General features: G+C 42.6%; 2 protein-coding genes across 4 annotated transcripts; one reads left to right on the top strand and one right to left on the bottom strand.

Moving 5' to 3' along the window:
- Window positions 1-16,752: 16,752 nt before the first annotated feature.
- On the bottom strand, window positions 16,753-36,664 carry ZC3HC1 (zinc finger C3HC-type containing 1). The gene is made up of 10 exons (XM_032869261.1): window positions 36,481-36,664; window positions 34,272-34,383; window positions 31,150-31,300; window positions 30,483-30,566; window positions 23,065-23,192; window positions 21,726-21,880; window positions 20,587-20,830; window positions 19,998-20,210; window positions 19,365-19,571; window positions 16,753-17,202 (listed from the first exon to the last, which is right to left on the bottom strand). Exons 1-10 carry the CDS (start codon window positions 36,624-36,626, stop codon window positions 17,134-17,136), a joined length of 1,509 nt encoding a protein of 502 aa, XP_032725152.1. The 5' UTR covers window positions 36,627-36,664; the 3' UTR covers window positions 16,753-17,133.
- Window positions 36,665-56,552: 19,888 nt separating this feature from the next.
- KLHDC10 (kelch domain containing 10) lies at window positions 56,553-115,230 on the top strand. Of its 3 annotated transcripts, none has more exons than XM_032869253.1 (10): window positions 56,553-56,852; window positions 88,274-88,360; window positions 104,276-104,497; window positions 105,715-105,869; window positions 108,485-108,633; window positions 110,238-110,322; window positions 111,388-111,454; window positions 111,987-112,034; window positions 113,826-113,965; window positions 114,608-115,230. In XM_032869253.1, the coding sequence occupies exons 1-10, from the start codon at window positions 56,681-56,683 to the stop codon at window positions 114,815-114,817; spliced, it is 1,335 nt and encodes a 444-aa protein (XP_032725144.1). In that variant the 5' UTR covers window positions 56,553-56,680; the 3' UTR covers window positions 114,818-115,230. The 3 variants fall into 3 exon arrangements, with proteins under 3 accessions (XP_032725144.1, XP_032725147.1, XP_032725148.1); XM_032869257.1 differs by lacking the exon at window positions 56,553-56,852 and adding an exon at window positions 87,002-87,074; XM_032869256.1 differs by lacking the exon at window positions 88,274-88,360 and having other exon boundaries at window positions 56,555-56,852.
- Window positions 115,231-144,179: the final 28,949 nt, after the last annotated feature.

Here is a 144,179-nt window from a genome sequence, read left to right as displayed (position 1 = left end):
CTCCCTGCCAAGCAAGGAGCCCAATGTGGGACTCGATCCCAGGATGCTGGGATCATGACCTGAGCTGAAGGCAGCTGCTCAACCAACTGAGCCACCCAGGCGTCCTGTGACTTGACTCTTGATCTCGGAGTGGTGAGTTCGAGCCCCATGCTTGGTGTAGAGATTACTTAAAAATAAATAAATAAAACTAAACAAACAAACAAACAAACAAACAAATCCAGTTTGAGAAAAAAAAATGTGTAACCCGAAACTAATAATGAGGAAATGTCAAACAAACCAAGTTGAAGAACATCTTATAAAGTAAAATAACCGAATAAGTGGCCTCTTAAAAAGGGTCATGAGATCTTCAAAGACTAGAAACAAAAAAGCACCAAAGGTTGAGAAATGGTTGCAGATTAAAGGAGACTGAATAGTGATGGCAGTGATGTAATATGTCATCCTGAATTAGATCCTGTGCTGGGAAAAACAAATACTTTACAAGACAACATTGAGACTGTTGACAAAATTCGAATATGAACTGCGGGTTAAATAAAATTATTAGATCAATATATTGTCCTGGATTTGATAACTGGACTGTGATTGTGGAGGAGGCTATCCTGGTTCTTAGGAAATACACTGAAGAAGGAGTATAGGTAGTAAAGGGACATGAGATATATAGTCCACTCTCAAGGGATGGGGCGGGGGAGATTGTGTGTATAAAGGGAGAATTAGGAAAAAAACATGGCAGGCTCGCCTGGGTGGCTCAGTCAGTTAAGTGTCCCACTCTAGGTTTCAGCTCAGGTCGAGATCCGAGGGTCATGAGACTGAGACCCGTGTTGGGCTCCCTGCTCAGTGGGGAGTCTGCTTGAGATTCTCTTTCCCTCCCCTTCTCCCCGCCCCCACCCCGGGCCACTCATGCTCTCTCTTCCTCTCTCTCTCTCTCTCTCTCTCTCTAATACATAAATAAATCTTCAAAACATTAAAAGAAAACAAACATGGCAAAGTGTTAGAAGTTGGGGACTCTAGGTAAAGTTTACAAGTGTTTTCTTTACTCTTCTTGCAACTTTTCTGAAAGTAAAATTATTTAAAAAATAAAGTTAAAAGCAACTACCACCATCTGATTCGAACAGGCTTACACAGTGAGGTAATTTATTATCTCCTGTAAGAGCAAGTTCAGGGGTGGGACAGGCTATAGTAGGTTAGTGGTCCAGCGACCCCACGATGTCAGAGAATTTAGGTTCTTTCCGTGTCTCCATTCCACCATGTTTAGCACAGACTTCATGTTCAGGCTGCCTGCAAAGGGCCCTGGAGGTCCCAGGTTCATACACAGACACGAGCTGTGCCAATGCAGAGAGACTGTCTCCCCCTCTGGCTTTTTTCTCCTTGGATACTACTCTTCCCTACTTTCTATTCCTAGGCGTTGCTTCTGCAGTTAACCCTCTCTGTCTCTTATCAGCACTGTTCGCTCTGTTTCCCCTGCCCCCCACCACTGGATCATTTCCATCAGCATAAAGACACTCGGTAATAGCCTTTCTCTTGCAACACAAACAAGCCAACTGCTCTTCTAGCCACCACTCCCATTCTCTTCCAAGCAAAAGCCCATCAGTGGTGTTATCTGTATCTGTCATCGTTCACTCATACACACACTCCCTATTGGTCTCTTTACCCCCACCTGATCCAAACTTGCCCCCACCACTGCATTGAAACCACAGCCTCCAGCTTACCAAGGTCACAGTCAATCCTCAGCCCTCAGCTTAGTCAAAGGACCCCAGTGATCGTCCCCTCCTGAAAACTGCTTCATCACCTTTCAGGACATATCCTTCCATGTCCTGTGTCCCTCCACCTCTTATGATCTTGGCTTTTAAATATCAGGATTGCCAGAGCTCTGTTCCTTGATTCTCCCAGGGGACTTCCTCCAGGCCCAAGACTTTAACACCAAGTGTATTCAGACCTCCTCCAAGTTTACACCTCTAACCCAGTGTCTTCCTGGGGTTCCAGGTCATACACCATAATTCTTTTTTCTTTTTTCTTTTTTTTTTCTTTTCTCTTCTTTCTTTCTCTGTTTCTTTTTTCCTTGGATTATGGAAAAATTCAAATCTATAGAAAAAAGGGGAACATAATGATGAACTCCATGGTCTTAACTTGCTTTGGAGATATCTTTCCATGGGTTTCAAATGAGTATCTTAAAGTTAACTACTGCTGGATTAAAACTCTTGACACCCCCTCAAATACCCTCTTTTCTTGATCTTTTCCTTTCTATGAGCTCACACCCAAACCCTGATTGTCATTCTTTGTTAAATGAAGGGCAAGCAAGACTCAGATTATGCAGATCCTCTGTTACCCACCCTGCAAGATCACAGTCCCGAAACTGGTAAGGGCATTCATCTTTGCCTGCAGATTAAATAAATACACACTCTCAATAGGTATGAGACTGTAGCGCCCTTACCTTCCAATGCTGGGAGGTAGATGCACAAGCCTATCCCTGGATCCAAGAAAAGCCAGGTCCTTTGGGAAGGAAAAGGAAAAAGGGAAATGGGTGGTAGGTAGGTGATGATTGGTCCACTATACTAGAAAACTACAGGAAATGTGCCCATTGCTAACATCCCCCCACACCCAAAAGAAAATAACAAAAGGCAAAAACCAGTTATAGTTTATAGATCGCACACACACACACGCACACACACACGCACACACACCTTTTTAATCTGTAAAATAACATATAGTATCTTACCTCACTTAAACCTCATAATGCTGTGATAAAGGCAATAGCATAATTAGTATTTAAGTTTCCTAGATGCAGAAATCAAGGTTCGGAAAGGCGAACTGATGTGCCTAATGCTGCAAAGCTAATAGGGGCAGAATAGGAAGTAAACCCCAGGTTTTGTGACCTCACATCTATTATTACCTTGCCCCATACTTCAGAGATAAGCCCTGTACAGTTGGGCAGGTTGTTCACCATGCCAGCAGCCCATGCTCTGCTAGGAAGACTTCATAGGGGTGGGCCTACAGTAACCCTGACCAGAGGCTGTATCACAATTAAAACAAATATTGTATGTATATGTAAAGCTTTATGTTTTATAAGGTGCTTTTGAAACTACCTTTTTCCTTAACTTCCTGCTGTAGTGTTTTAATAGTAGTGATGCAATAAATAAAAAGTACACCATAGTAGAAAGAGTCCAGGGTCCTGGGTTGGATACGCCCAGGTCCTTACTCCATATACTGACTCTGCCATTTCCACTTTTCTCTTCTGTAAAAGGAAGTTGAGACTAATGCCTGTTCACCTAATTCTATGGAGTTGTTGTAGGGTCAGTGAGACCAGAAGTCAGTGAGACTTCTGAGAGTTTTGTGAATGATAAAGCTCTTTGCCAAGCTAGTTACCCTTATTTTAATAAAAACTAAATGGGGCACCTGGCTGGTTCAGGTGGTAGAGCATGGGACTCTTGGTATCGGGGCTGTTAGTTCGAGCCCTATGTTGGGTGTGGTGATTACTTAAAAAAAACTTAAAGGGGCGCCTGGGTGGCTCAGTGGGTTAAGCCTCTGCCTTCGGCTCAGGTCATGATCCCAGGGTGCTGGGATCGAGCCCCGCATCAGGCTCTCTGAGCCTGCTTCCTCCTCTCTCTCTGCCTGCCTCTTCTCTGCCTACTTGTGATCTCTCTCTCTCTGTCCAATAAATAAAAATAAAATCTTAAAAAAAAAAAAAAACTTAAAAAACAAAACAAACAAACAAAAAACCAAGAGCTAAAGCTTGCACAGAAGCTCTCCCATGCCCCCACCCATGCTGAGAACGTCACATGAACTGGAGAGGAGCTACAGAGGTATATCTTATGTTATAAGCTTCTTAACGCTCTGGAAGTCAGGCCACACACCTGCTGGGGCACTCGGTCCCCTTTCACTTCTCAGTCTAAACCTAGCCCCACATTTCCTCTTCCCCATCCTGGGCTAATTTCCCCCTCCAATTCCCACCTGGTCTTCCCCCTTCTCATCAAGGTGAGGGTGGGGGGAGGGGAATCATGTCTTCCAGACCCCTATCGACCCCAACAAAATAAGTTCTTCAAGGGACCAGAATGAAACCCTTCAAGCTCACGCTGTCCATTCTGCCAGACAAAGTGAGCTCTGCCTCCAGACTCCCGTACCAGCGACGTCTGTTCGCTCGCCTAGGTAGCAAGCATTTCCCAAGCTCTTCCTCTGGGTCAGGCGTGGGCTCCGTCCTGGGAACACAGGAACTTGGACCAGATGAAGTGGTTGAGAAGTTCTAACAGCTGAAAGTCAGCTTACACGTGATTTCACATTTTCCAGGCCTCTGCTGGATGCTTCCTCTTCTTCATTTCTCACCCGCTTCTGTAATGTGGTATGCGCTGCGGAAACTCGGGCCTAAGATTCCCAAAGCCCTGGGAACAATCAAAATCACTGGAAAGCTGTTCTTGTACAAAACTTCAGTATGCCTTGAGGGCACCCAGTTCCTTTGTTTCAGGAAAAAGAGCCCTAAAATTGGTCTTGTAGATATGGAAATAGAAAGGAAGAGCTCTTTTCTGAAATGGGGATATTGGCTGTGTCCTGACTCCCAGCCGCTAAGTTGGCCTCAGGGTGCTGAAGGACACAGGCAGAGGGCTGTGGAGAGGAAGAGGTCAGAGGTCGTGTCTCTGCCAGCGGATCCTTGGTCTGGGTTCCCGCCCCAGTTTGAGGACAGGGGCCGGAAGCTTAACCAGACTGTTCACGAATGGCTTTGGGAGACTTGGACCATGCCCTGCGGCTTTGGGGTGCACTGATGATGCTTGGCACTGAATCGGGCTGAGGGGCGTTATCCACACACAGAGAGCCTGACTTCTCGGGGCAGCCCGAAGCATGGCAGTTTGCGCTTCCTCGAGTGGCTTTGGGGTATGTGTGGTCAGCCAATGGGAGCAGAAGTCAGAGACACAGAACCTGACGTCAGCTGGTGACACCATGACACCGTGACACCTTGACAGGCTGGCTTGAGGACACACATGAAGCACCGTCTTGGGACTCCCTGAGAGATCCAGGGACCAAGGGTGGCACTGATTTCCCACTTAGGCAGTCAAGGGGGCAAAAATCCAAATTCTCGGGGCACCTGGCTGGCTTAGTCGGCAGAGCCTGTTTGTGACTCTTGTTCTCAGGGTTGTGGGTTCGGGCCCCACACTGGGTGTAGAGATTACTTAAAAATAAAATTTTACAGGGCCCTTGGGTGGCTCAGTTGGTTCAGCGTCTGCCTTTGGCTCAGGTCATGATCTCAGGGTCTTGGGATCGAGTCCTACATCGGGCTCCCTGCTCAGTGGTGAATCTGTTCTCCCTCTGCCCCTCACCCCACTCGTGCTCTTTATCTCTCTCTCAAAAAAATAAAATCTTTAAAAATAAAAATATATAAAATCTTCTAAAAAAAAAATCAGAATTGTCAGGATTGTCTTACTCGACTCCTTACCTGTCTTGTACAGCTAACACCGGCTCTAGCATTCCCCCCGGGAACAGTCCGGAGGTTTCTGTTTATTTCCGGCTCAGCAGGCAGTGCTCAGAGATGGGGCACAGCCCAGCACCCAGACATCCTGTTCCTCACTGGGCAGGCTGGGCACCAACGTCAGGTCTGCACGCATCTCGGAAGGGGAAACCTCAGCTGAGGGAAGGAACATCCCTCTGCCCAGGGCACCACCCGATCCCCCTCCTTCTTCCAAACCACAGCCCAAAGCTTCTAGGCCTGACTTCTCGGGGTTTTTTCCTTGGTCCTTGACTTTCCACTGTCATCTCTCACTTCTGCTCTTTTTCTCTGTTCTTGACTTAGACACCAGCTGCTGCCTGCACCCCACCCCCGCCCTTGTGGTAGTACCTCTCATCCCCAAATCAAATCCTTCTGTAACTCCTCACAGCTCATGTTGGGGGTAGGGAGTGAGAGAGAGACAGAGACAGACAGAGAGACACTTGCCAATTTTCCCAGAGGCTTCTTGGCATCAACAAGAAGTTCTGAACAAGTTAGATACTTATTACTGAGTATCTGAAGAGACAGAATGAAATGGAGATTGATTTGCCCAAGGTCTCCAGGGTGATGCAGTGCTGGGGCCCTAGAAGGGCCAGGCTCCCCATTCCAGCCCCGTGGTCCCCTGAACCACAGTACTTCCTGCCTGCAGAGCATTGGGCCCACACAGACTGTGTGACTCGTGGGTTGTTCTAAATGGCCGTGTTTTCATGAACTCGGTGCTCCTTGTTGGGTCACACATCCTAAATTTTCCCTCAGAATATGTGGTGATGAGGGAGAGTCTTTTGGAGTCACAGGGTCCAGGCCCCCGTCCTGAGGGAGTCTAGCCCCGAGGCCTTGTTTCGTGGAGGAGGAGCGCCTGGCTGAGCTCTGTGAGGCAAGGCCCAGGACGGCTGCCTGCCTACCAGGAGCCAAAGTATCCTTTACGAGGCTGTCGGAAAGGTCAGGGCTGGGAGTCACCCTCAGTGGGCAGGTTCACCGGAAAGCCCGTGGTGACGACACTGAGGTCCTGTTCTAGTGAACGAGGCCAGAACTAGGTCTTTCTCCACCCTCCTGTCTTGCCTCTCCCTTCCCTCTGGGGATAATCTGTCATCAGATGTCCTTCCTGCCAAACTAGAAAGCATGAGGGGCAATGGGTGGCACCAGGAACGCTGAGGCTTTAATGGGGAACAGATTGCACAGCGGGAGCTTGCACAGCCAAGCCCCCAATTACTTGGGGAGCTGCAGGGAAAGAGGGCGACAGGCAGTGGCCACAGCTGTGGGGAGGTGGGGCCCGAAGCAACCCCACCAGGAGGTCTGGGGGGGCAGTTGGGAGGGTAAGCTGGCCTCTTGGCCTGTGCTTCGTTTTATGGGGCTCTTTTGCTCTTTTTCTGGAAGGAGAGAGCCACATGCCAAGGCCTCTGGGATTGCTGCCTTCAAACACTGCTTCCTGTGTCTCCCGTCCCACCCACAGGTGTCCCCATTTGGCCTTCTCGGGTTCCCTTTACCAGCTGCGCCACAGATGGTTTTACTGTGGAAATCACCTCAAGGCTGTAAACTTCTTCCTCCGGTCGCAGGGAAGGGGCCCACATGTCTTCTCTGTCCCATCCTTCTTGTTTCTCTCACTCTGTGAGTGAGACAGGGAGTAGAGGACTTGGGTTCTCATTTTTTAATATTTTGAAAAAGTATTTCTTAGTTCTCCCTTTAAAATGTTTTTGTGAAAGAGAACACCTATCTCCTTCCTCATCTGGCTTTGGAACAAAGCCCAGTTGAGCCTTGATGGCTGCTGGCCCTCAAGGCTGGCCTGGGGAGTACTGGGGGGACCCCCTGAGTGGGGCAGAGGGAGCCCCTCAGCGATGAGGCGGTGAGGAAGCTGCAGCCGGGGCAGTTCTCTAACTCCTGGTTTCATCTCTGATCCGTGGAGGTGATTTTCCCAAGGCTGTGAGGCCTCTGCTCTGCCTGTGCTCATGCCAGAAAGAGACCGGGGGCCAGGCTCCTGGCGCTGTTTCGAGCTGTGTCTCCAGAGCCCAACTGCCTCGACTTACCCTCTGAGGGGAGAGCAAGGAGGAAGTGCAGCACTTGCCAGCTTCGGCGGCCTGTTCTAGACTCCTGGCAGCCTGCTGGTCCAGGTCCAGGCCCAGGGGGCTCCAGGCTACAGGATGGATGACTCAGGTAAGCCGTGCTGGACAAACAAGCCAGTATTCTCAACCCAGCAGGGTGATGACAGTAATTAGCTCTCCTGTCATCATTATCCCCCCACCTTCTGAGGGTGGGCTTGCCAGGCCGGGAGCCAGGGCCTGAGGAGATTGGCAGGAATGTGGTTATCTTGGTCTGTATCTTGTTGCCCAAGATTCTTCCTGATGCTTCTAGAGCTGGGCTTGGAGCTGAGCCAGCAGCACCTTCATTGTCGGGTGATGTCATGGAGGCTGCTGGGCGAAAAGAGCCTCCCCAGAGCAAGGGTAATGGGAAGAAATTCTGGTGTGTCTCTTTCTCTGGAGCCCAACGCCTGTCCTTTCAGTGCTCCCTTCCCTCAGGGGACCCGGAAGACCAGGCAAAGCGGAGAAACGGACAGAGGGACGACTGGGTTGAAGCCAGTAGGGTTGCGGAGGGGCCTGGGTACAGTTAAGGACTGGGGTACCTTTCTTATTTAAATAATACTTAAAAAAATACCTACGATTTACTGAGCACTTTACATATTTACTTTGCTTCTCAAAATACCCCTGTGACATTGCGACTGGCACTCGTCTCATCTTATAGATGGAGGAACCCGGGCATTGACTAGCTGGCTCAGAACCACACAGCTGGTAACCCATGAATCCGGAATTTGAACCCGGGCTGCTGAGCTGAAGGCCTGACCAGTGACTCCCACAACCCTCCTCTCTTCTGCTATCTTTGGGGCTGCACACGGGGTGCTGCATGCAGAACCTTAGGATTCTAGGCCTGGCCCAGTCACAACACCCATGCGTGATCTTGGCTGTCACTCCGGCCTTCAGATGCCTCCCTGCAGAAGCAGAGGGGGTTGGGGGGCTGTGGGGCCAAGGAGTCTCTGCAACCAGGAGTTTCTAGTTCTGTGGCTCTAGCCCACATGGAAACAGCACTGAGGAAAGGTCCCCCTCTCCTCGTCGGGACAACTCATTGGGAAGTGTCTGCTCCTGATCATCAAGGGCAGCTTCAAGGGCATTTGAGCAGGGCTGTGATAAACTCGTGGCCTGGTGCCACTGACTAAGGTAGCAAAGCTGCTTCCCCACTCCACACGTCCGTTTCCCCACTGGATTCGGAGGAGACAATGACCTCTTTGTGCTCAGTGTCACAATGAGTCAGGGTTAATTAGTATTAGTCATAGGCTTTGGAATCCTCACAAGAAAATGGTCATCTGCTGGGTCCTGGCTGCACTGTGGCCATGATGACACACCATTCTGGCCGGTGCCCCTGGGAACATGTCCTCAGAGCTTCATTAGTGGCTCTGTGGGTTGACCCCGAGGTGACCCAGCTCCAAGTGCTGGTGCTGAGACTGGCAACGAGGATGATACCTGCCGATGTCTTCTGGTCCCCTGGGTTTCCTGTTGTGGCTGAATTCCTGCTCAAATCTGCTTCTCATCCCTGCGGCTCTTGCACACAGGGTCCTAAACCTACCTTAAGTTTCTTCCTTCCCTGGCTCCTCTGTAGACGTCCATTCTCTCCATTTCTCTCTTCTCCCTACCGATGTCTTGTGCTCGCTATCCATCTCTTTTCCCATCTCTGTACAAGCCTGCGGAAGAAGCAAGGCAGCTTCAGCCTTCAAGGAACCTCAGTGGGGTTAAGAGAGAAGACAGGTTGCAAAGTAGGGATGATGTAAGAATGATGCTGAAAATGAGAATAAGCCACAGTGAGAAAGGAAGAGCTGTCATGCCTGCCAGGGTGGGTCTGTTAGTGATGAATATAAAGACCAGGCTTGTAGGTGTGTCTTGTCTCTGCAATTCCTATAGAATTCAGAAAGCCTCCCAGGAAGTCAGGTGTGGAGCAGGGGGGGCATCTAGTGGCTTTGGAAGGTACTGCTGCATTACTGCTCAGCACCAAAGCCACACACCTGATCTTGACCTTCTAAGTAGGCTATAGGGACTTGGGCTCTGGCAGACGTGGCATGATGATTAAGGAAGGGAGATTTTCTAGGTACTTAATATCTGATAAGTCGCCTTTCACTTGACAGATAATTTCCTTATATCTATAGGAGAAAGGTTTCACATCTATTTTCTTCCCCTGCTAGAGAAGGAGTCTTCATGGACCCCCAAGACCGTGGGGGTAGCTGGAGGGTTTCAGAGTAAAGACAGACCCAGACATGTCAATGGAAGGAAAAAGGGATGATGAACGGTGCTGCCCACACCTAGATGCGAAGAGTTTACATGACAGAATTCAAGTGGCTGTTGATTCTGCAGAAGTGGCCATTTCTTTTCTTCTTAATGTGGTAAAACCACATCTAAAACATACCATCTTAACCATTTTTGAGAGTATAGTAAGTACCATTAACTACATGCATATTGTTGTGCATAGATTTCTAGACCTTTTCTGTCTTGCACAACTGAACTGTTCTGTCTTGAACAACTGAAAGTCTATACCCATTGAGCTCATTGCTCCCTTCTCCTAGCACGTGGTAACTACATTCTACTTTCTGTTTCTGTGAGTCTGACTCCTTTTGAGAGAAGCGGAATTGTATAGTTTTTGTCTTTATGACTGGCCTGTTTCACTCGGCAAAATGCCCTCAAGATTCATCCGTGTTTTAGTGTCTAAAAAGGATTTCCTTTTTTTTTTTTCTAAATGGCTCAATACTATTCCATTGTATGCAGATACCACATTTTCTTTACTCATTCATCTCTCCATGGACATTGAGTTTGCTTCACTTCTTGGCTATCTTGAATAACGCTGCAGGGAACATGGGCGGGTAGCCATTCCTTTCTAACGGGTAGGAAGAGACTCAGCTCAGAAAAAGATTAACTAAATTCCACAGTGGAGTGAAGGTGGATTGAAGGTGAATGGAAGGAAGGGAGGGAAGGAGGGCAGAGTGCTCTCTAGATCCCTTCCCTAAGATTTAGAACAGGTTGACTGTCCAGTCCAGTCTATAAACTGTGAAAAAAGGGATGCCTGGGTGGCTCAGTTGGTTAAGCATCTGCCTTCAGCTCAGGTCATGATCCCAAGGTCGTAGGATGAGTCCCCACATCAGTCTCCCTGCTCAGCAGGGAGCCTGCATCTCCCTCTCCCACTCCGGCTCCCGCTCCCCCTACTTGTGCTCCCTCTCTCACTGTATTACTTTCTGTCAAATAAATAAATAAAATCTTTTAAAAAAATCTGAATGACATCCTGCGTACCGCTCGAATACATTAACTTTCCATTCTCGCAAGTTCTCTTCCAGTTATGGCTATCTAAATCACAGCAGAGAGAGGTGCATGGCTGTGCTTCCCACGGATGTCACGAACAACTTTCCACACTGCAACAGGTTTATTATGGTGATCGTTTTAATAGTTTGAATCGTATTCCACTGATCTGTACTCTGTGGAGCTAATCACTCTTCAACGGTTAGATGTTTAAGTCATGTCCAGCTTCTTCTTCTTCTAAGTAACTGACCGTGTCATGAATGTCTTCCTGTAGATCGCTTTTCCTCCTTTGAACTGTATTCTTGATTAGGAGGCAGACAGAGTGTTACGAGAGCAATTAACTTATGCTTTAATTTCCTCATTTGTAACACGGAGATAGTAACTGTGTCCCCCTCACTTGCTACGAGGTTAAAATATGTAGTGTTTAGAATAGTACGGACCCATAGGGCTGACTTGGAACGAGAACTATTTGTAGCAGTAGTAAATTCAAATTTCAAGAGAACTGTGAGCGTCCTGGAGTTGAACCTGGAATTCCTTCCTGGTCAGACGTTTTATTCCTTACTTGCATTCTCTTGAGGGCTGTTACTGACCTACTGTGGGGAACAGTCCTTTTTTTTTTTTTTTTCTTCTTCATATCTACCTATGTGATAGTACAACAGTTGACAGAAGTGAGGACAGAAAGCTGAAAAGTATATTATTAAAATGGCCTGGGGGCACCTGGGTGGCTCAGTGGGTTAAGCCTCTGCCTTTGGCTCAGTCATGGTCTCAGGGTCCTGGGGTCGAGCCCCGCATGGGGCTCTCTGCTCAGCAGGGAGCCTGCTTCCTGCCCCGCCTCTGCCTGCCTCTCTGCCTACTTGTGATCTCTCTTTCTCTGTCAAATAAATAAATAAAACCTTAAAAAAATTAAAATGGCCCGAATCATTGGATAAACCATCTCCATGGCCTATACCTCCTTCCCAGAGACCTTCATACAGACTTGGTTCCCCCCTTTCCTTCTCTTCCTGGCTGGCTTCTGCTACAGGACCGTCAACTCGCACAGAGTGGCACTGTAGAAAGAAAACCAGTAACCTCCAGCAACACTTTGGCCAAGGAACCGTAAGAGAAAAGAGAGCATGGGACACAGAGATGGAAGGAGCAGTCTCTAATTAAAGCTACAGGAGTCACTGCAGAGGGCATGGGTCAGCTGACCCAGATGACAGCTACATGGAAGCCAAAGAAAACTCAGAGTAGGACTAAAACTATAAATAGCAAGGAAAACTGAGGAGGAAGTGTTTGTGCTTTTGCTGTTGGTCAAGCCAGACAAGCAGCTGTTTTTATTGCTAAGACGGAACAGGGTGGAACGGATTTAAAAGTGGGCTCTGAGGCAGCCACAACTGGTCTGAGGGTTTGAGGAGTAAGAGAGGAGAGCCCCCAAGGAGCATGCTGCACCTGTTAAGTCTGTGAAAGTTGGCTAATTTAAAAAGAGCCAGGTGAAAGACTCACTTCTGGATACCAGTATCCCATGAGCAGTTGTGAGATAGTCTGTTCAGGCTGTGAGACGCAGATCTCAGCTTTGTGCTCAGAAAAGGAAGCTCACAGAACCACCATTGCTAAAAGGTATTCCTGGCTGTATTGTAGTGGAAAGATCAGCAGGCTGGGGAGTAGGGGTCTAGTGGCAGCTCTGCCACATTCTAGCTGTATGATTGCGCTTGTGTATATGTGTCTTTTTTTTTTTTTTTTTTTGAAGATTTTATTTCTTCGACAGAGAGAGACACAGTGAGAGAAGGAACACAAGCAGGGGGAGTGGGAGAGGGAGAAGCAGGCTTCCCACCGAGCAGGGAGCCTGATGCGGGACCCGATTCCAGGACCCTGGGATCATGACTCAAGCCGAAGGCAGACACCCAACTGACTGAGCCACCCAGGCGTCCCCAGTGCTTGTGTTTTTAAAGGGCATTGAACTTCAGTCTTTCCTCTCTGTAAAAACAAATTCTCCTTGGATAGGGAGTGCAATCTTTGTTAAAACCATACGTAGGATCCTAGAGATCGTTAGTGGAGAAGAATAGTAAAAGGGAGTCCGAAAGCAGGGAGGACTGGCCAAACTAGGGAGTCTCCAGGATACCACTGCTCACCCTGATGCTGGGACCAAGACTGCCAAAGAAGGTTCTCACCTGCGAGGTAGAGAGGAAGGCGTCAGAAGTTCTATTTGTCAGCAGATGATTAGCACAGAGATTACACAGCATCCTTGTAAGCGACCTACTGTGGCTCATGAAAGCAGGTAAATTCCTTACCGTGATGATTTACAGCACCAACTCTGAGGATGGTAAAGTAGCAAAAAATGAAATTTTAGGCAATTATCTTTTTTTTCAAGATTTTATTTATTTGACAGAGAGAGAGGGAGAGCACAAGCAGGGGGAGTAGCAGGTAGAGGGAGAGGGAGTAGCAGGCTCCCCACTGAGCAGAGAGCCCAATGCGGGGCTCGATCCCAAGACCCCGAGATCATGACCCGAGCCAAAGGCAGACACTTAACCCACTGAGCAATCCCAATTACCTCTCTTTGAAGTATCTGCCAAAAGAAGAAAAATTGTATCTTCAAATGAAGACTCAAATCAGGAAAGGTGGGTTCCTAGAAAGATCACACCAATAACTTTGATGGGAACAACTCATAAGAAGAACGAGTAGCCTGGGGTTGGAGTGATGTCCTAGTGTGTGGACAAGAACAGCAGCTTTGGGAAGAAGTTCATGAGCTCAATTCCATCTGTATCAGTCAGAGTTCTCCAGGGAAATAGAATCAGTGTGGTAGGTATAGATACATACAAAGGGCTTCTCTATGGGAATTGGGCCACACAATCATAGAGGCCGAGGAACCCCATCATCTGTCTCATGCAAACTGGAGGCCAAGGAAAGCCAGTGGTGCCATTCCAACCCACGCCCGAAGGCCCGAGAACCAGGAGCTCTGAGGTCCGAGAATAGGAGACAGCAGATGTCGCAGCTCAAAGAACACATTCACCCTTCCCCTGTTTTTTGTTCTATTCAGGCCCTCCGTGGATTGCGTGCTCCCCACTCACATTGGTGAGGGTAATCTACTTTACTTCTTCACTGATTTGAAAGCTTATCCCTTCCTGAAACAGCCTCATGGATATGTCCAGAAATAATTTACCGGCTATCTGGGTATCCCTCAGCCCAGTGAGGCGGACACATAAAATTGAGCATCACCCCATCTGAGAACAACCGCTACTTCTTGAAAGTACACTCAGTCCAGCCTTGCAGCGTATTCAACAGAAACTCAGACGGGGAGCCTTGAGCCTTGGGTATGTAGCTACACAGGCTGACCATAAGGTGGATGGCTTTACTTCTATGCGGGTCTCTAGATTTGGAGAATTTGAAACAACGACCCTCGACTTTAATACACGGGGTCCTCCTCTCCTGACCTCTAGAACATTGTTTGTAGACAGATGCTGAACTCAACATGTTAAAAATACGACTATTGTATTCCCTCCACACCTGGGTTCTCGATCTGGAATGGCTGGCGGCAGACCTTGAGGTCGCCCTGGATTCCTCCCTCTTCCTCACGCCCAGATTGTTCACGTTGAAGTTGTCACTGACCTTCCTGTCAAGTCATCCACTGTCCCTGCCATCACACTCCCTTAGAGCCTTTCTGTCTCCCCTAAGGTGCTATCCACACACACCACAATGATCTTCCTGAGTACAAATGTCATTTCCCTGCTCAAAAAGTTTCCCTTTTCCCACAGAATCAAGACCATACTCCTTAGCAGAACACACAAGACTCCAGTCTGGCCCAACTTCTGTTCTCTTACCCGTTCTCTTCTATTCTTCAGTGTACAGGCCTAGCCACAGCTGAATGCTGGCTCTTTCAGGAACATAAATTCTGCTCATTTGCTCACAACATTCCTTCAGCCTCAAATGTCCTTATTTCATTAAATGTCTACTGTGTGCCAGGCAGTTTCAAGTGTTGTCTAAACAAGACAGACAACAAGGCACCTGACTGGCTCAGTAGGTAGAACATGTGACTCTTGATTTTGGGGTCATGAGTTAGAGCCTCATGTTGGCGGTAGAGTTCACTTAAAAAAAAGAAAAGATGGACAAGATCCCAGTTCTCACAGAGCCTACATCTCCCACTCATCTCCAAGTCCAGCTCAAATCTATACCTTCCCGGAAGTTCTCTCCTATTCCACACAGGAGAATTTACTTTTCTCCCCCCCCTAAAAACATTATTTTAAATAAGCTCTACACCCTACATGGGACTTGAACCCACAACCCTGAGATTGAGTCGCATGCTTGGGGCATCTGGGTGGCTCAGTTGGTTGAGCATCTGACTCTGTGTTTTGGTCAGGTCATGATCTCAGGACTATGAGATCCAGCCCCGCACTGGCTCCCTGCTCAGCAGGAAGTGTGCTTAAGATTCTCTATTTCTCTTTCCCTCTGCCCCTCCCACTCGTGCTAGTTCTCTCTCAAATAAACAAATCTTAAAAAAAAAAAAGTCACACACTATCAACTGAGCCTGCCGGGTGCCCTTCAATTCTTCTATCATACTCCTCCCAGAATACTGAGCATTCCTTTTTTTTTTCTTTTTAAAGATATTATTTATTTATTTGACAGACGGAGATCACAAATAGGCAGAGAAGCAGGCAGAGAGAGAGGAGGAAGCAGGCTCCCTGCCGAACAGAGAGCCCGATCCCAGGACCCTGGGATCATGACCTGAGCCAAAGGCAGAGGCTTTAACCCACTGAGCCACCCAGGCGCCCCAATACTGAGCATTCTTGTGCAACATTTGTGTACAAATGTATCTTCCAGCCTGAATGATAGACTTCTGGAAGACTGAGATGGGTAGTGATTATGTGTGCATTACACGAGGGCTTGCACGGTGCCTCCCACATGGAAGAGACCGTTTCTTGAATTACATCAAGTCTATCACAATCTGCTTGCATTTATACTTGAATCACACACACAAAACAAGCTTGTGGAGCTTTGCCTATTTTAAAGAAATGTGTTTTCGTTGGAGGCAGGTAGAGAATAAAAATTGCAGTGGACTTGAGGGGCGCCTGGGTGGCACAGTTGGTTAAGCATCCGCCTTTGGCTCAGGTTATGATCCCGGGATCCTTGGCATCGAGCCCAGCATTAGGCTCCCTGCTCGGTGGAGAGCCTGCTTCTCCCTCTCCCTCTGCAGCTCCCCTTGCTTGTGTTCTCTCTCTCTCACTGTCTCTTTCTGTCAAATAAATAAATAAATAAATAAATAAAATCCTTAAAAAATTACAAAAAAAATTACAGTGGAATTAAAAAAGTTTACCCACATTATTATACCCTGGAATTAGGGTTGTAGTCCTTTTGAGCACCTTGTGTTAATGATTCTACACCATTCCCGAAGTGGTGACCTGGAGGATATGAGCTTCTAGAGGGCAGACTCCAAACTCACTTAGTCACCAGTGAACCAAAAGCTTCCACCCGGGGCCCAAAGTCTCATTTCTGCGAACGTCAGAGAGCTCCCCGCCAGTCGACCGCTAAGGGGACCATGGAGAGTGACCATGAGCTCTCAGGCCAAAGGCAAAAGAACACCCCTACAAACATAGCCTGGAAACAGCTCTACTGGCCTCATAGAGGGTTGACTTAGGAGCAATAGCAACATGATGTACCCTTTTAAAAATTAGGACTGGCTCAGTCAGTTCAGCGTCTAAGGACTCTTGATTTTGGCTCAGGTCACGATCTCGGGGTTGCAAGACCGAGCTCTGTGTAGGGCTCCGTGCTCAGAGTGCTGTCTGCTTGAGATTCTCTCCCTACTCTTCCCCCACCTCCAAAAAAAGAAAAAAAAAAAAAAAAAGAAATATCTCTTTGACTAGAATCATAAATAAATTAATAAATTTTTGGCTTTGCAGCCAATCTGCAAACTGAAACCTTGATTTTGCTTAGTGCTCCCCTGGAATTTTCTCAGTGTCTGCCTTGTTTCTAACAGCCCAGACGGAAGAAGGAAGGCAGTTCTCCAGCAGTAAGAACCTTAACAAATGTTTTATTAATACATACTGTCATATTCTCGGGATAGAAGAGTCCTCAAAACACTGCCGCGTACTGAAAGAGGGTAAAAGTGCTCAAGTCCTTGGTCTTCCGTCTGGTGGAATAACCCCACACTCCTTTAATAGAAGCGGGCTTGCTGAACTCCACCTGCCCCCACCCCAGCATGGACACAGGCTCCCCCTCAGTCAGATGCAGACAATGACACTCACTGCCTTTTGCAAGGACAGGGGCTCCTAATGATTGAACCGGAACAGAGAAAAACTTAGCATCAGCTGGCCAAAAAGGAATTCAGACTTTTTTTCTCAAAGTCACTCATTCCGCTTCTCTCCAGGAAGATCTGGAATAGCTTCAGGATGAACATAACGATTCCCACTGCCGGAATATTCGGAATACCTTCCTTGATTTCTCCGAGAGACTCTATAGGTAGAAAAGCTCATTATTAGAGATTAAATTCTTTTACAGAGATGAAGGGTGGGGTATCAGCTTTAAGGCTTGGTTTGTAAATTTCTCTCACAGGGATGGGGTCTAAGATTGAGAAAAACGAGTTAATTTTATATTATTACTTTTATTCTGTATACATAATATACATCTAAAACCAGACTAAACATCAAAACGCCTGCATTCTACAGTCAGACTACTGCTAACTCTGAGCCTGTCAAACACGCCTCGAGTCCTCCCTCCAAGTATCTGCATCTGTCCTAATCTCTGTGTGTGAGGCGGACACTTGGGACCCACCATTCGTGCAGCATATGTGTTGCACTGGTTTCCATTCGTGATGCCGAACTGGCCCCAGGGCCTTATTTCTTGTGAATAAGGATTCACATTCACATGATACCTCGCTGGTGTTAAGAGTATAATCCAAGACCAAGGGGTAAAACAAAGTTAAATGACTCTTTCAAAGTTTAAACTATGACCCTGGACTTCTCAGCTCCATTTATAGCCGGCAGAGCTAATAAGAGGAAGATTCTCACGGCCACTTGATCATGCCTATGAGGTGATCTGAGATTCTGAGAAATGGTGTTACAGGGAGACAAAGCAATGCACTAAAAGCTAAAAGTTCTCAGAGAATCAGAACACTTGGTTCCCTCTGCCTGTGAGAGTCACAATGAAGAGCACAGGGTCTCAGTGAGAATATAAATGATCATCTAGCAAGATAATCCATGAAGTTACCTCCAGTTTCGGGTATCAGAAGACATTTTCACTGTCTTCTTATCCTCTTTGTGGATGAGTGTTTCAGTAAAAGAAAAGTCCCGGGGCAGGGGCTGGGGAGAATGTGAGCTCTTACTAATGATGGAGGGGAATTTAGTGAATAGAGGGACAAAGTTAAAAGAAACTTTAGTTGAAAAAACAACATAAACTTTGTTCTAACATCAAGATCCTTTAACCAGCCTCATTAAGCTCTCAACTTTCCAGTCATAGCAGCTGTGGGAGGGTTAAAGACAAACCACCAAAAAGGATCTCAAAAGTCCTGGAACCCAGGGTCAATTATGAGGCCAACTTCTCCCACTATAAAAACAAAACAAAATGAAATGAAAAAACCACAAAAACAAAAAACCCCACAAAAATCCTGTGGGATTGCTTGTTCGTAAAACAGTGACAGAGGGCGGTCAATAAGACTCTATTTCAGGAAGATCTGGGGACAGAATATATGTGCAGATATTTGCCCTCAGATAGCTTTATGTATCTTCAGAAGTTTTTAAATTGGAAAAATGAAGTTTTTTTTTCCTGTGGAAAAACGTGGGAAGCCTTCATCTGCATTGTCTTACTAAGGGTACAAATGTACATTCTCGGGCTTTTAGCAATTCTACAGTTCTCTCCAGCAGAATCCCACAGACCTGGGAGTGCTTCTTGTAAACATCTACTGGCGAGTATTATTTTACTTTGTCCTTGGACAGGATGGGGATCAGACATTATTCTATTCATACCACGCTGTAAGGCAAATTTGGGAAGCAGCCAGCAGAGGAAAGAGAACCCAGTTCCCATGATCCCTTAATGCCCACCCTCCTATCACAGAGTGCACCCTCTACACAGAGTGCACCCTTGTTTTCTAAGCTGTCACGATGGATTCACATCTACCCACGTGCCCTAAGCAGCAGCGATCACGACTCCAACGGCCAGCTGAGGCTCAGTGCACGAGCCTGGGGCTGTGGAACAGAGCAAAGTAACGTGCCCCCAGCGTAGAACGAAACTGTAATCTGGGGGTTGGAGCACAGAGCTCCTGATAGCTAAGGTCTGTCTGGCCAGGCTCCAAACGCAAGTGACAGCAACTGGCAGGAAAAGCAGCTGGTCTGCAACATGAGGCCGGAGCAGCTGCCTGCCCACCCGTGCCTGTTCCGACACTCCTTCTCTACTTTGTGTCATTTTAGTTGGAGAAAAAGAATTTACCAGAATTTGAGGGAATGCCAAATGCTAACCAACTGCGGGAAGACTGAATCAGTTCCATGCCGAGTCTCTAGGGCCCAACCTAACTTGACTTCCGAATGCTGAGGGCAGGCAGGGTGCTAATTATAGGACCGCCTCTTGTTCCTCGTCCCATAAACAGCAAGGGCGGCGCCTGCGCAGGCAGCGGCTTATCTCACCGTGGAGTCTGTTCCGGCCGGCTGGCCGGACTGCTTGTGGGCCAGGAGGATGTTCAGCGCGGCCTTCCAGCCTGGCTCTGCGGCGGCACTGGCGTCTACCTCCGTTCCGCCATGTTCCCTGGTTTCCTGGCCAAGTGTGACATTCACCCACGGGCACCAGTCTCTGTGCTGAGAGGCGGGGTCAAAGAAGCTCCGGGACGATGTATCCTGAGAGGGGAAGAGAAACAGTGCTGATGAAGGGCGGAAGCCATGTCAATTCGGGAGTCGTCCAGTCCAGAATCTCACAAGCGCCCCTATTTCCAATCTGATGTTCTCCTTTAAACACTGCCTATGTCATGCCGACTCTCTTTATAAATACTTTCCTTCCCTCTGTGTTAAACCAACAGTACGTGGTCAGGTCTGTTTCCCTGATCTCACTGCCATCCCCATGGGTCTGAAATATTTACTACCTCTCTGGAATCCACCGCAAAGATGTGGCATCCAACCGTAGCTGTCCCACCTTGAAACTTAATTCACGTTATCCCCTTAGAGTCACAGGCCCAAGGAAGGGATCCTGCCTGCTTCCCTGTGCTACACGGTGGGGGCCCGGCATGCTGCTTGTGCACGGGGACTTCTACACGTAGGTGGACCCACCGAGCTGCTGGAAGAGCAGAGGCGAGCGCGCTTGGCTCTCCGGAGAGGGCTTGACGGCACCTCCAGGCCAGTGCTGTCTCCCGTTCCCATGCTGCGGGTCACCGGCCGGCTTCTCGTGGTGGGGCTGGCAGACTCTGGCTCAGGACGGTCAACAGGACTGGAAGAGTCCCAGCTTCGAGTTCGGGAGATGACGGGACCAGGGCTCCTTTCGGCCTGAAGGAAAGAAGAGGTAACAGTAGTACACAGATGACATAAAGGATAAGGGTCAGAAGATGACATAACAGATAATGGTCAGTTTTTTTAGAAGCAGGTCAAAGCTAAGGCTTTATACTTTAAACTCTTAAGAATTTACCTTCTGAACTGTCAACAAAACTAAACTCTCCCAAAAAATCATCGATTTTGATACAAAATCATGAATTTAGCTTCTGCACTGCAACTGGCTTGCAACTGGCAACGAGGTTTTCTGATCAATGTGGTCAGAAATGAAGCCCACCGCCTCAGGTCATCTCTGACTTCTCCACCACAACACTTCTGGCAAGAGTGCTACTTTTACAAAGGCCACCCAAGAGCAAGCCAGTTAAGTCCATACCTGCTCTGAGCCAGGGGAACACGTGGCATCCTGGCTCCGGGTCATCATCCTCCGAGGAGACTCAGGCACAAGAGGGAAGCGCTCCGGCTTCCCCTCAGGGCCTGGGAGGGGAGAGCTGGTCAGGCCCAAAGACGCATCCAGGTCCGTCATGGAGGACTCAATCTGCTGGAAGCCCCAGAGCCCCACCTTCCTCATACACTGTGAACAGCTTATCAGGGAGAGCTGCAGGGGTTCCAAAGAAGAACTAGGCAGGAACAGAAAAGAGAGTTTTCTCAAAGGGTAACATTTCCAAGGGACTAAGTGTAATCATTCGTGAGAATGCTTTGTCTTGCCAAACAAAGCTCTGGAACAGCCCAGTGGACTGGGAATCATGTCATCTCAGGCCCCCAACTCCATCGTCTCTCACAAAGTTCCTAGAGAAAGATCTAAGGGTCTTGGTGTAACCTCTAAGGCAAGACTATCTTGAATGTTAAGTTTTATAAATTTCTCCTATTCCTTTTGAAACATTTTCCTTTTAAATGAAAAATATTCCTTAATCTATCAAAGAAAATATATTTAAAGTAAATCTAGACTGGTTCCTTTCTTTCTTTCTTTTTTTGTTGTTAAATATTTTATTTTTAAGTCATCTCTACATCCAACCTGGGGTTCGAACTCACAACCCTGAGATAAGTCAGTCAGTGCTCCACCGCCTGAGCCAGCCAGGTCCCCCCCGCACCTCCCCTCCCCGGTTCCAACAGTTTTCTATATCAGAGAGAGTCTAAGCCAAATTGAGCAACTAGAATGGGAACACCAACACAGGGGCCTGAGGACTCCAGCTGGCATTTCCTTTGGTAGTTTTTATGAATTCAATGGATTTTTCTTCCTTTCTGTAGACAGAAAGGAGCTTCACTGTTTCCAAGAGCACAGATTCTCAGCTGGGACAGTGAAAAAAAAAAAAAACAAACCAAAGTTCAGGTGTATCCAAGAATTCCTGAGTTCAAATTCTGTTAGTGATTCTTACTGTCCCCTCACCACTTGCTCAGGTTTTGTCTGTTTTTCCGACAGGAAACATCATGGGACCTCCAATACTATTAGTGACTGATGTATGCCAGTGTATGATGTTGTCAGAGCTCATGTGCCCTGCAAAGTCACCGACTAACCTACACGCCCAGCCGCACAGAGAGAGGACACAGGCAGTGACGTGGACTTGGATGTCTGAGCCTAATTTGCTTGCAGTTTTTTTCTCATCAGTTCGGTGGTCAAGTTCATCTTCAAGCAGGTGCAGGAGAAGACTGATCTTGTCTTCTGTCAAGCACTACAATGGAACCAAGGTAACAAACTGAAATTTCCAACCACAAAAATCACAAATGAGGATATTATCTAGATGATATAAGGCAAAAATCATGAAGGAAATCCCAGACACAAAGACAATTCTCTTCACTACGGAAGGCTCACTTTTAGGACAGGGATAAGGTTATAGACAGAAGCTTTCTGAATTGTCCGCATCTGCTGACTGAGAAAGGTAGCAGTTGTCCTAGAACTACCAAATCTTCTCTTAGTTCTAATTTGTTTTCAATTTACCAATTGCAGATTTTCTCTGAAACCTATAAACTTCTACACATTACTATTTATATCTTAACCTGACAATGGATTTACTTCTTGACAGAACAAGAGAGCTTGCCAAGGTCTTTATTTTTGTTCTAAGAATAATAAAGAACTGACAAGGGGAACAGAAAAGCTGCCTTGGCTAGGGACAAGGGACATTTAAAATAGGCACAGAGTTGGGGCACCTGGGTGGCTAAGTTGGTTGAGTGCCCGACTCTTGGTTTTGGCTTGGGGCATGATCTTGGGGTCTTGAGTTAGAGCCTGGTGCTCAGCAAGGAGTCTGCTTGGGACTCTCTCTTTCCCCTGCCCCTCCCCCCATGCTCTCTGTCTAAAATAAAGAAATAAATCTTAAATAAATAAATAATCGAAGTTAAACTTTCGCTAAAATCCAAACAGCCTCTCAACTTGAAGAAGCAAAATAATAGCTTCTATTTCCTATAGTAAAGCTTGTCTTTGGCGTGTCTACAGGGTGAGGAAACGGGACACTAGATATTCAGTTTTCAAAGTACACATGGGCCAGAGCATTTCTAATTTCTATTCACAGGGGAGAAGGGAGTTTGTAACTTCTCCTGTAGTATTTTCTGTGGGAAATGATATGCAATAAACCATACGAGGTCATATTTCAGTATCTTCTGTTAAATAGTTTAAGTAACAAATCAGGATAAAATTGAACGTAATGCCATTTAAAGAAGCCTATCTAGAAGTTTCAATGGATCATATTTACTTAATCTCTCCATAGTTGCCCTTCTGGTGGAGATTGGAAAAGGTCAGTTGAGGGACAAACAACTAGTTCTCTTCATAGCAATCTAAATCCTCTGTCATGTAAAGAAATCCTTCATGTACAAATGGCAGTGACAACTGAAGGCCACTGTAGGCTAGCCAAGAAAAACTCACCATAGTTTTCAAGTCCTCTGGCCTCAAGGAAGGAAGCTGGAGGTCCAAGTGACAAAGGCTTTGAAAACGATCTAGAAATTCACTAACAAGAACAGCAGGTTCATCCAATGGCAACATCCCAAATCGATCTGTAGACAAAGTACACTGGAAGATCATTTGGTGTAAATTGTAAAAAATAAAAGATGTATATAAAACAATATGGGACAGGAACCAATAAAATTGATAAAATATTTGAAGGCGAGTAGGGTTTCTCAGAAGCAGTCAGGCTGAGCTGAATTCAAAGACCAACAACAGTGTGTAAAAGCTAAGTCTCAAAGGAAGTGCCCAGGTGGGGAATTCTACATAGCTTCACGGGACTGGGACAAAATGTGCCTATAGAAAGGAGCAGAAGATGGGGTTAAAGTGTAGAGAGTAATTAGACCACAACTTTACTAACATATGTGATGAGAAATTACTGAAAGTTTTTTTTTAATTTCACATTAAAATTAAAAATTAAAAAAATATTCTATTTGTTTATTTATTTATTTAATATTTTATTTATTTGTCAGCAAGAGGTTGAATGTGCACAAGTAGGAGGAGTGGCAGGTAGAGGGAGAAGCAGGCTCCCCCCTTAGCAAGAAGGCCAATGTGGGACTTGATTCCAGGTCACTGGGATCATCACCCCTGAAAGAGTGATATTATAGACAATACGCATTAGTTTAGAGTAGAGATTGTAAGGGGTCAGTCGGGATGCAAAAAAATAAGCTTAGCAGACATTAAAGTGATTTAAGGTAATAATCCCTGTAAGACAGCAGTGGCAGAAGGGTGGAGAGAAGGAACATCAATGTTACAAAGCTCTTACTGACCGGGCAGGTGGGGGATGGGTACCTGGGTGATGGGCAGTAAGGGGGGCACATGATGGAATGTGCACTGGGTGTTAAATGCAACTGATGAATCACTGACCTCTATCTCTGAAATTAATGATTCACTGTTTGTTAATTAATTGAATTTAAATTTTAAAAAAGTACCCAGTGCGACAGATATTATTATTATTATTATTATTTTTTTTTTTTTTAAGATTCTGTTTATTTGCCAGAGAGAGAGAGAGTAAGCAAGTACACACAAGCAGGCAGAGGCAGCGAAAGAAGCAGGTTCCCTGCCGAGCAAGGAGCCCGATGCGGGACTCGATCCCAGGAACCTGGGATCATGACCTGAGCCGAAGGCAGCGGCTTAACCCGCTGAGCCACCCAGGCGTCCCTGCGACAGATATTATTATCATACAAATTCTACAGATGAGGAATCCAAGGAATATGAAAGTAACATACCCAGGTCTCATTACCAGTGAGTGACCAAAAGCTTTTACAGAGTTTCTATTACAGCACTTGCCAGTTCTTTCTAGTCTTCAACAGTACTAGGGAATTCCTAGTTTCTTTTATTATTATTTTTTTAAGATATTATTTTTATTTATTTGACAGAGAGATCACAAGTAGGCAGAGAGGCAGGCAGGGAATCAGGCTACATGCTGAGCAGAGAGAGCCTGACTCGGGGCTCGATCCCAGGACCCTGGGATCATGACCTGAGCCGAAGGTAGAAGCTTTAACCCACTGAGCCACCCAGGCGCCCTGAATTCCTAGTTTCTTATAGCTCCTTTACTTTTGTTTTGTTGTTACCCTTTGTTTTGTTGTTACCCTTTTGTTACTAAATATCTCATATACATAGACTTTTTTCCCCAACAATATCTAAGCTCCTAAAACAGGGATCAAGCTGTTTAGACCCTTGTGTCCAGCAAAAACCTAATATTGTATTTTAGGCAATAGCTTTAAAACTATAGTTATGACTCCCCTTCTTAGGTTCTGAAATCAGTTTATCATTTACCTCATTTATAAACCAGTTATTTTAACGAAACAGAATGCAATAACATTAAACTGTGGTATGTCCATACAATGTAATATTATCCAGCAATGAAAAAAAGTGAATTCTAGAAGACACTGAGGAACCTTAAATATATAGTGCTATGTAGAGAGAAGCGAGTCTGAAAAGCTGCATGCTGTGGGATTCCAACTATATGACATTCTGGAAACAGTAAAACTATGGAGACAGTAAAATGATCAGTGGTTGCCAGGGATTCAGGGGGAGGGGAGGAGAGAGTGATGAACCGGTATAGCACAGGGGATTTTCAGGGCAGTGAAGCAGTTCTATACGATAATGTCATGGTGGATACATTATATATTTGTCAAAATTCACTGAATGTACAACAGAGTGAACCCTAATGTCTACCACTGACTTTAGTTAATAAAGATATTTGTTCGGGGTGGCTGGCTGACTCAGTGGGTTAAGCCTCTGCCTTTGGCCCAGGTCATGATCTCAGGGTCCTGGGATTGAGCCCCACATTGGGCTCTCTGCTGGGCAGAGAGCCGGCTTCTCCCTCTTTCTGCCTACTTGTGATCTCTCTCTCTCTCAAATAAATAAATAAAAATTTTTTAAAAAAGTAATTAAAAAAAAAAGATATTTATTAATTAAAAAAAGTTAGAATCTGCTAAAAAAACTTTTAATGATCAATGAAACCTCAGACTGTAAGAAAAATAGGGTACAGTAATATACAGCATTAAATTGGGAAAATGAATACAAACTCATGATATTAAATAGAAATCTAGCGGTGACAGTTTCACGAGCATACAAATATGTTGGAACTGTACCTCTAAAACTGTACCTCTAAATATGAGCAGCTTATTTTATGTCAATTATCCCTCAACCGTAAGTATGCTTTAAAAAAAAAAAAAGAGGAAAAAATCTCTTTTCTAGTTTTGTTCTTAAGAGGTACAAAAGCAGTAAAAATAGCACTTTTATTCACCATTTATTATATCATTAGCAACCAGATTTTGGTCTCTAATGTTATTAAATATTCTGAAACCATTTTTTAAAAAGATTTTATTTATTTATATGGCAGAGAGAGATACAGCAAGATAGGGAACACAAGCAGGGGGAGTGGGAGATGGAGAAGCAGGCTTCCTGCAGAGCAGGGAGCCCAATTTGGGGCTCGATCCCAGGGCCCTGGGATCATAACCTGAGCCGCAGGCAGACGCTTAACGACTGAGCCACCCAGGTGCCCCAAATATTCTCAAATTATTAAAAGTTGTTGCAAGTAACCAAATATGTCAAGACACTTGCCATCAATTTAAAAAGATATATCATTTTACTAGCAAAGTCCAATTATAAAAAAAACTATAACCAACAAAAAAGATATGGATTTTAAAAAATCAAGTGAAGGGGCACCAAGGTGGCTTAGTGTGTTGAGTGTCCAACTGTTTTGTTTTTTTTTTTAGATATTATTTATTTGACAGAGAGAAACACAGTGAGAGAGAGAACACAAGCAGGGGTGGAGTGGGAGGAGAAGCTGGCTTCCAGCCGGGCAGGGAGCCTGATGCGGGGCTCAATCCCAGGACCCTGGGATCATGACCTACTAATGACTGAACCACCCAGGCACCCCGAGTGTCCAGCTCTTGGTTTCGGCTCAGGTCATGATCTCAGGGTTGTGAGACCATGCCCCAGGCTGGGCTCCCTGCTCCGCGGGGGAGTCTGCTTGAGATTCTTTCCCCCTTCTTCTCCCTCTTCCTCTGCTCCTCCCCCTGCTCTCTGTCTTCTCGCTCTCTCAAATTAAACAAACAAACAAACAAACAAAAAAAATCTTTAAAAAAATAAATAAAAATTAAAAAATAAAACAAAAAATCACGTGAGGTTTAACAATAAGAAGGACACATGCTCTGATGACCAGTGGCTCCGGTTTGACAAAACTTTGGAGAAAAAACCAGGTACCAACATCTTTCTGGTCACTTTCCAATTTACGGTTTGGTCTGATTCCTACAATCCTAAGAAAATATTAGTGAAAATTGATGAAGGCAAAAAAGCAATGAAGATTTTAAACCCGCCATGCAAATGTTTTAATATAAGTTAAAATTTATGTTTTATAATTAACATATGTGAGTATTTTGTCTACTTCAGTGTTTGATGTGTTCAAAATAATCAGTCCAGTAAGTTAGTAATTATAAATTAAAATGTTTAAAGGGATTTAATTTAGGTTGGTAAATGTTAGAAAAAATTTACTTCAAAATTGTATTTATTAGATATGCTTAATAAATGTAAGCATTAAAGTATAAATAGTTGTAGGTTTCCTCTCTTCACACTAAAGTGTCTGGAAAGAAAAAAACCAAGGGTGGGTATAATTGAAAGGTCACATTTAAGATCTATTTAGGAGGTAGAATGCACAGGAGTGGGTGGTGATGACAGATAGAGAAGGGCATCTAAGGGGATGTCCAGGTTTCTGTCTAGGATAACTTGGGGGAGTGGGGTCAGTGCCATTTAAGATGGAGAAAATATATGAGAAGTAAGGTTTAGGTCTAAAATGCAGACTTCAGTTTTGTATATATTGAGTTCCAGGTGCCTACAACAAGTCATTACATGAAAATGTTTAGAAGGTAGTTGAAAATGAGTCAAGCTCAAAAGAAAAGTCAGGGGGCGCCTGGGTTGCTCAGTGGGTTAAAGCCTCTGCCTACAGCTTAGGTCATGATACCAGGGTCCTGGGATTGAGCCCCAAGTCGAGCTCTCTGCTCTGCGGGGAGCCTGCTTCCCCCTCTCTCTCTGCCTGCCTCTCTGCCTACTTGTGATCTCTATCAAATAAATTAAAAAAAAAAAAAAAGTCAGGATAGGAGTTAGAGGTTGGCAAGGAGGTGGACCAAGAAATCATAGTATATAGTAATAAGAGTTGGGAACCACCAACAGAGTCCTGGGCAGATCCTAAAAACCTGGACTGGGTATACTGGGAGGTTTTACATCCTCATGGGACTGAGGTCAGTCCTACTACACAGTGAAATAGCTAGGCCAACAGCAGAATCTCCTTGTTACACATCATCTTCACTTTAAGAATGTTATTCCTTAATAGTTCCTTTTTATCTTCCCTTCATTATCAGTAAATGGCACTCCATAGATACTTTCAATCTCTCTCTTTTTTATTTTTTTAAAAGATTTTATTTAGGGACGCCTGGGTGGCTCAGTTGGTTAAGCGGCTGCCTTCGGCTCAGGTCATGATCCCAGCGTCCTGGGATCAAGTCCCACATCAGGCTCCTTGCTCAGCGGGGAGCCTGCTTCTCCCTCTGCCTCTGCCTGCCACTCTGTCTGCCTGTGCTCACTCTCTCTGACAAATAAATAAATTTAAAAAAAAATTTATTTATTTATTTGACAGAGAGAGAGTGAGAGAGGGAACACAAGCAGAGGGAGTGGGTAAGGAAAAACAGGCTTCCTGCTGAGCAGGGAGCCAGATGAGGGGCTCGATCCCGGGACCCCAGGATCACGACTCAAGCCAAAGGCAGAGACCTAATGACTGAGTCACCCAGGCGCCCCCTCTCTCTTTTTTAAAGATTTTATTTATTTATTTGAGAGAGAGTGAGCAACAGAGAGAGCACGAGCAGGGGCAGAGGGAGAGGGAGAAGAGGACTCCCTGCTGAGCAGAAAGCCCAACTCAGGGCTTGATCCCAGGACCCTGAGATCATGACCTGAGCCAAAGGCAGACACCCAACTGACTGAGCCACCCAGGCGCCCCCACTTTCAATCTATTTCTTCCTCTTAGTGGTCATTCATGGAATATTCCCAGGCGTCAGTGACCCTGGAATTGGCCTGAGCTGTTCGACTGAAACAAAAGGTAGACCTACATGGCACTAATGTCTGCAGGCATGAAGTTTTGCCCCTGGTCTTGGTGAGCCCTCTGGAGGGCTCTGCTGTGGAGGCTGGTTACTCAGCAGGAATAAGCTTATGTGACCAGTAAAAGATATATTTATTTATTTTAAAAAGATTTATTGAGAGAGATAGCAGGGTGGGGGTGGGTAGAGGGAGAGAGAATCTCAAGCAGACTCTGTGCTGAGCGCTAAGCTGACGCAGGGCTTGAACTCACGACCCTGAGATCACAAGCTGAGCCAAAACCAAGAGTCTGATGCCCAACCAACTGTGCCACTCAGGTGCCCCAACCAGTGAAATATTTAAAAATCCCACTTGCTGGGGTGTCTGGGTGGTTCGGTCAATTAAGTGCCTGATTCTTGATTTCAGCTCAGGTCATGATCTTAGGCTCCTGGGATCAAGCCCTGCATTAGGCTCCATACTCAGTGGGAGTCTGCTAGAAGGTTCTCTCCCTCTACCCGCCTCCCCACTCATGCATACGCTTTCTCTCTCTCTCTCTAAAATGGGTAAATAAATCTTTTTTTAAAAAATGCCACTTGTTACTACATTTTGGGCTTTTTGTGCATACAAACACTTAAAGGCCAAGAGCTTTTAAGGGTACAGACACGATTAAAAATAACTAAAATAACCTCAAAATATATAAAAATATTAGCAACTGCATCACCTTACTATTTTTCACAGAACAAGTTCTTTTTTTTTTTTTTAAAGATTTTATTTATTTATTTGACAGACAGAGATCACAATTAGGCAGAGAGGCAAGCAGAGAGGGGTGGGGGAAGCAGTCTCACTGCTGAGCAGGGAGCCTGATGCGGGGCTCGATCCCAGGACCCTGGGATCATGACCTGAGCCAAGGCAGAGGCTTTAACTCACTGAGCCACCCAGGCGCCCCCACAGAACAAGTTCTAAATCAAGATCTGAAAATCAGTAACAAAGGAGCTATCATGTATCTTATAAGGCAGAGCATTCTAGAGTGTGAGGCTTCATAAACCTGCTGTGTCTCTTAGCCGAAGTATAAATTTTGGAATCATAAAGAAAACATACCCTGATGTTAGTTTCCTAGAATACATAGTCAGGTTCACTCTAAAGTAGCTTAGTTCTTAAAAAAAAAAAAAAAAAAGTAACAACTAAAGTTAATAATTAGAGTGAAGACAATCACAAAGTCACCAGATTCAAGGGAGTGTGCCTTCCAAGGCCCTTCTACAGGCGGTCTTTGGCTTCAGTGCTGTTGTCACAATGTGTCATTTCACTGTGATAAACTATGTTTGTAATCACTCTCATTTGGCTTCCTGGTGAGTCTGCTTTAGCAACGGAACCCCCTTTAACTGCCACCATTAGTGCATCAAAGGAAGCCTGGGGAGAACATGAGATTGCTTGCTATGGTGGGAAAAGCAGAGTTTCAAATCAGATAAAACCATTGTTTTGCCTCCTCACCAGTTGATTCTGTTTCCTCACCCCCAAAACTGGGTTGAGAATCTAGCTCCCAGGGCCCCTGTGAGAATTATGAGGGATAATGTCTACATGGCTGAGCTGTTGGCATGCTGACTGCCTATAATAAAGCTTAGTAATAACAAGTGGATGAATGTAAGTTCTTGAAAAGCACAAATAGAAAGGAAGAAAAGAAACCTCAAAGACTAGATTTTCACAAAGATATAGGCAATACTAGAAATGCAATAACCAAGAAGACATGGTAAATGGGAGATCCTGGAAATGAGTACCTGGGGAGGGGCTGTCTGGCCAGAAACAGAACTTCTCATGGGCGGTGCACAAGGCTTTCTTCAGCTCAGCACATCGGTCCTTATCTGAAACCCACAAAAGGAGTACTGCCTTAGAAAACGTTATATAAATTCAAAATCAAATGGCCAAGAACTTTTAAGAATATAGACAGAATTAAAAACAAAAATGACTAAGATAATGTTAAAAGATATGAAAATATTAGCACTGTATAATCTTAATATTTTTCACAGAACAAGTTCTAGAGCAAGATCCTAAGATCAAGGACAAAGGAGATAGCATGTACCTTATAAGGCAGGGTATTTCCAAGCACCAGGCTTCATCAAAGTGCCTTGTCTCTTTGAGTATATATTTTGGAACCATAAAGTAAACATACCCTGCTGTTAGTTCCTCAGAATGCATAAAGTCAGGTTCACTCTAAAGTAGCTTCGTTTAAAAAAAAAAAAAAAAAAGTAGTAACTGAAGCTAATAATTAAGATGAAGACAATCACAAATTCACCTTGATCTATGAGACAGTACATATTCTTTGATCAACATAGGTGACTGGTTTTTTTTTTGTTTTGTTTTGTTTTTTTGTGACTGGTCTTTCAGGAAAAATTCATCTAGTATCTGTGAACATGGAGGAAAGTATAATTTGTGCTTTATACTTACATCGGTCAAAATCAAAAGCTGGTTGTAAACTGGCACAGAGAAAAGCCTGGCAGCTGGAGCACTTCAGCATGTCGCACTGCACTGTGACCCAGCCGTATTTCGCACAGACGAGTGGAGACAGCTCGGAGGGCTTACCTGCCCATTTCAGAGAGTATTCACGTTAAGAAAAACAATGCTGCAGGCATATTAAAATGAGTAAGTCAGAAATTAAAACTTTAACTCATTCTTTTGTATATACGGGGATAAACAGATTAAGAGGAAAAGCACGAAGAAAAGGGTGAAAAAACTATTTTTAAAACACACATACTTCACAGAATAATGAAAGTTGTTTGAAAAATGACCAGAGGGGAACAATTATGCTTTTTTTCTCTACAAAGCCCTGTGTATCTTATATGTTCAAAATTGTAGGAATTTGAAAATATTTCAATTTCAGCAAAAGAGGGCTGGAAAGCTAGAAAACAGAATTTAGATATGAACGTTAAAGGGCTCCATGCTGGGAGTCTACTTAAAAAAATAGTAAGTAAATAAATAAATTAAATTAAAATAAAAGTAACAGAATTACTTAACCAGCTGTGTTACATAAATGACTGTCACATCTAAAGTGGTGATCAATTCATATCCGCTGAAAACAAAAAAGACTCAAAGAAAATGGTTCTAAGTACCAAGCAAAAATCAGGAATTATGGGTGCCTGAGTGGCTCAGTCAGTTAAGTGTCTGCCTTTGGCTCAGGTCATGATCTCAGGGTCCTGGGGTTGAACCCCATGTCGGGCCCCCTGGAGCCTGCTTCTCACTCTCCCTCTGCCCCTACCCCTGCTTGTGCTTGCTTTCTCTCTCTGTCAAATAAATAAAATCTTTGAAAAAATTACGATTAAAAAATCAGGAATTATTCCAAGGAGCAGCAGTAGAAGGATGTTTAAAATACCTTCCTCTTCCTGAGCAATTTATTCATAAAGCCATCAAGTGGTGAGCAAGGAGGACAGCCAGGAGGGTGAGGGGAGGCAGCTCAGTGCCAGGTGTCAGTACCCAAGGTGGGTAAAAGGGGCTGCTCACCTTGAGGTGTTGAAGCCAAGTAGGGTGGAAAGAACATCCCCATGGGGCCCCCACTTACCAAATCAGGGATCACTGGAGTATCAAAATAGATCATGAGAGTAATGGATTATAACCCACTAAATAAAAAAAGCAGCCCAGGCTGCTATGAATAAATTACTACTTAACAAAGTTTGATGACGAATGGGATATTTGCATAGTTTCAAAGCACCTCTGCACAAAACACTTTTTTTAATTACAAAGAAAGAAGAGAGTTACTTTACCGTGGAAAAGATGGACAGACAGTCCCTGAATCAAGTGAACAAAGGAATCATTGCCAGGAAAGGGATAAGTCAAAATCGTTGTGCCACGTGATGAGATGCAACGGGGACACAGCGCCATTCTGGGAGGCTCCTACACTACCTGAATCTAACTGGAAGGAAAGAGCAGACGGATGGGAGCGACACTCAACAAAACAACGGGACTGTCATCTTCAAAAGCATCACAATCATGAGACTCAAAGAAAAACAGGAATCTCAACTGGTTCCTTTTGTTATAAAGAATATTACTAGGACAACTGTTGAAATGACTAGAAGCTGAGGGTTAGATGGCGGTAATTTATTAAGTGAAACTTCCTGATTTTGATGGCTGTGTTGCAGTTATGTAGGAAAAAGTCCTTGTTTGTAGGAAAACATTTGGGGGTAGTGAGGGATCACTCTGGCAACTTACAAGTAGCTCAGAAAGGAAGTTTTTTGTAACCCGTGCAATAAAGTCTGCAAGTCGGTAATCGTTTCTTATTTTTGAAAAAAATCACTCTAGTGAATAAAGGGCAAAAGTGATGGGAGGTCATCTCTGAGATCAGGTCACAAAGAGTCTAGCTTCTTTCACGCTCTTTCACTTGCTCGCTCTGATGGAAGCCAGCTGCCATGTTGTGAAATGTCTGTGTGGAGAGACCCATTTTGCAAGGAACATAGGGAGGGCTCTAGCCAACAGCCACTACAGACCTGAAGCCCTCAGTCCAACAGCCACGTGAGTGAGCCTGGAAGTACATCTTTTCCTAGTGGAGCCTGAAGATGACTACAGGTCAACTGTCATCCCGACTGCAGCCTGTGAGAGACCCTAAACTAGAGGATCCAACCAACATTCCTGACCCACAGAAATTGTGACATAAGTGGTTGGTTGTTTTAAACCACTAAGTTGTAGTGTAATTTCGTTATGTAATAATAGATAATATACAGAGGAAAATTCAGAAAGAGTAAGTGTAGTAGGCAGTCTCAAAAAACATTAGGTTTTGGGGTGCCTGGGTGGCTCAGTGGGTTAAAGCCTCTGCCTTCAGCTTGGGTCATGATCTCACGGTCCTGGGATCGAGCCCCATATCGGCCTCTCTGCTCAGCGGGGAGCTTGCTTCCTCCAGCCCCCGCCCCCGCCTGCCCCTCTGCCTACTTGTGATCTCTGTCTGTATATAAATAAATAAAATCTTTAAAAAAAACAAAACAAAACATTGGGTTTAGGTACCAATAGCCTTACGCTGTAACCCTGGCTCTGCAATTTGCCAGCAGCTTGACCAGAGGCAAGTCACATAACCTACCCAAAACTGTTTCCTCTTCTGTAAATAAGTATAATAATAATAATACTTATTTTCACAGGCTTAAGGGGATGATCGAATGTGATAATATATGTGAAAACATGTTACATTAAAGTGTTAGTTATTATTATTTCTTCTGCTCTCAAGCTCTTAGTGTTTTCTTCTGTGAAAAGGTCAGGTCATCTCAACACTTGTTTGTAGTCAAAAGACCGAGAAGCGATGTCCGGTCATCTCAAATATTCCTTTGAGGAATAACATTTTATGATGCTAATTTTCCTATAAAATTTCCTACCAAATTATCTTTTTTTCAAAATTTTAACTAGGCTCCATGCCCAGCATGGGACTTGAACTCACAACCCTGACATTGAGAATTGCATGCTCTACCAACTGGGCCAGCCAGTTGCCCCTTACCAAGTTTAATTCTTGAATTTAAAACATCAGAGAAAAAGGAGGAGTAACAGTTCCAGGAGCAGGGAGAAAGTGCAGCTCACACGACCAAAAAAAAGGATATAGAAAACGTTTCCACTCTGCTAAAGAAGGCTTCTTTGCTTGTAGATTCCAATGGAGGCAGTTCTGCTTGGGGCGATCCATTAACTGACTGGAATGTGGCAGATGTGTCCTTCCTAAAATAAAGTGGCAGAGCTCTTGGTAATCCTTCCAGAGCATCACTTTGCCCAAACATTTTGCACCTCACTTTGTGGCACATCATAGCATCAATCATGCCACACTAGATTTTAACCTTTCTAAAAATCATTTCAGTTATGTCATTCCTCTGCTTAAAATTATCAATGGTTTCATAATACTTACTAAATAGAATCCACATTGTTCAGTCTGGCATTCAAATCTCTTTACAGTTTGGCCATACCTACTAATCTATACCAGCAAACTGTTCTAGCTCACTCACTGGTCTCCAATAGTATTTCACACAATTTCAGTAAACACAAAATTAGACGCAAGGCTTCTATGTGTTATACAATTTGAGCCACCTTAGAAATTTAACTCTTTTAACACAGGGAGAATAATTTTGATATTTCTACCTGGGTCGGCTCTTGGTACCCATTCTCCCAAAAAAGAACTAATCTGAAAATTCAAATCAAAGTAAAGATGTTTAGCAGTGCCTGGGTGGCTCAGTTGGTTAAAAGTCATGGGATCCAGCCCCGGATCGGGCTCTCTGCTCTGAGGGCAACCTGCTTTTCCCTCTCCCTGCCACGCCCCCCACTGTGCTCTCTCTGTCATATAACTAAATAAAATCTTAAAAAAAAAAAAAAAAAAAAAAGTAAAGATCTTCAGGCAATTTCATGAAAAATATTCAGGGAGAAAAACCCCAACAAAACAATTATCTTATTTTCAGTGAAAGGTATTTCAACAGCGTGTGGGAGAGGGAGGAACTACTGAGGACAAAAGTCATTTTAATAAATAAAGGGTGACACCAACTACTATGACTCAAAAGAAATAAACTCAAAGACTCTTTCACGGAGGGTCAGAGAGCCTCAGGGAGGTGTGGTTCTTTAAAGAAATTGAGAGGATCCATAAACTTGGATGAGAAAAAAGTGACATTTATGTTACTAACCTCTAACTGAAATTTAGCATTTCCTTCAATTATGAATGAAAGTAATAAAAAAAACCCCACAAAATATAGTAGCATCAGCAGTACCTGTGAGTATGTAACCAATGGAAATCAGGTATTTTGTCACCACATTAGGGTTGTACGTTTGAAATGTCATTTATGCTTATGATTACTTCAAAATTACGGTACATCGCAGACATTCCTAGATGTTAATTAACTCTTTAATAATGAACCATGTTACTGCATCACTTCTTATTATTTTGTTTTATTTTTTAAAAAGACTTTATTTATTTGAGAGAGAGCACACACAAGCTGGGGGGAGGGGCAGAGGGACAAGGAGAAGCAGCTTCCCCTCTCAGCAACGAGCCCTAAGCGGGGCTTGATCCCAGGACCCTGGGACCACCACCCCAGGAGAAGGCAGGCGCTTTAACCGACTGAGCCACCCAGACACCCCACTGCATCACTTTTTAAATTCTACTACTATCTTGATAACTGCATTACAACGTAACTGTTGTTGTTTTTTTATAATCCCATGTAATTCACTTCATACACTTAAAAATATTCTGAGAAGGGTTTCATAAGCTTTATCAGGCTGCCAAAGGTGTCTAAGGCTCAAGAAAAGCTGAAGAAACCCAACTGAGATATCAGGTGCATATTCAGTTAGCGGTCCTCTTTTTTTTTTTTTTAATTTTTATTTTTTTTTTAATTTTTATTTTAAGATTTTATTTGTTTATTTGACAGACAGAGATCACAAGTAGGCAGAGAGGCAGGCAGAGAGAGAGAGGAAGGGAAGCAGGCGCCCTGCTGAGCAGAGAGCCCGATGCGGGGCTTGATCCCAGGACTCTGGGATCATGACCTGAGCCGAAGGCAGCGGCTTTAACCCACTGAGCCACCCAGGCGCCCCAGCGGTCCTCTTTTTTATCTCCTTCCCTCCAAAACCTGTCTGGGGACAAAATTCCGCGCGTGGTGCAGAAGGCAGTACATCCCGAGAAGATTAAAGCCGAGTAGATGTAGGAAACCCATTCTCCTTCACAGTCCGGGACGTAGCCAACCCCGCCAACTGAGTACCACCCAGGGGATCCCCCCAGGCCTGCGTTCCCCAAACCCTGTCCAATCCGCCGGCGCCGGAGCCACGATGGACTCGCGAACTCACGCTTCCGCGCCTCCCTCTTCCGGGGCAATCCCCTCATCTATCAGCTGCCGGACTTTCTGGGGCGTCCCTTCTGGGGAGCGAACAACTGCACCCCAATTCTTTTCAACCCCCGCGGCAAAAGCTTGCCCCTCACTGGGCGCCGCCATCTTGGTCCGTTGCCGACTTGCTTCCCCGCGGGTTTGAAGGCTCAGGAACTTCCGTTCTGCGCGGTTAAGATCCTCCTCCGGAGGCGCGGTCCCGCGCGTTTGCCCACGCGACTCGGAGAATCTGACCGCGGGGCCTGCTCCTTCGTGGCCATCTTAGAACTAGGTAAACCCTCATTTTAGAATGAGGTAAACCACCACGGGAGGCCCTGGTGTTTAAACCCAGATTAAGCGTTTTCTTTATGCGCTAGCGGATTGGGGCTGATAAGGGGTTTTTAGAGCGTTGTTTCTCCAATACAGGAGAGGACAGGGAGGAGGGGCCAAATTTAGTCTTAAAGTAATTAACTGAGATGGCCCTCCTACCTTATATCCTTTTACAAGTGAAGAAATGGCCACCGTCACTTGAGAGTAAATAATTTAGAAGCTTTCTTAGAAAACGTGTTACAGGTGGGTTTAGAAGTCTGTGGCATTTGCCGTTATTGAACACCCTCCCTCCTTTGTCCAACAAGTACTTATGGAGCGTGCCCTACTGACGCTGTCCTAAGCGTTGGCGGTGACAGCAGTGAACAAAGGAGACAGGTCTGAACAGAGTGAGATCTCAAACAAACACGTGTTCCTATAGTTTTGAGATTATGATTAGAAGTGCTCTGAAGGCGTGCCAAGTGTGTGCAAGGAGGACCTCCTGTCGTCTGCAGATTCTGGGACTGTCAGGCGGGGGAGTTAACAAGGATGAGATTGTGGGAAAGAGATTAGATTGGAAGGAGTTGGTCTCATCTAATCAATTGGAAAAGAAGACTGTTGTGACTGAACCGCAGACCCAGATGAAAGTGGGACCACCTCCAACCCCTCCAGCTCACTCCCTGAAGGCTTTTAACTCAATAATGTGCCCACCCCTAGGACCTTCAGTCTACTGATCCAGCCACCTTTCCAGGATCCCGAACTCCAGAGCCTCCCTTATTCCTTCTCTCCCTAGCCAGCTTAAGTTCATTGCCAATCATTATCATCATTTCTTTGCAAAATTTGAACAATGGACTGAGAATTAGTTAAGATTGAAGTATTATTGTTAGTTTGTTACAGGTGATAAAGGCATTTTGATTATGGTTTTTAGAAGTCCTCACTTCAGGGACGCCTGGGTGGCTCAGTTGGTTAAGCAACCGCCTTCCGTTCAGGTCGTGATCCCAGTGTGGTGGGATGGAGTCCCCGCATTGGGCTCCTTGCTCCATGGGGAGCCTGCTTCTCCCTCTCCCTCTGCCTTTGCCTCTCTGTGCTCTCTCTCTCTCTCACTCTAACAAATAAAATCTTGAAAAAAAAAAAAAAAAGTCCTCACTTTAAAAAAAAAAAAAAGGACTTATGAGAGATATGTCTCAAAGTATTTATGGGTGAACTGGTAGGACGTCTGGGGTTTGCTTTCAAATTCTTGAAGGGTGCCTGGCTGGCTCAGTCGATGGATCATATGACTCTGGATCTCGAGGTTGCGTGTTTGAGCCTCATGTTGGCTGTAGAAATTACTTAAAAATAAAATCTTTTTAAAAAGTTCTTTTTTTGTTGTTTGTTTAAATTATTTATTTATTTATTTGACAGAGATCACTAGTAGGCAGAGGGCAGGCAGGGGGTGGGGGAGCAGACTCCCTGCTGAGCAGGGAGACCGATGTGGGGCTTGATCTCAGGACCCTGAGATCATGACCTGAGCGGAAGGCAGAGGCTTAACCCTCTGAGCCACCCAGGTGCCCCTTTAAAAAAAGTTCTTGAAGAGAAAGTGTGTGGAGGAATAGATGAAAGGAGGTTGCAAATGTTTTGAATTGTTGGATTTGGGTGATGGACTCGGGAGTTCATTATATTCTAATACTGAGTATAGTTGACAATGTCATAAGAAAAGACAAAATAAATAAGCGAAAAATGATACATTTTCATGAATATCCTCTTAAGTTTTCCTTTAACCTCTCTTGCCTTATAGTACTCATTTGGCAGAACTTCAATCGCAGTTGAGTTCAACTCTCCACAACTCTGCTCCTGTACCCAGTCAGCTGAATATGGCTAAAGAGAAATTCGGGACATGCTGACTTGTCTCTGTATTCTTGACCTCATGTGGGCTGTTAATTCTATGGCAGACATTTTGTCTTTTTTCTATAATTTCCCAGTGCCTGGTACATAATAGACGTTGAGAACATGTCAGTTTTGTTTTGTTTTTTAAGATTCTATTTTTAAATAATTTCTACACTCAGCATGGGGCTCGAACTCACAACCCTTAGATCAAGAGTTGCCCACTCAGGGACGCCTGGGTGGCTCAGTTGGTTAAGCCGCTGCCTTTGGCTCAGGTCATGATCCCAGGGTCCTGGGATTAAGTCTCGAATTGGGCTCCTTGCTCAAGGGAGCCTGCTTCTCTCTCTGCCTCTGCCTGCCACTCTGCCTGCTTGTGCGCTCGCTTTCTGTCTCTGACAAATAAATAAATAAATAAATAAATAAATTTTAAAAAAAGTTGCCCACTCCACCCACTGAGCCAGCCAGGTACCCCAGGAAGATGTCAAAAATTTTTAAAAGATTTTATTTATTTGACAGAGAGAGAGCACAAGCATGGGGAGTCGCAGGCAGAGGGAAAGGGAAAAGCAAGCTCCCCGGGGAGCAGGGAGCCCAATGTGGGGCTCCATCCCAGGACCCTGGAATCATGACCTGAGCCGAAGGCAGAGGCTTAACTAACTGAGCTACCTAGGCGCCCCAAAAATGCCAATTTTAAGACATGGATCAATAAATATTTCTGAAACATCTAATTCCCAGAGTCCCTTGGCAAATGTGATATGGAGGAAAGAGCTTTGGAGTCAAGTATGGCTCCTCCTCCCACTAGCATCATTAGATATGTGGCCTTGAGATTGAGTAACCTCTGGTTATGAGATTAAATGGGATAATGTCTATGAAAATGATTGGTACGTAGTACATGGTAAGTGCTAGTTTTCTCCCCAAGCATTCTCGCATAGGTTGTAGAGGCAGTGATGCACCATCCAGGGCCGCCTTTAGGAATGAACTAAATATATCCTACAGTCATTGGGAGTACCACCAGCAAGAAGCCCTCAGCTGTCAGTTCCTTTAGGAGTTCCTTGAATGAAAGGAGCTATTTGCCTTCCCCAAGGCACCTGTATCCAGGGACTAATCAAGAGAGTGATACAGGGATGCCTGGGTGGCTCAGTCATTGAGCGTCTGCCTTAGGCTTGGGTCATGATCCCAGGGTCCTGGGATTGAGCCCCACATTTGGCTCTCTGCTCGGCGGGGAGCCTGCTTGCCCCTGCCCTCTGCCTACTTGTGATCTCTCTCTCTGTCAAATAAATAAATAAAATCTTAAAAAAAAAAAAAAGGCGATAATATAAAAGGCCCAGCCTCCTTGCCCCAATTTAGGACAATGCTGAAGGGCCATCCAGCTTTGAAGTTTCCTTTGGGGTTCCCTGGGGCCAACCTTGAGAGTTCATCACAGTCCACCTTCTTCCCCTGCCCTATCATGCTTCCTTCCCCTCCTTTTCGTGGTGTTGACCCAAAGTGCCCTTTCCCAGACCCTCTGACATGCTAATCTCACTCCAGGGTCAGTTTACTCATTTTGTTTATCCCAGGGAAGCTGAGAGCTCTGCTGATAGCTCCAGCTACCAGACTGTCTTTATTGTCTGTGTGGGTTTTTTAAATTTTATTTTATTTATTTATTTGAGAGAGAGAAAGAGTGAGAGAGAGAGAGAGCACAAAAGGGGGTAATATCAGAGGGAGAAGCAGACTCCCCACTGAGCAGGGAGCCCAGTGTGGTACTTAATCCCAGGACTCCGGGATCATGACCTGAGCTAAAGGCAGTTGCTCAACCAACTGAGCCTCCCAGGCGCCCATGGGTTTTTTAAAATTCACGTTCTCTAGTAATCTCTACACCTAGTGTAGGGCTCCAACTCACGATCCCTGAGATCAAGAGTTCCATGCTCTTCTAACTGAGCCAGCCAGGTGCCCCTGTGTGTGTGTGGTTTTTTCAATGTGAGAATATACAAAAATTTCTGCTGGTAAGTTTTTTATGCTACGTAGGGCCTCTTAAGAATGAGTGAAACATACTATGTTTGCTAGTATAATTATTTCATGAAGTACAAAAATGTGCCAAGCAGCTAAATTTACATTTCTAGTGGAAATTTAATTTCTGTAAAACATGACAATAGGTTTTTAAGTGGGTACACATTTGTCAAACATTATGATTTCCTATGGGCTTTTTATTGATGTGTAACTTACACAACATAAAAATCACCCTTTAATAGGGTGGTTTTTAGTATACTCATGGGATTATGCAGTCATCATCACTATCTAATTCCAGAACATTTCATCTCTCCATAAAGAAACCCCATACTTATTAGCAGTGATTCCCTGATCCTTCCTTTCCTCAGTCCCTGGTAACCACTAATCTATTTTGGTACTATGGATTTGTCTATTCTGGACATTTCATATAAACAGAGTCATACAGTACATGGCTTTTTTAAAAAGTTTTATTTTTAAGTAATCTCTACACCCAACATGGGGCTTGAACCTACAACAGTGAGATCAAGAGTCACATGCTCCACCGACTGAGCCTGCCAGGTGCCTCTAATATGTGGCTTTTTGTGCTTGGCTTCTTTCTTTCACTTCCCATAACGCTTTCAAGGTTCACTCATGATGTAGCATGCATTAGTACTTCATTGTTATTTATGGCTGAATGATACTCCATTGTACCGATGGATATACCTTATTTTGGTTTTCCATCCATCCATTGATGGACATTTGTGTTTACATTTTTTGGCTATTATGAATAATGCTGTTATGGATATTTATGTACCAATTTTTTTGTGTGGACATATGTTTTCAGGTCTCTTAGGTATATATCAAGGAGTAAAATTTGAGTCATCTGGTAACTCTGTGTTTAACACTTTGAGGAACTTTTCCAGTGTGGCTATACCATTTTATAATCCTACTGGCAGTGTAAGGATTCTAATCTCTTTATGTTCTTGTCAACGCTGATCTTTTTTTAATTTCTTTAAAACTATCCCCTCTTTTTTTTAAATTTTTACTTTTTTATTAACATATATGTATTATTTGTCCCAGGGGTACAGGTCTGTGACTCGTCAGGCTTACACACTTCACAGCACTCACCTTAGCACATACCCTCTCCAATGTCTATAACCCCACCAACCTCTCCCTACGCCCCTCCCCCTGGCAACCCTCAGTTTGTTTTGTGAGATTAAGAGTCTCTTATGGTTTGTCTCCCTCCTGATCCTATCTTGTTTCATTTTTTTCCTTCCCTACCCCACAAACCCCCCACGTTGCCTCTCAAATTCCTCGTATCAGGGAGATCCTATGATAATTGTCTTTCTCTAATTGACTTATTTCGCTCAGCATAATACCCCTAGTTCCAGCCACATCATCGCAAATGGCAAGATTTCATTTCTTTTGACGACTGCATAGTATTCCTATAAATATATACCACATCTTCTTTATCCATTCATCTGTTGATGGACATCTAAGTTCTTTCCATAGCTTGGCTATTGTGGACATTGCTGCTATAAACATTTAGGTGCACGTGCCCCTTCGGATCACTACATTTGTATCTTTAGGGTAAATACCCAGTGGTGTGATTGCTGGGTTGTAGGGTAGCTCTATTTTCAACTTTTTGAGGAACCTCCGTACTGTTTTCCAGAGTGGTTGCACCAGCTTGCATTCCCACCAGCAGTGTAGGAGGGTTCCCCTTTCTCCGCATCCTTGCCAGCATCTGTCATTTCCTGACTTGTTAATTTTAGCAGTTCTGACTGGTGTGGGGTGGTATCTCATTGTGGTTTTCATTTGTATTTCCCTGATGCCGAGTGATGTGGAGCACTTTTTCATGTGCCCTATTCATGGCCATGTGTTGGCCATCTGGATATCTTCTTTGTAGAAATGTCTGTTCATGTCCTCTGCCCATTTCTTGGTTGGATTATTTTTTCTTTGGGTGTTGAGTTTGATAAGTTCTTTATAGATTTTGGATACTAGCCCTTTATCTGATACGTCATTTGCAAATATCTTCTCCCATTCTGTCAGTTGTTTTTTGGTTTTGTTAGCTGTTTCCTTTGCTGTGCAAAAGCTTTTGATCTTGATGAAGTCCCGATAGTTCATTTTTGCCCTTGCTTCCCTTGCCTTTGGCGATGTTTCTAGGAAGAGGTGGCTGCGGCTGAGGTCAAAGAGGTTGCTGCCTGTGTTCTCCTCAAGGATTTTGATGGATTCCTGTCTCACATTGAGGTCTTTTGTTCATTTTGAATCTATTTTTGTGAGTGGCATAAGAAAATGGTCCAGTTTCATTTTTCTGCATGTGGCTGTCCAATTTTCCCAACACCATTTGTTGAAGAGACTTTTTTCCATTGGACATTCTTTCCTGCTTTGTCAAAGATTAGTTAAACATAGAGTTGAGGGTCTATTTCTGGGCTCTCTATTCTGTTCCATTGATCTATGTCAACACTGATTATTGTCTACCTTTTTTAAAAAAAGATTTTATTTATATGAGAGTGAGATCATGAGCTGGGGGTGGGAAGGGGCAGAGGGAGAGGGAGATGCAGATTTCCTGCTGAGTGGGGAGTCTGACTCGGGGCTTGATCCCAGGACCCTGAGATCATGATCTGAGCTGAAGGTGTTGGTTAATCGACTGAGCCACTCAGGCTCCCCTGTCTATCGCCGCCCCCCCACCTTTAAAAGGTTTATTTATTTATTTATTTATTTGAGAGCAGGAGAAGGAGATTGCTCAGGGGAGGTTGGAGGGGCAGAGGGAAAGAGAGAGAGAATCTCGAGCAGGCTTTCCACTGAGCATGGAGCTGATATGGGGCTCAATGTGGGGCTGGATCTCACGACCCTAAGGTCATGACCTGAGCTGAAATCAAGAGTCGAGGCCTAACTGACCGAGCCACCCAAGGTGCCCCTATTGTCCATCTTTTTTATTTTAGCTGTCCTAGGGAATGTGAAGTGGTATCTTATGTGTTTTTTATTTGCATTTCCCTAATCTTAGTGTTGTCAAGCATCTTTTCATGTGCTTATTGACCATTCTTTGGAGAAGTTTCTGTTGAGATCCTTTGCCCATTTTTCAGTTGGGTTGTCTTTTAGTTGAGTTTAGGAGTTCTTTATATATTCATTATATATTGATATATATTTATGATATCCTCAGATACATGCTTTGCAAATATTTTCTCCAATTCTGTAGGTTGTCTTTTTACTTTCTTTTTAAAAAAAGTTTGTTTATTTGAGAGAGAGAGAGAGAGTGAGTGAGAGAGAGAAGGAGCACAAGTCAGGGGAGGAGCAGAGGGAGAGGGAGAAGCAGACTCCCCGTTGAGCAGGCACCCCAACATGGGGCTTAATCCCAGGACTCCGGGATCATGACCTGAGCTGAAGTCAGACGCTTAATGACTGAGCCACCCAGGCGCCCCTTCTTTTTACTTTCTTGATGACTTTCCTGGATGAATTTTGTTGAGATCCAATTTATCTGTTTTATCTTTTGTTACTTATGCTTTTGGCATCATATCTAAGAATCTCTTGCCAAAGCCAAGATCATGAAGACTCATCTCTGTTTCTTGTAATAGTTTTGTGGTTTTTGAACTTATATTTAGGTCAGTAATCCATTTGGGGTTTATTTTTATATATAGGTCTGAGGTTGAAGTCCAACTTGTGGAAATCCAGTTTTCCAAGCACCATTTGTTAAGACTATTTCTGCATTGAATGTACTTGACATCCTTGTCAAAAATTCAGTGAACACAAATAAAGGGGTCCTTACCTCTTTTTAATGAGGTATCTTTACCGATGTTTTTAAATTTCATTGTTATATGGTATTTGGAGTTTGTATTTATCCAAGGTTCCCTTAAGTCTATGAGACTTTGTACATTTTCTTTTTACACTAAGAGAATTAAACATGACGGTATGTTTTTCCTTGAGAGAGACTTTTCAGGTTAATCTGTAACTTAACAGGTATGTAAACCAGGAGACTCACCCTTTTTACCTCCCCGGGTCCTTTTGCCTTTATGCCAATAAAATTATCCAAGGCCAAGTTCAAAGGCAATTTTATTACCTAAAAAGTTGCCAATGCTTAAAGTCAATTAATATATTATTATTTCTTTATTTTTTATTCTAAAAGTAATAAAATCATGTTCTAGAACATTCTGACAATAGAGATAAGAAGAAAAAATCCATAATTTCACACAAAAACCATTAACATTTTTCATTTCTCTCATTTTATTTTATTATTATTTTTTTATTTCTCTCTTTCAGACTTAGTACAGATTCCACTTAAACCAGGGAGTCTGTGAATTGAGATAGTATACTGGATTGAATAGTGTCCCCCCTCATTATGTCTACCTAGAACCTATGAATTTGGAAATGAGGTCTTTGCAGATATAATTAAGATGAGGTCATACTGGATTTGAGTGGGCCCTAAATCCATTATGACTGATGTTCTTATAGATAGAGGGAAATTTGGGTACAGAGATGCACAGGGAGAGCATGATGTGATAAGATTGGAGTGATGCAGCTGGAAGTTGAGGACTGGGAGCAACCCTCCGAAACTAGGAAAGGGACCTGGAACAGATTCTAACCCAGATTTGCAGAATGAACCAGTCCTGATGACATCTTAATCTCAGACTTCTAGCCTCCAGAACTGTAAGAAAATACGTTTCTATTGTTTAAGCTCCCCTGGATGTAGTATTTTGGCAATCCTAGCAAGCTAATACACCAAGGAAACGAATAGAGATAGGGAAAAAAGTACCATTATTTTCACAATCCCCTAAGTGAAATTTAGCATTTCCATCAATATTTTTGTTTGTTTGGTTGCTGTGTTTGAAAACTTATATCCTGAAAGATAATGTACTGCTTTGGGACTAAGAGATCCTCACTCTTACTGTTGTCCACCAAAGGACAGAAGAATGGCAGCAGGTTAAGAAAAAGAGAAAGAAAAACAAAGTCCTGTTAAAAAATGGTAACAATGGGGCGCCTGGGTAGCAATGGGGCACCTGGGTGGCTCAGTATTATGCGTCTGCCTTCAGCTCAGGTCATGATCCCAGGGTCCTGGGATTGAGCCCTGCGTCGTTGGGCTCCCTGCTCAGAGGGGAGTCTGCTTCTCCCTCTGCCTCTGTCCCTCCCCACTGCTTGTACACACACACTCTCTCTCAAATAAGTACATAAAATTAAAAAAAAATAATGTGTCCAAGATATATTGCAAAGAAGAACAAAAGCTACCTGTAGCATACACTCTGTATAATCCCAACTATGTAACCAGCTAAAATGGAATACCTGCACACATCTGTAAATACACAGGAAAAGGTCTGGATGAACAGACATCAAACCATTAACAGTCTTTTGGGCTGGGGAGTAGGATTGGGAGGCGAGTGAATGGGAGAGTTTCACTTTTTCTATATGTTCTTCTATGTACAGAAGATTATACAGTAAGGATGTACTCATCATTTTAGAAATTAGAATTTGATTTAAAGATTTTTATTTATTTATTTGACAGAGAGAGAGATCACAAGTGGGCAGAGAGGCAGGCGGGGTGGGGGGGCGGGGAGCAGGCTCCCTGCTGAGCAGAGAGCCTGATGCGGGGCTTGATTCCAGGACCCTGAGATCATGACCTGAGCCAAAGGCAGAGGCTTAACCCATTGAGCCACCCAGGCACCCCTAGAATTTGATTTAAAGACTCAAAATCATTACTCATGGCTATTGGGCCAATCTTGGGACTATTACAACATTATGTATTATCTTATTATCTTATATCACCATCTCCCACCTAAGCACTTCTTAAGCATCTATTCTGTGTAGACAGTATCTCACATTTGTATTGAGACCATAACTGTATGGTTTGCATCTGTTTCTTACAACTCTAGAGATAGTATATTGATTAGGATTTTACTGGCTTTGGGTGACAAACCCAATTTAATCTATTTTAAGCAAGACTGAGCATTTGGTAGAACACTATTTCTTAAAATGATTAATGTTCGTTCCACCTTTTGATTTTGTTCATCCTGTTTTACACAGAAAAAACCTGCTCCTCAATGATGACATGTTATTTTTATCAAAAGTTACTTCAATGCATAAATTATTTATAATCTTCTTTTGCTTCTAGTGCTTATAAGATAAAATCAGAATAAACTTATAAATTAAATAACCGTAAACTCAAAACAGTTCACATTGATGAGTGATGTTTGCTAAGCTACAATCACCAATGTTGGAGAAAAGTAGAAAAAAATATGGCCCAGTTTAGTTTCTTTAATTAATCTCCTAGTGTAATTTATTTTCAGTAGTATTAACACATACAGAACATGCCTGTACATATAAGCTTACCACACCAAAAATGCAAAATAATATTAATAGTTTCAAGGTTTGTTTACTTGTTTGGGATAATCAGACTCAATACTTTACAAATCTTTGCCAGAGAATGTGCTCCTAAAGTCAATTTAATGAGATATCTCTTAATATTTTCATAAAAGTGTTTTGTTCCCTTATGATTAACTTAGTGTCACTTTAATCTGAATCAAATGTACATATAACAATTATTGCTAGAATTGGTAACAGGAAGTCATATCTGGACTTCAAGTTCAGTATTGCAGATGTTAGAAAAAAAGTCTTGTTTTAGCCCAGAACTTTGTATTAGATTATTAAAGGAAATAAGTAAACATTCAAATGATTCAGTCACATAACTTTAAAAATGAATGACCATAAAAAAGGTGGGGGGCAACGCCTGGGTGGCTCAGTCACTTACGTATCCAACTTTTGATTTCAGTTCAGGTCATGATCTCAGTATCTTGAGATCGAGCCCCTGCGGAGCCTGCTTTAGATACTCTCTCTCTCCCTCTCCCTCTGCCCCTACCCCTGCCAAAATAAATAAAAATAAAAATGATTGACCATTATTCAGTTTTCTTTAGAAACTTCAATTTTTTTTTTTTTTAAAGATTTTATTTATTTATTTGTCAGAGAGAGAGAGCGAGCACAGGCAGACAGAATGGCAGGCAGAGGCAGAGGGAGAAGCAGGCTCCCTGATGAGCAAGGAGCCCGATGTGGGACTCGATCCCAGGACGCTGGGATCATGACCTGAGCCGAAGGCAGCTGCTTAACCAACTGAGCCACCCAGGCATCCCGAAACTTCAATTTTTTATTGGACTTGGAACATGAAAACCACTGGGAAACTGGCTTTTGCATTGCTTGCCGTGATGTCACGTAGCCTTCATTTGACACAAATGCATATTCACCTGTCATGGCAGCCCTTGTCCTCTTCTCATTAGCTTGAGAGAACTAACATAATATATCACTGCGTCTCCTAATGTCATTTTCCTGATGTCAGATGTAAAATAAACTTATTAAATAAAAATAAATTTTAATTCTGTTTCAGTCTTTCAGTTACAGAGGACTTTTTTTTTTTAGGTTTACTTATTTGTACTTTTACTTTTTGAGGATTTTATTTATTTGAGAGAGAGAGAGAGAGAGCATGAGCTGGGGGACAGGCAGATGGTGGAGGCAGACTCCTTGCTGAGCAGGGAGTCTGATATAGGGCTCGATCCCAGAACCCTGGGATCATGACCTAAGCCAAAGGCAGATACTGAACTGACTGAGCCACCCAGGCGTCCCTATTTGTACTTTTTAACCTACATGTTACATCCAATGTGGGGCTTGAACTCACGACCCAAGATCAAGAGTTTACTGAGCTAGCCAGGTGCCCCAAGAGCATTTTCTTTCTTTCTTTCTTTTTTTTTTTTTTAAAGATTTTATTCATCCATTTGACTGACAGAGATCACAAGTAGGCAGAGAGGCAGGCAGAGAGAGAGAGGAGGAAGCAGGCGCCCCACTGAGCAGAGAGCCCGATGTGGGGCTCGATCCCAGGACCCTGGGATCACGACCTGAGCCGAAGGCAGAGGCTTTAACCCACTGAGCCACCCAGGCGCCCGAGCATTTTCTTTATAATTGATGATTCCAAGACTACATGGTTTACTGCTAGAACAGTATTACATTTAAATCATAGCCTAAACAAGAATTCTAATCTTTTGTGATACTCCTCTCAAATATGCCTAATGTGACATGATAGATCTTAGTGTGGCAGGTAGAGGATACCTGGGAGCAGAGGTCTTTTTCCTGAGGCTGCTGCCTGTAGGCAGGTTCACCCATGGCCATGGATAGCCTCCCACAGAAATCCTCAACCCTGGGCACCTGGGTGGCTTGGTTGGTCTTGGTCAGTTAAGTGTCTGCCTTTGGCTCAGGTCGTGATCCCAGGGTACTGGGATTGGGCTTTAGTTTTCTTTTCCCTCTGCCTCTCTCTACTGCTTATGTGTGTGTGTGAGTGTGTGCACGTGCATGCCCGCTCTCTTTCTTTCTCTCAAATAAACAAATAAAATCTTAAAAAAAAGAAATCCTCAACCCAGTTCACTGGAATGATCTTTGAAAAGATTAATCTGATCATGTCACCTCTTTTCTTAAAGACTTCAAGGATTCCTCCCTCCATCAGGATACAGTCTAAGCTCCTTAACAAAGTTTGCCTTTCCAATGTCCCCTCAGGCAGAATTAACTCCTTCCCTATTCCAGAATGAAATCTTGGTTTTACATTTGTAAAGCCCAAGGTCTTTTTTTTTCCAAATGTCAAAGGCAAATTCAGGCTTTTGTATTTAGAGCTACACAAAGAAACATGGAAGCTTTGAAGTGTGTGTGTGTGTGTGTGTGTGTGTGTGTGTGTGTGTGTGTGAGTGTTTAAATGGGCATGGGGTAGGGGCAAAGAGTTGCCTTCAGAATTTACGTATCAATTTCTTTTTTTTTTTTTTAGATTTATTTATTTATTTGACAGAGAGAGAGACAGCGAGAGAGGGGACACAAGCAGGAGGAGTGGGAGAGGCAGAAGCAGGCTTCCCACCGAGCAGGGAGCCCCATGTGGGGCTCGATCCCGGGACTCCGGGATCATGATCTCAGTGGAAGTCAGACACCCAATGACTGAGCCACCCAAGCGCCCCTCCATATCAGTTTTTTAGGGCTGGAGTTATTGGGCTTCTGAGAAACTAAAACTTTGGTAAACACTTTGGTCACCTACCCTTATGTTGATCAAATGCCTGCCTAAACATTGAGAGGGGAGCTTAACGTTTGTATAATGCTTCAGCGCAGGCCCTTTCCAACTTGAATAGCTAGAGAAAAGGTGTTTCAAGACCTTCCTGGATCCCTTTGTCCCCTCACCCCCTTTTCTCTTGCACTCTTATACTCTCATTCTTCTTCCAGGAAATACTGGTCATGTTCCATTGAACTGATTTCATGACTTAATGTTTTTAAAAATACTATGGTAGGGGCGCCTGGGTGGCTCAGTGGGTTAAAGCTCCTGCCTTCAGCTCAGGTCATGATCCCAGGGTCCTGGGATCCAGCCCGTTTGGGATCGAGCCCCGCATCGGGCTCTCTGCTCAGCAGGGAGCCTGCTTCTTCCTCTCTGCCTGCCTCTCTGCCTACTTGTGATCTCTCTCTCTCCGTCAAATAAGTAAATAAAATAAAATCTTAAAAAATAATAAAAATAAAAATACTATGGTAGGTTAATCTTCCTGCTAATAAAGATGATATACATAAAAATGCCTAGTTCGCAAAGTGAGATCCGTAAATGTGAGCCTTCTTCCTTTTCCTTGGGCAGCCAAACTTAACCTTAGCTATATTTTATTTATTGTGTTTCTATGACAGCTGTATGTGTAATGCTTACATGTGTAATGCTTATATGTAGAGATGCTTGCAATTTTTGTAATTAAGTGAACTAAGGACTAATTAGTTTGGGCTTCTGAATATCAATGCTGATTTGATCTGGGCTAACGACAAGCAGTTAGTCACCTTTGACTATTCACCAAGGAATTTATATGATTTATATGATTCTGGGTCATATTTAAACTGCAACAAACTAATGAACAGTCCAAGAAGTAAACCTTTTTAAAGGATTATTATACATTGATTGCTAATGTGAGAATATGATGTTACATTTACATAAAACATTATACTTTTCCATGTACTTTATTATTTTTTTTTTAGGTAGGCTCCACACCACACATGGGGCTTGAACTCAGGACAGTGAGATCAGGAATCACATGCTCCACTGACTGAGCCAGCCAGGCACCCTTCCATGTACTTCCACATATACTATTTTATTGGTCTCCCAAGATAACTCACATGCTGTTAAAAAGGAAGATACTACTGCCATTTTGCATGTGATAAAATTGGGTGGGGAACAGAGGACTACACTTATGTTCTCCACCCTGGCTGTAAATTAGAATAACTCAGGGAATGTTAAAATATGGCCAAGTGCCTGTGCTCCAGGGATTCTGATCCAAATGGCCTGTGTGGAAACCGATCATCAGTGTTTTCCGTAATAGCCTCAGGCGAGTCCCGTGTGCAGTCAGGGTTCAGAGGCACCAGGTTACACAGGGCTGAGTTTAAGATGTCAGTATGATAAATACTCCTAGATTTCCTAACGTAGTATGTACTTTTTACCCCTCCCCAATCCTCTGCTCTCTAACTGCATCCAGTGTTGTAATTATGGAAGTTCTGCTGGAAAACAATCCTGGAAATTTGTTTGAATCATTGTGTTCACCATTTATAAAACAGTTTCCTGGAAAATATTGTCAATGCAGACTTCTTGCTAATTCCAACTGACCTGTTCTCCAAGTTAGGGTGAACTGCAAGCTCTAACTGCTTATGAGGCTATTTTCATGAGTAAGCCTCAAGGAGGGTAGAGATGGTCCTGCCATCTGGTGGTGTTAAGATAGTCAGTCCTTAAATATTTAATTAGGCATAATTAAAAAAAACAGATTTTTAAAAATCTTGATATCATTACCATACCTAACAAATATAATGTTATTTCCCCAATATCCTCCAGTAATCGTTCCAAATTTCAAAATTTTCCCAATTGTCCCCAAATTGTTTTTTAAGGTTGATTTGTTCAGAAGGATCCCATACATTTTGCTATAAGTCCCCTTTAATTTAGCGCTGTTCTTTTGAGAACATTTTGAAAAACCCTGTTACGAGGGAAAAATTAAAATATACGCAAAAGAGAGAATAGTGCCATGAACTCCAGTTCTCATCACCCATCTACATGAAGCATGAACTCCAGGCCATCCTTCCTCCATCTACATTCTCAATATGTCTCCCATGCCTTTCTGCTTGGATGATTTTTTTTTTTAAAGATTTTATTTATTTATTTGACAGACAGAAATCACAAGTAGGCGGAGAGACAGGCAGAGAGAGAGAAGGGGAAGCAGGCTCCCTACCGAGCAGAGAGCCCAATGCGGGACTCGATCCCAGGACCCTGAGATCATGACCTGAGCCGAAAGCAGAGGCTTAACCCACTGAGCCACCCAGGTGTCCCTGCTTGGATGATTTTGAAGCAAAGCATAGACATCATAGTCTTTTACCTATAAATATTTCAGTAACTTTTCTCTAAAAGATGGCTTTTAAAAACCATATTTTAACTATGCATTTAAAAAATACATATATATATCCATAATACCTTAAAAATTTAACAATGATTCCCAAATATAATCCAACATCCAATCAAATTTTCCCATTAAAAAATTATTGGCTTATTCTAACCAAAATGCAAACAAGGCCCACACCCTGCTTTTTGTTGATATATTTCTTTTTTTTTTTTTAAGATTTTATTTATTCATTTGACAAGACAGAGATCACGAGTAAGCAGAAAGGCAGGCAGAGAGAGAGGAGGAAGCAGGCTCCCCGCTGAGCAGAGAGCCCGATACGGGGCTCGATCCCAGGACACTGGGATCATGACCTGAGCTGCAGGCAGAGGCTTTAACCCACTGAGCCACCCAGGCACCCCTCGTTGATATATTTCTTAAAACTCTATTAATCTGTGGGTTCCTTTTCCCTCTTCTTGAAAGATCAAGTTGAAGAAAATAGACTATTTGTTCTATAGTTATCCACATTCTATAGTTTGCAGATTACATACCCAAGATATTATTTAACATATTCTCTGTCTCTTGTATTTCCTATAACCTGATAGAGCTACAGGTTTGACTTTATTTGGATTCATTTTTCTGGCAAGAATACTTCACTGATGATTGTACTTGTCAGCACACACATACTGCCTGCTTGTCCCTTTTTATCATTGCCTACCTCTATTATTTTGTTAGGGGTCATCACCTACCCATTGCGTTTTTGTGTTATTCCATTTTGTTTTTCATGACATTGACTTATTGATGAAATCAGTCTAGGCATGGCAAAGTTTGTCTCCCTAGATTTGTTTGATTGTTTTACATGTCATGTGACTGTTCCTTTGTGCCCTGAAAGTTCCTGTAAACTGGACGTTGGAGCTTAAATCTTGATTAGATTCCAGTGAATGTTTTTGGTATGATGACTTGATAGGTGGTATCAGGTACTTCATATTATGTTATGTTAGCACGTACATATTGTCTGTGCACACTTATTTGTTAATTTTTTTAAAAAAGTAATCGCTACATCCAGGGTGAGGCTCCAACTCACACCTCCAAGATCAAGAGTCACATACTCTATGACTGAGCCAGCCAGCTGTGCCTGCACACACTTAATTATTTACTTATTGTTAAAGATTTATTTAGGGGCACCAGGGTGGTTCAGTCAGTTAAGCGTCACCAGGGGTCTTGGGATCAAACCCCTCATTTGGGCTCCCTGCTCAGCAGGAGCCTGCTTCTCCCTCTCCCTCTGCCTGCAGCTCCACCTGCTTGTGTGCTTGCTTTTTCTGTCAAATAAATAAATAAAAAAAAAATATATATATATATATTTTTTAAGATTTTATTTATTTATTTGAAACAGAGAGAGAGAGATCACAAGTATGCAGAGAGGCACGCATAGAGAGAAAGAGGAGGAAGCAGGCTCCCCGCTGAGCAGAGAGCCCGATGCGGGCCTCGATCCCAGGACCCTGAGATCATGACCTGAGCCGAAGGCAGAGGCTTAACCCACTGAGCCACCCAGGCGCCCATAAATAAAAATATTTTTAAAAAATAAAGATTTATTTGTTTATTTGACAGAAAGAGAGAGTGGGGTGGGGGGGATGGGAGGGGCAGAGAGACCTGGAGAGGTAGAATCTTGAGCAGACTCCCCACTGAGTGTGGAGTCCAATGTGGGGCTGGATCTCATGACCCTGAGCTGAAATCAAGAACCAGAGGCTCAGCTGACTGAGTCACCTAAGTGCCCCTGTATCCACTTATTATGAAGACCCCTTAGCAAATGTCAAATCCCATCGAAGTGTACTTATATTCCACATTAAAAAGTTTTGGTGGTAACCTGTTCAGAAGGTTTCTAAAATAACTTAATAATTTTAAGTTTAGTTAGGAACAAAAGTCTCATTTTGTTTCTAGAATTAAAAGTGATTTATTACAGGGGCGCCTGGGTGGCTCAGTGGGTTAAGCCGCTGCCTTCGGCTCAGGTCATGATCTCGGAGTCCTGGGATCAAGCCCCGCATCGGGCTCTCTGCTCAGCAGGGAGCCTGCTTCCTCCTCTCTCTCTGCCTCTCTCTGTGCCTGCCTCTCTGCCTGCTTGTGATCTCTCTCTGTCAAATAAATAAATAAAAAAAATCTTTAAAAAAATAAATAAAAGTGATTTATTACATACATATCATATGTGTATTAAAGATACTATATAACTACATGAGATGGTTTTCAGCTGATTGGTTAATTGAATCTTATTTTGTAGACTTTTTAAAAAAAAAGATTTTATTTGCTTATGTATTAGAGAGAGAGAGAGTATGAGCAGGGGGAGGAGCAGAGGGAGAGGGAGAAGCACACTGCATGCTGAGCACAGAGCCTGAATTGGGGCTCGACCCTGAGATCATGACCTGAACCCAAATCAAGAGTCCAACGCTCAACGAACTACATCATCCAGGTGCCCCTTTTCCTTTTTATTATGAAGAATTTTTAAAATATACAAAGGTAGACAGAACAGTGTAATGAACCGTTCTTATGTCCTCATCACCCACCTTCAGCTTATGGTTAAATGTGTTCCATCTAGCTCCCCATTCATTTCTCCTTTCCCATATTATTTAAAATTTTTTAACTGAGATATAATCCACATAAAATCCACCATAAAATTCACCCTTTTTGAGTGTACAATGCAGTGGTTTTTAATAACGAGGTTGTGCAACCATTACTATTCAATGATGTTTAGTATATTCATGGAGTTATACCACCATCACAAGTCTCTTTTTATCCTATAGATTTTTCCTTCGAAATATCTCTTTTTCCTTTGTAATTATTTGTTGAAGAAATTTGTTTATCCTGTAGGAATTCCATAGTCTGGATTTTGCGGCTTGCATCACTGTAGTATTTTTTTTTAATATTCCTCTGTCCTCTGTATTTCCTATAAATTGGTAGTTAGATATAGATATCTGATGAGATTCAGGTTCAATTTTTTTTGACAAGACTACTTCTCAGTTATGTTCTAGAGGCACATATTTGTCATCTTTCATTTTGTGATGCTAGCAGTGGATGTTCAAAGGGTTGATACATTTATTAGGGATTGCAAAATGATGATATTGTATCGTTCTTTATTTATTACTTGGAATACTCCTGTAAAAATAAAATTTCCTTCACCTAGTATTTGGTTTACTCAGTGGTAGTTTCATTAGAAAGATTAGCACTTATTGATTTTTGACTTTCATATTTTAGAGCCATCAACTCCCCCCCCCCGCCAGGTCTCAAACATTTTCATAAGCAGTGTGTGATAGTGCTTACCGGGTAAAACACCTACCGGGAAGGTCTGCAAGTAGGAAAATATAAGGAGGCGGGGCTAGTGGAGACATGAAATTTGACCAAAAGCACATGCATCCTCAGCTACAGCAGATTCTCTCTCTCTCTCTCTTTTTTTTCCTTGCATCACTTTAGGTTCTCCTATATAAAGGTTTACATGAAAGAAAGAGAAAGAAAGAAAGAAAGAAAGACCACCATATCTAAGAACCTTGAAAAGTTTTGGTTTCCTTGAAGAATACAACCGCTTTTCCCTTATCATTGGTAAACATCTGTAAACTATCTGTATTTTCCTGCTTAGCACTGCGCCCAAAAATTTCAAAGCCAAGTTTTCTGTTTAATTTTGGAATAGTATATCTGTATATCTGCATTTCCGCCTTGATCTTTCGTACCTGTTTCTGTGCTTCTGTGTTAAAGGTGATTCAAATTTTCTACAAGCAAAAAAGTATTTGAACAAAACATTTTCATATAGCCACCAGTCATTTTTGAAAGTACCTTTTTCTTGGCAGTCTTCTCACTGCTAGGTGTTATTTTGAAAATCTTTACTAACGTAATAAGCTAGGAATGGTTTCTCATTGGGGTCTTCATTTGTATTTCTCTGACTACTGGTGAGCTTGAACATTTTTCATGTTTATTAACATGGTTTAAAATTGCTTGCTTCGGAGGTGGCTTGTATTTTATTAGGGAGGAGCTCGGCCAGTCAACTCAAAGACAAGATAAATCCAGGAATACCTCACTCTTACATTTAAGCTTCGACTCCGCCTCTGTTTTTTTTGTCCTCCACCAACAGAGTCCTTTGTGTATGTCAACGGTCAGGGAAAGGGATCTCGGTCTGCAAAGCCGGCGGAACACTGTATCGCCCCCAAATATGTGTATTATGTGCATATATCCTATTTCTGATTTCGGTGTTTATGGAAAGAGTTCCTGAACCTTAACCGTGCCTGGAGGACCGGCTGTCGCGTGGACTCTTTCTGCAGGAGTGGCCTCTCTCACTCGGCCTTCGATTGGCCCTCCTGATCCCGCAGGAGTCGCCGCGATGCGAGCCTGCTCCTTGCGGTTGATGCGTGTGTTGAGTGGCTGCTTCTGCCTTTCTCTCACCCCCCACTTTTTTTTTTTTTTTAGCCATAGCTATGGTTACCACGTCTCTCCCCGCCTCCCTCCACCTACCAAGAAGACGACTGCCCATTGGCTGCCTGTCACCAAGTAAGCCAGTCATTGGTCACTGGTGAGAACAGGGCGCTCCCCCTTCCCCTGTCTCCCGGGTCTCTCGAGGAGCCCAGGAAGGAGGCTCGGCTAGTGTCGCCGGGCCAGGGGCTGCTGGGACCCGGCTGCGGCAATCGTTAGCGGGTCATGTCGGCCGCCCAGGGCTGGGACAGGAACCGCCGGCGGGGAGGAGGTGCCGCTGGCAGTGGCGGCGGCGGCGGAGGTAGCGGGGCCGGCGGGGGCAGTGGGGGCAGTGGGGGTCGGGGGACTGGCCAGCTCAACCGCTTCGTGCAACTCTCCGGGCGGCCGCACCTGCCAGGTGAGTCGTGGGACAGGGTCCTGACAGGTTGCGGGCGCGGTGGGAAGGCTACTGCTCCTTTTCTTTTCTCCCTGGCTTTCTTTTCCTTGGGAGGAGCAAAGGCAGGCCCACGCATAGCAGAGGGATTGGGGCATAGAGAAAAGGAAGGGTATCTTTGAGGTCAGGGAGGGAGCAGGAACACAGCGAAAAGAAGTATTTTTGCTCTGTTGAAAGCTCTGTGCTGAGAGTTGTGTTTTCTTTAAAAAGGAGAGGCCGCTGTTTCATTGACATTCCCAAATGTTTCGCCTATTCTGTTCCCAGGCTCGTCCTCTTCCGCAGTTTGATCTTGTAAAAGAAAGACATTGGCGCCTAGCTGTGAGAAATTATTTTTAAAAGGGTGCTAGATTGAGGAGAGAAGAGGGAAGAGCATTCCAAAGGGTGCTTTTGTAAAAACCACTTCGAGTGAGTAAGAGTTAGGCATTCTGAGACAAGAAAGGAGGAGGAGGAAAGGCGCGGGGTGGGGTAGGGGAGACGTGAGGGGGTGTTGGGATGTGGCTGGGAAACAGAGCCAAGAGAATTAAGAAAAACTAGTTAAATTATTAATATTTTGGAATATCTAGAACAGAATCTGGATTTTAAGGGGGGAGAAAATGAAGATCAAGAATATACTTAGTGACAAAATTATGCTGTCTTTACTGTATAAAAACAGCTGATTGAGAATTGGAAAAATGCTCCCAATGTGGTTATTTTACGTTTTGGCCTACAATTTCCTATCCTTGAGTTCAGATGCCTTAAAAAAACAAAGACAAATCAAATCGATGTGTGTGTGTGCAGACAATTTTAAAAAGATAACATTTGTAAGTTAAGTATAGTACAGGGGAGATAGGGAAGTAAATACTGCCCAGAATATAAAATATTATGTTGGGCAAGCTTATTTCTATCTTGAAGAGAACTATCAGGAATGATGTGTTAATCATTCACCATATTGTTTGTGAATAATGTTGAAGTTGATTTTATCAGGGATGTATTTGTTTAACCCAATGAGTTTTGAGAACATGATGGTTTTTGAATTCCTTTTACTAACATGACTGTACTTCCAAGTAGTCAAAAATTATTTGATTAATTTGAAGATAACAAAGGGAATTTTGCACATTGAATGAGACAGTCACTTGTTTGTGATGAAGTTATTGATATGTGTTAGAAATGCACATTAACTATTTCTATGTGCCATTAAAATTAACAATGAAGCAGTTTTAAATAGTCAAATGTATAATATACTAGGAGTTGGGTTTGAGTCGTGATAGTATCAAACTGGGTATTCTGGAATTGCTAAATATGTGATCTTTAAAAAGAGGAAAACAAGGAGAAATCCTTTTTCTTACCCCAAATGAATAGTAAAAACCTATATTTTTGTATATTGGCAGATTTGAAGATAAATCTCTTACCAAAGACTGTTATCAGTTTGCCCTCTACTACTACTTATATTTAGGTCTTTGATCTCAGATTGATTATACCATGGGCTGGGTATAGGCATTCCCAGGCCCCAAGAACCTAGTTGGTGCACTTCCTCACTGCCACCACCTGATGGCAGTGGAAGCCATGATTTCTGATAATGGGGCTTAGGTGTGGAGCTATATCTGCATTTCCTTAGCACACAAGGCTAAGAACAGCCATTTGTCCAGAGGTAAAGATAAATGTGTTTAAGGTGTGAAAATTCATGTGATGGGGTGATCAGCCTTTTCTTTTTACTTTCTTTTCCCCTTGACTGGCGCTTCAGCCTTCCTTCCCAAACAGGCGGCCTCTGCCATTTATTCACTATCAGAATCAGGAACATCTGATATCTCAATATATTTGGAATTCTTTTACACCAATTCATTATTTTCCCTAGCATGACATTTTAAGTCTCTTCCCCCTCCTGCTCCCCCGGAATGAAAGGTTGTATATTGAGGTGTTTAAAAAGATTTTAGGTGATGGCGAGGTTTAGAAATATCTAGCCCCATTTTATGGCTGACCCTGAGGTTAAATTTTTTTTTTCTTTTTTAAGTTTTTGTAGCTAACTTTCTCTCTCCATTGAACTCTAATCCCGTTTTCCTTTTTTCATCCTTCTCTACCAAGACTTCCAGATACTAAGTGTCCAGAACGCTTTCTTACTTTTTGCACACCACTATCCAGTTCCTGGTGAAACAAAACAAAATAACCTGATCTTCCTGGAGTGTTGTCTCTCCTTCAGTGATAGCATCTTTATCCATACAGTCAGGCAACCTTGGGCCTCTTCCTTAAATTTTCTTCTCCCTTGCATTTCAGGTGTGATTAATCACCCAGTTCTGTTTATTTTAGTTCTACTGTAACTCCAGTCCAGTCTGCCATCATCCCTCACGTAGGTCTCCTGCAGTGGCTTTTTTTTTTTTTTTCTTTATTTTTCCCCTGCAGTAGCTTTCTAAGCAGTCTTCCTGCTTCTACTCTCACCCTCCAGTGCATACAGCCCATTCATCTTTTGCAAGCACAGATCTGTTCTGAACTCTGCTTACAACCCTTTACTAGCTCTTCGTTGCTTTTAGGGTAAGGCAGAAATCTTAAACACCACCTAAAAGGTACTGCGTTGTCTGTCTAATTCTCGAGTTAATTCTACATCACATGGTTTGCTCTTTGATCATTTTCTGTTTCATTAGATGTATCATGCTCCCTTCTGCCACAGGGCCATTTCACATGCTATCCCATCATACAAGAACTCTCTTACTCCTCATTCTGTTTTTTGTTTGTTTGTTTGTTTTTGTTTTTTAAGCTTCTCTTCCTTTGGAACTTAGCTCAATCACACTGTGTTTTCAGGAAAGCCTTCTTGGACCTTCCCTGATTTATTCTCTTCTCCCTATACACACTCATAGGGCCTTGTGGTTTTCCTTGGGGATACTTACCATTTATGCATGATTCCTTGATGTGCAGCATTTGATACTCTTTTTTTTTTTTAAGATTTTATTTATTTATTTGACAGAGAGAGGTAGGCAGAGAGGCAGGCAGAGAGAGAGGAAGGGAAGCAGGCTCCCTGCTGAGCAGAGAGCCCGATGTGGGACTCGATCCCAGGACCCTGAGATCATGACCTGAGCCGAAGGCAGCGGCTTAACCCACTGAGCCACCCAGGTGCCCAGGATTTGATACTCTTGATACACACACACAATGCACTCATTGAGAATTTGAGAATATATATGTACATATACACACATATATATTCTCAAATTCTCAATGAGTGCATTGGCATTATATGTAAGCAGTTAGTTTCTTGTGAATTTGATTGATTAGTGGGTTCAATCCTCTACAGCCCCATCGACTCTGGACAAATGGATAAAATCAAATTCTTACACATAAAAATAGATTAGACTCTGCATTCATGGTGAGAGCACAAATGATATTTTGTGAAACTTTGTTGTGAAACCTTGTGAAACCTTGCTTCTTATCTTTTTTGCTGTCTCCTAAAATGCAGTAGTGGTGATGTGTTTGCCCCCTAGACCAAGAAATTCATAGCTTGTTGGTCCTGGATTTCTAACTCATAATCTGTATATGCTCAGTATAGAACAGGGAACATTTTTATACAGTAAGTATGGAGAGGTAGAGCTCAGGGCCAAGAAGATCCTGGGGATAATTGAACAAAAGTTACTATTGTAATTTCACTGTGTGAATTTGGTTAAATACAATGTTTTACTTGGGATAACAGTTAACATTGCTACTAATGAAAACTGAAAAACTGACAAAGGAAAAATGTAACAACTGGTAAAACTGGGCAAAATAGCATTGAAATCCTAATTTAAAAATGTGAAATGTGATATATGTTCGTGACATGAAATCCAAATGGTGCTAAAGAGTGTGTGATACAAGGCAAGTTTTCCTTCTACCTTTGACCCCAGATAATTGACTTCTTTCCCTATAAGCAACCAATGAGAAATTCTGTGTGTGTGTGTGTGTGTGTGTGTGTGTGTAGAAACAGCTTTTCTTTGGAGGGGCATTTAAAATGGTTACAGTCTTGCTAATGTAAATGATGATACAATGAATATCCCTCTATACGTTTTTACACATGAGTAAGTCTGTCTAGAATAAATTCCTAGAAGTGTAATTACTGGGTCAAAAGCTATGTACTATTGAAATTTTGATAGATATTGTCAAATTGCCTTCCATAGAGGTTGTAGCAGTTTATGTTTCACTGTTGGTGTTGGGTGCTGACCCCCCACACCCTTGGTAATAGAGTGGGTTATCAAACTTTTTTAAAATTGCCAACTAGTAAGTGTATTTTTCTTCATCTTTTCAATAGATATAAGAACTGTATTTGTGAACTTTATTTATAATATTTGCTTATATTTTTTATTCGCCTGGTTATTTTTTTTGTTCATTTTTCTGTTGGGATGTTGAATATTTTTAATAGAAACTCTGTATTTTAAGGAAATTCGTTGTCTTTGATATGTGTTGCAGATATTTTTCACAGTTTGTCATTTAGCTTTTACTTTGTTTCTGGTATATTTTTTCAGCAGAAATTAAAAAAATTTTTGTAGTTATCTTTATCAATCCTTCGTTGGATTTTAGCTTTTTGCATCATAAGAAAGACCTCCCCTATTTTAACTATTATTTCTGATTAAAATGAAAAGTCTTGTGTTTTTTCTTGGTACTTTTATGGTTTTAAGTTAAATGCACTTATCTATACAAAATATAAATTATGTAAAGTAGTAAGGTAAGAATCCTTTATTTTTCCAAGTGGCTATGGAATTATCACAGTATTGAAATATTGTCTGTAGGTACACTTAGTTCCTACATATGATTTGGGGTTCTTACTGGCACTTTTATTCTGTTACATTGATTAGTTCACCTGTTTGTACCTTAATGACCTCATTCTTTGAGTATAGTCTTCTCTACTCTAGTTCCATAATTTTCCTGGATACTTTTCCTTGTTTAGCTCCTCTCCTCCATTCTGTTGTTGTTCTTATTGGTAGAATGTTATATTTACAGATTGATTTAGAGATATTTGATGTCTTTTTGAGGTTCAAACTTCTGTTCAACAACAGGGGATATATTCATTTCTTGTTTAAGTCTTCTTTTGCATCTCTCAATAACATCTTAAATTTTTTTCATAAAGATCTTTCACATTTCTTGTTATGTTTAGCCCTTGGCTTTTTATCTTTTTTGTTGCTATTGTAAATGGAGTTTCTACTTTTATTATCTTTTATCTTCTTGTACCTAGCCACCTTTAGAATTCTAATACTATCTATAATAGTTTTCCAGTTGTTTTTCTAGGGCTTTGCAGTTAAATGATCACATTATTACCAAATAAAGATAATTTTATCTACTTTCCAATTTTTATACTTCTTTCTTTTGTCAAATTAATTTGGCTAGTACTTTCATTAAACAGTAAGACAGTAGTGGATCTTTCTCTTATTCCTGACTTCAGTGGGATTTTTTTGTGCTTTCCTGTTAAGGTTAGATCTGACCTTAGATTGAAGTGTACCTATTTAATCATGTTATGTATTCCACTATTGCCATTTTATTAAGATTTATTAATATGGAAGTAAATTTTTGGATGCCTGAGTGGCACAGTCAGTTGAGTGTCCGACTCTTGGGTTCACCTGAGATCCTAATCTCAAGGTCATGAGATTGAGCCTTGTATACCGCTCCACCTTAATGGGGAGTCTGCCTAAGATTATCTCCCTTTCTCCATCCTGCTTATACTGTCTTTGAAATAAAGAAATCTTAAAAAAAAAAAAAATATGGAAGTAAAGTTTGTCAAAAGCTGTTTCAGCTTCTTTGGAAATTATGTAATTTTAATCTTTTGATCTACTATTGTGATGAATTGTACAATAGATTTACTACACCATCCTTGCATTCCTGAATCAGCTTGCTTGGTCACCGTGTATTATTATTTTAAATGTGCTGCTGGGTTCTATTTGCTAAACTTTATTTAGAAATTTTGTACTGCTCCTCATAAGCTAAATTGCTTTGTAGTTTTTTATGTTTTATCTTTGTTCAGTTATGCCACTTTCATAAAAATTATTTCAAAATTCTCTTTGTTTTTGTTTGTTTTCTTTCTGTCTCTGGCTAAATGGCATTGAAGTTGAAGGTTTGATTAAATTGCCTGTGAAATCTTTTGACTTTGAGTGTTTGAGGGAAGAGGATCTCTTTGACCATTATGTCTACTTTTATGATAATTTGCTTACAATGTATATTTTGGGGGGAAGCTTTGATAACTTACATCATCTTAGAAAATAATCCGTTTCATCCAAGTTTTCAAAATTATTTTGTGTGCAGTTGAGCAAGATATTCTTTAATGATTAAAAACATTCCCTGGGGGGACCTGGGTGGCTCAGTCATTAAGTGTCTGCCTTTGACTCAGGTCATGATCCCAGGGTCCTTGGATGGAGCCCCACATCAGGCTCCCTGCTTGGCAGGAAGCCTGCTTCTCCCTCCCCCTGCTTGTGTTCCCCCTCCCCCTGCTTGTGTTCCCTTTCTTGCTGTGTCTCTCTCTGTCAAATAAATAAATAAAATCTTAAAAACAAAACAAAACAAAAATTTCCTGGGTTATTTTCCTTGGTTTTTGGATTTTTGAACCAGCTGTTAGATTTTTTAAAAATTGGTTTTACTGTTTTCTCTGCTTTCTTATTTATTATTTTTTCTTTCATTGTTTTAATGATTTATTTAGCTTTTCTTAGATTTATTTTGTGATTGTTTTTCTGTCTTCTCATGTTGGATGCTTAATGTTCTTTTTATTCTTTCTAAGTGTTTAAATTATAAGATTTCTTCTAGGGGCATTTGGGTGGCTCAGTTAGTTAACATCTGCCTTCTGTTTGGGTCGTTATCCCAGAGTCCCCTGCTCATGCTCTCTCACTCTCTCATTCTCTCTCAAATAAATAAAAAATCTTTAAAAAGAATATAAAAAAAGATTTCTTCTGAATACTGCTTTAGTTGTGTTCTATAGGTTAAGTTATAGGCTTCCAGTTGCATTTTTTTTCTTAATATCTTGCAATTCCATTTTTAATTTATTTTCTTTAGTACAAGAGTAGTTAATCTTTTAAACTTTTTTCTTAATATTTCCATTTATGTTTTGAATAGCTTGAGATATAATTCAAATGCCATGCAGTTCACCATTTAAATTCACCATTTAACAATCAGTGGTTTGTAGTATAATCAGATATATCCAGTTATTACCGCAGTCAGTTTTAGAACATTTTCGTCACCTCAGGAAGCAACCCCATATCTTTTAGCTACTATTCCCTTATCCTCCATTTTGTTTCCCCATCCCAGACCCATTTCACCTCTAAGTAACCACTAATTTACCTTTTGTCTCTGTAGATTTCCCTATTATGGACTTTCTTATATGAATGGGATTGTGTGGTATATGGTCTTTTGTGACTGCCTTTTGTTACTTTGCGTAATGTTTTCAAAGTTTACACATGTTAAAGTGGTGGATATCAATACTTCATTCCTTTTTATGACTGAATAATATTCTGGTGGTACGGATAAACAACATTTTGTTTAACCATTTATCCATTGAACATTTAGACTGTTGCTACTTTTTGGCTATTAAGAATAATGCTGCTATAAATTGAATAAAGGTTTCTATGTGAACATAGGTTTTCATTTCTTTGGGGTATATACCTAGGAGTGAAATTGTTAGGTTATATGCTAACTCTGTGCTCTATGTATATTCATTTTAGGAACTGTCAAATTTTTCTAAATTGGCTGGAATTTTACATTCCTACCATAAGTGTGTAAGGGTTCCAATTTCATCATGCTCTCTCCAACATTTGTTATTATCAATCTGACTTTTTAATGCCAGCCATCCTAGTGTGTATGAAGTGGCATCTCATTATGGTTCTTGATTTGCATTTCCCTGATGACTTAAGATGTCAAGCATTTTTTCTTTATTTCTTTCTTGCTTTCTTTGTTTCTCTTCCAACTTTTTTGAGGTATAATTGACATTGAGCTTCTTTTCATGTGCTTGTTGACTAATTGTATGTCTTCTTTGGAGAAATGTCTTTTAGCTACTTTGCCCCATTTAATTAATTAATTAATTAATTAATATTTTAAAAAGTAAACTCTCGGGGCGCCTGGGTGGCTCAGTGGGCTAAAGGCTCTGCCTTTGGCTCAGGTCCTGATCCCAGGGTCCTGGGATCAAGCCCCGAGTTGGGCTCTTTGCCCAGTTGGGAGCCTGCTTCCCCCCACTCTCTCTGCCTACTTGTGATCTCTGTCTGTCAAATAAATAAATAAAATCTTTAAAAGTATACTCTCCATCCAGTGTGGGAATCAAACTCATGACCACAAGACCAAAAATTGCATGCTCTACTGATTGAGCTAGCCAGGGGCCCCTGCCCCATTTTATTTTTTTTATGATTTTATTTATTTATTTGACAGAGAGAGAAATATCACAAGTAGGCAGAGAGGCAGGCAGAGAGAGAGAGAAGCAGGTTCCCCGCCAAGCAGAGAGGCCCGATGCGGGGCTTGATCCCTGAGATCATGACCTGAGCTGAAGGCAGAAGCCTAACCCACTGAGCCACCCAGGTGCCCCCCCTGCCCTATTTTTAATTGAGTTGTCTTTTACTATTGAATTTAAGAGCTCTTTACATATCCTAGTTACAAGTTCCTTGCAAGATACATGATTTGTAAGTATTTTTCATGTTCTGTGTTGTCTTTTACTTTCTTAATTGTTTTGTTTGAAGCATACAAGCTTTAAATTTTGGTGAAGTCCAGTTTATCATCTCTAAAAGTCTTTCCAAATCCAAGGTCATAAAAACTTATCCCTGTATTTTTTACATTTATGCCTTTGATTCTTTTTGAGTAAGTTTTAATGTTTGGTGTGAGGTAAGGGTTATCTCAAGTGACTGTCCTATTTTTCTAGCTCCATTTGTTGGAAAGACTGTTCTTTCTCCATGGAATAGTCTTGACATTCTTGCCAAAAATCAGTTGACCATAAATATTCAGGTTTACTTCTGGATTCTCGATTCTCTTCTGTTCATCTGTGTGTCTATTCATGTGCCAGTACCACACTGCCTCTCATACTGTTATTTGCAGCAAGTTTTGAAATCAGAAAGTGTGAGTCCTCCTACTTTATTCTTTTCCAAGATTGTTTTGGCTATTCTAGGTCCCTTGCAATTCCATATAATTTGAGAACCAGCCTGTCAATTTGTATGAACTCATAGATTCTCGTAAGGATTTGTGTTGAATCTGTACATCAGTTTGGGGAGTATTATAATCTTAATAATGTTAAGTCTTCCAATCCCTGAACATGGGATGTTTTTCATTTATTTAGATCTTCCTTAATTCTTCATAAAATTTTTTTAAGTTTTGTAATTTAAATCCAATTAATTAACATGTAATATAGTATTTGCTTTAGGGGTACAGGGCTGTGATTCATCGGTCTTATATAACACTCAGTGCTCATCACAACACATACCCTCCCTCCCCATGTCCATCACCCAGTTATCCCAACCCCTCACCCTTCTCCCCTCCAGCAACCCTCAGTTTAATCTAAGATTAAGAGTCTCTTATGGTTTGTTTCCCTCTCTGGTTTCATCTTGTTTCCTTTTTTTTCCCTTTCTTCCCCTATGAGCCTCTGCCTTCTTTCTTAAATTCCACATATTAGATCATATGATAATTCTCTTCCTCTGATTGACTCATTTCACTTAGCATAATACCCTTTAGTTCCATCCACATCATTACAAATGGCACGATTTTATTTTTTGATGGCTGCATAATGTTCCATTATATATTCACCACCTCTTCTTTATCCATTCATCTGTCGACGGACCTCTGCTCTCTTTCCATAGTTTGACATTGTGGACATTGCTGCTATAAACACTGGATTGCAGGTGCCCCTTCGGATCACTACATTTATATCTTTGGGGTAAATACCCAGTAGTGCAACTGTTGGGTTGTAGGGTAGCTCTATTTTCAACTTTCTGAGGAACCTCCTTACTGTTTGACAGAGTGGCTGCACCAGCTTGCATTCCCACCAACAGTGTAAGAGGTTTCCCCTTTGCATCCTTGCCACCAACATCTGTCATTTCCTGACTTGTTAAATTTTAGCCATTCACGGGTGCCTGGGTGGCTCGATGGGTTAAGCCTCTGCCTTCGGCTCAGGTCATGAGCTCAGGATTCTGGGATCGAGCCCCACATTGGGCTCTCTGCTCAGCAGGGAGCCTTCTTCCCCCACACCCCGGCCTGCCTCTCTGCCTAGTTGTGAGCTCTCTCTTTCTGTCAAATAAAAAAATAAATAAAAATCTAAAAAAAAATTTTTAGCCATTCTGACTGGTGTGAGGTATTATCTCATTGTAGTTTTGATTTGTATTTCTCTGATGCCAAGTGATGTTGAGCTCTTTTTCATGTGTCTTTTGGCCAGTTGGATGCCTTCTTTGCAAAAATGTGTGTTCATGTCTTGTGCATTTCTTGATTGGATTATTTGTTCTTTGGATATTGAGTTTGGTAAGTTCTTTCTAGATTTTGGATACTAGACCTTTATCTGATATATATCATTTGCAGATATCTTCTCCCATTCTGTCGGTTTTGTTGACTGTTTCTTTTGCTGTGTAAAAGCTTTTTATCTTGATGAAATCCCAATAGTTCATTTTTGCCTGTTTCCCTTGCCTTTGGAGATGATCTTCTTTAATTCTTTCAACAATGTTTTATGGTTTTCAGAGTTCATTTGTATCTTGCTTGCTTTTCTCAGTCCTGTTGTCCATGTCCATTACTATGTTTTCAGCAGTGTTTGTACTCCTTTATGCTATGTGCAATGAAGATTTCATTTCTGTGTTGGCTTTATTTTTTCCTTCCATTTCTTTCCTGCTTCCAGTCTGCTTATATTTCATCTCTTCTGTGGTATGTCTTCTTTGAGTTAGAATCTCTTAAATCTTTTCTGCCTTTGAAATATCATTAATTTAAGATAGTACAGTTTACTGTCTTCCACTTCCTATCATGGCCACTGTACAAGGAATACAAGCTCATTATTAAAATTTGGAAAATATTGAGTGAGAACTTGAAAATCATCCATACTAATTCCACTTAAAGACCAAGAGATCAACATTTTGATATTTTGCCTTCCTTTTAGTTCTTTATCAATGAATTATGTTTTATTTAATACTATATAAATAATTATGTATGACTAGCAACAACTAGGATTCTATTCAAAACTGTTGTGTTTTAAAATGTTTTACTAATAAACACTCATTTATATTTTCTCTTATTTTATCAGGAAGAATCTATTCCTCCTCAATTTATTATATGAATAACCTTTTAGATTTTCTTCTAACTGATGTGCCCTGTTTTGTTTCTCTCATTTACAGCCAAGCTTTCAGAAATAATCGACTCTTATGTAATTTTTTTTCTCTTCAATCTATTGCAGTCTCACTTCTGCCTTCTTTGTTCCACTCAAGTGCTCTTGTTAAGGTAATAACTTCTAATTGCTGAATCTACTTAGATTTCTTGTAGTCTTCATCCTGCTCAACTTTTCTAGATTTATACTTTGACTACCTCCTGTACTAAGTATAATACTAGGTGTAGAGCCTATAGAGCCTAAGAATACATAAAATTAGACAAAGTCTCTATTCCTGAAAAGCTCTTAGTTATCCTTTAGCTCTTGAACTTCTCATTAGTTTGCCTTTATCTGCCCCTTAATATTAGTATCTGAGAATATATGCTTGTTTATTTGTTTTCCCTTCCTACTCTTAGATTTTCCCTGGGTGATATACTAATCTCCCAACAATGCCTAAATCTTTTTCCAACCCAGACAGACTCCTGGTCTGTTTGGTAATGGCTACTAGACATTACCACCCAAGTTACTGAAGAGTGTCTGAAATTCATCATGTCCAAAAATAATTTCATCACCTTTCCTGCCAAACCTGTTCTTCCTTTTTGCTCCTTATCCTAACTAATTTCATGGCTAGCTCATCAATTTAGTGATTCAAGCTAGAAACCTGAGAATCACAGTAGATTCTTCCCTTTTGCTCATTCCTTATCCAGTTGGTCACAGATTTCTCCTCTTTACCCTAATTCTTCTGTTTGTTCCTTTTTTTTTTTTTAAAGATTTATTTATTTGACAGACAGAGATCACAAGTAGGCAGAGAGGCAGGCAGAGAGAGAGAGGAAGGGAAGCAGGCTCCCTGCTGAGCAGAGAGCCCGACGCGGGGCTCGATCCCAGGACCCTGAGACCGTGACCCGAGCCGAAGGCAGAGGCTTAACCCACTGAGCCACCCAGGTGCCCCTGTTTGTCCCTTTTTAACCTCTCCAACTTCACCATCAATGTCTTTCATTTTATATTTCAGCTATATAGAAGTACTTGTAGTTAGTAACTTAAATTCTCAGAATAGGGTGGGGAGAGAGATTAAAAAGAAAAGACTTGTAACTTACTGCAGTCTCGCACTGTCATTATTCCGTGCACACCATTTCTTCTTCACAGAGTTCCATTCTCCTCTTTGTCTTCTAAGACACACTCAAGTAGACTTTATACAGCTTCTTAAAATTCTCTTTTTTAGTGCAAATAGGTTACTTGTACAGAGTAGTCACAGTGTATCTGTAAAACACCTGCTCAAGGTGTTTTACAGCCATCAACTTATTTCTCCTCATAACCTTGTGAGGTAAGTACATCCTCTTTTCTGACGGGGAACTGAGGCTAAGTGAGAAACTACATAACTTGTGCAAAGTTATATAGCTAATAAATGTCAGAGTACAGATTCAGGAGTCTGTTGGACTTCAAAGCCTATGCTCTTGTGCCTCTTCTGTGTGCCGCCACCTTCCTTTGTATATATATACAAAGGATCATGGTACTTAAGTATGCGGAATTGCAATTGTTTCTCAACTTATCTGCTTACTAAGTGTGGGTTCCTTAAAGACAAAAATAATGTCTTATTCCTTATCATATTCTACAGAAACTTAGAACACTGTCCAGCTTTTAGTAAAAAAAAATTATTGAATGAATAATTATCAACATCTGTGGTTATTCATGCACGAGAGCTATTTTACATTACGTAGTCTAAAATACTTTTTTTTTTTTTACTAAGGAATTTAGCACATACAATTTTTTAAAAAGATTTTATTTATTTATTAGAGAGAGAGTGTGCCTGCACACAAGTTGGGGGCAGGGCAGAAGGAGAGTGAGAAGTGGATTCCCCGCTGAGCAGGGAGCGCAATGCGGGGCTTGATCCCAGAACCCTGGGATCATGACCTGAGCTGAAGGCAGATGCTTAACCGACTAAGCCACCTAGGCACCCCTAGCACATACAATTTTTGTATGGCTTTTCTAAATATTCTCTTTTTCCAAGTACACTTTTATGTTGAATATTATCAGAAATAGTTGTAGCATTCTTCCATCTGTGCCTTTATTCTGTCCCCTCCTGCTTATTCAGAAAATTTACATTATCACTTCTCTGTCCTGTGTCTTCAAACTTTTTCTCTCCATCAAATCATACCTCTAGCATTTGAGCTTTCAGTTTCGTCTCTTCTAATCTCTCCTTTTCCCTTCATAGCCAAGTTTGTGAAAGCATCGACTAGAGTTGCTGTCTTCATCACCATACCTCCCCATCACATCTTTGAAGTTGGTTTTGTTAATGTCACAAACGACATATGTGTTGTCAAATGAAATGGATGCTTTTCAGCCTCCGTCTTACTCTCTCTTCATTTTATTCTATTTTTTTTAAGATTTATTTATTTATTTTAGAGCAAGCATGTGAGCAGGGGGAGGGGCAAAGGGAGAGGGAGCGAGAGAGGGAGAGCAGACTCCCTGATGAGCAGGGAGCCCTACATGGGGCTTGATCCCATGACCCTGAGATCATAACCTGAGCCAAAACCAAGGGTTGGCCCCTTAACTGGCTGAGCCACCCAGGTGCCCTTCTCTTCATCTTATTTATTTATTTATTTTAAAAAGATTTTATTTATTTATTTGATAGATAGAGATCACAAGCAGGCAGAGACACAGGCAGAGAGAGAGGAGGAAGCAGGCCCCTTGCTGAGCAGAGAGCCCCATGTGGGGCTTGATCCCAGGACTCTGAGATCATGACCTGAGCCGAAGGCAGAGGCTTTAACCCACTGAGCCACCCAGGCGCCCCTCTCTCTTCATTTTAAAACATTCTTTTCCCTCAGCTTCTCAGGTATTAGGTCTGATTTTCTTTTTATGACTCTGGCCTCTCATACTTAGTCTTCTTTGTCAACTCTTCTTTATCTACCAGGCCTTAATGTGAGTTCTCATGTCTTGATCCTATACCTCCACCTTCTTTATTTCCACTTAAATTTCAAGTATTCTCTTCCAAATCCTTGTTTTTCAGTTTCTATCCATATGCTAGTAAGTAGGGCCACTTTGTAACTTCTGCTCAAATCTTTCTTGAGGGACATGTACTTGCTTTCTTCATGCGTCCACTTACATGCCTTATACCCCTCAAGTTCAGCATATCTAAAATTGAATTTGTGACCTTTCTTTATTCTTAAGGTGAAGGGGAGCTATTGGACAGTTTTAAGCAGGGGAGTGATATGATTAACATACATTTTTAAGATGTTTCTATTTAAATTCCAGTTAGTTAACAGACAGTATAGTATTAGTTTCAGGTGATTCAACACTTCATACATCAGCCAGTCCTCCTAACAAGTGCCTTCCTTAATCCCCAACCCCTATTTCACCCATCCTCCCACCCACTTCCCTCTGGTAACCATCAGTTTGTTCTCTATAGTTAAGAGTCTGTTCTTGGTTTGCCTTTCTCTTTCTTTTTTTCCCCTTTGCTCATTTGTTTTGTTTCTTAAATTCCACCTATGAGGGGCATCTGGGTGGCTCAGTGGGTTAAAGCCTCTGCCTTTAGCTCAGGTCATGATCCTGGGGTCCTGGGATCGAGCCCCACATTGGGCTCTCTGCTCGGAGCCTGCTTCCCCCCCCTCTCTGCCTGCCTCTGCCTACTTGTGATCTCTGTCTGTCAAATAAATAAATAGAATTTTTAAAAAAATTCCACATATGAGTGAAGTTATATGGTATTTGTCTTTCTCTGACTGACTTAACAGCTCCCTGTCCATCAACTGAGGAATGGATAAAGAATATGTGTGTGTGTGTGTGTGTGCGCGCGCACGCGTGCACACTTATACACACATACACTGGAATGTTACTCAGCCATAAAAAAGGCATGAGATCTTGGCATTTGCAACAACATGGATGGAGCTGGAGAGTATTAGGCTAAGCAAAATGAGTCAGTGATTTACTTTCTTTTTTTTTTTTCTTAAAGATTTTATTTATTTGACAGACAGAAATCACAAGTAGGCAGAGAGGCAGGCAGAGAGGGGGGGAAGCAGGCTCCCCACCCAGCAGAGAGCCCGACTCGGGGCTCGATCCCAGGACCCTGAGATCATGACTGGAGCCGAAGGCGGAGGCTTAACCCACTGAGCCACCCAGGTGCCTGAGTGATTTACTTTCCTTAAAAAGATTTATTTATTTGAGAGAGAGCAAGTGCGTGTGCACAAGTGGGGGGAGGGGCAGAGGGAAAGAATCTCAAGCAGACTTCCCATTGAGTGCGGAGGCCAACATGGGGCTCATCTCATGACCCTGAGATCATGACCCGAGCTGAAATCAAGAGTGCGATGCTAAACCAACTGAGCCACCCAGGTGCCCCAGTGATTTACATTTTTAAAAGCTCTCTAGCTGCTGGATGGAGAATGGAGTTTGGGAATTGGTAAAAAGTGAAGCATAAAAGCTGTTTAGAAGACTTGAAGTAGTCTCCTCGAAGGGTGATGGCAGCTTGGACTAGGGTACAGTGGTATAGATGGTGAGAAGTGATTGAATATGTGATGTATTTTCAAAGTAGCATTAATAGGCTTTACAGTGAGTTATGAAGGAGAGAGAGGAATCAAGGAGACTCACACATTTTTGTCTTGAGTAACTAGGTGGATGATGGTGTCACTAAATGAGATGGAACGTACTGGAAGGAGCAGGATTGTGGGGGTTCTGTTTTGACTATATTAAGCATGATGCCTATTTGACCTCCAAGTGGAGGATACAGGGTAGGCAATCTTCATACATCAATCAAACTCAAGGGAGAGGTAGAGGTTCAAAATATAAATTTCGGAATTATTAGCATACAGATGATATTTAAAAGCCTCTGGACTGGATGAGATCACCAAGGAGGATTAAAGAGAAATAAGGGCAAAAAACTATAACTTGAAGGTGAGAAGGAAAGGACAAACAGGCAAAGAAGGTCAGTAAAATAAGAGGAAAACCAGGACTGCTTGATTTCACAGAAGCCAGGAGAAGAGAGTATGTCAAGAAGGAGGGAGAGGTCACCTTGTCCAAGGCTCTAAAACTGTGGGCTCTGTAATATTATTATTACAGTACTATAGTTATCATTGTTGGTATAGTAAGCTTTTGTGGGGTGGTCTAGGGACCTATTAACTATTTATAATGTGGGAAAAAATACTAGGTTTCATATCTCAAATTGACATATAAATTTAGAATTTTGAAATGCAGCCTAATTTTTAATAGCCTCTCTACTTTTTAAGGTTCACTTCGTTTTTTTCCTCCCTGAACTATTTTTAAGGCCTTTTTGAAAGACGTTTTTAGTGGTTTTGAACCCTTAGATCATTAGACTGTTACCAGTTTATACTGGGCAAGCTTATAGAACACATAAAAGTTATGCTCAGCTAAATATGTAAATTGTTATTTAACTCATCCACCTGTTATTGAACTCATCCCACCCTATCCCCTCATATTTTTTCCATAAACTAAATAATACTACATAAATATGGTAAAATCAAGTAGTATACAAAGGAGACAAAATCTCCCTTCTGCCCTAGATCCCTACTTCTCTAGACTCTCCCAAGAGGTATCATCTGTTGGTGTTTCTAGTGTATCTTTCCAGAAATAGAGTTTGCATATATATGCATATAGATATATGTTATCTTTATTTTTAAGTAATTAGAGTACAACATAAAGTATTCTTTCTGCACCTGCCCTTTTTTTTTTAACTAAAAATATATTTTGGGGATAGTTCTGTATTACCATATTGAGATTGATCTGATTCTTCTTCATGGCTGAAAGTATTGTGTTATATGGATGCACAATAGTTTACCGTCCATGAAATAGATATTTACAATGTTACTGGTCTTCAACATATGAAAACACTGCTGCAGTGCCTAGTGATAAATATTGACAGCTTGCCCATTTAATGTCTGTTTTTAATGTTTTCTTCAAGTTACAAAACTAAAAACCTGTGCTTCTGTTTATTCCTTTATTTTACTCAACTTTCCCAACCAGCTTGTCTGTGGGTCTTTATGTTTTATCCCCATAATAATATTATTAGCTAGGAACTTTTATAAACATAACCCAGTAAGGAGTAAGTACTGTTGTTATTCTCTTTTCACAGAGAAGGAAGCTAAGGCCCAGAGTTGAAAGTCTTGTCTAAGACCATTAGCTAGCAAGGGACCGAGCCAAGTCCATGCTCGTAACCCCATAGTGTGTTCTCTGCTGCCTGTCCTCCCCAGTTCTATGTGTTACTAATGTAATTCAGGCCTTTACTGCCTTAAACTGGACTATGCTAATACTGGTTTTGTCATTTCTCGTCGTCTTCTCCTATTCTAACCTATATGCTGAAATAAGTTAATCTTCCTCAAGCACAACTGGTTATTTAGGATGTGCTTCCCAGATCAGAATCCTTCAGTGGCTTCCTGCTGCATTAGAATTCAACCTGATCTCATGCTCCTCCTTTTTGTATTCGCTGCACTGTAGAGGTGAATTTACTCTAAGCTTTATCTAAGATACTAGCACTGAGTTGTCTGCTAGATAGGGAAATTAGAAGTATGATGACTAGCAAAAAATGAGACAAATAGTCTTTGGAGTTGATTGGAACTTGGAGCTTATTCTTATTTGCCTTTTTACCCACAGTAGGTCCTGCCATATAGTTTCATCAACAAATTGTCAGCTCAGTTAATTTGCATCAGATGTGTAATTGATAAAAAAATGCCAACATCTTGATGTCACATAAGACCAATTCCTTAAAACACATACAAACACAAAAACCTCATGCAAGAATATGGAATTTTTAAAAAAGATTTATTTATTTTCAAGTGAGAGAGAGCAGGGGTAGAGGCAGAGGGAGAAGGAGAGAGAATCTCAAACAGACTCCCCACGGAAATCATGACCTGAGCCCAAGCCAAGAGTCAACCACATAACCGACTAAGCCACGAGGTGTCCCAGGAATATGGAATTTCTAATGTGCATTCCAAACTGGATACTTTAGAAAGAGGTAACATATTGAACTTTAAATACGCATGCATATACCAAACTAAACATTGAGAAAACCATTTAGGAAGAAAAAATAACTTTTTAAAGCTACATCAAAAATTTTTATACTCAATTTTAAGTATGAAACTTCACTGTGCATTTATGGAAAAAATGCTACAATGCAAATGTTCTTGTGAAATGGTATCTTTTTTTAAAAAAATGGTATCTTTTGAAATTTTCATTTCTGAGTAAAAAATAACATTTTATTTTGTTTTTTAGAATAGCTGTTATTTTTTAATATAATGCTTCAGGCAGGTATCTTACTGGCAGTCATGTCTACTTTGGCAGTATTCATATCTATATTTTTTACTTTTGCACTGAAGTTTTTCTTATTGGCTCTCTGCTTGTTACATAATAGGATTGTTACCAGTGTTTCAAAATAGCTTTATTTTATTTATTTATTTATTTTTATTTTTATTTTATTTTATTTTTAAGATTTTATTTATTTATTTGACAGACAGAGATTACAAGTAGGCAGAGAAGCAGCAGAGAGAGAGGAGGAAGCAGGCTCCCCACTGAGCAGAGAGCCCGATGTGGGGCTCGATCCCAGGACCCTGGGATCATGACCTGAGTTGAAGGCAGAGGCTTAACCCACTGAGCCACCCAGGCGCCCCTATATTTTTATTTTTAAAAAAGATTTTATTTATTTATTTGACAGAGACACAGTGAGAGAAAGAACACAAGCAGGGGGAGTGGGATAGGGCTCCATCCCAGGACCCTGGGTTCATGACCTGATCCAAAGGCAGATGCTTAACGACTGAGCCTTCCAGGCATCCCAAAATAGCTTCATTTTAAATGTTAAACTTTTAACAGGTTTTTTTTTAAAGATTTTATTTATTTACGAGAGAGAGAGAGAGAGAGAGAGAGAGAGAGCGCGATCGCATGAGAAGGGAGGTCAAAGGGAGAAGCAGACTCCCCATGGAGGTGGGAGCCTGATGTGGGATTCCATCCCAGGATTCTGGGATCATGACCTGAGCTGAAGGCAGTTGCTTAACAAACTGAGCCACCCAGGTGCCCTAAACTCTTTAACAGGTTTAAAAAACACATATTTATTTATTTGCGCCCGCGCGCGCGTGCTCGAGAGAGAGAGAGAGAGAGAGAGAGAGGAAGAGAGAGAGCAAGTGCGAGCAGGGAGGGGCAGAGGGATCAGGAAAGGGAGAATCCAAAGCAGGCTCTACTCTTAGCATGGAGCCCAACATGGGGCTTGATGTCAGAACCCTGAGGTCATGACTGGAGCCCAAATCAAGGGTAGAGCCTCCCAGGTGACCCTAAACACAGTTTTAAATTAGATAGAAGACATTAAAATTTTGTTATTTGGTGAATATTTTGTTGCTTTTTGCCAGATTTGGTTCAACACATCTTTTATTGCCTTTGGTCAAGTCTGGGTATTTTCTTTGAACACACTGCATTTGCCAATAGAAAATGGTAGCCCAAGAGAAGGGAAAGTGAGTTCATAGAGAGCGGTTGTGTTTTCACTTTTCTAATTTTAATCAGGGAACAGAATCAGTAGCAAAGTGATAAATGACATTTCTGGATAGACTTATTTAACTATAGAATTTGCAAATTTCTATCTGCTTGGTTCCTCAGTTTCACTTGCAGAAATAGGGAGGATTCAGTGTTTCTAAAGAGCTACCTATCTTTGGTGGTCCTTAAAGGAGGTAGGTTGCAAAATTTTAGTTCATAATTGTCACAGTGTGTTGATTAAAAACAAATCTGTTTTTCATATTTAGTCTCTTATGTTTACACTCACCCAATGCCTAGTCTTTCTTGTTCTCCCTCAAGGATAATTTTTGGGAAGAGAGATCATTCTCTGGGTCCTGGGTACTCATTAGAGTGCAGGAAATCCAGAAACAGGAAAAGACCAAGTCATATACTCTGACTCCTAAGTGGGTTATTACTATACATAAAGAAACTGATTATTTTCTAGGGTTGTAGGATGTATGTCATATTCATCATTTTTATTTTTTAATTAATTATTTAATTTACATTCTAGTTAGTTGACATGCAGTTCAATTAAAAAAAAAAGATTTTTATTTATTTGACAGAGACACACACAGCAAGAGAGGGAACACAAGCAGGGGGAGTGGGAGAGGGAGAAGCAGGCTACCTGCAGAGCAGAGAGCCTGATGCAGGGCTCGATCCCAGGACCCCGAGATCATGACCTGAGCTAAAGGCAGCGGCTTAACCCACTGAGCCACCCAGGTGCCCCCCCCCTTTTTTTAAAATCTTAAACACAGAAAACACCTTTAAGCAGTAAAAAAAAAAAGTTTTAAAATAAACTTTTTATTTTTTTCTTTTTTCCCCTTTTCTAGAACTTTTTAGAACCATAAAATGTTAACATTGAAAAAGACCTTAAAAATTATTTTACCCTGTCTTCTATCCAATGTGGGAATCCTTCCCACAATAGCTCTAAACTTTTAAAAAAATCTTTATTTTACTGTATTGGGTTTTTAAAAAAGCAAACTCTGTGTACAACATGGAACTTCAACTCACACCCCAAGATCGAGAGTTGCATGTTCTAGGAACTGAAACCAGCCAGGTGCCCCTAAATCTCTATTTTAAAGAGGTCTACTTATTTTGACCTCTTAGATTAATGGGCTGCCCATTGTGTTGTGGAGAAAGCTGTCAGATTATTTGTTGACTCTAATTATTACAAAGACTTGCTTTTAATTCACCTGCAAGTTCTATGACTTTCTCCAGTTGTGTCTTCTTCTGGAGTATAGAGTAAATCTATTTCTTCTTCCATTTGACCACCCTTTAGAAAAAACATTTATAACATTCTGGGGCTGAATTTTTTTTTACTTTTTACCCTGGGTTTACAGTTTAACCTGGAGTCTGTGGCTGGTCTTCAGGGAGTTCTATCAGATGTAAAATTGTGAGTATATATATGCATTTTTGGGGAAGAGAGCCAATAATTTTTATTAGTCTCAATAGTACCTGATTCCCCACCAAAATTAATATGCCAGACCTACCTGGATGGACCTGGTAATATGCTTTTTGGTTTTGTTTTTATTTTTATTGTTTGTAATAAGTTTGCAGCGAGCCAGCAAGTCCAGCACCTCAAGAACTATTGCTCTAGGTACTTTCTGAGATTCTTGGAGCATTTCTGATTCCATTGAGAATTGTAGAATTTTTAGAGCTTTAGAGACCACCTAATATACATACTGTAGTTACTTTTTTCTATCAAAAGATTAAGCTGATCCAAAAGGGTGAAGTTTTTATTTAAAAATGTATTTCAGGGGGCGCCTGGGTGGCTCAGTGGGTTAAAGCCTCTGTCTTTGGCTCAGGTCATAATCTCAGGGTCCTGGGATCGAGCCCCACATTGGGCTCTCTGCTCAGCGGGGAGCCTGCTTCCTCCTCTCTCTCTGCCTGCCTCTCTGCCTACTTGTGACCTCTGTCAAGTGAATAAATAAAATCTTTTTAAAAAATGTATTTTAGGGGCTCTTAGGTGGCTCAATCATTGGGCGTCTGCCTTCGGCTTGGGTCATGATTGTAGGGTCTTGAGATCGAGCCCCGCATCGGGCTCCTTGTTCAGTGGGAAGCCTGCTTCTCCCTCTCCCACTCCCCCTGCTTGTGTTCCCTCTCTCACTGTGTCTCTCTCTATCAAATAAATAAGTAAAATCTTTAAAAAATGTATTTCAAAGTCTTGGCAGCGTTCATTAACGTTAAGAATGTGGTGGTGCTGTTTGAAATCAGAAGTGTTCCCAAGATTTTTTTGTTATATTTAATATTTTAATCTAATAAAGTTTATGAATTATTCTTTTTTATTAACTTTTAATCTGTAAAATTTTTAGCCTATTTGGTTTTTATGAATCCTAAGGAAGGACACTATGGCTTAACATTCAGTCATTTATGAACACTGGTTTCAATATCTCATCTAGATTTTGGAACAGTTTGAGCCTAGTACAATTCCTCCTGTGCCTACCCCCCTTCCCCAAAGACAAAACTCCTCAACCAACAAGGCTTTTGTTTAGTTGAATAACTAATAACATAAACCAAATGACAAAGAGCCTCTTAAGATTTGAAGATGTCTCTCAATGTGCTGTGATTACTTCACTTTTATAGAAGTCTATGATAGGCACACATTTTGCTATAAATGTCAGAGGAGTAAAGTCAGAAGAGACAAGAGACTACTGTGAAAGAAAACAGAATAATGAAGGTGCAGCAGAGGAAAATGAACATGTTTTAATAAACAACAGAAGTGGTGAGCAACAGAGATGGCAAGAACCAGGATTTTCTTTTTTTTTTTTTTTTTAAGATTTTATTTATTTATTTGACAGAGATCACAAGTAGGCAGAGAGGCAGGCAGAGAGAGAGAGAAAGATAGGGAAGCAGGCTCCCTGCTGAGCAGAGAGTCGGATGTGGGGCTCGATACCAGGACCCTGGGATCTTGACCTGAGCCAAAGGCAGAGGCTTTAACCCACTGAGCCACCCAAGTGCCCCAAGAAACAGGATTTTCATTCATTTAACCATTTATTCCTCTCTTAGTGTTGGCTTATATATAAACAGAGATATATATGAAAACAGAATGTTTTAAATAAAAAGGGGCTCCAGGCTGGCTTAGTTGGTGGAATGTATGACTCTTGATCTTGAGGCCCAGAGTTCAAGCCCCGCATTGGGTGTAGAGATTAAATAAATAAAACTTTAAAAAAATCTGAGGAAAAAAGAATGCTTTGAATAAATAGATAAATAAGTAAATGGTTTAAAGACAGGCAATATAACATATCTGATATCTGGGGGAACATATAGCTGCTTTTGCCTCAATATTGCAACTCCCCTTAGGTGCCTGGGTGGCACAGTCTGTTAAGGGTCCAACTCTTGGTTTTAGCTCCGGTCTGGATCTCAGGGTCCTGGGAGTGAGCCCCACATCAGCTCTGTGCTAGCGGGGAGTCTGCTTGAGATTCTCTCTCTCCCTTTGTCCCTCCTGTGCTTGCTCTCTCTCCTTCTCAAATAAATAAATAAATCTTTAAAACATGGGGCGCCTGGGTGGCTCAGTGGGTTAAAGCCTCTGCCTTCGGCTCGGGTCATGATCTCAGAGTCCTGGGATCGAGCCCCACATCGGGCTCTCTGCTCAGCGGGGAGCCTGCTTCCTCCTCTCTCTCTGCCTGCCTCTCTGCCTACCTGTAATCTCTGTCTGTCAAATAAATAAATAAAATCTTAAAAAAAATTTTTTTTAAAACAATATATTGTAACTCTGTAAAGATACATTCTTGTGTAAGCCAGTAAGTAGTCAATAGCTGCCCACGCCCTTAAAAGAATCAGACTACATGTTTCATACAGTTTCATACATAACTGTTTGACTCCTAAAAACCTAAGGGTTGGGAAGTACTAGTTATTTCATTCATTAAAGTGATTTACTGTGGTTTTTATTTTAATAAGTTGGCAATATGATGGGATAATGGGAGAGAATACCAAAGTCTTGGGAAAGGAGAGCAAATTCTTTGGAAGGTTGGGAGAATGTACTTTTAGTTGAGAATCGTTGCCTTAATGTTCATTCATTCATTCAACAAGTATTTATCAAGTGCCTCTATTAGACGCATTTCTCAGGTGCTGAATTGAATTATGACTAAGGGCATTAATATAGAGTGGTTAAGAATGGCTTCCAACTGAGCCAGCCAGGTGCCCCTATATCCCATCATACGACGCTTGATCTCAGGGTTATGAGTTCGGGCCCCACATTGTGTGTAGAGATTACTTAAATAAAATGTGTAAAAAAAAAAATATTTAAAGAGGGCACCTGCTGGGTGGCTCAGTTGGTTAAGCGACTGCCTTTGGCTCAGGTCATGATCCCAGAGACTTGGGATCAAGTCCTGCATCAGGCTCCTAGCTCCGTGGGGTGTCTGCTTCTCCTTCTGAACTTTTCCTCTCTCATGCGCATGCTCTCTCTCTCTCTCAAATAAATAAATAAAATCCTTAAAAAAAAATTTAAAGAGCGTTTGGATCTAAACTGTATGGGTTTGCATCCCAGATTTTTCATTTGCTTAGCAAAGTGACCTTGGGAAAATTACTTTATCTCTCCGTTTCTTGGTTTCCTCATCTATAAATTGGGAGTCATAATATTATCTATCTCAGAGTTGTGGTGAGGATTAAATGGGTTCTTGGGATAGTATTATTATTAAGGGAATGCAGTTGTTTTTATACCACACACAAACATATATGTATATATATGTATGTATGTGTAAAATGCTATGATTACCTAATTAAGCCATAACACAGTACAGTATAGCACTCTAATTTATATTTTGGTTTGTATTGATTTATATACCACTTTGTTTCAAAAGATTTGAGACAGAACCAAAACCTCCTAAAGAACACTCTATATTCCACCAAAACAACAGAACTAAGATATGGTTTCAGATCTTCTTGCTTTGAAAGGCAAAACCTTAAAGTGCTAGGAATAGATTCTCAGTAATTTTCCTGAAGTGCAAAAGAAAGTGATTTACTTAACGGGTAGGTCGCTGCTAGCCCGAAGTGTGCCATTGTGCAAATTATTTAAAAATGCCTCTTCTAGGCATGCCTGGCTGGCTTAGTCGGTGGAGATTGACTTTTGATCTTGGGGTTGTGAGTTCGAATGTCACATTGGGTGTAGAGATTACTTACAAAAAAAAAATCTTAAAAATAAGTAAATAAGTAAAAATGCCTCTTTTAGGTAAACGTAGTCCTTTGGGTGCATTGGAGAGTAGAATGGAGGCTGGATTTTAGCCCCACTTAGTCACTTGGCCTGAAGCTCTTATGAAGTAAGCAATCTACACAACTGTGATTCTGAATACAGTATTAATTTGCTTCTCTTTTGAAATGACACTGAATTGTATAAAGCATTAGGACCATATCATGTGGCATAGTCATCTAAATCAGAATTTTTAGGTCATGTTGAATAGTTCTGTTTGTTAGAATATTTGTAATTGTTTCAGACATATCATTTTGAATGTAGTCTGTCTCCTATCAACACAGTTTTTTTCATATTTTAATTTTTTTATGCTTTTTACTTTGAGATATTGTAGACTCACATGTAGTTATAAGAAATAATATAGAATGCTCCATTTACCCTTGATCTAGTTTCCCCAAATGGTAACATCTTGTTACTATCATATATAACACATCCAGAAAGTTAACATTGATACCACCCACTGACCTTCCTTTGATTTCATTAGTTTTACATGCATTTATTTGTATGTATGTTTGTATTGAGTTCTAGGCAATTTTATCACTTGTGTAGGTTTGTGTGACCACCTAGTCAAGATAAAGAACAGATCTGTTGCAATGATCCCTTGAATCATCCTTTTATAGCCACAGCTACTTCCCCTGGTAAACCCCTGGCAACCACTAATCTGTTTTCCTTCTCTAAATTTTGTCACTTCAGGAATGTAATGTAAATGGAATCCTACAATATGTAACCTTTTGTCATTGACTTTTTTCATTCACCACAATTCCCTTGGGAGCCATCCAAGCTACACAGATCAGTAGCTCATTAATACTGAGCATTATGCCATGGTATATATATACCACAGTTACACCACTTATTCATTAAAAGGTTGTTTCCAGATGTTGGTTATTCTTGATGAAGCTACTACAAACATTTGTGTACAGGTTTTTGTGTGAGCATAAGTTTCTTTTTTTCCAGTTTGCTGGATGTTGAATTTTATCAAATGCTTTTTCTACATTGATTGATATGATCATATGGTTTTCCTCCTTATTCTGTTAGTGTGGTGAATTATACTGATTTTTTAATGTTAAATCGGTCTTATATTCTTGGAATAAATTTCATTAGATCATGATGTATTATCCTTTTTATATAACTTTGATTTTATTTGGTAACCTTTTGTTTCAAATTTTTGTGCCCATTTATAAGGGATGTTGACCTGTAGTTATTTTTAATGTCTTTATCAGATTTGGATATCAAAGTTCTATTAGTCTCACACATGAGTTTCTCTATTCTCTGAAAGCATTTGTATAAGATAAGTAATATATCTTCCTTCAGTGTTTGGAGTGAAGCCATCTAGTACTCTTAAATTTTTTGTACAATGCCCAAATTTGTATTTTTCTGTCAATGTCTATATTAATCACTTTCTATATCTTTCTTCTGAACAAGGGAAAGACTTCATCATTCTTCTGTTTCCCTTCCCTCATTCCCCTTCTTACCCTCACAGTTATTCTTGCCAATATCATCTGAGATTGCAGTTTTTTGAAAATTAGTAAACCGTGTTTTGTTCTTTTTTCAATCAGCACTTAACTTTAAGGCCTTACTGGTTTCTCTCCTTACCCTTTTCTTATACCTTGTTTAGTGTTTCTGGATTAGTTTTTTTAGCTCCAGGTATATATCTTTGAGTAATTCTTTCAACAGAAATCTGAGGGAAACAAAATTTTTGTGTCCTTGTACATTAAAAAGTGTCTTAATTTCACTCTCACAATTGAGAGTTTGAGTAGGTATCTGGACCATCAGTTAAAAAGACTGTTCTTCCCCATTGAGTAGTCTTATCACCTTTGTCAAAAATTCTATTCCATTGGGGCACCTGAGTGGCTCATGGTTAACATGTTTAAGCTTCTGCCTTCAGCTCAGGTTATGATCCCAGGGTCCTGGGATCGAGCCACATGTTGGGCTCCCTGCTCAGCGGGAAGCTTGCTCCTCCCTCTCCCACTCCCTCTGCTGTGTTCCCTCTCTCTCTCTGTCTCTCTCTGTCAAATAAATAAATAAAATCTTTAAAAAAAATTCTATTCCATTGATCTATATGTCCATCCTTATGCCAGCACTAAACTGGTTTGAATACTGTATCTTTGTAGTAAGTTTTGAAGTCAGAAAGTGTGAGTCTTCCAATTTAGTTCTTTTTCAAGATTGCTTTGGTTTTCTGGGTTCTTGAATTATCATATGAAGTTTACGATTAGCTTGTCCATTTCTGGAAAAAAGGGAATTGAAATTTTGGTTGAAATTGCTTAAATCTTTTATATCTTAACTTTGTGAAATACTTTCTACTTCTTTTTCCGTCTGTACTCTGTTGTGAATCTATTGGCTCCATCTTTCATTGTACCAGTTTAGTTTGTTCATTAACTATATCTTTTCAGTTCTTAAGTGTTTTAGTTAAGTGATCAAAAATTAATTTCTGAGGGCTCCAATTGATTTCTTTTTTAAATAAATATATTTTTATCTTGCATATCTCTGAGGATATTAATTGTACTTGATCTAAGGTCTTACCCTATTTAACCTGTCAACTCTCTTTGGGTGTGAGTTCTATTTGTCACATTCATGCCTCCTTTTCATGTTGGAATCTTGGTTTTATACTCATTTATCTTTGTTTGAGAGTCCTTGTTAGCCTTCCAGTAAATGTTACATCTATTACTGCAGCAGGTCTCCGCTGATAGTGGGTAGAGATGGAATGGGATGGAGTGTACCATTGCCAGTCTTCTTTGTAGTAGTGTCTCCTCTTCTACCTGGAAGTCCGTATCCATCCAGGGTTCTGTCTTATCTCAGAATATCTCAGAACACTGATCCAGTGTTTATACTCCTTGTTCCTGTGACACCAGTCTTGTTTGATGCCACTATTTCCATCTGAGAATACCTCTCTCTATTCTACAATGTTTACCCCAAAGAGGTAAATGGGGGAGAGGCTGATCTGCTTTGTAACTTCTGTGCTACCCCCCTAACCTGTAAATTCTGTAAGTTGTTTCAGTTCTTCCTGCTGTTTTCCACCTCTGGGATTATTTTACTGTGGGGCTGTTCTGACTACTTGCAGTAGCCCTCTACTCTAGGTGTATAGGACCATGTTTTTGTATTTCAGCGATTCCTCATACTGTTAGTCCAGCAAAAAATATTTCTTCTTTTGATTATGGATTTTTTTTTAAATAGCTTCTGTGTTATTTGCTGGCCTTTGGAGAAAGGGGAGTGTGCTCAGCCTACCCCTGAGCCTATGTTAACACCTATGTCATATTTATAAAGAAGTAAATTTAATAGAAAGAAAAAAAAATTAAAAGTTAGCAAAAAATAGGGGTGCCTGGCTGGCTCAGTTGGTAGAGCATGTGACTCTTGATATCTGGGTCCTGAGTTCGAGCTCAATGTGGGGCATAGAGATTTCTTTAAAAAAATTATAAACATTAGCAAAAAAATAAATATTGAAGAAATTATGCTTTTTTGTTTTGAAGGGTAGAAGCAATCACAAATGAAGATTGGCAGTTTGAATATATAAAAATCAATGCTTTATTGAACAAAACTTCAGACCAGGAATGTACCTATATGAAATTAGAAAGGCATATAGTTGCTCTGTTGCTAGTTTCTCTCTGTTTCTAGTCTTCGGGTAAAGGAAGAAAACGTGGGTTCTGAAGCCAGGGCCTAACCTCTGTAGAGTCAACATTAGCTTGTGCCTATGACAGATGTATGTTGGTGGCTGAGAGAGAAACAGGCCAAAGATGTTCGATAGAGCTCTGAGAAAACATCAAAAAGATTTTTTTATTGTAACTTTGGTTCAGTAATTTTCAATATTATTCCTTTAGTGCTATTCTAAATTTCTATATCTTTTTCCATTATAAAATAAACCATGGAATTTTTGGATACTATAAAAGAGGAAATAATCTTCAACCCTAATCATAACCACTGTTAACACTTTGGTATGTTTCTTTACAGTATTTTTTTTAACACAGTTTAAAAAAAAGAGTAATATGATATTATTTTTCTTCCAGTCCAAAAGTAATGCCTACTCATTGGGAAAGCTTGGAAAATAAAGACCAGCATTAAGGAGAAAAATCCAAAACTCACTCATAATAACCACCCAAAGATAACCACAATTAAAATTTTATGTATATGCTTCCTGTATTTTTCATGAATCTATACAAGCACTTTTTTCTTTGCTAATATGGTATCATACTTTGGTACTATTTTGTATTTGCATCTTTTGTTTGCAATATATTGTGAATGTTTTCTCACGTTAATAAATATTCTTGTATATGCTTCTTAGTATGTGGAATTTGAACATATTTAAGTATGTTTATTTAGCATACTTACTTAGCCATCTCCCTATCGTTGGACATTGAAAGTGTTTCTAATTTTTTACCATTATAAATAATATCATAGTGAGTATCTTTGTCCATACATCTTTCCATGCATCTGTGATTGTTTCTTTAGGAATAAATTCCTAGAAGTGGAATAGCTGGGTCAAAGGGTATGTACATTTTAACACTTTTGATACATAAAAATGTCAAATTTTAAGCTAATCACTTGTTATATTCTGTCTTGTATTGCTATCTAACTGTTTTATGTGTCTGTCTTGTCTCCCTAATTCGAATATAAGCTTCTTGAAGTCAGGGGAAGTTTTTCATAAATTTTATGTATCCTTTGACAATATGGTTTACAATGTTGGACTTAGGAGTTATTCAACAAAAATTGTGTTGATTTAAAGCTGTGGTTCTTCAGACTTTGGATGTCATTAACTTGTAATTTAAAAAATATATGTATTTTGGGGCTACACAGAGACTTGTAAATTTTCTGTTTTTTCCAAGAAAGAATAATAAAACCAAAACCAACTATGCATTTCCTATCACCTTCATTTCATAAAATAAAGCATATTTAATAACACAAAATTCCCAATCCCTGAAAAAAAGGACAGGCCTTTAAATGGAACATTTTACCTTTAAAAAAACAAAATAAAACACTGCCTTGTCCACTTTTTTCTCATTTTGTTTTGGGCTGGTCAGTCTTTATCCTAGCCAGCAGTGGTCTGTAGACCAACATTTGGGCATTGCTGATTTAAAAGACTTGGACGATTAAAAGATAACCCTTTTGCAAAAATGAATACTTCTTTCCCTTGCTAAGGAGTCTGTCTTCTCCACAAAAACAAGTACATATGCACTAGTAATGCGATTTCATTATACACTGTTTGTGTGTCTCTATGCACAAGTATAATAGTAAATAAACCAGACCTTGCTGATAAACATCTAAATGTATTTTCAGTTGCCAAACCCAAAAGCTGTACACTTTCTAAGGAATTTGAGACAGGGTAAGTGTGGTATAGTATAGTGGATAAAGGGCTGGTTTTTGTTTTTGTTTTTGTTTTTAAAGTCAATAGAAGGCTGGTTTTAAAGTCAGGCAGGCTGAGCTTGGATGCTGGGTCAGGCATTAAGTCACTTAATTTTCCTTTGGCTTCCTGACTTATAAAATGAAGAGGATAATATCTTCCTCAAAGTGTTTTTATGGCTACTATTACGACAGTTACTTCACTGTAATATAATTATTTGTTTAGACATCTGCCTTCCTCACAAGACCAAGAGCTGTTGAGGGTAGGAGTCATCTCCTTCTTGCACTACCCTATGGCCTAGGCTAGGGTTCAAGGCATAACAGATGCTTAATGAAATGACTGTTGAATCCATATAGGATTGTTGTGAGGATCAAATGAGGTAATATGTGTGGAAGCTCTTTGTAAACTTTAAACTCTATACATACGTTAATTGTATTGCCAGTTAAAGCTATCTTTGGGAGCTATCAAACTTTGGAAAGAGACAAAATTATCCCATTTACCAGTTCAATAATGCTTTATATTTTTCTACTATATTATAAGAAAGCAAATTTTAATTGGGATTAATATGGAGCTGATTTGCTTCCTGGGAAGGCAGATGAATTTCCTTTTTTCTCTCCCCCAGTGGAAGTGCCAAGATATTAAATGTTTACTTTATTTGGTTGTCACCATAACATTTTAATCAGCTTATTTCATATGCAAAGAATGGTGCCCATTGCTTTATCCTCTTAACCATTTAACTGATAAAAGAATACCAAACCTGGAAGAAAACAGAAGCCGACATTATGCCAAATTAATTTTAGCCAGAGCTGCTTTTTTGACATTCACTGATTTTTTAAAATGTCATAATTTCTAATCTGTTTGTAAAGCTCCTGGTGAATTTTTGCCACAAGATGGCATTGGTGATTATTGAATGCATGTACTGTTGAACCAGAATTCTGAAAAATGGTGTACATGTTGTTCGTATTCTTTGGGGATGAGTTGAATACCTTCATCACTGCTTATATATTAATTTAATTTTGTTTTGATTTCCAAAACAGGGTTAAATGCTACTTTACATCACTTCTTTCTGTATTCAAGTATTGTTTTGTTTCCTGTTTTTCTGTCTTTATAACTACAGTAACTATGTATTATTTGCCATGTGTTGTATGTGTCTGACTGATTGCTGATAATTGTGGTGACAGGTAAGAAGAAAATACGATGGGACCCAGTTAGGAGGCGCTTCATTCAGTCCTGTCCCATCATAAGGATCCCTAACAGGTTTTTGAGAGGTGGGTGATAACTAGCAAGAGATCTCTGCTTCGTGTGGATGGGGTAAAGGGAGCTTTGAATTTTCTAAACTCAAATATCCGGTTTTTAAAAAATTGTCTAAACAGCTAAAATTGGAGTAAGAAAAGTCTAGAACTTAATTTTAAACTTGTGTTTCATGTTGACCACTGTTGGAATTGTAATTATAAGTTTTAGGGAGTTAGAGTCAATGTGTATTAGATTGTAGATGGTGGAAATAAATCATCTAACTGACATCAGTATTAGTCTACTGTAACCATATGAGAAAGAACTTTGAGTGAATATTCTGTAAAATATGGGTGTGGGAAAGAATTTTCTAAATATTCTGAGGAAGAAATAAAGATTAATTTGTTTGATTTTATAAAATTTAAAACCTCTTATGTCAGAAACTATAAATAATGGCAGACAGTCTCTCCTTTGCTGTCCTGCCCACCATTCCCTTGCAGTGTATTCAATAAACTTAAAAATAAATAAATAAATAAATAAATAAGATAAATTAAAGAGGGTGCTATTTTTAACAAATGGTTACTATCATGAATATACAAAGAGCTCTTATAAATCGATAGCTTAAAAAGCAAATAAATGCCCACTAGAAAAATAGGTAAAAGGACATGAATAATCAATTCATAAAAAGGAAAGGTCAGTAACTATGAGCAAATACTTAGTTTTACTATTATATAAACATGATACTTAAAATAATAAGATATCATTTTCACCTATGAGGTTGCTGAAGACTAAAAATAAGAATACCCAGTGTTGGCAAGGGTATGGGGACATGAAGCTCATGTGCTGAGGGAAGTGAACATTTAACACAGCCTGCCTGGATTCAGTTTGGCAATATAATGTAAAAAAACCCCTAAAAATGGTGACATCCTTTGACCTAGTAATTCTTACTTTTAGAAATGTTGCATTCCTTCTATTTCTTATTTTTTCCACCAAAACATACCGTACACTGGAAAAAAAAAACCTGAAATGAGGGTTGAAAACTGGTTCACACTATTTTTTCTAGATATAACAAATTGTCAGACAAGTATGCTTAATGTGCTTTAGACTTCATTAAATTATAAGCCATTATATCTAATTTTAACTGAAGATTATTTAAAAAAAAAGCCTTCAGCTGCTAGAGCTGTTCTATATCTAGTACCTAATCTATTTCTAGCGCCATGTTCCACAGCATGGAAAGAATAAAATCTAGACTAAATGGGTCAGGATAAGATACTTAGGGTGGTGTGCTATCTTTTAGAATAAATAATAATTTTATTGATACAAATTAAGAAGATATAATTTTAGTATTATGTGGCATGACCCATTGTGCATACATGGCCAAGTAGGCACATCAAATTCTATAACTTTTTTTTCCATTTATGAACTAGAATGCTAATTTATTGTTTTACAATGAGAAAGCTAACTCAGGCTGACTAAATTTAAGTACAATTAAGAAATTGCTTAATTAGGATGTAGAATTTAATGTAGTACCAATTTTGTACAACTATAAATGTAAAAAAACAAAGAAAGCAGTGAAATAGCATCATTATCTGGATGTGAGATTTTATTTTCTTTTGAATATTCTATTTATCAATTTTTTAATAATGGAAAAAAGAGATTAGCACAGGTAAGTTGCACACCTTTGATTATTTTGTTAGCCCTAACTTGCCTCCAACAATGGCTGAGGAAGATGTCTCTGCCAGTGCTGAGGGAGGCGGGGGTAAACCCAGCATCACCATCATCAGTCACCAGTGACTGCCTCTAAGTCAGTGGTCTTGTCTTAGTTCTCGCCTTCTTTGACCTGTTTGTAGTGTTTGCTGCTGTTGACCACCTGCACCTCTTAAATTTCCTTCTTCTTTTGGGTTACTTTACTGTACAATCCTAGATGTTTTCTTCTTCACTTTGATTGTTCATTCTGTTTCCCTCACTAGCTTCTTACTTCCTACCCACTAGAGGTGGGTATTACTCTAACGTTCTGTCCTTCTCTCCATTATCTCCTTTGGTTCTCTCATCAGCTTTCACAGACTTAATTCTCTTCGTTCGTTCGTTCATTCTTTCATTCTTTTAGTATTTCTTGATTGCTTCCTGTGCAACAGGCAGTATACTGGCTCAATATCTAGATAATATAGAATCAGATAAAGGAGCAATTACAGAAAATAATTTGAGTGTAATTCTTTGTGATAAGTGTCCTGATGAGGTAGTATGGTATGGGATTACACAAAATAGGTACCTGACTCAACTTGTGGGGAGCAAGGAGAGGAGTGGCCAGCCGGATGACTTCAGAGGAGATGTACTTAAAGGCTGAGTAGGTGTTAATGAGCAAGGGAGGGTTAGAACATCTCAATCATGGGGACCACATAGCTTAAGTAAAGGAAGTTAGGCAAAATGGAGCACAGACTCTCAGAGAACTGTAGGGAGTTCAACATAGTGGGAAAGAGTATGGAGAGAAGAAGCTGGAGAAGGCCCAGATCAAGTGGTGGGGGTACCACCCAAGGGGAGTTTTCAGAATCATTTTGTTTTTTTAACCAGTGAAGAGATTTAATGGAAAGACCAGCTATGAGGTTATTTTAGTTATCGAGGTGAGCAGTGATAGAGGCTGCAGTGAAGGCAGAGGGTAGGGAGTTGATTTTAAATATAAGAGAGAAGAATTTGATGAGACTTGATTGATTTGGCTAATATTGAAGAGGAGGAGCGTTCTGTGTGGACTGTTGTGCTCTTTAAATGTGTTATATAGGTGGATAGTGGGGCAGATTTGAGAGAAAACATGATACATTCAGTTTACAATCTCCTCAAACCAATAATAATGTATCCTTGAACCCTCAGTGTAAGAGTTATTTCCAGGGAAATCACCTTGGAAGGCCTATCTCTGTTCTGATCCCACCCTTGGTGTACCTGCCTATATCATAGCACTTATCACACTGAATTATAGTTGTTGGTTTCCTTGTCTATGCCTGCCATTAGACTGTAAGCTCTGTAAGGGCAGGGGTAGTGGGACAGTGCCTTTCATTTCTTTATCTCCAGTCTGTAGCACAGTACCTGTGGTAGGTATATCATGTCTATTTCAGTCCAGCTGAATTATTTTTTTTTAAAGATTTATTTATTTATTTGAGAGAGAGAGATTGAGAGAGAGAGAGCACATGAGAAGGGAGAGGTCAAAAAAAAAAAAAAAAGAGAGACCAGGGAGAGGTCAGAGTGAGAAGCAGACGGGAAGCCTGATGTGGGACTCCATCCTGGGACTCCAGGATCATGACCTGAGCTGAAGGCAGTTGCTTAACCTACTGAGCCACCCAGGCATCCCCCAACTCAATTATTTAAAAGGCCACTGTCAGGGAATAGGATGGGACTAAAATTTTCATATGCTCTCAACTTCTCTCTGGTGGTGTGACAGTAAGCTAATGAGTTGTTGAGAACACAAAAATGCTGGTGTTTATTGTTTTCTTAGATTAAAAAGAATCTATGCTTTTGAAATTGCCACTTTTAAGACTCTCATTTTGGGAATCCAGTACATTACCTCTGTTGATTCTGATTTAAATAGTTTCAAAGGGCTCATTTTCTGTCACTGGATTCCTTCACTAGATCCTGCATTTTCTCTTAAAGCTATTTCTCATTTCTCATAAAGCAATTAAAAATGTGGTGTGAAACAATACTGGTATAATAAAAACAGTGGGTTTCCATTACAAAATGATGGCCTAAATGTACCCATTTATGTTTCCCTGCTTCTTAATATCATTGCAAAAGACAAAGTAAACATAAGAAAAATAACAAATCATAATTGTAGAAAAGGAAAGCTTTGAAGCCAGATTATCTATGTCTGAATCCAGGCTCTACTGTTTACCAACTGTGTGACTTTGGGCAAGTTCCTTACTCTTTTTTTTTTTTTTCCTTCAATTTCCTCATCTGTAAAATAAGGATGATGATGGTAGTACCTGCCTCCTAGGGTTACTGTGAGATCAAGAGAGATATTATGTGCAAAGCACTTTTTTTTACATTTAGCCAATGTTGAATTAATCTTAGCTGCTTTCATTATTATTTTATAATGCCAGAAAGTCTAAGGAATTTCAGGGCAATAGAAAGCAGTTGGAATTATACTGATTGAGAAACCAGAACAGAGCAAAATGGAACCCAAAGTAGGTGTTCCTTCTGCACGCTGCAAGTCAGAGAATTCTTAGTAGGGCCTCCTTCCTGAAACTCCAGGCCCAGTGTCAGCAAGTATGGGAATAGGGAGCAGGTATAGGAAGAGTGGAACATCAAGGCAAATAATTAAGGGTCTTCCTCCAAAACAGTTATTTCCCTTACTTCTCTCTCTTCACACAAAGAGCTTTGGCAAGAGCATTAGTTCCTAGGATAAAGCTATGAGGACAGCTGCTCAGTCAGAGTTAGGGGATTTGCTCTGGGGAAGGCTGAGCAGGCTACGTTCACATGGACTGGGATTGGAGAGAGAGTGGGGGCACAAAGCAGAACTTTGGATGAGGGAGGTGTAACAAGGACAGGAAAAGAAAGGGAGCTCCATCAAGGTGTGGTGTACATTAAAGGACCATACCATCAAAACACAGCCTTTCTCATTTGGGCAATACCAAGGCAAAGCTACTCACCTTTTCTCTCCTTCTAAAGGGCAACCTGTCTGTCAGTCTACCACCTACCTGCAGAGGCCCACCATGAGAGGGACCTCCCATTTGGAGGTTTGGAGACAAAGTACTACAACTGTTGAGGAAATCCTTGTCTCTCACAATTACCAACCAATGTAGTCCTTCATTTATTAATAAAAATAGGTGGTCAAGGCCCATCAGACATCTGAGGGAGATTAGATGTGAAAAAGGGATGACTAAGATGAACAAATGAAATACCTGACCATGGGGGAAACAGAACAGGAGGAAGCAGGATGGAACTTTGAGAAGATCTGATCATAGGAGATTTCCTCAGAATCAAGAGTGAATTGGATCCATAAATAAAAAACCAACTGCCATGGAGAAAAGTGAATGATTAAAGAATTATTTCTGGGGGCGCCTGGGTGGTTCAGTGGGTTAAGCCTCCGCCTTCAGCTCAGATAATGATCTCAGGGTCCTGGGATCGAGCCCCGCATCCGGGCTCTCTGCTCAGCAGGGAGCCTGCTTCCCCTTCTCTCTCTGCCTGCCTCTCTGCCTGCTTGTGACCTCTCTGTCAAATAAATAAATAAAATCTTAAAAAAAAAAGAATTATTTCTGTGTTGAAGTCTTGATTGCTGACATAAAAATGTAGTTTGAGTATTAAAAGACAAGCTTAAGACCAATTCTAAGGAAAATAAGAAAGAGGCAATATAGAGACCATAAAGCAAGAAGACCAAAAGAGAAAATACATGAGAGAAATTCATACTTTGAGGATAAATCTCAGTGTTCCACTCTCCATATCATGGGATTACAGAAGGAAATATCAGATAGTGGAAAGGAGAAAATAAGGAAACACAGAATATTTCCCTATACTGAACAAAGACTAACTTTTCAAGTATAAAGGGCCCACCAAGGAACAGGCAGGAAGAACACAAAAACAAAAGCATCTGTCTATACATTGGTGAACTCCTATGATTCCAGGGACAGAAAATTGTTTACATTTTCTTAGTCTTAGACCAAGACTAAGAATCAGACTGGTGTTGGATTTCTCACCTGCAACATGATTTGCTAGAAGATAAGTACCTTCGGTATTCTGAGAGAAAATTACTATTTTTTAAAGATTTTATTTGTTTATTTGACAGAGGGAGACACAGCGAGAGAGGGAACACAAGCAGGGGGAGTGGGAAAGGGAGAAGCAGGCTTCCCTCCGAGCAGGGAGCCTGATGCAGGGCTCAATCCCAGGACCCCGGGATTGTGACCTGAGCTGAAGGCAGACGCTTAATGACTGAACCACCCAGGCACCCCCTGAGAGAAAATTATTTTGAACAGAACTCTGTACCCACCCTCACTAGTGTTTAAGTGGGGGTAAAAATAAATGAGAAGTCCGAAAGTTTACAACACATATCCTTTTTGAGAAAATTACTTTGAAGAGATACTCCCAGTAAAATGAAAACAAGTCCAAGAAAGAGGAAGATTGGGATATAGGAAGCTATGGTGTGGAAAGAAACCAGTGAAACTTTAAGAGTTGCATCCAAATAGAGGGACTGGGAAGCCCAAGTTTAATTGTTAAGAAAAGATTTATAAAAATACAGAAATAAATGTGTGTATATGTATATTTTATATATATAGCATTCTGTAACTAAAAATACAGAATAATATAAATACATATGTGTGTGTGTATTTATATGTGTGTATATATAGATATAAGTAACATTGTGCAGCATTTCAGATGATTTAAACAAATTGGGGGTAGGGAGAAAGTAAAACTGCTTAAGATCATCTTATTTTTTGTTTCAGAATTTACAGGTGTAATACGGGTTTATTTAAATTCAAATAATATGGAAATACATAGAGTGAAAAATGAATGTCCTTATCTGTATATAACAAATTTGAACAGATTAGTAAGAAAAAGACATCTCAATAGAAGAATGTATTAAAGGCTTGAGCAGATATTTCTCAAAAGAAAAAAATCTAGTTGACCAGTCTCAGTAATGAGACAAATGCCTATTAAAACCACAATGAAACAGGTATACAAATGGGTAGGAATTGCTTAATTAAAAAGATTGACAATACCAATAATAAGTATTTTGTAAACAGTTTGAACTTTTCTAGCAAAGGTAAAGATTTCCATATATTGTGACTCACAAATTACCTTTCTGGATTTTATAGCCAACAAATGTGGGTCCCTGTGCACCTGAAAACATGTACAAAAATATTTATAGCAGCATTAAGAGTCACTAATTTGAAACAGCCCAAAATGTCTATTCATGCAACGTAGAATAGATAAATCGTGGTATATATTCATACAAAGAAATACTATTTGACAATGGAAATGAACAGGCCACTTCATTCCCAACAACGTGAATGAATCTCACAAACATAATTATGAATGAAAGAGCCCAGAAAGAATATATACTCTATCATTCTACTAAAATACACTTCAAAACTAGGCCAAAATAAACAATATTGTTTAGGGACACAAACTTAGGTATGATAAAGCTATTAAAAGAAAGCAAGTTTTATGATTGCTATAAAAATAGGGAATGTGTTCTTCCTCTAGAAGTGAAAGAGGTGGGTTGCAGGGAGTTGTGGCCAAAAGGAGCAGGTAAGGGGGCATCTGGGTGCTGGCAGTATTCAGTATTTTGACCTGAGTGATGATTGCCTTTTTTGTAATTTGTTCAGCTATACATTTATAGTTATAGGTGTTCCTGTACATGTGTTATATTTCACAACAATGTTAAATTAAAAAAGCAAAGGTCCCCCTTCACATCTTTACTCTTCACTTTATTCCCCTCTCCAGAAGTAATCACTGTTAATAGCCAAGTTTCTTTCTGTATGTAGTTGGTTTGTTGGTTGACTTGTTTATTTGTTTATTTTTTGAGGGAGAGAGGATGTGAGTTCGGGAGCCTGGGGGGAAGGTTGAGAGGGGTAGAGGGAGAGAGAGAATCTTAAGCAGTCTCCACAGCCTAGCATGGAGCCCCAGGAGCCGCATGAGGGGATTGATTTCAACACCACGAGATCATGACCTGAGCAGAAGTCACAAGTCAGTCGCTTAACCGACTGACCCACCCAGTTGCGCCTATATGTGGTTTATTCTTAATATTGTTGGGAAAACAAAAGCTTATGGTTTTTAAAAAGATTTATTAAAGAGAAAGAGAGGGAAGTCACAGGTGCTTGGGAGTGGCAGAGGAGCAGAGGGAGAGAGAGAATCCTCAGGTGGACTCCCTGCTGACTGAGGAGCTGGGAAGCCAAGGCTTGATCCCCGGGCCCTGAGATCATAACCTGAGCCAAAATGAGGAGTCGGCTGTTTAACTGACTGAGCCACTCAGGTGCCACAAGTTTGTTGGTTTTAAAAAAATATTAGAGGTAATGGGATGTAGATCTTCCTAGGAGAAAAGGAAAGAAAAATAAGAAAGCTTAATTATTTCAGCAAAATCAGAGAAGTCGAAAACCAACAAGATTTTCTTGATATCAAAAAAGTTTAATAAAATTTGATTCTCAGTGTGTTCATTTTGTTAAAATGCACCAAGCTATACTCCTATATGAAGTTTTCTGTATTTTCCATTTCAATAAAAATTTAATTTTTAAAAAACCATACCCAGTCCTGGTAAGGAAAAAATTGGCAGGCAGCCAAGAATAAAGGAAAATTTATTGTATAGGCTATGTATAAGAAACCAATTGCAAATATTTTACATTATGGTAAAACATTACCAATTTAAAATGAAAATAAGACAAAATGCCCACTGCCTGGGTGGCTCAGTGGGTGAAAGCCTCTGCCTTCGGCTCAGGTCATGATCTCAAGGTCCTGGGATCGAGCCCCACATCAGGCTCTCTGCTTAGCAAGGAGCCTGCTTCCCCTTCTCTCTCTCTCTCTCTGCCTGCCTCTCTGCCTACTTGTGATCTCTGTATGTCAAATAAATAAATAAAATCTTTTTAAAAAAAAAAAGACAAAATGCCCACTATCATCTCCACTCTTCAACCTTGTTCTAGAGGTTTCAACCAATACCATAGAAGACAAGGAAAAACATAAAAGTACATGTATTGGAAAGAAAGAGCTGAAAGTTGTCATTAATAACACGTACATGATTGTCTACTGTAAAATCTGAGATAATTAATGATAACTAATACCGGAATTCAGACAGTTGACCAGATAAAATTTGAACTTGCAAAGATAAATTACTTCTGTCTATATTAACAACAACCAATTAAAAAATAGAACAAAAAAGATACCCATTCACCATTGTATGGAAAATTATAAAGTACTTAGAAATAAAAAACAAGAAAACAATGAATCTGTACTGATGGTTATCAAAAAAGATGAGGATAAATGGCTAGAGACTATGTTCCTTCATGACATAATTTCAGACTCAACAGAGAAGCAACAAGAATGATAAAAAATTCTATACCATTTGCCCAGATTCTCCAAATGTTAACATTTGATCACATTTGCTTGATCCTGGTCCCTCTCTTCTCTTCCCTCTCCTCTCCTCTCCCCTTTTACCCCCTCTTTCTATGCATATATGACACATGTATATGTATACACATGTATATTGTTTTTGTTTGAGCCATTTGAGGGTAAGCTATAGACATGATGCCCTGTTACCCCTAAATACTTTAGTGTCCCTGGAAAACAAATATTCTCTTTGACTGCAGAACAAGTATCCAAAATAGGAAATTACTACTATTAACACTATAAGGAATGGATAAAATTAACACCAGTATCTGATTTACAGACATTACCTTTAGAGTTTGCCAGTTATTCCAATGATGTCCTTTGTAGTAAAAGAAAATGCTAAATCATGTGTTGCATTCAGTTTTCATATATCTTTAGCTTTGACATTGATATTTTTCAACATTATAGACTAGTTATATTGTGGCATATCACTTAGTTTGTGTTTGTCTCATATTTTTTTCATGATTACATTCAGCTTATGTATTTTTGGTAGGAATGCTGAAGTCTTTTTTTTTTTTTTTTTAAAGAGAAAGTTCAAACAAGGAGGGGCAGAGAGAGAAGGAGAGCGGGAATCTTAAGCAGGCTCCACGGCCAGCGTGCATCCCCACCCAGGGCTCGATCTCACAACCCTGAGATCATGACCTGAGCCAAAAATCAAAGAGTCGGATGCTTAGCTGACTGAGCCACCCCACAGCCCCCACCCTGAAGTAATGTTGTGTTCATGTCCCTTGCAGATGGTGTTGATTTTTCCTGTTATGATGACATTAATTTTGATCACCTGGATAAGATGATGTCTTATATCAAGGGACTTTTTTTTTTTTTAAGATTTCATTTATTTATTTGTCAGCAAGTGAGCAAGTGAGCACAAGCAAGGGGAGTGGCAGGCAGAGGGAGAAGCAGACTCCCTGCTGAGCAGGGAGCCCCATGTGGGACTCGATCCCAGGATCCTGGGATCATGACCTGAGCCAAAGGCAGACACTTAAAAAACTGAGCCACCTCGGTATCCCTCAAGGGACTTCTTAGATTTGTGGGGTGTTTTGTTTTGTTTTGTTTTTAACAAACTTGACTCCAAAATTGATTGCAAGCGTAGATGGAGAAAAACAGCCCAGAAGTTCTTTGAAAAAGTAACAGAAAGAGGAATTTGTTCTACTGGATATTGAGAAGATACTTCAAAGCTATCATAATTAAAACAGTGTGATAATGGTATAGGAGTTGATAAATAGCAGAGTTGGTGGAACTGAATGGAGCCCAGAAGCCAATGATGATATATAACTAGGTACAGTGTAACAACTACCTCAAGTATGCTGTGCTCAGTACTTGAAATGAACTCATCATAACACCAGAGTCTGTCAAAGCAGATTTGTTTTATTGCTGCTATCTTCTACACTAACATTATCTGCCCTGAGAAGCCAGATCTTTACATAAGCATCTCATACAGGGTACGGAGTTCCTCTGGTAGAAAATGCATATATAACTATGTAATGATGCTTGCTGGTATGAATAGATTGCTTTTGCCTGAACAGCTTGGACTCTGGGAGTAGTAAAAAGGTCTCCTTGCTGGTCAGGGGCAGGAGCCAGCTGGCTCAGTCCTCCTTGGCTTTCCAGTCCAGTTTTCCAGATATAAAATAGAAGACCTGTCTTCTCTGGTAGAGGTAATGGAAAGTGTCATATTTGGAAAAAAGTGACCAGTTAAATGAAACGAAATCTATCCTTAGGCTATTTGATATTTATAACTAGCTAATACTTTCAGCAGTAAAGGTTTTTTTTTTTTTTAATGGCCTCCCCACAAATTAATATAATATTTAGAGGTGGCTACATCTTGTAAGTAATAAATTTACTAAGCAATAAATGTTATATGCTATTTTACTTGCAAGCTTTTGCATTTAAGATTCTGTGATTTTGCTTTATATTGATTGTGTGCACTCTTTTTTTTTTTTTTTTAAAGATTTATTTATTTATTTGAGAGAGGAAGCGAGAGGGAGATTCCCAAGCAGGTTCTGTGCTGAACGTGGAGCCGGTCATGGGGCTCTATCTCACAACCCTAAGATCAGGACCTGAGCCAAAATCAAGGGTTGGATGCTTAACCAACTATGCCACCCAGGTGCCCCAGTTGTGTGCATTCTTAAAAAGTAATAGATTTTGTGTCCAAGTTTGTGATTAGACCTGGATATTTGGATTTTCCTAATTCTACTCTAGAACATGTCAATTTAGTGTGTGATAAAGTTGGCATTTCAATTCAGTATAGAAGAGATGGCTTTCCAAAAGTGGTTTGATGGCAAAAGCCTATCCATTTTGGGAGGAAAATTAGAGCCCTACCTCATATAGTACACAAAAATAAAGTTCTGGATGTATTCAGTTTCTGAGTATTAAAAAAAAATCTGTAAAATTACTAGAACTAAATGAAAATATTTTTATAATTTTATGATTCAGAGATAAATGAGATATAAAGCAGTCTTTTTTCTTTTCTTTTCTTTTCTTTTTTTTTTTTTTTTGCAAAGGAACCTTTATTAAAAGATTGAGAGATTCAGTAACACAAAAACTTCCATACATTAAAAGATAAAATTAAGACAAGTAGCAGGTTGGATTAAAGAAATATTATAAATAAATAATTTCTACAAATCTGTAACATAACAACTAGGTAGATAGAAAAGTTGGCAAGGGGTATGATTAGGCAGCTCCCCACAGAAGAAATATAAATGGGCCGGTTAACATGTGCACTAGTAAAAAATCAGGGAAATACAGATACCTGACCCTAATTTGTACCCTTCCGATGGGCACACAGGAGAGAGGTTAAAGAGACTGTGAAGAAATAAGCACTTCCAGAAATCATTTGGGATTATAATTGTTCCAGTCTCTTTGGAGAGCAATATGGCTCTGTCACATTGCATCTGTAACACTTTAAAGCATATATTCCTTTGACGCAGAAGTACTCAGACATTTGCATGTGAACATATGTAAAGGAAGCTTTGTTAAAATACTGTAATGGTGAAAACATTGACTAATCTGGCTAATCATCTGTCACCTTAATGTTGGGCAGCTAGCTTCTCTCTTCCTTTGGGCTGGAGTAGAAACTAAAGCCCATTTCCCTGGTTACCACGAGCTCTTGCTTCTGCCCTGGGTTAAAGAGCAAGTGTTTGTGACGAGGTGAGCCCACAGAAGAGAAGATGGTTCAGACATCATAGGTACACGCTGCCTTAGCTGGATGTTGCCTTGTGGATATTGGGAGTCACCTCTGCATACTAGTTCAGTTTTAATTTTTGACTTTTTTACGCTTGAGTTTTTTACATTTTCTAGTGGAAGTTTCTGAATTAGGTAACCTAATTCAAAGGGTAATTTTATTAGTAGCAAGTCATTTTTAGGAAAGTGGGATTTGCACGTGGAGAGTTTGGGGGAGGATTCAGAGAACTATTTAACAATCTAAAACCCAATTTTATTTTGGTCAAGGCTGATGAACCTGTGCTGTATCCCACATGGTGAAAATAAGTGCTTAGTCTCCATGGCATTAGCCCTGACAAATTCCCATGATTTATTCAAAGTAAAATTTGACTTTCTGATATGTTAGTCACTCTTGGGCTATAAATATGTACAAAGAAATCTCTAGTTACTGACCCAAGAGAAAGAAGAGTTACCTTTTACTCCCAGCTATCAGACTTCTTGACAGCATGTTTAATATTTATCAAACAATGATCAGGTTCTCTTTACCCAGCAGTTTAATTTGCATAGATAATGGGATTACAAAAGCCAGCAACTGAGTCAGACCAGCCCTGTTCAATAGAAATGTTTCCTGAGCCACAAATTGAAAAATTTCCAGTAGTCACATTAAAAAAGTAAAAGGTGGCATTAATTTTAATACTTCTATTTAACTCAGGTCATCAAAAATACATTTCAACATACATTCAATACAAAAATTAGTAATTCTGTATTCATTTTTGGATACTAAGTCTTTGAAATCCAGTGGGTATTTTACATTGAAATCCTATCTCATTCTGGACCATCCTCACTTCAAATGCTCAGCATTAATACATGGTTAGTGGCTACTGCATTGAAAGTGCAGGACTAGACTTTAAGCTCTAGAGGACTGAAATGATAGTGGTCCTATCACTGTATCCCCAGCACCTTAGGCAGTACCTGGTACATAGCAAGTATCCAGTAATATTTTTGGCTTAATGAATGAGTGAATGAGTGAATAAATATGAGACCATCTTTTCACTAACTCCTCAACCTTTAATCCATTTGAGTTATATTTGTCACAAAAATAGTTGTCAAGTAACTCATAGTGGAAAATTATAGAGAGAAAATCCTAGAATATAGTGTATGTCTTTTCAAATATTTGTCCAAAAGCAGTTTTAGAAAAGTATCTGTTGACGTCAGGGAGTAAAGCATATGACGTTATAAAGATTCTCAAACTTCCCATCTATTGACCACAACAACTCTGTTTTGTTTTTTCTTTATATTTGTCTCACTAATTTTTAGAAGCATTTCTGTTTTGAGAAGACCATTGCATAATCCAACCCCTGCCCCTGAAATCGTGTGTGATTTCAGGTGATCATGATGATATCAAAGTCCATTGGGAGCTATACACTATTTTGATCATCCCTGTCACTGTTTACTTTAACCTGAAACTAGAATCATGAAACTCCTAGTGTCTTTTTTCTTTTTTTAAGATTTTATTTTTATTGAGAGAGGGAGTGAGAGAGAGCACGAGAGGGGAGAAGATCAGAGGGAGAAGCAAACTCCCCTTGGAGCTAGGAGCCTGATGTGGGACTCAATCCTGGGACTCCGGGATCATGACCTGAGCCGAAGGCTGTCACTTAACCAACTGAGCCACCCAGGTGCCCTGTCTCCTAGTGTCTTTTATATCACTCCACTGGTTTCAGGTGTTACGGGTAATACAGGACAATTGTTATACATGATCTTTGCCTTTGAGGAGGTTCTAACCTATTTGGAGAAGAAAAACAAATGTTAACAAAATGAGTAGAGAAAAATTTGTAAATTTTTGTTTAGTATTTTTTGTGTGTCTTGGGCTTGGTACTAGAAAGGTGAATGCAAGTACATTCTTCTTTCTTCAAATAGTTCACACACTTGGAACGATTAATATATAAGCCAATAAGCATTTTAATAGAAGTCTGAAAAATCTGTGAGGTACAGGCATAATATCCCCTTATACAGATGAGGAAGCTGAGATACAGTGAGGGTCAGTGACTTGCTCAAGGTAGCAGTTAGAAACCTGGATTCAAATCTAGACATCTGTAGGAGCTTTTGCTTTTTCTTCCCACACCACACTTTCTATGTTTCGAGATTCCTAGAAAAGGAAATTTAGTTCTTCAGTTGAGGTAAATCACAGCTTATGAGTAAATTTTCTAACTGATTATAGTTTGCCTAATATTATATTCATGTATTTACATAGATATGGTATAATAATCTTGCTGTGAGTGTATATCCTCTTATTTGAATCTCAGGGTATTGAACTTTAAGGGCCCTAGGGTTAAACGATGAGAAAGCTGTAAGGACTGGATTTGGAGGCATTTCCACAAGTAGGCATTGAAGGGTAGGGTAGGAGACCAGGCCAAGGGCTAAGGGAAGGACTTGCCTTTATAAGCAGAGAGACAAACTTAGGCAGAAGTGTGAGCTATCAGGCCAAAGTTATGTTGTGAAAGGCTCTAAATTGTGAGTTGAAAACTGTACTTGAGCAGGAAGGAGTCCTCAAAGATTCTCAGACAGGACTGACAGGTCAGAGTTGAGGGATTCAGTGATTGATTCGTGGTTTATTTGTTTTTTAGTTTCTCTAGATAGCTGCAACTTCTTTTCTGTTCTTATTTGAATTTATACCCCAGGAAGTGAGATTTTGATTAACAAAATACATAAGGCCTATGTTAGGTTGGTAATAAGTGTTTTTTTTTAATATAATATGTTTGTTAGGTGTCCAGCATCATCCTAAATATTAATTAACATTATACTAGTATCTATTCCTAGTATAGGAAAGTAGGTAAGTCTTTAGGGTGACCGACAACTGTTGTGGCTTTTTATTCCATTCAGTATGGATTTAAGCATCTTTGGTTCTGTAGCTATGTAAGGGTTTGTGTAGACTGGTATAAAAAATTGTAAGGATAATAGAAATAATCTAAAAATTTAGGGTTTTTTACTCTAATCTTAAAGTAGTTTTTAGTGAACTAGTTGATGCAATTTAAACTTCAGTTAGCTTTCAAATATAAACTGTAGAAATAGCTTTTCTTAGTAAAGCTCTCAGTAGGATGAAAGATGCTCTTTGAGATAACTATAAGGATATTTTTTGTTAACTGCCATACTGTCTGGAGTGGTATTTAATTCTAAATCTTTCTATAACTCTTTGAAAGCCAGATTTCTTTTTAAGTGTATAATTATATAGTGTGGACAAATCATAGGTTTTATGTGTGTGTATTTTTATTTATACATGACTCATTCACATTTGTGATTATATTTACGTAGTTCTCTAATATTTTCAGTTTAATTTAGTTGGCCTGTGTTTTTGTTCTCCTCTAAGGAAATAAGAAAATTTGTCCTGTTAGCTTTTTGCTTATTAAACCCCTCCTCCTTCTTGAAAATTTCAAGTTGTCAATCATTTTTTTGAGTTTATAATGCTATTTTACCTCCCTTGGAAAAAAACTTTTCACAGTGACCAAAATCTGAAAGTTAGTTGTATGAAATAGAAATGGAGACTAGCTCCTTAAAAACTTAAGTAGCCGTGTGTGAATGTAAAAAATAACCTAAGCAAATAAAAAGTAAATCAATTTTATAAATTTTCCCTGATTCCCTCTTAAAGCTAAAATGATTGTGACCAAATTTGTTTGTGCTTTTAATCTGCTTGGCCATCTGTGGAAAACCGTCTTCTTCTCTCCTAGGCCACAGACCTCCACCAGCACGAAGTGGACATCGTTGTGTGGCAGATAATACCAACCTCTATGTGTTTGGAGGTTATAACCCAGATTATGATGAATCTGGAGGGCCAGATAATGAAGACTATCCTCTCTTCAGGGAGCTTTGGAGGTATCATTTTGCTACAGGAGTATGGCACCAGATGGGCACAGATGGCTACATGCCCCGGGAATTGGCATCTATGTCACGTGAGTGCAAGTAGTTCTGAACTTTTGACTTTATGAAATGTCTGTGAGGACAGGTCAGTGTCACATGGTTCTTGTTAATAATTTGTAATAATACTGTCATACGATTAAACCCTGTTAAGGGATAGACTTGCTACTGTGGTAATAATGCAGCATGGTGATTCAGAATCACTTGGGAGACTAGTCCTGAGTTTGAATCTAGCTGTATACCGTTTCCTTGCTTGATGATTCTTATGTTCAAGTTCCTTACTTGTAAAATGGGATTAGTAATATTTCAGAGGGTTCAATAGAAAGTAGCAGATACAGGCTAAGTAAAATGTAGTAGAGGATCAACAGAGGGGGTTTATAATGACGATAGTAGCTTCTGAGCAACGTATTCCACACGTAGTATCCGTTTACCTCACAGCATTTCTGTGATGCACTTACTAGAATTATTGCCGTTGTACAAATGGAAAACAGGATGTTAGAGGGGCCTTAAGGGACTTTACTGAAGTCATACAAGAATTGAAACCTGGCTCTTGCGGCTCCACGGCCATGCTGGCTCTCAAACTATATCAGCTGAACAATTGATTTCTTAAAATGCCATTGAGGTAAAATAGTAGCATGATTTGTGGGGTACTTGTTAGAGAAAGAATGTGTGTGCATGCGTGTGTGTGTGCATGCGTGTGTGCATGTGATGGCAGGAACAGAAGAAATATAGAGAACACCAAAGTTACCAGCAGGATACTGGTGTTTCTTTTTATCTGGTGAAGGATTAAGGTGACAGAAGCATAATTTAAAAGTAGAGATCATTCATTCCCCTGGCAAGAACAGAATGATCCTTTTATCCCTTCATCCAGCGTCCTGCTGGGTCTTTGCTGAGGCAAAGATGATACTTCATTTCCTCTGCTTTGCTGCATACTTGAACTGTCTTCAGTGACAGTGGTGTGCCATAGTTCATGTCCTCCAGTAGTGTTAGACGCAGTATTTCAGGAACTCCACAAACACGTACTGAATATGTGTCACATACCTAACAACGAGCTGGCCTTATGGTTTAGTCTGTACAGTTTGAAGTAAGCCTTTTCCTGCAGAACTTTATAGTAGTTAGATGTCAGTGGTTTGAGTTACCTTCTGAGAGAACATTAAAGCAGACATTTTTTTAGTCTCTCTTGTTCTGGGTTTACATGGGAACAGACCACAGGTAGCCAGTACATAATGGACATGTGCGTCTCCTTCCCCAGTTGTGCTGCATGGAAACAACCTGTTGGTGTTTGGAGGTACAGGCATCCCGTTCGGTGAGAGCAACGGCAATGACGTCCATGTGTGTAACGTGAAGTATAAGAGATGGGCTTTACTCAGCTGTCGGGGGAAGAAACCCAGCCGTATATATGGACAGGTACCAATCTGTGGCCAATCATGGTGGATTTATTAGTGCAGATCTTTCTAGTTCTAGGGACAATGTCAGAATATTTGTTACTACTTTTTTTTTTAAACAGAGAATGAATTCAGTTTAATATTTGATTTTTCAGTTCATTTTTTCAAGAAGATTTTATTTATTTATTTGAGAGATGAGTGAGAGCATGAGTCTGTGGGAGGGGAAGAGGCAGAGGGAGAAGCAGTCTCCCCAGCAAGGGGCTCGATCCCAGGATCCCATGACCGACTGAGCCACCAGGTCCCTAGGGTTTTTGTTTTCCTTAATTTATTTATTTGAAAAAGAGCACACACATGAGTGGGGGGAGGGCAGAGGGAGAGAGAGAATCCTCCAGCAGATTCCCCACTGAATGCAACACCACATAGGGCTTGATCTCAAGACCCTGAGATCGTGGCCTGAGTTGAAACCAAGAATCAGGTGCTCAACTGACTGAGCCACTCAGGCGCCCCCTGATTTTTCAGTTCTGATGTGAAGTCATAATTTGCAGATCTGGTTTTTTACCTCCTTTCCTTTTTTCCCTCACTCTTTATTTCTAATCCAATTTGGGATCATGAGCTAGATCTATACAGAAGTATTTTTTTTTTAAAGATTTTATTTATTTATTGGACAGAGAGAAAGATCACAAGTAGGCAGAGAGGTAGGCAGAGAGAGAGGAGGAAGCAGGCTCCCTGCTGAGCAGAGAGCCTGATGCCGGGCTTGATCCCAGCATCCTGGGATCATGACCTGAGCCGAAGGCAGAGGCTTAACCCACTGAACCACCCAGGCACCCCAGAAGTATTTTTTTTTAATATTTTATTTATTTATTTGGGAGAAGACGGAGAAAGCATGAGCAGGGAGAGGGTCAGGAGAGAAGCAGACTCCCTGCTGAGCAGGGAGCCCAATTCGGGATTCAATCCCAGGACCCTGGGATCATGATCCAAAGGCAGCCGCTTAACTGACTGAGCCACCTGGGCGCCCCTCTACAGAAGTATTTTAAATGTCAGGATGCACCCTGCCTCTACTCCCACCCCCAATGACTTTGGGCTCTACATATGGTCAAGGTGCTGTCATCTCTAAAATGATATTCTTTGGAGAGCTTTCTGACCTAAGTAGTAGAGTAGATAATATCTGCACTTGGAAGGGACTTAATACAGGTTAATCTGAGCTAAAACACAGGTTATGTGGACATTAGTTTCTAGTTAAGATTCCAGTGCTTCAAACCTTAGATCTGAAAAGTTCTATCCAAAAAGATAGGGAGCGACCCTCCAACATCGGCGACCCTTGGAGAGTAATGGGCTAAACTTAAAAGCATCTTTAGCTTCTTTTTCAACTGGCCAACATTAGTACTGATAATAAATACCTCCTGAGCTATGTGTAGAGGTACATACTGGATAACTCTATTCCACTGGAGGAGGCATTAAAACTCTGAGAAATGACCATAACAAAAGCGGAATTTATGCTGACGGGAGTCTGGTGGAAAATGTGACATTTTTAGGACTACCAACTTTAGACATTTTACTTAAGGGGTTCTGGTGCCTTATTTTCATATCTGCTTCTTCTTCCTGAGAGCGTCTTTTTTAACACTGCTTAGAAAGAGAAGCAGCTTTGTGTGGAAATGTTCATGTCCATCATGTATACATTCTTTGGTTGGCCAGGACCCCTAAATGATATCCAGTCCTCTTGCCTATCTAGGTAGAACTGCTTTGTAGTTGAGCAAAGCTTTACCTTTCTTTCTTGACTTTTCTTTCTTTTTAAAGATTTGTTTATTTATATATTAGGTTGAGAGAGAGAGAGTGCATGTGGTGGGGAGGGGGCAGAGGAAGAGGGAGAGAGAGTCATAAGCAGACTCCATGCTGAGCAGCCCAATGCAGGGCTTGATCTAACAACCCTGAGATCATGGCCGCAGTGAAAACCAAGAGCGGGACACTTAACCAACTGCACCACCCAGGCACCCCAAAGCTTTACCCTTCTAGAAATAATCCCTGGGTTCTCTAAAAATCGTTAATCTTTTATTTATTTGTTTATTTTTAGGTATATTTTTTAAAGATTTTATTTTTTAGGGGCATCTGGGTGGCTCTGTCGTTAAGTGTCTGCCTTCAGCTCAGGGCATGATCCCAGGGTCCTGGGATCAAGTCCCCGCATTGGCCCCCCTGCTCGGCAGGAAGCCTGTTTCTCCCTCTCCCACTCCCCCTGTTTGTGTTCCCTCTCTCACTGTGTCTCTCTTTGTCAAATAAATCAAATCTATTAAAAAATTTTTATTTTTTATTCATTTATTTGAGTGAGAGAGGGAAAGAGCCTGAGTTGGGGGAGGAGCAGAGGTAAAAGGACAAGCAGACTCCCCACTGAGCAGGGAGCACAATGACATGGAGCTTGATCCCAGGACCATGACATGACCTAAGCCTAAATCAAGAGTCAGATGCTCAACTGACTGAGCCACCTCGGTTCCCCCCAAATCTATAATCTTTTAAAGGTCTGCTATTTTAGAAGGTTAAAAAGTAGAAGAGAATTTCATGAAGTCTCATTTTGGGGTATTGAATACGTTTGTATTCTTCAATCAGGCGTTAATGAATCAATAGTATTCACCTTTCCTTGCCCTCCAGGCCATGGCGATCATCAATGGCTCCCTCTATGTTTTTGGAGGGACAACTGGCTACATTTACAGCACAGATCTGCACAAACTAGATCTCAATACGAGAGAGTGGACACAACTGAAACCAAACAACCTGTCCTGTGATCTGCCAGAAGAGAGGTGAGGCTCTGGGATCAAAGCATATTTATTCTTTTTTGCTAAGTTTGACTTTTTTCTGAATACTGCTAATACGATTTGACGAAGACTCTTACAGCCTGGTTAAAATAGCCAACTGGCTGGTAGATCCCAGTTCAGCATTAAAGAAAAGTTGTCTGGTTAAGGAATGATATTTCCCCCTTAACCATAGATTTTTTTTCTCATAGTATTTCCTTTTATAATCCATTTTTTCCTGCATTAGGAAGATAGAAACACTTTGAAGAAGAAACCAGTGGTAGCAAATGTAATTAAATACCATATTACAGAAAACAATCACTTTCTAGTTACTTTTTGATTCGCCTTCTTAACTTGCGTTTTGGGATTGTTTGGCTCATTTGCTCAAGCTTGTATACCCAGAGAGCCTGTGGCACTCAATTCCCATAGTGGTACTCAGTGAATATTGATTGGGGGTGGTGGTGGTGATTGGATGGGTGGTTGAGAGGAGGGGAGGACCTTCATTTCAAGTGCCCTGTTAAGCATGCAGACATCACAGGGTGCTCCTAGCCACCTTCTGGGAGCAGTCCTATGTCTTTCACTTTTCTTTCCTGCTAGGACTTGCCTCTTAGAATTAAACTCTGTGAAATACTTTTTTCCTCTCCAGTTTAAAAGCAAAGACAGTAAATACTTTTTTATTCACTTTGTTTAGATGAATCCAGTTATCTCTTCGTTTCCTTTAAACAAAATGGCCTAGAGGTTCTAAGGAAGGCTTTATCTTTGTTGTAGTATGGCAGTGGGCTGATGTTTGCAGAGCTACCATGTGAGAACTCAGGGGGGTGGGCTGCTGCTGGAATAATTTTGATGTAATTTATTTTATCAGCACCAGGGCCTTCAGGGAAAGGAGGAAATAGATTAAGTTTTCAAAGCATTTTCACATGGTTGCCTTCTTAAATCATTTTATGGACACATTATAAATTGTTTCAGCTTCTAGCTAGACTGCTTGGATAAAAGTCCTGGTAGGTGTTTCACATTATAATCACAGTTCTATGTGGCAGAATTTTTCTTATATTTTTTGTATCTATTAAATAAGTATCTTAATTTGAAAGTCCATACTGTGGGGTTTCTAATGAAATGTAGACAGATCACTTTTTAAAATCTCTGTAATAATTTCCCCCTTATACAAAGTTATCACAAAAAGATTTTAGAAAATCTGGAAAAGACAAGTAAAATGAAGAAAATGAAAAAATAAAATATAAATCTAGAGATAGCCAGGGTTAACATTTTGGATCTATCTCTGTAGTCATTTTCTCTGCATATTTGTGTATGTATAAATTTTTCATGGGATTAGAGCCTATCTGCTCTTACATAACTTTTTTTTTTTTCTTCAGTTAATGACATGGAAAGAAGTTCTTGATATATTAACTGTCCTCTCTGCCTACATTCTTACTGGTTGCAAGCTAATCCATTTTATGTTATTTTGTAATTCATTTAACCAATTCACTATTGTTAAACACTTAGATTGTTTCTAACAATTTATTACTATGAATAATTATCCAACAAAAGCCTTATGGCAAAATCTTAGGTAGATCATTTTTCACTTCATTATAAACAGATTCCATGTATGTTTTCAGATACAGACATGAAATTGCACATGATGGGCAGAGGATTTACATCTTGGGAGGTGGTACTTCCTGGACAGCTTATTCCTTAAACAAGGTATATTTAAAAATAATAATAATGAGAGAGAAAAGGACAGAGAGAGGCATGTTTCATACTAAGTAAGATAATTCTCTGACTATAGATACTTGAATTTTGGAACAGTTTCTTAACACCTGTTTTGTTTTTTTTTTTAAAGATTTTATTTATTTATTTGACAAAGAGAGATCACAAGTAGGCAGAGAGGCAGGCAGAGAGAAAGAGGAGGAAGCAGGCTCCCTGCCAAGCAGAGAGCCCAATGCGGGACTCAATCCCAGGACCCTGAGATCACGACCTGAGCCGAAGGCAGAGGCTTAACCCACTGAGCCACCCAGGTGCCCCTTAACACCTGTTTTGTGTTACATGCTCTTTATAACATATGGCCAAACTTTGTCCCTGATATGCTTTCCAGTTGACCATTGTATCGAGCACACTCTGAAAATACATGAAAATTATCCCCGCATAAGCTGGATGGGGGAAGTGATAGTAGCTCGTATGGAGAAACTAATGAGAACTGGAACCACGATGCTCAGGATGTCACAGCTCTGTCATCGTCAGTGCTGTGTATCTAGAAAGAACTTTGCAGGTCTAGGACTATGCATCTGTAGGAAGCTGCGCTCTGATGGGTTTTTATTCATCCACTCCTGTGGCTTTGCTAAATCAACATCTCCCAGGAGAAATCTAGATTAGGCTACAGAGCCCCAGGGCTGTTTTGGCACTTTATTGGTCTTTTTCAAGTTTTGTCAAAACTGCATTCTCATATTTTCTTAGCAACACTTACTTACTTTCTGGTATAAAAATGATAAATGTTTTTTGTAAAAAATGTGACAGTTGCAGAATTTCAACTGTTTTCTTTTTTTTCTGTGATTAAAAAAAATTGGAATCCTATATCTGTTTAACTTTCAACTGTATCATTTAATGTTTTGCCTTCTTTTGGAGTTAGGGAAGATTGGGGAAAGGCAAAAGAAATGAAGACTTTCCAACTAAGAATACGTGTTTGTATAGGCTGTTATTAAAAAATCCGGTTTTCAGGCTAGCTAAAATTACGTGTGTGATTCTTCTTTCTTTTTTTTTTTCCTCCCCAAGATCCATGCCTACAACCTTGAAACGAACGCATGGGAGGAAATTGCCACAAAACCCCATGAAAAAATAGGTAAATTTAAAATATTGATTCACTTATCTTTAATAAATGTATTTTAATTTTTACTTGTTTTGAAGGGGGGAAAGTACTCTTATTGAGTTATATGACAAGTAAAATACGTTATGCTGGTCCAATTATTATTCTTCCTCTGTAATTGTGCAGAGACTTTTAATGGGGATTGTTGCATTCTGTGGGAACAGGGAAATGTGGGTGGGTTAGGAAGCAGACACTTGAATCAAGATCCACCCATCTTTTTGTGGGTAAAAGGACTTGGAAAAGCCACTAGTAACTCCTTGCCCTGCCATCCCGTTTTGTTCCCCTGGCACCTGAATGCTGTACGGTTACAGTGAGACTTGGATGGCTTTATTTTAGTGTGAAATAAGGAAGGATTGGAAGGACCAGTCAGTGTTTGCTTAATGCAACAATGGGCTTGTTTTAAGTATTTAAGAGTTATTCCTAGTGTGTCTTTCACCATGGCACATCAGCGTTAGTCTTAGTTTTTCTGTGAATAATGGAATTTCTGTGTTTATTATGTGTTTGGCAGGATTTCCTGCAGCCCGAAGATGTCACAGTTGTGTTCAAATAAAAAATGGTAAGGTTTCTAAAGAACATTCTAGTTCCGTTTTTATAATTGTATGTACTGAGAATGTCTTTATGTGTATATAAAGGGCATAATTTTGAGAAGAGTCTATTTCTTATAGTTTAAACTCAAGAGAAATCCGTAAAGTTATGCTTCTTTTAGTGGTTTTCATCAGGTACATGAGTGGGGTGTCTGGGTTCCCTCAGTTACTAGAGAACTCAAAGACTGGCAATAAATAAGCTTTTCTTATAAGGGCTGACCTTTCAGCACCCCACCCCAAAGCTGTCTGTGGTTATGGTGGGTAATACTGATAATCTTGACATATAATTAAGACCTCGGTGGACATAGTATTAAAATTACAGTAACTCCTTCAGAGTGGTATTTCATAAAGTTTATTCTGTGCTCTGTCTGATGCCAAATAGGACTCTTAGCTCATTCTTTGGCTGTATTACAACAGAGGCATTGTATGGCTTCCCAAAGCAGCTGTGCCTACCTCGTCCGAGTGTTATAAATGACTCCTCTTTGGACAACCCTCCTGTCTTCTAATTTACAGCTTATTTTATAGTTTGGTACACCCTCTTCCATTTTTCCTGGGGGGAAGGTGTGTATAAGTGAGTTTGAGAGCCCATATCCTTTCAGCAGTTTAGTTGGGATTTAACTAGGATTATGCTGCCATCTCCAGTACAAAGCTGCTTTTTATGATGCTTCTGCTTTCTGGATAAGATGTGTAGATCGTGGCATTGTTCAGCTTTGCCTCTCGAGGAAGCAAAGCTATACTTTGCCTTGGCGCTAAACTTTTCTTGAATCTTAGCCAAAAAAGTTTCCAGTGTGTTTTATAGTTTAATTAAGTATTGGCTAGAGCTTGACCTAGACCTGAATGAAGACATCTCATTTGATCCATTGAGGCCGGATACCGTACCAGTGGAATTCAGTCTTAGTTTGGGGCATTTCATTTGAATGTTACAAGCTGACCAGTTATAACTATCTAACTTTACAAAAACAAAACAACAACAATGATGAAAAACCTTTGATTTTGGGGAAGGTTGAAAGAAAGAACTGTGTAGATCAAATGGGACGTCACACTGTCCTCCTTTGGCTAAAGAAAGCTTGGAAGAACCACTTTTATACCTCCGAACTGAACATTGCAGTGAATGTTTCTCCTCAGGTTAAATGTCTGCATAAAGGACATTTGTCTTTATGGGCAGACAAATATCCATCCTTTCTAGAACATTATTTGAAAGAAGAATTTGCAAACTGGTGGCCTGCAGTTATGTTGTGTCTGGCTCGTATGTGTCTTAAATTTTTTTGGATTAGCAGATAACACTTAAAAATCAAAATGTTTCCCTTAGGAGAAAAAAAAAATCCAGATTTCCAGCTTCTGTGGAAAAATCAGAAGATCTGGCTGTTGTGGGCCTTAAGTTCCACATGGTATCAGTCAGCTGGCGCTGCATCACCATCTCCCCCTTTAGAGTGTGTGCGCTCCTGTTGGCTTATTTTCCCTGGACCTTCTTGTTCATTCACTTCCTGTGCCAGGTACCTACAGGTATTTGGATTTGAGGACCCAGACATGGAGCCTGCTTAGAGACTTGCATCCCTAGTGCTAGCAAAGATCCCAGCACAGTGTCCGTACTTTACTGAGGGACATGACAGCAGCCGGAGAGGACCACCCAGCCACAGTCATCTGTGCTGGAGGAGATGCACAGAACTGGTCCCCTGTCAGCTCGCCGGGTGATCTGCTACGAAACATGCTGTTGCCGTGTCTCTTTTCTTTTGTGTAATCTGGGGTCTCTCTTTTCTTGACAGATGTGTTTATTTGCGGGGGCTATAACGGAGAAGTGATCCTGGGAGATATCTGGAAGTTGAATCTGCAGACTTTTCAGTGGGTGAAGCTCCCGGCTACCATGCCCGAGCCAGTTTATTTTCACTGTGCAGCTGTTACCCCGGTAAGTTTTTGTTTTCTTAACCTCCCGTACATAGTTGCAGGTGATAAGGAAATCTTTTCAGCAAAGTTAGCAAAAGAAAAAGATTCTGCAGTTAGCAATCTTGAGTTAAGAATGGGTTTCTACAACTTTCTTCAAGACAAAGCAAGCTCTCCCTCTGAGAAAAGGGGAGAGAAACCATACACACAGTTTAAAAGCAATAGAAATGTGAAAGGAAGTCTGTGTGTGGCATTCAGGCCCTGGCAGGGACAGAAAAGCTGTCTTCTGGGAAGGCAGAATAGCTCTATCCCCACGAAGCCTGTTGTTAAAGATCCCATTAGTTTCACGAAGGCGAGGGCCTTTATTTTCATCTTTGTATTCCCAGTATTTGGCACTGTGAATACTTCATATAATGTTAGTTTAATGTTTGCTGAAGTTAAAAAAAAAAAAAAACGGAAAGAAAAAGAAAAAAGCTACAGTTTTCTCCTAGTAACTCATTCATCACTTAAACCTTTCTTGGTCTCTGTTGGAGTCGGTGAGAAATTCTTTTTTGCTTCACCTCATCTCACTTTGGCCTAGTGGGCAATTTCTGGCTGACTCTTCAGCCTCAGCATCTGTTTCTTTCCCATTTGAATTTATCCCCTTTTGACTGCCATTTGTTCACAGGCTGGTTGCATGTACATCCATGGAGGAGTGGTAAACATCCATGAAAACAAACGGACTGGGTCATTGTTTAAGATCTGGCTGGTGGTACCTAGCCTGCTGGAACTGGCATGGGAGAAGCTGCTTGCGGCCTTCCCTAACCTAGCAAACCTCTCGCGAACACAGCTTCTGCACCTTGGACTCACACAGGGACTCATCGAGCGCTTGAAATGAGGATTTCTGGACTGTTCATTGATACTGGAAATGTTAATTTAAAGAGACTCCTTTATTTATGGGCAGTGTAGAATGTGCTACAAAGAGGATTGGTTACCCTGATCAAGGCCTTATTCAGAAAATACATCAGATGCCTTTCTGTACATTGGTTTTAAGTTTATGGAAATCTCACTTTCCCTTGTGCTTCTTTCTTTGCTTCTCTCCCTCCTGCCCCAGTACACACACACACACACACACACACACACACATTCACATACTCCCTCTTCCTTGATGGAGTTGAGGGAAAGTCTGAAGGTACCTTAATAATGTTGTGAATCAAGATAGGATAATTTTTTAAAGGAACTCTGAAATTATGACCATGTTAGCCAATGCTCTACAAATTAAAGAAGCATCATTGACAAAAAAAAAAATAAGATTTTTAAATATTTAAGTCTAGCCACAACAATGAGAAGTTTCGGGATAGAACAAGAAGGCTAACCTTGAGAATCGTGCGGGTCATATGCAAACCCAGATGTTTAACTTACTGTTTTCCAAGATGCTGCTAATTGAGTAGCTAGGTCTGGTGGCAGCACTGGTTGACGTCTTGCTGCATAGATACCCAAACCCATCCTTTGACTTTGGAGGAAAGTCAAGCAGTTCAGCAACTCTTGATTAGTGATTTCTTTTCTCATCCTTATGGTGCCAGCAGTGGTTAGATTTGGCTCGTCACAAGGCTTCTGTGTGTGTTGTAGTCGTGTGGTTTATTGTGGCTCTTAGAAATTATGGCACCAAGAACGTTTTGAATCAAGGAGTTTATGGTGGTCAAAGTTCTTCGTTGTGGGCAGTTTCAGAATTCTTCTGTGCTTATTCCTGGTTTCAAGTATCTCTTTGACTTCTCATGGGAGGACTTGTAGACCCTAAGTGTGTGGCATAATTGCCATGGGACATAAAGAAGCTTGTAAGAGGCCAGAGAAGAGCAGGGCAGGGAGGGCCTCGGCGCCAGACTGTGAGGCCCAACGGTCATATTGGCCACTTCCTTTTCACAGCTGTTTCTTTTCTGACACTGGGCCACACACCTGCCATTTTCTCAGGCAACAGGTTTTATCTCTGGAAAGCCAACTGGTCCTTGATTTTTCCCTTAGTTTATTGTCTCCCTTTTTTGTCTGCTTTTAATATGCATGGTGCTGTGAGTAATTGTCTAGTTATTGGATAAAAGGTCTTGGTGAGGTGGGGGAAGCCATAAGTCATCCTTCCCGATGAGCTAAGTATCATTTTAAAAACTAGCATGAGGAAGGAATGAAACTGAGGATCATTAGTTTTTTGGTGTGAAGTTTTAGTTCTGGGTTTTTTGTTTTGTTTTGTATTTTAACTCTAAGAAAGGAGTGACCTAAATTTTCACTTCTTTGCCATCAGGCTGCTAGATAGTTGAGCAAGTCACTGAGATGTGAGCATTTGGAAGTCCTCAGGTGTTCGCCAGGTGCTGCAGGCGTACGAGAAGGCACAGTGCTGATCATCCCATCGGTCACCTCACGACAGGAGGCTCAGATGGGAGATTTGGGACACATTTTTTCCTTTAAGTGCCTCTTTTCCACTTAGCTTTTAAAGTTACTCTTCTTTTTTTCTTCATCCCAGAAGGGATCTCTTTAGCTCATGTGTGGATTTAAAATCACTTTTGAGTTGTGGCTAAAGTTACCATCCATTGTTGAGTTCCGGGGAAGAGAAAACTGTGGTCTCTAGACTTGGACTTCTAACTTCCATGCCTTATTAGAACATCCCACCCATGTTGGGTTGAGTTCATGGTGCCCATAGTCTGCAAGGTCTTAGAATACCACTCCCCTGTGAGTTTGGGTCCTTTTGGGGGGACTGAGGGGTAAGGGCCAGAGGAGGAGAAGGAGCAACTCCTCTAGAGGACCCCCCCCCCATCTTGCCATGACCAAGTCTGTTTGACATTTAGCCTCTTACCACCCACTGCTTAGCTTACTCCAGTGAGGAGCTCTCTCCAGAGCAAGTCAGTTTGAGCAGCGCCATGAGTTCAAGACAAGGCTTTGCTGCATGACTCCAGCCTGGTCTCTGGATATTTGGTGGACTATATCCAGTTCAATAAGCTGTGCTGTCTAGGGTGGTAAAAGGATTTTTGTCATGGATTTATATAGGGACCAAAGCCTGAATGCTCAGCCTCTGTTCTTATCTTCCCATGCTCATTGGGAAATAAGCAGATCTCTAGCTTTGCTACACTGGAGAGCTAGAAAGAGAGTCTAGTTCAATCCACACTTGCTAGCAAAAAAGGATTTAAGCCTTCTGAGGGCAGTCTTCTTTGAGGTAGACTTTTGGAGGCCTGACATCCAAGACCTTGTATGTGATGTTTTTATAAAAGTACATATCCTTGGTCTAAAGTGTCTTCTTTTACTATAATACTAGTGAAAAGGATGTGGTGTGACCAGCTCAGAGTGCTATAGAACCGCACATATGCACATGTTCTGGATGCCAAATGAGACTGTGTGTATGATGACTTAAATGTACATGACTAGAATTTTATATAGGGGGTCCCCAGCTGTTTAGTATACCTGTAACCAGCGCCCTGAATTCCTGACACTGTTACTTGGTTTAGGAAAGTTTATGCCTGCTGCTTCTCTGCCTCTTTGAGGCACTCCCTGCCATCTCACTGCAGTCCTGTAAATTGAAGTGCAATATATAGAAACACATATGAATATATAAAGATTATATATAGGGTGTAACTACAAAGCAGGTAGACTACTTTTTTTTTTTTTTTTCTTTTTTAATCTGCCTTGGGGAAGCCAGCTCATTGCTTTTAGAGTCAGCTTATATCAAGAATGTGAGATGTGATCAGCTAGCATAAACCAACTCTTGGTCAGTCTGGATCTTCAAGTCTGTGTTTTCTTACTCCAACTCTTAAAGACTTTTTATTCCTTGGGCTAGTTAGAGTTGAGACTTTTCCCCAGTCATCTTTGTACTATCTCATGTGTACGTATTTTCCTACATTTCTTTGCCCACAAAAAGAGAAGTCTACCTGTAAGGAATTTCCTAAATGGAGAATTAAAACCTAATATTTAATACTATCAGTTCTCCCATGTATATACTAATTTATCTGTGAACATAATATGTTATTAAATGAAGACAATGATGCTTTCTTCATTTAATAAAATATTTTCCACATTCTGGAAAATCTATAAACCAATATAGAGTAGATAGAAATTTTAACTGTTCTTCAGGGGCCAAACTGAAATCCTTTCCACTGGCAGAATTTTTTTTTCAAGGCCCTAGTGACTTGGTGTAAAAATGTGCTCTAAATTATTCATTTCCATTACATAGATAGATTTAAACTTATAATAATAAACATTAACTTTTCTAAGCAAAAGGTTTATTAACAGTGACCTTTGGTTACCCAGGGTAGCTAGGGTAAAGCACAGATAATTGAAATTCATAATTAATCAGTGTTTCAACTTTTCTATCAAACAATTGATTCATTTATATTCTTCCTCCCTAGCCCTCTCCCCACAAGCACCTCCTTTTTAGTGGAGTGGGGCTAATAAGTAGTTAGAAATGAAACAGAAGAATCACGGAGGGCTGGAAACCAGCAAGCATATAAGCAGCCCTATTAGCCGTAATTGTCAATTTGGTGACAGCTGTTGAACGCTGGAATTAGGACCCACGGGCGGTAATCCTGAGTCGAGATGTTAACTCTTCACTCCTCTGCTTCGGCGTAGTGTTCCTGCCCTGAGTTCGAGGCTGTCTCTCCTCTAACCACCAAAGAGCTCTCTGCGCCTATGGGAAGAAGCAGCTACTGTGTGTGAAGCAGAGGAAATCCCATCATTTGAACACATTTCTTTGGCTCTTGACAAATACTTGCATTTCCTCTGTTCTTGCAGGAGCCTTATTTTCCCTTTGGAAATACCCTTTCCAGCCATATAGCTTGGCATGTAGGAAAGGTTGAATTATCCTGGAAGTCTGTGTTGGTCTTCATTCTGTAAAAGCGGTTTGTTTTTACGTGGTCTTACAGATGTTTAGAAAGTGGCACCGTTATTCATTTGTCTAGCTGCCAGCACTCTGATGTAGCACAAAAAGCCATTTTCCTTCTCTTCATTTTTCCGGCATTGAGCTCCAGGATGGATGAGGGTTTATGGTCCCGTGGTCATGAGCTCCCCAGACTGGTCTCTGTTAGCTTCAAGTGCTTTGGTTCCCCAGATTCCTCGGGGCCCCTGGAGCGTTGGCAGCGCCTGAGGCGGGCTCGGCAGGGCTCCGTACTCTCCGTGTGTGTTGTGCAGATTGTGCGGGCGATGGCGTTTCCCTTCCGAGGTCACTGGATTTGCCAGAAAGCGACCTCTTCTCTTACCTGGGGTTACAAGAAGAAGTTCTGAGGTGTGCTTCAAAAGTGGTACCATCTTTTTAGTCTAATTTTCATGATTTTATCTTTTTTTTTTTTCACTTGCTAGAAGTTTTTTAAAGGCCCTGCTCAGTCAGTGTACAGGGTGAGTCAGAGGCAGGTTCACCAAGGTGTAGTAATTGCTGTTTTACTAGTTGCACATTTAGAATACAAAGGAGGCATCAGAAACACACTGACTTTCTCCAGAGCCACTTCCTTGTACACAGAGTCTGAGCAGGGACAGCGCCAGGCATCTCCCTGTAAAGGCACCTGCCAATGAGCATTTGACTGGAAGAACCTAGGCAAGAAAGGGAAACCTGTCACGCAGTCTCTGAGGGCAGGCCTGGGCTTGGCTCTCCGTACAGGGTGCGCTTAGGCCACACACGATGCTTGCCTTACTTTTCAAGCTATTTGCCACAGTCCTGTTCAATAGTGTGGAAGTCCTTTTGCAGTCTGGTGTGCATGCCATATGATCAGGACAGCTTCTCCACCTTACCTGGTTTCCTACAAGCAAGTAGGAAAAATAGTGAATTTACCCTAAAATGTCCAATCTGTATTTATGTACCTTGTCAGTGTTTTGCTGTTGGTTTTCTAAAAACAATCTGATCAATAAATCTTATCCAAATCGATTTGGTGCAAGGCTACCTTGATTGACGGTCATTTGCGTGTATGTGAGCTCACCGCTGGGACGGAAGCCTCGGTCCACCCACCTCCGCCGCTCCTTTCCCAACCCAGCAGGGCCCACTTTTCTTTGTAATATCTGTGACTCATCTGCCTTCCACCGCTGCCTGCTGTGGCTCCTTCCCTCTGCTCATTGTCTGGAACTCGTGGACACACAGCCGCCCCCTCAACAGAACACTGTTCCCCTCAGGACATCAGCAGAAGAGTGAGTGACCATGGGGGCAGGGCATGCTCCCTTTTCCTTTCCCTGTCCCACCCGGCGTACTCCCCGAACTACCACTAGCCGAGTTTGTGTGGATGTGTCAAGACATTTCTCAAGAGCTGGAGGAGCAATAAGGAAATTCAAAGGGAATAATGTGAATCTTTACATGAGGAGTCACAACTGTTTACGATTCAAGAGAAGAGACCCAGGAGGAGCTGAGCCCTTTGCAGGAGTCCCTTAGGGATGAAACCACAGTTCCCAGTTCTGGCCTTGGTCTTCCAGATGCTTCTTTATCTAAAACCTCTGCTTTGTGTCGCTTCACCATCTGCTAGGATCCCTCTCCCAGCAGTGCTTTTCTGCGAACTCTGAAGTCTGGCATCGGTGTGGACACTGCAAGTCTGGTCACTTGTAAGGTCTCCCATCCAGAACTGCACACATGCCTCTTAGCTTTCAGTGTTTCCATCGACAAACAATTGAATTAAATATACCCTCTGGGGACTAATAATCTTAGATATTACAATATAAGCCAACGAGAGGAAAACATGTAATTTCTACTCCTTAATGTATAAGGTACAGTTAATACACTTACTAGGCAGAGCAGTCCTGTTTCCCTTGCTTTCTTTCTCCTACCTCTTCTGAGGTCTACTCCCCTGAGACCTGCCAGGAATAAGGAATGGACCCTATACCTTTTTGACTTCCGACCAGCCAGAGCTTTGAAATGAAGTCTTGTTTGTATCTGATTTGGTTCTTAGTTAAGCCCCAGCTTGGGTTGGCTGGGATGAGGTTTCAGTGGCTTGGTTTGGGGGGTTTTCTTCTTCCAGTTCCATGGATAAAATTCGAATTTGTCAAAATGCTGTCACTAAGCCATTATAACTGAGTAGTTCTCTTAAGGTTAATCTGCAGTAATTGCTTGAGGGGAGAGAACATTGATAAAACCATCCAGTTTCCATGTGTGAAGAACTAAATTTTTAATTCTATTTAATTCTAACTTAAATGTGAACAGTCACACACGGCTAGTGGCTACCACAGCACAGCTCTAGAAGGAGGTAATCTGGAGAGTTGGGGGACCGAAGCTTAGCTCTGGGCTCAGTCATTGTTACTGTGTGGCTTAACTCACATGTGAAGTGCTGTGAAGAATGCCTAGCACGTAGGAAGCGCGACTGGGTGTTTACTGCTACTGCTCTCTAGCTGCTGTCATAAGAAATGAAGATGAAGTATTTACTCAAAGTTACAAAGTTAACCAGTAGAGAAACGAAGAGGATGAGACGGGGGGTTGGGTGGTGATATAAGTGAGCTAAATCCTCATCTTCCATAGCAGGAACGTAATACATAGAATGTCTCAAATTAAGCAATAACCAGAAAAGCGTATTAATTAGAGGCATAAAGGAAGTTATCAAAAACAAAACAAAAAACAGCCCATAGAGCTAACAGGAACAAGATGGCCTGGGAGGTATGACCAGCCAAAGCAGGGACTGCTGGATTTTTTAAGTACGTTCATGGTTTTTTGTTCATTTTTTCCCTTTTTTCTCCTTAATAAAGCCCACCCCTTCACAGCTCTTTGGATTGAGGCCTTCTTCAGGATACTGTGATTCTGAGTCCCTTCTGACCAAATTAGGCTGTAAAAAACTGGGTAATTCAAAAGGTAGGGCTGGATATTAGTATATATATATATATATATATATATATATATATATATATATGTATTTTTTTTTTTAAAGAGAGTGAGTGTAGCTGTACACGAGGGGGAGGCGGGTAAAGGGAGAGAGAATCTCAAGCAGGCTCCACAGGGCTTGATCTCATGACCCTGAGATCATGATAAGCCAATCAAAAGTCAGGCGCTTAATGGACTGAGCCACCCAGGTGCCTCAGGAGTATTAGTGTTTTTAAGTTCTTTATTGATTAAGTCATAGATTGACTAGTATTTGGAAATCTTTGATTTAAAAGCCAATCTTGGGAGCTAGAAGGAAGAGAAAAGGCAGGGGAGGGAGAGAATTTAAAAACAAAACACCGATCTCTCAAGGTTTAGACGTGTTTTTATTCTGTTGCCCAAAGTCCCTTCCTCACCATGCTGTCCATTCATAGAATCAAGCAAGAACATTACTTCGGAGGCTTTTTCTTTCCTGTATTCCACAGTGAGGTGAGAGGAGATGGAGGGCTTCTGAGCGGTACACAGAGCAGAGCCGGCAAATCCGCCCGTCCTGCACAGGCCTCGGGGTCTGGCCCCAAAGTCTCCAGTGGAGCAGTGAGATGCTTTTCTGATTCTCAAGTATCTGAGTATGTGTGAGCTCCCGCCCAGCAGCCAGCCTCCAGGACGGCCTGGGCAGCTCTGGTAGGAAGGAAGGCAGCAGCAGGGCGCATGCAGGCAGGGGAGTAACCTGGGCTATGGAGGACAGAAGGACAGGGACAGGTGGGAGCTCTGGCCACTTACTATTTCGGAGCCCACGGCAGGCCGCGAGCTGTACAGCCCTAGTGCAAGTGGCAGCTGCGAAAGGAAGAAAAAGCAGCTCAGGTTCTCTCTGTGTCGCCTCGGAGAGGACAGACTGGTCAGTTCATCCTGGCTGTCCTGGCTGAGGTGGCCCTCCCTGTGACTGCCAACGATGTCGACAACATCTCCCCCACCGGATGTGAGCAAACTTCCGTGCTCTGGCGACTGCACAGGAATACGTGCAGACCTCCAGGGTCTTGGTTCCTCCCTGAGCCTCACGCTGGAGGACAAGGTGGAGTGTGCCCTGGGACAGCCAGGATCCCATCATGGGTCAGCGCTGGCACCTGCCCCTAGCTCCCCCTGCACGGCCAACTCCCTGGAAAGGAGGCCGACCTCCCGCCCACAACCATGGGATCCCTAAGAACGGCAACTTGGAGGTCGCTCAGAGCGGCCTGTACCTGCGGGGCGCCCTGCTTCCCCCACCCCCAACCTCAGAGCCCAGCGTCGGGCTCCCGGCGGGTTCCACCGCGCGTTCTCACGCGCCTCCCTCCTGCGCACGCCGGGACCGCAGGGTAAGCCTGGCGGGCTGACTCCCGCGCCGACGGAGTTACCCACCTACGCGAAGCCCAGCGGAGGCTGGCCCTGCCTGCAATCGCCCGTCGCAGAACGGCCACCCTGGGGGCTGTGGAGCCCCCGGCTGGCGGGGCGAGCCGTGCGGGAGCGCCCCCCGCCGCCTCCCCTCCGCGAGCCAGGCTCCAGCCGGAACAGTCTCGTGCCTGCGACCCCGCGACGCCAACGGCTCCGACCCAGCGCCTTCTCGGCCTACCCCTGGCGGGCGGCGGGCGGCGGAGGAGCTCGGCCGGGAGGGGGCGCTCGGCCCCCGGCCCAAAGAAGGGAGCGCGCGGGGCGAAGGCCGGGGCCCGGGCCGGCGCGCGCCCGCTCGCACCCCAGACTAACTGAGCACCTAGTAGGCGCCCGCGGCCTGCGGGGAGCGGGCGCGGCGGCGGGGAGCACGCCTGACTGCACGCAGCTTCCGAGGGCGGTGGGGAGCGGGGAGACGGTCCCGGGAAAGACCGCTAGCGAGGCTGGGGGAGTGACTCCGAGCTGCTGGACACAGAAAAGTTAGGGAGAGCCTCTCGGAGGCCGCAGTGAACATGCACCAGGAGCTAGAAAGCGCGCGAGGGACAGTGTCACTACACCGGGACCGGGCATTCCAGACGGAGCCCAAACCCAGCTCCTGGAGTCTTCCGGAAGGGGAAGGAGCCAGGTGGCAGCAGGACGGGGACCCAGGGGAAGAGGCATGGGAGGCAAGGAAGGGGAGGCAGGCTGGGCGGATGATAAAGAGCTGGACACATAGTCCGGTTTTTATCCTAAGAACAACTGGAAGCTGGAAGCCAGAGACAGGACGAAGCGGTCCCTCGGGCTGGGGCGGGGAGGGTGCAGGAGGAAGCAGGGCCCTCTGCTAGGAGGACCTGGCAAGGGTCTGGGCAGGGTGAGGGTGCTTTGGGCCAGGGCACAGAGCAGGGCTGGATCTCAGCTCCCGTCACTGCTCACCCTGGGCCGGCGCCCTTGGGTAGTGAGCAGAGGCCCAGCAAGCCCAGGCGGTAGGAGAAAGGCTTTGCTAACAGCCCGCACTGGCAGGGAGGCAGCTGGGGCAGGAGAGGAGAGCAGGCTCAGGTGGAACCTGGGACGGGGCGCGGAGGGAGCTGCACAGTAGCCTCCAGACCCTCCCCACTCTTCGGAGGGCCCAGGCCCTGCATCGGCAGCCCACGCCTAGTTCGAGAGCCTCTCGGGAGTGAAGCGGGAACCGCTCCGAACCAGAATAATCTGGTTTAGAGCGGCTGCCTTTCCCTCCTCCCTCTCCCGCACCCGCGCCCTCCCTCTCCTTCAGCGACTGGCTGGTTTTTGCCGCAGTCCCTGACCAAGGTAAACAGAAGAGGAAAGAGGGAAGAATGCTCTGTTTCCATGGCAACCCAGAGGGCAGTCGATATGGCTCTCTGGGATGTACTTCTGGGGAAGAAAAGGCTCACTAGAAAAGCAATGGGGAAATGGGCCCCTTCACCATGCACACGGTGGGGGATTGTTCTGGAACACGGTGAGGGCCTAACCGAAAGGAGGGTTTGAGAGGAGTCAGGCGCCATCAGTGCAGTGGCAGAGGAACAGAAGGGTAGGGGACACACCAAAAAAGCAGACACGCATGCTCTTGCAACAACTGTCCATCAGTGGCTCAATCCTCACACCCAGGGAGCACAAAACAAAGATGGCAGAGATCTCAGAGCCTCCCCAGATGCACACCCTGCTGTCCCTTTTCAGAAAATCCTTCCATGGGGCAGGCCGGTCAGCCAAAGGGCAGCCACAGAGGTTGGACCCAGAGCCTCAAGGCCAAAGACAGGTTTCGTCTGAAACAGAGAAGCCCACTGTTCTCCAACTGCAGAGTTGGGGGTGGGGGGCACTACTGCCACATCTGTGCTCTCCCTGAACCTCCCTCAGACTCCTGGGAGGCTGGCACCTCAATGAGGCATCATGACTGTGGAAAAGTCATCTTTTTGGTGAAGGGGTGCGTGTGATGGGATAGCTTCATGGGATTATGGGCATGGTGGTTCCAGGGGTGCCCCCTCACCCCTCCAGAGGACAAGGGCTGTCCATTTTCACCATGTCACTGTCCTGCTGCTGACTACAACTCTCCCTCGCACTGAGGACGTCTCTCAGGAGCAACCTGTGGGCATCAGAAACCTCTTCCGTTTTCTAGGCTTCATATTAGATTCATGAGAAACTTGTTCTACCTCAGGAATTGGCCTGAAGGTTTGTGGGGGGCCTCTTACCCGTCCAGGCAGGGATGGGAGAAAATCTGAGACAGAGGGAGGTGGGAGGTGGTAAGCTTCCTGTTCCCACAAAACAGAAAGAACCTGGATGGCTCCAGCCTGGAGAAGCAGCAGGAACAGCAATGATTTTTGGGAAACTGAAGGGAGGTGCCTCGGTTTCCCCCTGCAGACATATAGAGAATCCTGTCAGTGGGGCTACAGGCCCAGTAAGTGCTCACCCACACGTTGTACAGCCCACACCCTTCTCTTAGCGCAAGCCCTCAGATGCTGTGGTCTGCGTGGGAGACGCCTTCAGGACAGGACTCAGGGGTGGGAGGGAACACCCTCAGAAGACGGACTTGACAGACGTGCTTTTCCCTTGCAAAACACCCAGAAGTGCCAGGTTTACTCAGCTCTTTCCATGGCCTATAGATTCAAAACTTCTGAAGCTCTTCTTTAGCTGCCACCACTGCCCCTTTGCTCATTCTATTCCAGCTCCCCTTTGCTGTTCCTTGACCGGGCAGGCTCCCACTTCAGGTCTGCGGCACTGGCTGTGCCCTGGAAGTCTCTTTCTCCAGTATCCATGTGGCCGATCTCACACCTGCAATTCTTTACTCAAATGTCACCCTCTCAGGCGCCTGGGTGGCTCAGTAGGTTGGGCCTCTGCCTTCAGCTCAGGTCATGATCCCAGAGTCCTGGGATCAAGTCGTGCATCGGGATCCTTGCTCAGCAGAGAGCCTGCTTCCCCCTCTCTTTGCCTGCCACTCTGCCTACCTGTGATCTCTCTCTGTGTCAAGTAAATAAATAAATAAATAATCTTAAAAAAAAAAAAAAAAAAAGTCACCCTCCAACAAGGCCGAGCCAGGGCAGGGGTGAGTGAGGTGAGCCCTTGGTTTAAAATTGTATATTGCTACCCCCACTCGTTCTCCCTCATCCTCTCCCCACAGAATGCGACACCCTCTCACTTGTCATTTCTCTTGTTTGTTGTCCGACTTCCTTTATTAGAATGGAAGCACCAGGAGGGCAGGCATTGTCTCTGTCCTGTGCTGGGAGGTCTCCACCACTGCTGAGATGCTCGGGAGGTGCACTGGGAGGAGATGGGATGGCCGTGGGGACAAGGTGGGCAGGGACCCGCCTCTTAGACCACACAGGCTCTTCTGTCCTGCAGTCAGGAGCTCCTGTCCTTCTGCCTCAAGAGGCTCCCGCCGTTCAGTCTCCTAGAGCGAAAGGGACAAGAGCAGGTCCTAACAGTCCGTCAGACAACCCCCCCACTTGCGGCGTGTCACCTTCAATTTCCTGCCTGCCTGCCTCTTTCCTGATTGACCTGATAAATTCAGGACAGCTTTTATTGCTTTTGGCAAAAAACTGCCATTAAGATTTACAGAGCCAAAAGCTGGCACGGTGTAATCTTCAGAATAATTTACACAGTGAGTTTCAAAAGATGGAAAGTTAGCATTTCAGAGGTAATTTCATAGAAAGGATTATCAGATTAATCACTGTGTCAATTTAATAGTTGGTGTCTCAAATAATTAATTAGCTTTCTTGGAGTCAGCAAGGCAAAAAGGGACTCTAAGAGGAATAAAAATGGCTGTGTCAGACAGTAAGTGTGTTTGGGGCAATAGATCTTGAGAGACTCCTCGTTGGAATTACCTCGTGCAGTGTCTGGTGTGGCTTCTGTGGCTCAGAGACATAACAAGAGGAGAAAAGCTCTGGGAGCGCCCAAGTCTCCCTGAGACCCGCTGATGGAGGCTGGTCTACACCTGCTAAGTGAGGCTGCCCTGCCACATGTTGAATTGTCCTGTGACACCTGGAAAGTGTGTCTAACCACGCCGTGCCTTGACAGGCTGCTCTGGAGGGAGAGCTGGTGTGACTTGCAGCCCAGCCTGTGAAATTACCTGTGAGAACTCGGGGATGGAACAAAATCAGCGCGGCTGGGCCATTGTCATGGCAGTCAACGGTTCCATCGCGATGAAGCCCTTAGTCAGCCGCCACATGTCGGGGCAAGGCTGTGTCTTCAGTGGTTGTTATGGGTTACATTTGTCTCCTCACCTTCCCCCCAAATATGTTGTGGTCCTAATCCCTTATACCTCAGAATGTGATCATATTCAGAGACAGGGTCTCTACAGAGGTCATCAAGTTAAAAGCGAGCTCACTGGCATAGGTCCCAGTCTAGTATGACTGATGTCCTTATAAAAAGAGTGTATCTGGGGGCACCTGGGTGGCTCAGTCGTTAGGCATCTGCCTTCAGCTCAGGTCATGATCTCAGGGTCCTGGGATCGAGCCTGGCTTTAGGCTCCCTGCTTTTCGGAAGCCTGCTTCTCCCTCTCCCACTCCCCCTGCTTGTGTTCTCTCTCTCACTCTCTCTCTCTCAAATAAATAAATAAATAATCCTAAAAAAAAAAAAAAAAGCGTATCTGAAAACCCACCCATGCACATGCAGGAAGAATGGCACGTGAACGTGAAGGCAGATAATGGGGTGATGCTTCTAGAACACCGAAGATTGCCAGCCAACCAGCAGAGCTGGGGGAGGAGCAGGGAACAGATTCCCCCTCACAGCCTGAGAAGGCACCGCTGACACCTTCCTGGATCTCAGACTTCTAGCCTCCGGAACTGCATGGTAATAAACTTCTCTTGTTTAAGCCACTTAGTCTGTGGTACTTTGTTATGGCTGAATTAGTAAATAATTCAGCGGGGTATCATGGAGACTTGGGTGTCGTCATTCTTAAGAAGATTCCTGTAGGGTTCCTGGGTGGCTCAGTGGGTTGAGCCTCTGCCTTCGGCTCAGGTCATGATCTCAGGGTCCCGGGATCGAGCCCCGAATCAGGCTCTCGGCTCAGCGTGGAGCCTGCTTCCTCCTCTCTCTCTGCCTACTTGTGATCTCTCTCTCTGTGTCAAATAAAAAAACAAAATCTTTAGAAAAAAAAAAAAAGATTCCTGTATTTTTGTGTGTTTTTAAAAGACTTTGCTCTTTTAGAGCAGTTTTAGGTGCACAGTAAAATTGAGAAGGTACAGAGATTTCCCACAGGTGCCCCCCCTCAGCCTTTTCCACCATCCACGTCGGCACAAGAGCTGTACCTTTGTTACAATGGATGAACCTACACGGAAACACGGTCACCACCCAGAGTCCGTGGTTTCCCTTCAGGCTCACTCTCAAGGGCGTGCGTTCTGTGGGTTTGGACAGATGTCTGAAGTCACATGTCCACCGTTGTGGTGTGATCTCCTGCAGGGTCTCTTCACTCAAAATGCTGTGTCCCACCCATTCCTCCTCCCCTCCTTCCAACCCCCGCGGCCACAGGTCTTTTTACTGCCTCCATAGTTTTCCGCTTTCCAGAATGCCATAGAGTTGGAATTACTACAGTCCATAGCCTTTTGAGACTGGCCTCTTTCACTTAATATGTGTTGAGGTTTCTCCCATGTCCTTTGATGGTTTGATAGTTCATTTCTTTTTAGTGCTGAATAATAGTCCATTATCGTCTGGATGTACCACAATTTATCCATTTCCTCCAGTTTTTTCTTTAAAGAAACATTTTTTTTAAGCGCCAGCTCAGGACAGAATATAAAGATATGACAAATCTGGGCGGTAGGTACAACAATATTTTAAAGAATGAAAAAGACTCAGGTCCTTTCTCCTGGGGCTGCTGACCAGATCGGCTCCAAGCCTGGAGCTGTGGGGGCCAGTGGCCTCAGCTTGAGGAGATCCTGCATGGAAGAGAACAAGCTGGCAGCCTCCTGGGGCCTCTGATGCCCAGTGCACACCTGACCCAGCTGGCCAGGGTACCTTAGTCACATGAGCTTTAAACAATAAATGGTTGCGGAGCTTGAGTGACTCTGCTTAGAATGTGATCTGCTAGGCCTTGCCTTCCTCCCTTCTAAAATGAGAAGAATCCTAATTAATTAATTAGTTAATTAAAATGAGAAAAATCTGCCCCCAAACTTGGGAAGATGAGACATAAGAAGAAACTTGGGGTGGCCTGGACAGTGCCAGAACATTGATAGCTGTATGGTTAGAAACTTCCTGAGTAACTGACACCCCATTTAATAGCCTGGAAGAAGTTCTGGTCCCAGACTCAAGAGCTATGCTGCCCACCCAGGTGCCCCTCACTTTATTCACCCCCAAAGCTTCTTACTGACCTTTCGAGGGTGTCTCTCTGGGGTCTTCTCACCGCCGTCTGGCCACCCTAACCCCTGTAGCCTGGGGTGCTCCTGGGAGGATGATGGCCAATTCTTTCAGAAAGGGCACTAATGGGAGTGCCTGGGTGGCTCAGTGGGTTAAGCCTCTGCCTTCGGCTCAGGTCATGATCTCAGGGTCCTGGGATCGAGTCTTGCATCGGGCTCTCTGCTTGGCAGGGAGCCTGCTTCCTCCTCTCTCTCTCTGCCTGCCTCTCTGCCTACTTATGATCTCGCTCTTTCAAAGAAATAAATAAAATCTTAAAAAAAAAAAAGAAAGGGCACTAATGGTCAAGATGCCAATGACCTGCTGAGTCTGCTTGAGGTGCCCAGCCATTAGAAGGGGACAGAGCTTCCATGGCTATGAAAGAAGATTCTACAGGCTTCCACAAGCTGTGGAAAAGGAGTCTGAGGAGGGGAGAGAGGTGAGAGGGGGAACCAGCCAAGTGGCTAGAGGCTACAAATGTATCCTTCAATGGGGAGATTTACCTCAGACTACCTCTTTCTCCACGTCCCTCTTGGCGAGGAAGAGCCTGAGCCCCTGCCTCACAGCACCTCAGAGTGCAGAGCCCAAGCCCCAGGTCCAGGTTCTATCCTGCCTACTGCAGCGTCTTTCCCGCTCCCCTTTGCCTCTGTTTCCCAGGGACACAGCTGGTGGGAGAAGAGCTAGTCGGCCATTGCCAGAGGAGGCTGTGTGGGAATTTAGGGGCTGCCTCCCAGGTCTACACACTTAAGCTCCCTCTCAGTGGCTCCTTGAAAAAGGGAAATCCAGCCTGTGCCACCAATGCTCTTCTCTTCCCTCTCCTCAACCGTCACCTGCTGGGCACCTTGCCTGCTCTCTGTCTTTCCTTCGAAGATTTAAGTTTAAATTCTCCCCATGAGAGCACGATGGCTCCAGTAAGAGGACGGTAAGTCCTAGACTTGGACCTGGAGGAGGAATTCAACGATTTTTCTTGTCTTTTCAACCGTGTAATTTATTTCCTGCTCTTAGGCTTTCCCACGTTTCTCCACTGGGACCCTTCTGTGGTGCCTTGAACTGTCAGCCGTTCCCAAAGATGCCATGTTGGAATTCTGGGCCTGGAATAGGGAAGAGAGGAGGGCTGGTTTAGGGTGGAGGCAGTGGGATGCAGGAAGCAGATGATATATTAGATACAAGCTGTTTTGGGGGAACAAATTTTCTTATTTGGGCAAGTAAATTTTTTGTAAACTTGGATCCTAAAATGGCGTAATTGCTCACTCTTCCCCAGGAGGGATGTCAAGCCCAGATGGTGTGATCCGTTTCCCAGGCACTCTGGCAAGGTCACTGGAAGGGCCAGCTGGCGGCTTTCTTGTTATTGTAGAGTTATTTTATTCTTTAACATTTTACTGATTAAAGTCCTTAAATCTCAAGAGGCCAGATGGAAGCCAAATAATATAGCTCTTTTGGTTTCCTTTTAATGAGATCAGGGTTGGGTGAGTCCTCGGGTAGGACAGAGAGGGAGAAGCCGTCTGCTGGGTGCCCTGGGACTGGCTGTCCAGAGGCCTTGCTGTGCCATGATTTCTTTGATCCTCTTCCCTGTTGTCAGTCCCTATTTTCCAGAAGACTCTCGTAATGGTTTCTGTAGGACTTTGCGCTTCACAGGCTTCAGTTAAAATTTGACTCAGCTTGGAGGAGGGGGCGGGGGATGAGACCAAGAAGCCTGTCAAGACGTTTGACCCTTAAAGCCACCAAGTGCCACCTGAGGCTGCTTGGCACAGGAGTACGGAGGGGGCACCGAAGACGTGCTGGGCCCTTCCCTAAGTCCTGCTGCCAACGAGGAGGTGCAGTGTCAGGTCCTGCTCTCTTCAGAAGAGCTTCGAGCAGCCCAACAGCAGCAGGGTGCACCCTGTTCTGCTGGGATCGAAGGGTCTGAGCCCATTTGACCTAGATCTCAACCCTGTAGAGGCAAGATGGCCGCCTGCTGCCCTACCTCACATTCACATAGTGAAGGAGGTGAGAGAGGGTGGGCAGGCCAGGCCGGGTGAGGGTGCTGAGGAGGCAGGGCCTTGCGGAGCTCTCCAGTAACCCCCACGGGTCTCCAAGAGCCTCTCCAGACCGTCAGGAAGCAGTCACCATTTTATTCAGCAAGCAGTTTAGCACTAGCTGTGTCCCGCCCCCGCCCCCCCCATTAGACCCTGGGGCACCAAAAGGACACAAAAGGAACAGGAAATGTGTCTGTTCTCAAGGATATCCTAAAAAGGTCAGGAAACACAAATCTCCCCCACAAAATGGCCTGAGGACAAACCCGGCCCAGCCAATTCATGGTACATAAACCACGGAAGCTTCACAAGCTGGGGGCAGAGGAGGCAAATCAGAGAGGACATGAAAAGTTCAGAAACACTGGCACATAGGGGAGGACTGTGACCTGGGGAGATGTTTGCGACCAAGCGTCAAGATTGGCCATACCCTCGCACACATGCGCGCCTCAGCACGTGGAAAGGCGGCCTGTGCTCCTGGTGCTCCCTACGCTTGGCGTTTTCGGGGGCGCTTACCCGTCTGGAACAGTGGCGCTCTCGGACTTGAGGGTGCAGAAGAATTTTAAGACAGCCTTGTTTAAAAGTGCAGAGTATAAAGCCCCGACAACCCTAGAGGTTCTGCTTCAGTAACTTGGGGTGGGACCAAATCTGCATTTTTCAAAAGGTCCGCAGATGGTTCTGTTGTTAGAGCCCCGGGAAACCACACTTTGGAAATTGGTCCTTTAAGACCTCAAAACCAACGCCTTCCCCTGGACCAGCCTCAGGAAAGGAACATTAAGGAAGAGATTCTCCACTGTTTTAGGACTCCTATGGGGCAGCACCTTCCACTCCCAAAGCCTCCACTCACAGTGACCACACACCACACACGTAACACCCACACGCTCATGGCAAACACACCACACTCACTCTTCCACACTCACACCACAAGCCATACCGCACCCCCCACCACATGCAACACACCAACACACACCGCACCCCACATTTCTCTCCTGAACCCAAGTCCCGGGCAGGGGCCTGTCCTCAGTGACTCAAGGCAGGGCAAGCTGGCCACCCACGCAAGTGAGGCAGCCGGCAGGCGAGGGTTTGAACGACCGTCCCACTGCACGTTTTTGTCACCAGAGACTAACTGCGTCATTGCCTCACTCACACTGGCCATGGCTGCGCAGAAAGGTGAAGGCCTCTGGCTAGTGTTCCTTTACCAGCTCTGCCATGAAAGAACCTCTTTCCTCTCAGCTGAGATTTATTGATCTCATTTTTGCAGACAGAGAAAATGGATACAGGGAAGTGATCAGTGAAAACAGCAAGGCACTGAGCTGAGTGTATTAAGTGTTCAATAAATTTGCTGACTGATGTCTAAGGCAGGGAAATGACACTCAAGAAGCTGGATCCCTTCTTCCGAGGCCTTGTGTGCCGGTCAGGGCCAGGGCAGGGGCCAGGGCAACACCCGCCTGGCCCTTCCCTCTCCTAGGTCTGGCCAGGCAGAGCAGTGGCTTTGGGCTTTCAGGACACGTGCCAGTGTGTCCCCTCTACCCCACCCCCCAACTAGGGAAGAGAAGCTTCTCGGGAAAGGGGCAAACACGAGTGTCCACAAGGGTGTGAGGAACCCTCGGAGCCCTGGGTACAGCTGTGGGAAGGCTAACATCCAGCATGTGACCCAGAGAAGCTCGACGTGATGAAGTTCTTGAACCTAGGTGAGGTTCGGTGGGGTGAGGTTCGGAGCCGACGGCTAAGAAAGAATTCTTAAGACGTCTTTGGTGCAAAAATGTGGTTTATTAGAGCACAGGGACAGGACCCGTGGGCAGACAGAGAGGCTGCTCCGGGCATGTGAGGAGTGGCTGGTTATACACACGGGAGTTGGGTAGGTGAGGACAAAGGGGTGTTCAGAAGGGCTATTGGGGTAAAGAAGACTGTCAGGATATTGAAGGCCTGGTTACTATCAAGCCAAGGCCGCTTTCCCTCTAATGAGGCACTAACATAAAGATAACTGGGAGTCTCCTGGTGGAATGTTACATTCCTGCTATCAAAGGGTCCTTGTTAGTGAGATTTAGGTTTAAAAGAAATTTAACTTTATTTACTTTTCCTTCTACCTCAGCCTCCTTCAGTTTTTATGGAGTGGAGGGTGACATTAGGGCTTGAGGAACTGAGTTATGTGCCTCTGGAAATTGGGCTATTGATAAGGTAACTTCTTTGTTGTAAATATCAAGTACATTTGTAAACCAAGGGAGACTCTGTCTTGCAGGATTGTGATCTCTGCAAGTTAACTATTTGTTTCTCGTTTATGGCAGTCAGGGGTGCCTGAAGAACGTGACACATATAACCGAGGGGAGTGGGTGGAGAGGGGGTGCAAGGTGCCATCTTTTGCTTTGTTTTCAGCCAGCCTCCTGCTCCCTCATCAGAAGAGCCAGTGGGGCTGGGGCTTGAGGAGCCGCAGGGACGTAAGGAGTGGAGGTCCTGTTTACCGTCCTCCCTCCCCGGGTCAGCAGCAGTGAGGTCAGCAGCGGGATCAGCAGGTGGGGGCAGAGGGCGAAGTTAGGAACAGCTGCTCCTTGGCCTCCCGCTGCTCTGAGTAGGGCTGCCCTGGGCCTCTTCTAAGGGCTGGCTCCCTCGCACCCCGGGCCTCCTCAGCGCCCATGTCGCAGTCGACTCTGAAAAGAATCTTCTAGAAGTGTGGGCCACGGAGCGCGCCTGCTCCAGCAGCCGTGGGGACCCAGGTGCCCGCAGGATGAGGGGGCCCGCGGCTAGGTGAGCTACTCGCAGTCCTGCGGCCTACTGTGGGGGCAAAAAGCACTTGCATGCATTTTGCCCACGACGCCCCAAGGCAGCGGAGAGCCAGCGGTCCCCCGGCCTAGGCGTCGCGGCGAGGCCTGGTCAGCAGCTGTCTGAGCTGGGAGGACCTCTGGGGGCCCAGCGCCCTTCTCTCCCGCGGTGGAGCCCGTCCCGTGTGCTCCGGCAGGCGGCCCGGCTTCGTCCCCCAGGGCGGGAGGGGGCGGCCCGGAGCCTGCGGGGTGCGGGTGTTAGGGGCGCAGGGGCCGCGTGGGGGGCGGGGAGAGGCAGGCCGCGGAGTCGGGGTGATCCCTTGGCCGGCAGGGCTCACAGGCATAGAGACCGGCGGACCCTGGATTCATGCCAGGAGCAGGTGGCCCTGAGACCCCCGGCTCCAGCCCCCACCTCGCGAGGCCCCCGCAGGAAACCTGGCACCTTTCCCCGCGCCAGCTGCGCCGCCTGGCACCAGGTCCGCACCCAGGGGAGCCCGCGGAGCACGCCGCTGCCGGGGGACCGGCTGCGTGACTCACGCCTGCTTGCTAATCACTCCCCTCTCCTCCGCCTCGCGTCTCGCACAGCCCGCCTTCCCCTGGAGAAAAGCGTGCCCATCTGACGCCTCGCCCGCCCGCTCCCCGGGACACAGTCATCTGCCCTTGAGGCTGCCCCTGCTCCACGCAACTCCCACACCGCTCTCCCCAGCCTGCCGCCTCCTGCTCCAGCTTCCGCCGGGACGGCACAGTGGTCCCCTACCCCCTCCCGTGCCGCACCTGGCGGCTAGGCTGTGTGTCCAGCTGTCTGTCCGGCATACCCTCTCTGGCCACCCGCACAGGGAAGGGCACAGACCTCCAGTCTGGAGGCATCTTCGGAGAGGAAGTATCAGAGCGCAGTGGCCAAGCTCTTTGAGCCACCATTCAACTGTGACCTGTGGCACATCCCCTAAAAGGGGTCAAGAACAGAGTGGCCCCTGGGTTTGTCTCTGTAGCTCAAGTAGGCGGTGGAAGGTCCTGGGAGTGTCAGTGGCCTGGCATCGCAGAGCCAGCCTGCTGGGGACAAACGACTCTGTCCTGCTGCCCAGCAATCTGAGGTCTGGGACTCTAGAGTGGGCTCTGACACCAGCGCCAGGCTGGACCCCCGGCAGGGGCAGGCCCTCTTTGGGCTTCTGGGTCTTCTGTAAAATTAGACAGTCCAGCTGCTTGATCTGCAAGACCACTTCCAAGTTTTCTAAGCCATGACAAGGAAAAAAATATCTCACCTAAAGGCTGAAGCAGCCCCAAACACACACAGGCGCAGGTGGTGTTTCACAATGTAAGGAGCTCCTTCTGGGAGCTGAATACAGAACTGGCTTCCCAGGCCGGCCACCTGGAGGGTCACACAGGACCTTGCAGTCAGACGGGCCCTGTGATTGGCTTAATGCTCTGTTGTGGTTGTCTTGAAATTCTTGGTAATTTTTAACAAGGGACCCCCACCACATTTTCATGTGCCCTGGGTCCCACAAGTTATGTAGCTGGTGCATGCCAAAAATACTCAGAACGTCGGTCAAGGAGAAGCATTTGCAGCTTTCCCTGCCATGTTTTGCTCTAGAGATCTTGGCTTCTGGAATTCAGAAATGTGGACCAAGGCCTGGGGACCAGGGAGAGGGTGAGACAGTTAGGAAGCACTTGGTGAGAGTTAAATTGTTCAAGGGGATGATGAGTTCCTAGCCAATTGTTGTCCTTGGAGTCAGACACAGGCACAGCGCTGGGGCTTTGTGTGGGCATCTCCTGAGGGGACAGGCTGCTGTTGTTGTCCGGTGTCCAACCCCTCCTTCTTCTGTAGTGCTGGGGTTATTAGCTGGCCATGGCCAGGATCCTGGCGAACACACACGACTTTTCCCAGATTCCTGTGTAGCTTGAAGTTTCCATGAAATGAAGTAGCTGGCCGATGGGTGGATGTGCCTGGAAGACTCGGCCACCTTCCAGGAGCTTTCCTTAAGAAATCGTTGGTGTGTCCTTTCTTCTAGGTGTTATATATATATTTTATTTTATTATTTATTTATTTATTTATTTAAATAAATGCCTATTTTTTTAAAAAGATTTTATTTATTTATTTGACAGACAGAGATCATAAGTAGGCAGAGAGGCAGGCAGAGAGAGAGAGAGGAGGAAGCAGGCTCCCTGCTGAGCAGAGAGTCCGATGCGGGGCTCGATCCCAGGACCCTGGGATCATGACATGAGCCGAAGGCAGAGGCTTTAACCCACTGAGCCACCCAGGCGCCCCGCTAAGTGTTATATATATTTTAAAGATTTTGTTTGACAGTGAGAGAGAGAGAGAGAGAGAGAGAGAGAGCGAGCGCACATGCACAGCAGGGGGAGGGGCAGAGGGAGAGGAGAAGCAGGCTCCCTGCTGAGCAAGGAACCGTGGAGGTCCCAAGCCCAAGGCAGATGCTTAACCGACTGAGCCACCCAGGCCCCCCACCCCAAGTTATATGTTTGATCTGGAACACAGCAGAGGAGTTTTAAATCTTTAGATGAAGATCTGGAGTCAGAAAAAATATATGCTATTTGTTGTTATCATTTCACAATAGAAATTGACAGAAGAGTGAATTGGCACACAGTCGCCCATCACGTTCTGTTCTTCAGATAGAAGAGGACACCAGTGTCCCATCTCTAAAAGGGATGCGGGTGGGGTAAGTAGAACCTCATGTATGTGGGATGAAGAGCTGAGCAGGGTAAGGGGGATGGTGAGCGCCAGGGCTGCCATTTTCAGGGGGGCAGGAAAGGGCCGAGGAGGTGGTATTTGAACAGAGATTTTTTAAAAAATTATTTATTTATTTATTTATTTATTTGGCAGACAGAGATCACAAGCAGGCAGAGAGGCAGGCAGAGAGAGAGGAGGAAGCAGGCTCCCCGCTGAGCAGAGAGCCCGATGCGGGGCTCGATCCCAGGACCTGAGATCATGACCTGAGCCGAAAGCAGAGGCTTTAACCCACTGAGCCACCCAGGCGCCCCTGAACAGAGATCTTAATGAAAGATGGGAAGCAGCCATTCCAGAAAGCTGGGGGAAGGCATTCTAGGAAGAGGGGTAGGTTCAAACTGTTTTCCCAAAAATGGGGATCTCTCCCATCATATTCACACTCCTGTTTCTAGCCATCTGTTGTCATCTCCATCTGGAGGCCCCAACAGCAGCTCACACTCAACATTGTCTAGAATTTCTCTTCCGCTGCAAACCGATTCTTCCTCCTAATTCTGTTACTAGTGCCACCGTCTGCCTAATCACCTCCATTGAAGTCTTGGAGCTTTGTCTGTGCGTGCCCGGTTACCAGTTGTGACCACTTTTCTTCCACAAATGCTCTCTGATCATTACCAAAGCTCCGTGTGTCTTATCCAAATCTGGAGTCCGGCCTCCCCACGGGCCTCCCTGCCTGCGACAGCTCCAGCCTGTCATCGTCGGCCCTTTCCATGGTCAGAGGCCCTTTCCGTAAACACACGTGTGACTTTATTCTCTGCTCAAAAAATTTCGGAGTCTCTACTATAAAGTCTGCAGTCCTTAGCCCTGTAGCGCAGGTGCACCTTTCCTCCGAGCCCCATCTTCCCACGCTCCTCTGAACACATCTGGGTTTGGACTCTCAGCACTTTTCCTAAGACAGCTCCTCCTCTCCTGTCTTCAGGACTCGATTCCTGCTGCTTTCCTCCCCCTCCTGAAATTCAGTTGCCGCCTCTCCCACCTCAGCTTCTCACTCAGTGGAGACTTCTCTTCCTTTGACCTGTAGAATTCTAAAATTCTATTTGCACCCCTTCCCCTCCCCCCACCCCCGCCCAGAGTTTTTCGATTGTAAAAGCCCCATAACATTGGGAGGGAATTGAAAATGGAAAAACAATCATCCACATTCCCACTTCAACAAGTGAGTCCACATTTGGATATTCTGTTCTAGTTGGCGATCTGCGTGCATATTTTTACATAATTGTAATCACAGTAGACACACAACTTTGATTTGTTTTCCCTTCCACCCAACATTTCCCCCATCCTTTTATGTAGTCTTTTTAAAGTTGTAGGACTTTTTAAAAGGGGTCAAAAATAAGTCTGTGGGTATCTCATTCAAAGATGCATCTCAGAGAGTTGAGGTACTGTAATTTATTAAACCATTCTATCATTAAACCTTTGGATGGGTTTTGTTTTTAGCTCTTGTGGACTAGAAACTTTGTGAGGGGAAAAAGGGAATGCTGAGTCTTCTCTGTATTCCTAGCACCTAGCAAACTCCCTCAAATAATATTTATTGGGTGGATGGATAAACCAATAAACGAATGTACACAGTGAACATCTTCAGGCAGAACTTATTTTTTTTTTTCCTGGTGAATATTTTCCTAGGATAGATCTTCCTGGGATCGATGAGCCAGAGTTCTCACATCATGAGGGGTGCACACTGGCGCACATTTATTTTTCCAAAATGGCCACATCAATGTATGACGCAGCCTACAGGCTGTGACATAGGACATCTTTCCACGGAGAGTCAGGGTCTAGGCTTCCTTTGAGAATAGTTCTCCATAGCTGCCTTGATCAACAGGGGGCAGTGGGAGAAATGCAGAACTTTCAAGTCTAGGTTCTAAAAGGTTATAATATGCTTTTGTCCCTGTCTCCCCCTCCTTCTCAAGATACTGCAGCCACCATTTTTTTTTTTTTTTTTTAAGATTTTCTTTCTCACAGAGAGAGAGAGAACACACAGGGGGAGTGGCAGGCAGGGAGAGGGAGAAACAGGCTCCCTGCCGAGCAGAGGGCTGGACATGGGCCCCCATCCCAGGACCCTGGGATCATGATCTGAGCCGAAGGCAGCCACTTAATGGACTAAAGCCACCCAGGCGCGCCTCAGCCACCATGTCATGAGGTGGCCCAGGCCACATGTGGAAGCCCTGTGTGGGCATTCTGCTCACATTCCCAGTTAGGCCCCAGTCAATAGCCAACCTCAACCATTAGACATGTGATTGAAGGAGCTCTAAGACGATCTAGCCCCCATGGAGAGAGATACTAAGTGACTTTTTTGTTTGGGGATACTTAGTTATGCTTCAGGAGTGCCTGATACACACACAGCCCCATGTTGTATTTGCAAAGGGCTGTACCAATTCGTAGTGCCACCCGCTGTGGAGGAGTGTGACAGAACCTGGTGTGGCCAGGAGGCACAGACTCTCACTGTGGAATAGGCCGAGGCTAGAGTGGTTTCCTCATCAGAGAAAACACATCCTCTAGTCCAATTAGACACATACTTGGAGGAAAGTCCGTAGTGTGTCAGGAGACAGGATGATGGCATCTGTGACTGAACATAGTTTCCCCAGCCCTCATACCTCGCATCTACCCCTGTACAGCTCCAGCCTTGTCAGTTTGTAAGATGCCACTGATTTTGCATCCAACTAAGAAACTCCTGGTCCATGTGCATCTAGACACCCCTCCCCACCGCCCCCGCCCAGGGGCCACATAACTATACTCTTTACTATTGAATCAATTTCCATAGAGCCCAACAAAAAGGAATGCATGGAAATGTAGAGAGGGCCCTCTGGCCTTCCTTTCTACAAGTTTAGATCTAACTTCCAACTGCCAACTCCTTACTGCTTTTCTTCTCAGCCACCTTCTACTTAACTAGTCGCAGACCTCTCTACGGTCTTCAGCATGGAAAGCACATTGCAAAGTCCAGTCCAAAAGAAGGAAAGGATTGCTTTTCAAGTAAATTGTCTACTTAATCCAATTGTTAATCCAAAAATACTTCCTCAGCATCTCAGAGATGCACCTGCCCCCAAGGACCTCAAGGAAGTGGCAGTCTAACAGCAGCTCCACCATCTACAGGAGTTCTAGCTGTCTGAGATCTGGTTTTCCTTGGGTATTTGTTCCAGCACTGCCCCACTGTCGTACCTACTGGGACAGGGTCGGGAGGGCGAGCCAGTGAGAGCAGCGGATCCCTCACCAACAGAAACTACTGGGAGTGAGTGGGGAGGGAGGGTGTATGAGTTTTGAGGCAGGAAATAGTAGTATACTGTAGAAACACAGTAGTTTCAATGAAAAGTGCTCTCTCTGGCTTTGTAGAAAGTATGTAGTGTCTCAATTGAGGAGAATCCATAATTCTAGGATGTAGACTTTGTCTTCACATTCCATCCAGGGCACTTGACCTAAGTGCAGTCTAATCGATAACATTAAGGTAGTTAGCTCCAGGAAGTTTCAAGATGGCTTAAAAAAAAAACAAAACTTTAAAGAACTCATGTTGAAAAGTGAAAATGAACTTTTGGGACTTCATCAAGATCAACAGCTTCTGCACAGCAAAGGGTAACAGTCAACAAAACAATGAGGCAACTCACAGAATGCGAAAAGATATTTGCAAATGACAGTACAGACAAAAGGTTGATATCCAGGATCTATAAAGAACTTCTCAAACTCAACACACACAAAACAGATAATAATATCAAAAAATGGGCCGAAGATATGAACAGACACTTCTCCAATGAAGACATACAAATGGCTATCAGACACATGAAAAAATGTTCATCATCACTCTCCATCAGGGAGATTCAAATTAAAACCACATTGAGATACCACCTTACACCAGTTAGAATGGCCAAAATTAGCAAGATAGGAAACAATGTGTGCTGGAGAGGATGTGGAGAAAGGGGATCCCTCTTACACTGTTGGTGGGAATGCAAGTTGGTGCAGCCACTTTGGAGAACAGTGTGGAGATTCCTCAAGAAATTAAAAATAGAGCTTCCCTATGACCCTGAATTGCACTACTGGGTATTTACCCCAAAGATACAGATGGAGTGAAAAGAAGAGCCATCTGCACCCCAATGTTCATAGCAGAAATGGCCACGGTCACCAAACTGTGGAAAGAACCAAGATGCTCTTCAACGGACGAATGGATAAGGAAGATAATGGTCCATATATACTATGGAGTATTATGCCTCCATCAGAAAGGATGAATACCCAATTTTTGTAGCAACATGGACGGGACTGGAAGAGATTATGCTGAGTGAAATAAGTCAAGCTGAGAGAGTCAATTATCATATGGTTTCACTTATTTGTGGAGCATAACAAATAACATAGAGGACATAGGGAAATGGAGAGGCGTAGGGAGTTGAGGGAAATTGGAAGGGGAGGTGAACCATGAAAGACTATGGACTCTGAAAAACAACCTGAGGGTTTTGAAGGGGCGGGGGGTGGGAGGTCAGGGGAGCCAGGTGGTGGGTATTAGGGAGGGCAAGTATTGCAAGGAGCACTGGGTGTGGTGCAAAAACAATGAATTCTGCTAACGCTGAAAAGAAATAAAAAAAAAAAAAGGAACTCATGTTGAACATTTAACTGGAAGCAGAGCACTGTACTGAGTTTACTTTTAGTAGTTAACTAACTCGGGATGGAAGCCACGTACCACCTTTTCCAACTCCCAGGTTTGGGGGCTGACGGCTTTAGTTCAGACTTCCTTCTGCCAAGTCTCAGGTTCACGAGTTAGCCAGGCAACGGCTCTGCCCCTCGGGCTGGCCAGGGATGATACCCCTCCTCATTTGGAAAACAAGGGGCCTTTCTGTGGAGCTGGAGCTCAGTAAGCTAATGCCTATAGTCCGGGCCAAAACTATCACAGAGCTGCCTGATTCCAGTCTACACACCGTGTGTTTGAGGAACAATCACGCCTGGCCGCTGCTCCTGAGAAAACAAGTTCTGCCCCCAACAGAGCAGATCACCACCTTCTGACTTTCCTCCTATGGGATGCAGGTCATGAAAGCAGAGTCTGATTCAGGGTTGTTATTTTTTCCTTCTAGTTTAGAAATGGGAAAGGAAGGAGAGTGTTTTCTTGGTAGACCAGAAAGCCCAGGTTTCAAGGGTACAAGGGCAGCACTGTCTGTGCTGGGGACTGGCCAAATCTGGGTTTGGGGAAGGGAAGTGGGAGCAGGAGGCACATCTAGCTAGGCGAGGGCGGTGGGGCAAGGGTGTGTCAAGACCATGAAGATCTCATGGCCCATAAACGAGATAGTTGCTTTGCAAGGCCAAAAGGGCCATTTCCTACTTTTATAATAATGTGCTGTTTTGAGACTTAAAAATATATATATATTTTAAAGAGCACGCATGCGTGTGAGTGAACACAAGTGGGAGTGGCAGAAGGAGAGGGAGGGGGAGAATCTCAAGTGGACTCCACACTAAGTGTGGGTCTCGATCTCACCACCTAGAGCTCATGACCTGAGCCAAAACCAGGAGTGGGACACCCAACCAATCGTACCACCCAGGCACCCCGATTTTGAGACTTTTTAAAGCCATATTTATTCCTTATCCCAAACCACTGTCATCATTATTTTCAATTTAGCTTCTCCGTGATCTCTGAATCAGAATCAGAATCAGAATCCGTGGAAATGGGAATTGCCCTGCCCCACTCAGGGACAGAGCTCAGTCCTCCCAAGCCCCAGCCCATTCAGGCTAGTGGCTCATCCCCCCGAGTGACTTTGAAATATTCATTTTGCTTCGGGGGCACAAAAGGATTTAACGACAGCTTTCTGTGGAAATGCTAGCAGCCACAGCCGTGCCTGGGACTGACTGCTTGTGGCTCTGCTGTGAACCACCCCAGGGTGGGCAGGTCCCAGAGTCTTCTTCCTGATCCTGACGGAGAACCCACAACCTATTCCCCAGGTCAGGGCAGCTCGGTCAGCGGAAATGGAATGCCTGCTGATCTTCCAGGGATCAAGTTAGAGCTGCGGCTCCAAACTAACACCCAACAATCCTCTCAACTCTGCAGAAAGCCACCGGCATACCCAGGGACATGTGGCAATGTCACCAGGGCCCAGGAAGCATGAACCCCTCTCATTATAAGGGGGCAGAAGAGTTCTCCACAGACCTGCCCTTTTCCAAAGCTTTCTGGCCGGAGAGCCCAGCTCTCTGCCGCTCACCCTCAAACACCTTTGCCTGCCACCAGCCACCCGCTACCCATGGTCTGGGGCAGCTGAGGTTGAAGCCATCCCACCCTGAGGGATGGCTGGACCCCATGGCATTTGGAACAACGTGCTAAGCGTAGCAGCCTCACCTCAGCTCACACAGGAAGTCACCCCACAGGGACAGGGAATGGGCTGGGTCATTTCCCTCACATCCCCCCTCAGGCAGGCCCCTTGCTGCTGTCCGGTCCGGGGCTGCTTCCTCCTCCTCCCCAGGTCTCAGCACGGGAGGAAAGCCAGTGCTTGAAAGGCGTCCTTCGGAGAGGAGAATGTAAGCCTTTTCCAAAACGTAGCTTTAGCCATCGTCAAGCCCTCCTGAACAGCAGGACAGCTCGGACTCGTAAAAAACCCCGTTCTTTTAGGATGAGAAAAGATATGAGGATGCACTGTTAGACCGAAAGTCACTTCTGAATCCATTCACATGGCTGCTGAGTGCCAGTAAAGGGGCACAGATCCAATCACCCTGGGGGAGAAATGACTGCCAGCTGGAGTGGTCAGGACTAGCTCCAAAAAATGGCAGGTTTAATCAGAGTGAAGTCTCCAGGCAGGGGCAGCCTGTGGCAGGGGGAGGGGCTTCCCCAGGGAGCGATCAGGCCAAGCAGGACGGTGGTTTGCCGACAGCCCCGCCGGGCCAGCCTGCCCTGGCTGGTGCCAAGATCTGCAAGGGTAAGGCTAGCTCGGGGCCAGATTGTGGGGGGCTTTAAATGTCGGGCTAAGGAATTGATCAGGGGACTGAAATGATCAAACAGGTGTTTTAGGAAGATGAATTTGAAGAGAATGTGCGGGATGAATTGGAAAGTCTGGAAGCGTGGCAACAATTAGGAAGCTGTGAGATTAATTAGGCTGTTGCAGTGGTCCTGTGTGAGTTGATAAGGGTGTAAATGAGCACACGGGCAGCAGGAACGGAAGGGGACAGCTGCAAGAGACATTGTTAAGAAAGAATGGATGAGGCTTGCTGCCTGATTGGATTGGGGACCCGGGGAGCTCAAGGAGTCAAAGATGACACCAGAGCTTTGAGCGTGGGCAACGGTACAATGAACAGAAAAA

Source organism: Lontra canadensis, unplaced genomic scaffold, assembly GCF_010015895.1.
Source record: "Lontra canadensis isolate GAN:19392208 unplaced genomic scaffold, GSC_riverotter_1.0 scaffold2, whole genome shotgun sequence".
NCBI classification, from domain to species: Eukaryota; Metazoa; Chordata; class Mammalia; order Carnivora; family Mustelidae; genus Lontra; species Lontra canadensis.
This window is presented reverse-complemented; position numbering and strand designations above follow the sequence as displayed.

Excerpts from the sequence above, each read along its gene's own strand:
- ZC3HC1 (XM_032869261.1), bottom strand. The coding sequence starts at position 36,626 with ATGGCGGCGCCCAGTGAGGGGCAAGCTTTTGCCGCGGGGGTTGAAAAG. Across the intron at positions 31,301-34,271 it reads GCAGAGTGGAAACGTTTTCT|TCTCTGAAATGGGCAGGTAA; the intron begins ATATCCTTTTTT and ends TAACGTGAATAC. Across the intron at positions 21,881-23,064 it reads CAGAGGACTTGAAAACTATG|TGCTTGACAGAAGACAAGAT; the intron begins GTGAGTTTTTCT and ends GTTCCATTGTAG.
- KLHDC10 (XM_032869253.1), top strand. The coding sequence starts at position 56,681 with ATGTCGGCCGCCCAGGGCTGGGACAGGAACCGCCGGCGGGGAGGAGGT. Across the intron at positions 112,035-113,825 it reads TTGTGTTCAAATAAAAAATG|ATGTGTTTATTTGCGGGGGC; the intron begins GTAAGGTTTCTA and ends TTTTCTTGACAG. Across the intron at positions 113,966-114,607 it reads ACTGTGCAGCTGTTACCCCG|GCTGGTTGCATGTACATCCA; the intron begins GTAAGTTTTTGT and ends ATTTGTTCACAG.